The 144,179-nt window shown below is 37.8% G+C and overlaps 1 protein-coding gene across 10 annotated transcripts; it reads left to right on the top strand.

Moving 5' to 3' along the window:
- The first annotated feature begins 51,903 nt into the window (after positions 1-51,903).
- On the top strand, positions 51,904-140,767 carry atp2b1 (ATPase, Ca++ transporting, plasma membrane 1). 10 transcript variants are annotated; one of them, XM_031897586.1, is made up of 22 exons: positions 51,904-52,960; positions 85,693-86,102; positions 97,277-97,474; positions 100,722-100,976; positions 101,051-101,176; positions 101,654-101,797; positions 109,115-109,153; positions 109,575-109,730; positions 110,637-110,851; positions 111,714-111,956; positions 113,286-113,527; positions 125,561-125,798; positions 126,718-126,897; positions 126,978-127,065; positions 127,680-127,786; positions 130,426-130,617; positions 131,050-131,263; positions 131,815-132,026; positions 132,472-132,579; positions 133,866-134,048; positions 134,297-134,522; positions 139,362-139,473. In XM_031897586.1, exons 2-22 carry the CDS (start codon positions 85,904-85,906, stop codon positions 139,385-139,387), a joined length of 3,591 nt encoding a protein of 1,196 aa, XP_031753446.1. In that variant the 5' UTR covers positions 51,904-52,960; positions 85,693-85,903; the 3' UTR covers positions 139,388-139,473.
- The last annotated feature ends 3,412 nt before the right edge of the window (positions 140,768-144,179 follow it).

The raw sequence follows: 144,179 nt of genomic DNA, 5'->3' as shown, positions 1-144,179 counted from the left end.
CAATTTAAATGGCTGCCCCCATGGCAACACAACAGCTATTTCTGTTAACTACAGTAGTCTTTCTGAAGCAAACACACAACTTTTACCAGTGCAGGGCAACAGTACATTATATTTTAATTATTTTAAAAAAATTTATTTTTTAGTGTTACTGTTCCTTTAAAGGTGAACTACTACATCAGCAAGCATATGAAGATACAAATGAGATATGAGAAAGGGCTTTGAGGGCTGTGGCACATGCTGTGATTAGCAATCTCCCCGATATGGCATCCCACGGGCGAGAATGTAAATCGGCGGTGGAATGGCATACGCGGCGCTGCCAATTTGCGGAATCGCTGAAGTTGCCTCGAGAGGCAACTTTCGCGATCGCAGCGCCGTGTATTCCATTGTCGCCGGTGGGATGGCATATCGGGGAGATTAGTCACCCGCGACAAGGGAGATTTGGCGCAGGCGACTAATCTCCCCATGTGCCACAGCCCTTAAATTGCTTGTGTGTTTTTTCATTGGGGATTCTTTACAAACAGCATTCAAGTAAGGGGACCCTCCCCTTTGTATATAAAGCAATATGAATTAAACAAAGACCAAACAAACATTCACTTTTAAAATGTCCATTTTCCTGATATTACCAGCACAACAAAAGCAGAAACATTTTCTGATAAGTCCTCAATGATTGATTTCAGCCCTATTAAGGCTCTTCAACATATTACAGAGTTTTCTGATCAGCATATTCAGAGCTAGGTAAATTTTTCACAAACACAAACAGCAAGAGATCCTTTCCTAATCAGCAGGCAAAGCAGCAGGAATCCTGGGAAGGAAAACAAGGTCGCTCCAGAAATTAAATTCAATGGAAATTTCAGGGAGGAAACTTGGTTTCCTTGTCAGGACTACTTATGCTTTTGTGTACACAGAAGGAGAAAGGTTCCTTTCTTTAACGTTGTAGATCCATTACTGGTTCTGCTTATAGTGATCAGAAAACTCTGCGCTACATTACAAACTGCAAACTAATTTGTAATTAGGATCGGATCAGTAAGTGCTCTAGCTGTGCTCTAAAATCCCTATAGCCTGTAAAGCAGTTATCTCCAACCAGTGGCTCGTGAGCAACATGTTGCTCGCCAACCCCTTGGATGTTGCTCCCAGTGGCCTTAAAGTAGGTGCTTATTTTTGAATTTCTGGCTTGGAGGCAAGTTTTGGTTGCATAAAACCAGATGTACTTTCACCCAGATATAAGAAGCTGAATAATTAAAGTCTTTTTGAAATTAAAATTAGAGCCAAATCAGCTGTCAATCATATTTTGCTTTCCCTGCCTATATGCCTCATTTCTGTACTTAGTTGTCACAGCACTGCTCACATCGCACCCCGCTCCTCACCGTGTATAATTTTGTAGCCTGTGCATGGGCATATGCACCAGGTTCTTGTTTCTGGCAACATAATTTGGTGATTCTGCAGAGTTTGCCTTAATAACAGCCTCTACAATATGGCTGCCCACTACTCGCTGTGATTGTGGATACCAAAATAAAAAAGGAAACAATATAGGAAAGAAAAAATAATTTATAAAGTGTAAGTGAAGTTTATTTTGCCTGACTAGCACAATAAATAGGATTTTTAATTATTATTTAGGGCAGGGGTGAGCAAAATTTTTGGCTCAGGGGCCACATTGACTTTTAAAATTTGACAGACAGGCTGGGCCGGGCCAGCTTTATGACGTTTCCGCTCGTCAGTCCCCAGACTCGTGTGATGAGACTTGTGGAGTCGACGGGCCAGATTAAAAAGACCAACGGGCTGGACGTGGCCGCTGGACAGGTCCCCTTTAAGTATACATTTTATAAAAGATGGGTGTCCTGGTTTTCTGGTATCTTGATCAGTCCTGCAGTTTGGAAATCTCTGATCTAGACCAAATAGTGTTTTGCATTGGTTTTGTTCTCTCGTAAACTTCTTGTTCCATTGTGATTACAGAACCTAGGGTATTGCATCAGTTCTCCATACCCTGCAATTATGTTTCTTGCCAAATATAATAAAGAACTCTGAATTAATGAAAAAGTGTGTTCCAACCTCAGCTACTCTAAATAACGCACATACAACAGGTGACTGAACCTGAGCAATTTTATTTAAACTTTAAAATACCTGGGATCACAACCCTTGTATCACATGCATTCCCAAAACAAGGTGAATAAATATAGCAAACTGTATAGGGGTTACATTTAGGTCAGAACAAAGGGTAGGCAGCAGAGGAATGCACCATGCGTTCAGTAGGGGGCATGTCTAGGGGGACTGATCTATAGGGATAAACTGTAAGGAAAGTGAAAGGTGGCGCAAGCACTTGGGGGGAAAGCTGTGGCGGGGGGGGCGGGTTTAGCATAGAAACTAGTGCACCTAGCTTCAGAATGTAATAATCAGCCCTGCTGATTAATCCAATGTTAACAAATAATGGATAACAATAAAAAGTTATATAAAGTTAGTCCTTAAAAATAAAATACTAAGACTGCATTTCTGTTGCTGTGCTTCCCTTAAAAAAGTCATACAGGTATAGAATCTGTGGTCCAGAAACCCGATATCCAGAAGGCCATCTACCATAGATTTCATATTAATGATATAATTTAAAATTTTTTAAATGTTTTCCTTATTATCTGTAATAATAAAACAGTACCTTGTACTTGATCCCAACTAAGATATAATTAATCCATTGGAGGTAAAACAATTCTATAGGGTTTATGTTGTGTTTAAATGGACTTTGTTAGACTTAAAATATGGTGATCCAAATTATGTAAAGACCTCTTTACCCATTCTGGATAACAGGTCTCATACCTGTATATGTATGTATATAAATATGCAGGATTTTAGCAAAGAATCACATCTCTCCATCTGGAATTGTCATGATGTTACTGTGCTTCCCTTTCAAATACAGGTATGGGACCTGTTATACAGAATGTTCAGGACCTGGGGTTTTCTGGATAAGTGATCTTTATGTAATTTGGATCTCCATACCTTATGTCTAATAAAAAATCATGCAAATGTTAATTAAACCCAATCAGATTGTTGGGCTGGAGAGGCAAGGGAAATTATCAGCATGACCTTTCTTTATGGATATAGTTACTTTTTTGATTATGGCACTATGTCAGCAGCAGAATCAAAGATTACATGTAATTGAAACCTATACAGTGTAGAATCTTCACATACAAAGTTTTATTGTAGTTTTCAATTTATACAAACAATGATTGTGTATAAAGAAACAGTTTCCATAGCAATCAGTGGAATGGTTTAGTCATGTTGCACCAGAATAACTCCTCCACTTTTATACATCATGCTTTATGCTAACATGGAAATTTCTATGGCGCCTGTGTTATCTATACACTGTATATTTATTCATGTATACTATAGGAATGACTCTGAAAGCAGATGGGGAAAGCATACATGTTATAAAACACAGTCACTACTTTAATGGGGCTAACAGCAAAGGTGGAAGCATATGGCTTGTAGATGTTTAAAATAACAAAGAAATAACACTTAAAGGAGAAGGAAAGGCTAAGTCACTTGGGGGTGCCAAAATGTTAGGCACCCCCAAGTAACTTAAATCACTTGCCTTGTACCCCGGACTGGTGCCCCTGTTAGAAGAAAACTGCACCAGCCCGGGGTACCTGCAGCGAGTGCTTCCTCCTTCCTTGTTCTTCTGGCGGCAAAATCCCTGGGCCAGCGAATGCGCATTAGAGTGAAAAGCCGACTTTCTTGTTAAAGTTTGGCTTTTCACTCTTCTGCGCATGCGCCAACGCGGAAGAAGGAAGTGCTCGCTGCTACCCCGGGCTGGTACTGTTCTCTCTTAACAGGGGCACCAGCCCGGGGTACAAGGTAAGCGATTAAAGTCACTTGGGGGTGCCTAACATTTTGGCACCCCCAAGTGACTTTAGCTTTCCGTCTCCTTTAAGAGCACCTGGGATGAAGCATGCACAATATATCGCTTACAAGCAACACAGTAATGGGCATAGTAGCACAAGGAATACACAAGTAACATGGATATGATCATCAGAAATGCCACAGAACTATAAATGCTGCTTCCCATATGTGCAGTCTGTGCCTGTCTACTACAAATAAAAACATCACATTTACATGCACAAATAGAAGGTTCAGTAAATGCCTCATACTGTGCAGGTATTAGAAAATTCTTTTTAGTCAGATGTCTGGCTGGAAAAGTGTTGGACCAAGGCAACAGGGTCTCTGTTACATAGTTGGTTGGCGACTCCTGCATGTAGTAGTGTAGGCCAGAAGGAGACTAAAGACAATAAGCACATTTTTTCAAAATGAAAGGGAACAAATGAAGTTTATCATTCAGGACAGGACAAATGTCAGGTAGGTGTCTTTTATAGTCAAAGTACAATGTAAATGCTCAGAACAGGTGGCAAAAAGCACAAATCAGACAGACTTAGGAACCAGAAGTTTGAAAGAACCCCAACCATATTCAACCAAGACCATGGCAAAATGGTGTCTAAAAATATGTAATTTTTGTAAACAGCTGTGCACCTTTTAAAGCAAGGGTTTTTTTTTACCAAACAGGCAGGGCCAGACTGGCAATCTTTGGATTCTGGCAAATGCCAGAGGGGCTGCTGTAAGATACTGTAGACAGAACTATTTATTGGGCTGGTGGGGGTCTGTTTGGGCTTCTGTGTACTTGAAATCCGAGTCCAGACCTGCAAACAGATTATATGGTCACTTCACAGTGCTGCCAGCATGAATTAGCAATGGCAAGATTTAATAATATATCATTATTATGTATGCTTATGTATGCCAATAAGGTTCTTTTCTGCACCTAAGGCATCACTGTCCTCATATCACTTCAGGTACAAAGATACATGTCATACCTTGGGTCTTTATGTGCCCAAGGCACTGGGAGATTAGTTGACTTACTAAAGGTTAAATGGGAGGTCCACCTTTGGAAAAGTCACTGTTAATGAATAGATTGTTCCAGTTTGGTTTAGGTAAAAAAAAAAACATGTAACATTGTCTAGAAATCTACTTGGCAGGTAACACTTATCCAATATTTTGTTTGAAATGTGTTGAATATCTCTCTAATACCTTCCTGTAGAAAAAATCTTTTCAAATGCCATCTATGACACCTATTTACTACTACTAATAATAATAAAGATTGCAGCTTGATATGATTTACCAGTTGGGGGTTCCTAAATATATTGTTTTATACATCAAATGCATGCTTGATGTTCAACATGCTATATTTTCGAGAACCATACTGTTTGATAACATCCAATCACAATCTTTATTATTAATATATGTGTATTAGATGTTTCGCACACAATAAATTTCGTAATTGCCCCACAGATAAATCACAACCGGTGCAACATTTATTATTAACTGTGAGTCTATAGAAGGGAAAGTGTTGGCCTGATGGTGGCTATATGGATATGTAGTTGTCCCAGTTGTTTGTTTTAGATTATCTATGCTATCTAGGCATTCTTGTACACCAGGAATGTTTAATTTAATACTCAAAAACCAATGACAGCTCAGGCTTTCAGGGCAATATGTTCTGTGACAGATTGCTTAGTGAGACAGACCATAAAGTTAATTACATGTTAATTAGAAAAATCCAAACTCCCTAGCAGATTATTTGCCCCGGAGGGCTCAGTCACATATCCCTGCTCACAAAAAAATGGATAAGACCACATAGCAAATATTAGTTTTGCAAGGAATATTCTGGACAGAAAACAAACACAATGGAATAAAATATGGTCCATATATTTAAAGTGTCAAGTAAACCATCCACAGTTGTTTTATCTAATGCTAAGCAATATATTTAAAAATTCAGCCTGATGATAGTATACAGCAGACTAAGCCATGAATGCATAACACTGTCAGATCCCAAATAATATAACTTATTACAGGTCAGGACATTTTTTCAATGCACAGAATGTACAATTAACAATCATTCTATAATTAACTGAACCTGTTATATTCTTTTTGGTTAAGTTCCACACAAGTGTCTTTTATGTTTTTATACATTGCTGTGTCACCCAAAGCAGTCCCTTATCTTCCCATGAATATGTGTACTGTAGCTTGTAAACTTATCAACTTTCCACCAGCCATTTACTGGAAGAAAGCAGAAATATTTATCAACTTGCTCATTACAAGTAGATAATCAGAAGAATGTGGTTACTTGGCAAGCTAACAGGAAGTAGCTAGCCAGAAAGGGCCAGCAGCAGTCAGTTAGTGTTTGGGCCCCTTTCCCTTTTTTAAAAAGAGATTGAAAGTTTCCCCAGGACCCCCAACCTTTAGGGCCACCATTCAGCTACAAATACTAGTCATTTGTCCATCATCACATGTGACACCTGTGCCTATGACTGATCTTGTCTTGACTGCTTGCTGTCTGTATACAAGCTTTATCATTAAAACTAGACTTAGACAAGATACAAGTCATATGCCTGTCAAGAAAGGAATGTTCTCATGCATGGAAAATAAGTGGCTGCAATTTATTTTCAACAATGAAACCAAATTTCATTCAAAGTCACAAGACTGATTACTCATTAATAAAAAGCAGAAACTTGCAAACATTGTTGTGTCAGATGCATCTAATGTAAAAGGCTTTATTTTTATACACTTATTAATCATTTTCCATTTGTGAAATCATCATATACTGCATTTGGTACCAAATTCCTACAATACAAAGAGTCTCTTTATTTGGTGGTCACTCATAGGAAAATTGAGACTGATCCATAAATAGAAGAGCTTATTGAACGTTCTCCAGGATGGAAAATCATTTTGCTTTGCAATGGAAAATTCAAAATAAGCTGCCTGCTCAGAAAAAAAGGAAATTGTGTCCAGCAAGAAGGGTATAGAGTTCATATTCTCTTCAAAACAAGCTTCCCTTTCTGAAATTGTTAGCCCTGAATGCTGACTTTAATTCACTAGCTATGGCAAATTCCACTTAGAACTCCAATGCAAACAAACTCAGACCAGGCATTTCAGGCTATGTTTCTTGTCTAGTTCAGCCTCAAATATATTACTCCCTTACTTTCCATAGAGCTGCAACAGCATCTGCTCTGTGGCCACAGTACAGACAAAGTACAGCCTTAGAATTACTTATTGATTATAGCCTATTTACTTAGAAGTTGTATTAGTAAAAGAACCTATACCAGTTACTAAAAATGTTCTATTTTGCAACAGTTGCTATTCTTTCTGGTGGACAGTTTAGTTGTACAGGTGAGAGGACTTTGCATTTCATTTGTATTTTATAACCCCTGCACCAAGTTGGTAAGAATTTCCAAAAGGGATAGAGGTGAAAGTTTGTATATTTAATTATATAAAGCAAGCCATATTGATATATTCATCTTCTATTAATAATTGAAAGTAACAGCAAAAGTACTAAGTGCTAAACTTACTCTAGCACTGTTCACCTATAGCAACTAGGGATGTACCAAACCCACTATTTTTGGGTTCGGCCTTTGTAAAAGATTGACCAAATACTGAACCGAATCTTAATCCAAATTTGGTTAGTGATGTCATCACTAAAAAAGAAAAAAAAGAGTTTTGTTGTGTTTTCCCCCACTAATACCTTGGAATTGATCTGTTCCTGGAAGTTCACCAAACAAAGTGAAAATTGTGTGTCATAAGCGGTGCTGGCAGTGATAGAAGGAAATAAGCTGTCCCCCATGTTAGCCCCTAAAAAAACAGTTGAATATATGAGCGTTGTTTTATATTAAGGTGCTTTTCACATGCATATCCTTTATGGGCCCACTACTCCACCCTTTTGTGAACTTATTTGTTCTGTACAAAAATAATTCACATATCTATCATGCTTTTTGGTGTCCTCATCCACTACTATATACCATGAAAACACAGGTATCACATGGCAGTGTCAAGTGCCCCAAATAGCAAATCCAGCAAAATCCAGAAAAATCTCATACACAGAGACTGCTATAGATGCTAAAACCAATAGATACACATAAAATTATAAAACTAGAATTCCACTTTATGGAATGTCCTATAAAATCATAAACACATTTGTGCTATTTGAAAATGTAAGCAAACAGAACTGAGTGGTGAGCTATCTGAGATCCTGTATGTGTAGCCAGCATTAATTGGATCACAATTCAGATAACTGAACATTGGAAAGCTGGCCTAAAAATATGCCTCCCACTGAACCTCACACATGGAAAGCACAAAATCATTTAATCTAAAAGAAAGGAACAGTTGAGAAAATGTCAGCAAAGTACCCCTGAAATTGTAAAATTGTTAGTAAGGGTAATGTCCCACAGGGAGATTAGTCATCTGCAATAAATCTCTGCTACCGGTGGAAAGGCCTATGCTTCACTTACGTTTTCAGAAGTCGTGCAAAGTTGCCTGCAGGAGGAAACTTAGAGTAACTTCGAAAAGCGATTCCCTTTATTGCAGGCCGAAAATGTAAGGGAGATTGGTGGCATGGATTTCCCCTTGGGACATTACCTTAAATTATCTAATCTACAGGTGACTTGGAGTGATAGTTATATAATGTGGGGGGTGATGTTTAAGGGCCTGTGCTATTTATACAAAAAAAAATTCAGCTAAAGTCCCACAGGGAGATTAGTTGCCCAAAATAAATCTCTGCTACAGCAAGCAACTAATCTCCCAGAAATGATTTCCACTGACAATAATGTGACCCACTGGTGGGAAGGCATACTTAGTGCTAAAGAACATCGCACAGGAAACTTCAGGCAAATTAATGATGCGCATGCCTTTCCACCAACATTTCACATTATTTCTGGTGGGAAGGCATTTCGGGAAGATTAGTTGGTAGCAGAGATTTATTAAAGGCAACTATTCCCATGGGACATTAGCCTAACCCTGGGCAAAAAAGTAAATATTCTACAATACTCCAGTTGAAGCAAATAACAAAAAACATTCCCAAGCCTTGTGAAAACTGGTATACATATCATTCTAGAATTTGTTATACAGAAAGGTGAGAGAACTGGTCTAATACTTTTGCAAGGTGCTGTATAGATAAATATATAAATAGCACAGTTGTTATATGTTATATATATGAATGTACAGAGAGAGGGAGAGAGAGAAAGGGAGAAGAGTCTTTACAGAAAAATCTGTGCAGTGTTCTGATAAATGCTGGCGTGTGGGAGTCCTGGAAATCAGCCATTGCAGATCTCCTAAAACTGGTAGAAATATGAACAGCCAGCCTAGAAACCCAGGGTTACCCAGAGATACCAAAACATCTGCAGAAAACAACATTGAAAAACAATAATTTGTATCATATAATATTTCATTTGATATGCAACAATAAGAAATCAATGTGTATACTATTGTAGTTAAAATGCCAAGTATTGTTTTTTTAATATTCAGATAATTATTTCATACACTACATACTGAAATATACATTCCCATACTGCAAACTAGCTGCTGATAAATTAAAACTTACAAAATCATCAAAGAGACTGGAGAGTCACATATCTCTGTCCAAGTATAATGTTACGTAGGTTATATAAAATTTTCTGAACACTAAGGGGCACATTTACTAAGACACGAATCTGAACCGAATTGGAAAAATTCCGATTTGAAAACGAACATTTTGCGACTTTTTCGTATTTTTTGCGATTTTTTTCGGCGTCTTTACGACTTTTCGGAAATTGTCGCGACTTTTTCGTTACCAATACGATTTGCACGAAAAAACACGAGTTTTTCGTAGCCATTCCGAAAGTTGCGCAAAATCTGGCGATTTTTTCGTAGCGTTAAAACTTGCGCGAAAAGTTGCGCCTTTTTCGTAGTGTTAAAACTTAAATGGTGCGACGTTTTGCGCAAGTTTTAACGCTACGGAAAAATCGCAACTTTTTGCGCAAGTTTTAACGCTACGAAAAATCGACAGATTTTGCACAACTTTCGGAATGGCTACGAAAAACTCGCGTTTTTTGCACAAATCGTATTAGTAACGAAAAAGTCGCGATAATTTTCCGAAAAAATCACAAAATACCGATCATTACGAAAAAAACGCAATCGGACACATTCGGCCCGTTTGTGGGTTAGTAAATGTGCCCCTAAAAGTTAAACTACATGGGTGATTTTGTAGGATGGTGTTGGATTGACAGATCACATTCTATAGGTCTGGTGTTGTTGCTTCATTTAAAAAAAATATATATATATATGAAATCTGATGTGTAAACTATATGAAAGCTTTGCCATACAACATAATACAAAATATTGTACTCTTGTGTGCTGATCAAAATCTGTGTAATTTAGCCCTAACATAGTTTTCAGTGGCACAGTGGAATAAAATTACAGCCTTGGTGTCCTAGGTTTGATACTAGGCAAGGCAGTACCTGCACAGAGTTTGTATGTTGCCCCTTTGGTTCGCATGGATTTCAAACAGGTACTTTTCCCTGCTCAAAAAAACATATTGGTGGGTTAATTGGCTCCTGTTGTAATTTCCTGATGTAACTGACCCTAGTGCCCTGAGTGACCCTGAGGCCATAATAGCATAGGGTTACTTCTGTAAGGCAGTAAGTCCTGCACAATTATTTATTGCAACCATACCTGTTTATTTGTATTATAATATTTTGTATTTATCTATTACTGTAATAACACCTTGTTGTATTAAATTATTGTTCTGCTGTACATCGCTGTGTACATAAGTAGCTATATAAATAAAGACATACATACATAGATTTGTTTCTACTATATAAAGAATAATACTTGTCTTCTGTGAGAGAGCCTTATAACTTCACTGCTGTAACAGTTAGGAACCCATGGAAATGTCTTTCTAAATCTAGTCTAAATCACTTCTTGTTGTTCTTTTATTTGTGGGAGTAAAGCAGTCCCAATAAGGAATATAAAAGACAAAACAATATATATAATATATGCCCTTATCCTTTCCCGCTTAGATTACTGCAATCTCCTACTAACCGGCCTCCCAGACTCCCACCTCTCTCTCCTGCAATCAATCTTAAACTCTGCTGCCAGGATCCTCCTGCTCTCTCCTAAGAGGGATCCTGCTCAGCCTCAATTAAGCTCACTAGCATGGCTGCCTGTCAAGCAAAGGATAGCTTACAAAATCCTTCTGCTGACATTCAAAGCCCTTCACTCCTCTGCTCCTCACTAAATTTCTTCACTGGTCTCCCTACATGTTCCTGGTCGTCTCCTCCGCTCCTCTCAGAGCCTCCGTCTCTTTACACCATCCACACCCACTGCGCTCTCTCGTCTTAAACCTTTCTATCTCGCTGCTCCTTACCTCTGGAACTCTATCCCTGAATCCCTCCGTAGGGAAAACTCACCCACTCTCTTTAAGAAAAAACTCAGCTGTTACCTTCTGGAGCACTAAGACATTATTTTGCCCAGTCCTGCGCTTAAGGGCAAATGCCCATACCTGATGCACTCTTACCTTCCAGTTTGTGCCTGTATGTTACCCAACCACTCAGATTGTAAGCTCTACGGGGCAGGGACCTCCTTCCTACTGTGTCTCATACCACATGGCACTTATATATATATATATATATGTATTTATTGTATTTATTTATTATATCACTCGTCCTCCCTGTGTGTAATTTTGTATTCTGTAAGACAGTACAGCGCTGCATACCCTTGTGGCGCTTTATAAATAAAGTTATACATACATACATACATACATATGAGTACCTTTTCTCATAATATAGATGCTGTGTTAAAGTCAGTTTACATGTATGTTATTTTCAGTTCATAACTATGTTTCCTTAACACTGATGCCAGAAATTGCAATACCCACATTGTACCCTTACTGGTGATAGAGGACAACATTCAGTGTATGCAGATTCCCCCATGCAGACCCCTTACTTGGATGGATTCTGTCCTCAAGCTTCCTTGGTCACTACTACCCTGGCCTTGAGGGCAGAACCACCTGTTTGGCTGCAAGAGCAGTTGTTTTTGTAGGCTGTAAAGAGAAATCTCTGTGATCTCCCGCTAGTACAGACCTCTAATATTGATATTTATTCCAGCATTTATTTTGTCATAGCATTCCTTTATATACATATCTATAAGTTCCAAGGGACTACCTTTGAGGTATGGATCATTAGTGTGCATTGGTTGCTAAATCCCCAAGCTGGTACAGCGCATGTGGAATCTGTTTGGTACCTTAAACATACAGTGGTGTGAAAAACTATTTGCCCCCTTCCTGATTTCTTATTCTTTTGCATGTTTGTCACACTTAAATGTTTCTGCTCATCAAAAACCGTTAACTATTAGTCAAAGATAACATAACTGAACACAAAATGCAGTTTTTAAATGAAGGTTTACGTTATTAAGGGAGAAAAAAACTCCAAATCTACATGGCCCTGTGTGAAAAAGTGATTGCCCCCCTTGTTAAAAAATAACTTAACTGTGGTTTATCAATTTAAATTTTCAATTTCAATATCAATTTCTGTAGTCACCCCCAGGCCTGATTACTGCCACACCTGTTTCAATCAAGAAATCACTTAAATAGGAGCTACCTGACACAGAGAAGTAGACCAAAAGCACCTCAAAAGCTAGACATCATGCCAAGATCCAAAGAAATTCAGGAACAAATGAGAACAAAAGTAATTGAGATCTATCAGTCTGGTAAAGGTTATAAAGCCATTTCTAAAGCTTTGGGACTCCAGCGAACCACAGTGAGAGCTATTATCCACAAATGGCAAAAACATGGAACAGTGGTGAACCTTCCCAGGAGTGGCCGGCCGACCAAAATTACCCCAAGAGCGCAGAGACAACTCATCCGAGAGGCCACAAAAGACCCCAGGACAACATCTAAAGAACTGCAGGCCTCACTTGCCTCAATTAAGGTCAGTGTTCACGACTCCACCATAAGAAAGAGACTGGGCAAAAACGGCCTGCATGGCAGATTTCCAAGGCGCAAACCACTTTTAAGCAAAAAGAACATTATGGCTCGTCTCAATTTTGCTAAAAAAACATCTCAATGATTGCCAAGACTTTTGGGAAAATACCTTGTGGACCGACGAGACAAAAGTTGAACTTTTTGGAAGGTGCGTGTCCCGTTACATCTGGCGTAAAAGTAACACAGCATTTCAGAAAAAGAACATCATACCAACAGTAAAATATGGTGGCGGTATTGTGATGGTCTGGGGTTGTTTTGCTGCTTCAGGACCTGGAAGGCTTGCTGTGATAGATGGAACCATGAATTCTACTGTCTACCAAAAAATCCTGAAGGAGAATGTCCGGCCATCTGTTAGTCAACTCAAGCTGAAGCGATCTTGGGTGCTGCAGCAGGACAATGACCCAAAACACACCAGCAAATCCACCTCTGAATGGCTGAAGAAAAACAAAATGAAGACTTTGGAGTGGCCTAGTCAAAGTCCTGACCTGAATCCTATTGAGATGTTGTGGCATGACCTTAAAAAGGCGGTTCATGCTAGAAAACCCTCAAATAAAGCTGAATTACAACAATTCTGCAAAGATGAGTGGGCCAAAATTCCTCCAGAGCGCTGTAAAAGACTCGTTGCAAGTTATCGCAAACGCTTGATTGCAGTTATTGCTGCTAAGGGTGGCCCAACCAGTTATTAGGTTCAGGGGGCAATTACTTTTTCACACAGGGCCATGTAGGTTTGGATTTTTTTCTCCCTAAATAATAAAAACCCTCATTTAAAAACTGCATTTTGTGTTTACTTGTGTTATCTTTGACTAATAGTTAAATGTGTTTGATGATCAGAAACATTTTGTGTGACAAACATGCAAAAGAATAAGAAATCAGGAAGGGGGCAAATAGTTTTTCACACCACTGTATGTGATAAGAATCATCACAATAACAAGAAAGGCCCAATCAGTTATAACCTAAAGATGGCCATACATGCAACAAGTTTCTGTACAATATTCGGTGTGTGTATGGTGGATCGACGAGATGACCGGTATCGTAAAGACTTTGCATATTGGTCGTTGACGGCGCCCCGAGCAAATTCTGCGTTTCTAATCCCTAGAGTTTCTACCTCCATATCTGACAATTCAGCCCTGAATGTCAGTGGAGGGTGGGAATGATCTATCCAGCAACCAATTAATAGTAAAATGAGACCCGTTCAATGTGATTGTAATAATTCCTTGTGGACTTAGGGAATCTGCCCATGTGGCACTAGCCTTAGACAAAGAAATTATAATGCAGTACTATATGTGCATTAACTCAGATATTAGTTAATCAGAAATGGATGATCATTGACAAATTAAATCAACAAATTACATTTCTAACAAACCTGGAATTAAAGTAGGATTTGTCTACTTTGGCATATATAAAGCAGGGCCGCCATCAGAAATTACGGGGCCCTTCACAAAAAAAAAATTCTGGGCCCCCCCTCCTCCCACACCCCCAATGGCCCCTCCCCCAGTGACCCCCCATCAATACAAAAGACATACAGACATTGGTAGCCAGGGGTTACGTTTTGCATTGGTGCCAGGGCAGGTACCCCCTAAATCATTGCTAGCCAGCCCAGGGCCCCCTAAAACATCGGTGGTCCTCCCCCAGCATCCTTTGGCTCCCCCCAGGCCCCCCCAAGCATCCTCCTGCTTCCCCCAGGGCCCCCCCAAGCATCCTTCAGCTTCCCCCAGGGCCCCCCCAAGTATCCTTCAGCTTCCCCCAGGGCCTCCAAGCATCCTCCAGCTCCCCCACAGCTTCCTCCTGCTTCCCCCAGGGCACCGCCAGCATCCTTCAGCTTCCCCCAGGGCCTCCCCCAGGGCATCCTTCAGCTTCCCCCAGGGCATCCTTCAGCTTCTCCCAGGGCATCCTTCAGCTTTCCCCAGGGCCCCCCCCCCAAGTATCCTTCAGCTTCCCCCAGGGCCTTCAAGCATCCTCCAGCTCCCCCACAGCATCCTCCTGCTTCCCCCAGGGCACCGCCAGCATCCTTCAGCTTCCCCCAGGGCCCCCCCCAAGCATCCTTCAGCTTCCCCCAGGGCATACTTCATTCCTCCAGGGCATCCTTCAGCTTCCCCCAGGGCCCCCCAAGTATCCTTCAGTTTCCCCCAGGGCATCCTTCAGCTTCCCCCTGGGCATCCTTCAGCTTCTCCCAGGGCATCCTTCAGCTTTCCCCAGGGCCCCCCCCAAGTATCCTTCAGCTTCCCCCAGGGCCTCCAAGCATCCTCCAGCTCCCCCACAGCATCCTCCTGCTTCCCCCAGGGCACCGCCAGCATCCTTCAGCTTCCCCCAGGGCCCCCCAAGTATCCTTCAGTTTCCCCCAGGGCATCCTTCAGCTTCCCCCTGGGCATCCTTCAGCTTCCCCCAGGGCATCCTTCAGCTTCCCCCAGGGCATCCTTCAGCTTCCCCCAGGGCCCCCAAGCACCTTCCATTTCCTCCCAGCGGCCTCCAGCTCCCGTGATGTCCTCCTCTATGTGCTGCGGCTCTCAGCAGCTTCTCTGCTTTCATAAGGTTGCGCTCCGTGCGTGTGACGCACTTATAAAAGTGAGGATGTGGCAGAGAGCCGCGGCACATAGAGGAAGACGGAAGCAAAGATTGGGCCCGGGCCGGGCTTGATGAAAGGGGGCCCGGAAACTCTAGCGCGGCCGGGCCCCCTTTAAAGCTAAAAACGCCCGGGCCCAGGACAGTCATACCCCCTGTGCCCCCCTGATGGCGGCCCTGATATAAAGGACACTATTGATATCATCCTGGTGCTCTGTTTTTGCAGCTTAGCACTCTTAATTTATTTTAACTGACTTTCGGTCAAATTGTTTTTAATTTTCCTGTGTTTTTAAATTTCCTGTGTAGTTGTTATGCCCTGTCTTAATATATAACATATTAGAAAGACTATTTTCTATCTCATTGTCTTTTTTCCTGGTTTAAGTGTCCCATTGTAATACAGGATGTTTGCATGTTTACAAAGACTTGAATAACAGCAAATAAAGTTGATGACTTTTCTCATTTTTTGAGTAGATTACAGTCCTTAAATTGAATCCAAAGAGTTGAAGAACAAAGATTTTGGCAAACATAGTCCTGCTATGCAAGGACAAAAGCACAATGGTTTATCAGTCTTTCCTTTTTCCAGTGTAGAATTACAGATTAGGCTTTTTAACTATTGAGATAAAATGGGTTCTTTTCCTGGGATTGTGTATATATTCTGTATTTCCTCAAGCAGGTTGGTTGCAACATCAACCCTGCATCCCCCAATAATGAGAATTGTCTAGCCACTGTCAAATAATATTGTCACAGCACCTAAAGGACATCAGGTGCATCTACTCTTAGGTCTTTTTCAGGTAGGAGGTCGGAACTCTTGCCAACTGAGGCAATTATACTATCCACTAGTGCATATATGTCAAACACAAGGCCCGGGGGCCAAATCCGGCCCACCTGGCTGTTTTATGTGGCCCTTGGTGAGTGTGTCTAACCATCCAGCCTGATCAATTTCCATTTTCCTCACATAGTAACTAACACTAAGGGGTATATTTATCATGCTGTGTAAAAAGTGGAGTGAAGCATTACCAGTAATGTTGCCCAAGGCATCCAATCAGTAATCAGATTTCAACAGTAGCAAAGCATCTATTGGCTGCTATGAGCAACATCACCAGTAATGTCTTACTCCACTTTTTACACATTGTGATAAATATACCCCTTAGTATCTTACTAAGTATATTAATAAAAAATTTGGCCTGCGACTTAGCCTGTGTTTTAGATTTTAGCCCCCTTATGTGATTGAGTTTGACACACCTGCACTAGTGTATTTGGGCTTTGGGAGGAGAACTGGTATAGAGGGTGCTGATGCTGGGAGTATGGGTCTAAGTGATATTGATTACTGCAATGCACAAATTATTATCTGTGTGTAAGGCTGAGTGAAAAATGTAAACCTTTTAGCCCATTCATTATACCATTTACACAGTGAACTGAATTACCAACAGCAATCCCCATTTCTGTTTGTCAATTATTCCATCCAATTATAACTCCAACCTTTAGGGTAATGTCCCATGGAGAGACTAGTCGCCCGCAATAGATCTCTGCTTCCTCTAGTGACTAATCTCTCCAAAATGCCTTTCCACTATCAACAAAGAGAGTCACGGTGGAAAGGCCTACACATTGCTTTTTTTTTCAAAGTCGCGTGAAGTTTTCTCCTGCAGGCAACTTTGTGCGACTTTGGAAAACCATGGGACATTACCCTTAACCTATTTAAATTAAGTCATGTTAATCTATTTGAATCAAGTCATGTTTACTCAGGGGGAATGAAATGGTGCACTTTTCATAAGGATCACTTTTCTTTCTCTTAATTTCACTTTTGACCATTTAATAGCAAGTTGATACTGTATAAGAGCAGACTATTTCAAATCAGTATAAAAGATTTAAAAGGAAAAAGTTTAAAGATCTCTTCTCACTTTAGGCTACATTAATTTCTGTTAGAAAAATGTGTCTTGTGGTTTATCTCATGAAAGTCTATAATTGGAATTAAATTAGGAAATAAGTTTTTCTTATCAGTATTATGAATCTGACCCTTTACGTGAAAGTAGATCCAAACAGCAATCCATATTTTTATCCCAGAAGGTATCAAAGTATATAATGGTTTGCATGTGTTTTTTTATACCCTGACACGTGGGAAGTATGGTCTAGACACACCTACTGTTTGCCAATGCTTGAAAGTTTTGTTAGTTTCTCCTGAATAAATATCTAGATTAGAATGTCAGTACTAGTAGTTTACAAAAGACTTAGCTTGTATACATTTCCATACAGACTATTGTGTCCTTGCATAATGTATTTGTATGCTCTGTTCTTAGGACATGTGCTTCTTGCACATATTCATATATATCTCATTTATCAGTAACTGCTTAAATTCGGTGGCATTTTTCAAGAAGGGCAAGATGAAGCACAGTATTTCAATATACATTCCTTCTTTGGTTAGGTATATTTTATAAAAGAACTGCCCTTCAATCTTTATTTATGACATTGAATAAAATATGAGTCAACAGAAAATTGTACATTTAATACTAAAATACAGCTCCAATAATAAATGCACTTGCAGCAGAAGGCCCCTTATTTGTGTCACTAAGCTTCTTGGTGGGGCCACATTGGCAGCTTTTATAGGCATGTATATGACCACCTTAACTTGCAGATAATATTCAGCATAGATACATGCAAGGTTTGCATTTGGGGTTTATTCTGCATCAGTGATTAGCTATTGGTAGATAAAATGTGTATTTTTATAAAAGAAAGCCAGAAAAATATTATCCTGTATTGTAAAGTGGAACAGACTAGTGATGAGCGAATTTGTTCCGTTTTTGGCTAAAAATTTGCGAATCTTTCAAAAGATTCGAGAAACGGCGAAAAATTTGCGAAACAGCGAAAATGTCGTGCGGCGAAAAAAATTGTCGCCCACAGCTATTATTTTGTTGCGCGGCTATTATTTTGTTGTCCGCGACAATTTTTGGACGTGCAGTGAATTTTCCCGTGGCAAATCTTTTCATCCGTTTCGCGAAACAATCCGCCAATGGCGAAACGCAGAAATTCCCCCCAATCCATGCCTGCCGAAACATTTCGCCCATCACTAGAACAGACTCATTATAGGAAAGCACAATTCTGTATCACAATAACTGTATATCACAGTAATAGTATATGATCACTTGAGGCAGGGTGCGTATCTCTGTCAAGACACTGCAAATTGGAGTCTTTCTCTATCAGCCATTACATGGAAAGTTTGTGCTCTTTGAACGGAAATTCATGCAATTCTATGTCCTAAACAGGTATGCTACACAATAACATGTTTGCTACACACTATCCAACACATTGCTTCAGTGTCGGATGGCCCACCAGGATACCAGGAAAACTCCCGATGGGCCCAGGTGTAAGTGGGCCCTGCAGCTCCTGACCATTTGGCCTGTTTCATGGTTATTCTCTATTTCTGAGTGCGAAGAAAGAGGAGAAATAGAGGGAAGAACAGATGCTGGCATGTAAATAAAAGAGACTAGGAGAATAAAGAGGTTGGGTGAGGAAAGGAGGAAAAATAATTCGGAAAGCGGGCCTGGGGTCTAAGGTTTTCTGGTGGGCCCTGGGTTCCCAGTCCGACACTGCATTGCTTACCATTGCTGGGTACACAGAATCTTAGGTCACCATCTTTTTACTAATGGAGTCAGAGTTCCTTTCTTGTAGATATACAGTAAATATAATAAATAGAAATATATTTTAAAAAATCAATAAATAGACATTTTGAGGCACGGGTAGATTACAGGTGTAAAGGCTTATTTATGAATGCAGTAAATTTTGTTGTATGCAAAATTACATGTTTTTTACCCACAATATACAGAATTTCAGAATAATAGTAAGCATCTACTACTGACACATCTGTCAAGGTGATTCCATAACAGCATTTGTGTTTAGGTCACTTGACACACATAAGTTGTGGCTAGGGCACAAGCTCCTAAGTAATGCTTAGAATTTGTGGCTAGAAGTTACAGGCTCCATGGGCACTTGAGGTTGGAGAAATCTTATCCATTGTTTAGCACATTGTGTATATGCTCATTTTAATTAGTCACAAAAATAAAGTTGCAATTAGTCACAGTTTTTGACATGATGTCGGCACATTGTGCTTCACACAGTGGGCTTACCTCTGAACTGGTTTCTGCTTTTGTAGATTCCATTGTCAATAGTACAGTGGCACAGAAGAGGAGGTATGAAGGGAAGTGATATATATCTGTTCTAAAAATAACTGAATATGACCTACATCCATTACATTAAAAAATGGTTATGCATCTTTTGTTTCTGTGATCAAGTGATATATATAGCATGCCCCCTTCTCTGTGTGCTACTTCTTAAAGCACCAACAAATGGGAATTCCATTTACCATAGAATACTAAAAACAATTTGACGGGCTTCCCTTTTCTCTGTAACAATAAGAAGTACCATGTACTTGATGGTAGCTAGGCAAAGAGAAATTCATGATGATGACAAAACACTTCTAGGTGGTATTTTAATGTTTAAATGTTTTTGTAGCTCTAATATGGGGTGACCAGCATAACAGAATTATGTGAAAAACCCAAGCATTCTGGATAATAGATCCCACAACTGCAATATATTTAATTCTTATATACACACTTCTGCAGTCTGCACTCTGTGCCTTGTGCCGGTTGCAGGGAAACCCTGTATTCGATGCCTAACATGGGGATTGTCACATGCAGACGGCAACGGCAGAGTTTATTCATGGGAGAAGCACAACACACCATTCTAGAGTACAAAAACCTGAGCTTGTAATAAGAACAGGGTAGGCGCAAAAGTCCAAAAAACACCCTTAAAACCCGGTGAACTCTCACGCCATACCTGGCAAAAAAAAAAGTACGCCAGAGAACTTTTTACCTTGTTTTACCCAATCTTCAACACCAATTCATAATTGATAATTTATTAGCCCTAAAGTCAGTCCTAGGGATAGAGATGAATGAGAAAAATGGCAGCGCAACGCTGTGTTTGTTTTTTTTCCATTAAGATGGTGCCTTTTTTTCCTAAAAGGATCACCAGACCAGGGAAAAACTTATCTAATTGGTTTACTGTGGGGGAGGGGGCGCAAACATATTGGCACCCACAGTGATTGGGTGGGGGATTGTCCTTTAAGAACTCCTTTCACAGATCTATAAGGGCTATTTATCAATGGTTCAGAAACATCCAATCCTTATTTAACAATTTTTCATCCTGGAATGAATCCCCAGATGTGATTTGCAATACACAATTCTAATGAGTGTTACTGCTCAAAGCCACCAAACACAGGAGGAATTGACACACCTTCACCAGATCTGATAAATGTGTCAATCGATTAACCCTTTCCTAACTGCAATGAAAATCTAACTAATGTCTCTGATGTGATGGAAAATGGGAAACATATTGGCGTGCTGTGAATCATTTGGGATTCCCCAATTCAATGTTTCATAAATCTTCCTCATAGTGTTTTACAAAGCAAACCTTATTTTTTTGAGCACAGTACAATCTGTACCTTTGTATAAACAAAATGGAAAAACTAGTGTCATCCCATGTGTCTCAGATATTTTACCTGAATGGCCCCAGGGCGGTCTGGTTTGCTACATTTAATCATTTGTGTTTGTCATTTAAAAGCCAAGTTGGATACATTTGCCACTATAAAACAGAGCAAATCCTGCTTCATGTTTACTATAATCAGACTGTAGCTAATATCTTTAACAGTCATGAGACTGGAATGTCTGACTGCAATAATGAAGGTGCATAACTTTCAAGCATTCCAAGAACACCACAGGTACAAATAACACTGCAGCTATTTCCACACTATTTTTTTTTTTTTTTTTGCTTCTTTGGTTATTTCAAGTTCTATGATTTATTACTCTGTCACATGTTTTCATTTGGAACAATGTTAATTTAACACACATAATTCTAAGTATAGCCAGGGACACCATAAGGGCAGCACACTGGGGTGCAACTGTACTGGGCACAGTTATACCTGGGGTCCCCCCTTGCAACATAAAGCAATGTTCTGAAAGGCACAGTAAAATGCCCTACATTTTCAGGGCCCCAAGAGGATTTTAAAAGGCAGCCTAGCTATAGAATACTTTATAGAGTACAAAATACTGTATAGTGTCCACACACACCGACCTACTATTACCATACCTTAAGTATATTAGTAAAAAATAAAAACATTTAAACATGTTTTGCCACCAATATGGATTTAAGCAGCTTTGTTACTATCAAGTACAAGGTACTGTTTTTTGGGATTCGGCCGAATTAAAGATTTGTGAAAGATTCAGGAGAATACAGAAACAAACCCTATTTTGCGTATGCAAATTAGACCAGGAAGGAGTTAAAGTGAACCACATGTGCAGTGAACATTTTTTAACTTCCGTGTTTATGTGACAAAAGGTCACACGATTTTAAGGATTCGAAACGGCCAGGCACTAGTACTAATTCTTTGCCTAAAATAGGCTCTATGGGAGATGGCCTTTTTTTTAGTAGCTTTAAGGGTGAAGACACCTGGAGCTAATTAGTAGCAGCTACTTGTCATGGCTACTTTAGTAGTGCCATGTGTCTTCATCCTAAGGCATGGTGCTTCAGATTATGGAAAAACCTTATATTTAGAAATTCTTAGGTCCCCAGCATTATGGATAATAGAACCCATGCCTTTAATTCTAATTGCATTTTAAGGTATGTACTCATATTTTCGTTTTTTTTTCTAAAACTTCTCTCTTGTTATCTTATTGTCGAGTCTCCTGTTACTAGTTGACAAAATTGCCAGTAAAACCAGTCAGAAGCAGGGTTATACTGGAGGCAGCCCAGGGCAGAATATGAGCAGTGCAGCTCTCTGTCTTCCCTATGTAACATGTTATCCATCTATGTAACACAGACATCAGTGGCAAAATAATGCCTTGGGGGTTACTGGGGGCTTCATTGCCTCAATTAGAACAGCTGCCAAAAAGCAAGAAAATTGGAAATAGTATAGTACATTTACCTATAAATACAAATGTTTAAACATACATTTTGTGAGTACAAAAACACAATATAAACTAAAAACTGTATTTTTAAAATTCAGTAGATTTCAGTTTGTCAGTTCTGCAGGCACTGTGATGTATAGTTATATTGATTCCTTATAGATTTAATCATACATTTACATGTTCTGTGCCTCAAATCCTGTGCTTCCCAGTACTGCACAATACATGTAATATTCATGCACACATATTGACTTCTAAAGATATGGTTTTAGAATATATTCCTTAATATATCCTGCTTTGACCAAATAAGTTGTCTCTGAAGAAATACATACAAGGGTGGATAGAAAAAGGACAGAGCCCACAAATTACCAATAGCAGAGTGAAAACTGATCTTGCCAGGTCTAAATTTTCACAGACATGATTCCAACAGAAATGAAAACAAGGTTGTAGCCAGTCTTCTAGTTATACATGGTTTACATCATCATTGGCTTCAGCTGTAGTTTACTGACACCATGGGAACTTTGCCCAGTGTTAACTACTAGAAAACTAGAGGTTGCAGTAAAAAAAAAAATAATAATATTTTGCATCAGGTCTGGACTGGGATTCAAAATAGGCCCTGGCCTATGCCCAAACAGCCCCTAAACCAACCCAATAAATAGTGATTGTCTATGGTATCTTACAACAGCCCCTCTGGCATTTGCCAGAACCCACAGATTGCCAGTTCGGGGCTGCTTTGTATAATGTCCAAACAAATAATTAGCTTTGTGTGTGCCCTACCAGGAAACACCAGGAAGTTAAGTGCCTGGTACTAATAATTTCACTAAACTCACTAAAATTACATTGCACATTTTTTCTCTCACCATGACTTTACTTAATTTTCTATTATCATTCCATTTTCCCGCTCTGATTTGTTTAAAGATAACCACGTACCATATACAGAAATATAGATTTCACAGTATTATTTTTAATTCACCTAAAATATTCACAAATCAAACATGGTACCGCTGCAAAATGTTAATATTTTCTTAGTTAACTAATCTGAGAGCTGCTCGACCAGACCACAAACAATACCGATATCAACTTTCTACCGAAAAAATCAAATACCTCCTAACACACTGAGATGGCCACACATGGGCATTGTTGGCTAAAACATTTTGTAGAGGGGTATTGTTCTTTGTCAGTATTTTTCAAAAAGTAACTGAAAACAGTTTATTGAAGGGGCATTCAACTTCAAACAAAAATGCACCATTTAGCTAAAATGGATATTTACAATGTCTTCAGTCTATTCAGTTCTAATTTCTTAATGCAATGTATGTCTATGGGGCACATTTATGATTTTAAATGTCTGAATTTCAGACATTAAAAAGCATGATACAAAAAATTCTGATATTTTCTGATGTACGCTTAAAATACGAAAATTTCGGATCGTGGTTGTACGATCCGAAAGTTCAGGTATAAGTTTCTTATTATATTTGCAAATATTTTTTTTTTCAATTCAGCAGACAATGTACAAAAGTCCAATTATGTCTACTCTACAAAATGTGGTAGGCAAGGCCTTACATAAATGATATTACATGATATACAGTTATGAAGATGCAAAATGTATTATTTCCACTAGAACTGGTACGCTCCAGCATCACAGCAGGAAAGCAATATTAACACATCAGTCTAAAATCCAAGGTTCTGTGAGGTCTGATTGCATGTAAATGAGAAAACTGTTTACAACAAAATGCTTAGGTCAGGCAGTTACTAGCTTAAAAAAAATTATAAGACAATTTCTTTATATTTTTGGATAGCTGCATGTACCTATTTTTTGTTAAACTCTTGTTAAATTCCCTCTCACCTGATGGTCTGAATGAGGACAGAGAATTGTCATTATTTTTCTGAGATGTGTAAGGTCTGTTGTATCACTATTTTTGTGATTGGTGCTCTTTTTTGATCTTTTCATGATATTCATTATGACATCAGCTTGCTGTATAAGTAGAGAATATTTTTTTCTCTAGTGATTTTAAATTGTGTGTGTTTATATGTGTATTTTTATGGGTATTTCTGATCCTCCTGATAGGCATCCAACATGAAAAAATATATATACAGTGAGGATATGGAAATTAAGAGGAGTTTGAACTCTGAGAACTCTTTTTAAAACTTGAAGCAAACTAATATATAGCCTTGGAGGACTGTGAATGGTTTTAAGGACAATATGATGTGTATTTATTGTATTTTAATAATGTAAGAGGATATCTATTAATTTATACACAAGCACTTCATATTCGTTACACTTGCTATTTTATGGTGGGTTAATATATGTAACACTGACATTTGTGAATATTGATATCGACACTTTTATGAAGTATATAGTTTATTGTATGATGTGAGAACACAGCTTTAATATTTGATATAAATGATGTTTTATTACTGTCACATGATTATATATTGGCATATTCTATTTGATGTTTTGGTATGAGACTGTATTTTGCTATATTTATATGGCACTTGTGCACTTTAGTCACATGATCACTTGTTCTATTATGAAATGAAGGCTTATTATAAAGAATGTTTATATATGCTTATTATATACTTATGTGTGAACATACTGTTTTGGAAGTATAATGTATTTATAAAAAAGTTTTGAGTTAAGCAAACTGGTTGCCAAGCAACATGATAATATATATGTGTTTGCGCGTAGGGTGCGTGCGTTTTTATGTATATACATTGCGTGCATGATTATGCATATGCGCATGCGTAGGCGATAATACGCATATATAGTGTCGGTATCGTCACGGTATCCAAGCTGAGGAGCATGCACACTTATGCGGTAATTTTTTGGCGCCATACAGGATTTAAAAACTGTGTATACACTATGGACACTAGAGCTCCCTTGACAAAGGTGTATGAGCCGAAATGTTGGGGTATTCTCTCATCCAGAGTATCTGCCTTCATATCCTTTTGTTCAGTTTTTTCACTGGGTGGTATGTATCGTTTATTGATGGATATTGTACTGTCTAACATGCAATATTTTGGCTGCATAATGATTTGTTAAATAAAAATGCTTTTTAACTTTAATACCTCCCTGGGAATTTTTTTCTGGTGTGCAGGGTTTATTTGGGGATTTATTGGTGTATATATAATCCTCTAATGGGGGGATTGTTGAAACCCTAGCACCTGGATATTTTATATATTTCATATATATTTTTTTTGATGGGTACAATAACCAGGGATCTATATGTGCTAGTATCTAAGTGTAAATATGTGTTTATGTATGTATATAACATTTTCCCCTAGACCCTCCTTTTCTCTTCCAAACCACCTAACACTTAACTAAAATAATTATTTTTTCTTTTTCAAATGAGTTTCTGCTCAGGGCACATAGATAGATGGCTAGATATCCCATCAAAAAAGTATTCTTAAGCTATTCACACACAGGCTGATTTTAGAAAATGTGTGGGCATGTGGATCTATATCTAACAAGTTTAATGCACAATTGTATTACAACAGTACTTACTCTTTTTGGGGAGCTTCCCATGAAAAAGTATTTTTTTATTTTAAGTTGACTGGAAGAGAATGAGAGAGCAAAAGCAAGCATCTATAATTCCATTTTCTATGTGACATGGAGCCAAAGACTTGACTTTGCTTTAGCTTTGTGTTTCTTAACCCTGAATCCCAAGCAGTTATTGGACTACAACCCACATTACCAAGTTTGGCACTCACATTACTAGATATACTGTATGCCCCCAGTGCCTTATTATTACAAAGAGCCTTTGTATTAAAAATGTATGAAACTGTTTTGAATACTTATTCAAGTAAGCCATTATACCTTTCAGTTCCTTTTTGTCTAATGGAAAATTTGAGGAAAGAATGTATAATTATTATTTTACTCTTGCTATGAAGGTGTCATTGACTGCTTGCAGCTTTGGTCTTGCCTAAACCTGCTTTGTTTGATCAGATCTACTGTATTTCACATAATGCATTGATTATCACAAGATCTTTTTAAAGAAACATTTTTTTGATGATGTATGAAATTCTTGGGGGCAACTATACAATTAAGCTTATGCTTATGCGTGAGGGACTTGTCACTTAATTTGCCAATTTATTCCGGACCCGTATATTCTTATGTTAAGATGAACTTCAAACTAATTTAAAACTTCAGAAATATAGTCAGCGAATAAAGGACAGTTTATTCATATTCTATTTAGATGTCACTGAGATTATTTTATTTGAGGAGTAAAGCTTCACATGCAGTTCATGTAAATCATCAATGGCATCAGTAGTAAATAACACAATAGGGTTGATTCACTAAAGTGCAATAAGTTTTACCGCACGTTTTTTTGTGTTAAAATAGACGCGACAATTAGCGCGCAATTCACTACAGTATTACCGCGTGCGTTAATTTGCGTGTAAACATATGCGTTAATTTTAATGCATGCGTTAATTAGCGCACCAAAATAACACTAACGCATGATTCACAAACACTTAAATTTCGCATTAGTCTATGCTATCCTACTTGAGGCAGGAGGTAATTATAGAAAAGTACAGTTAATGAGCTTTTGGCAACACAATATGGACTTTGCAGTGTTATTTATTCAAGTATGTGTTGCCCCAGAGTGATGCAGCTGCCAGTTTTCCACATATAAATAGTAGCATATAAATAGTAGCCGCATATAAATAGTAGCATATAAATAGTAGCATATAATTAGTAGCATATAAATAGTAGCCGCATATAAATATTTATATGCTACTATTTATATGCGGCTACTATTTATATGCTACTATTTATATGCGGCTACTATCTATATGCAACTATTTATATGCTACTATTTATATGCGGTATATTTATATGCACATAATAATAGGCGTTAATTAGCGCACATAATAAGGCGTTAATTAGCGCGCATGCGGTAAATGCCGCATGCAGCATCGCGCGTAAATTAACGCAAGTATGCTTATAGTGAATCGTGCGTTAAGTTGCGAAAATTTAGACGCGATAACATTTTTAACGCACGCTATAAATAGTGCACGTTTTAACGCACTTTAGTGAATCAGCCCTAATATGTTTTACTACATGTAAAGCTGCACCACTCAACAAAAAAGATCTTTATGTTGCTAATTTTTGGTATTATTTATTTAGGCTTTCTTCAGAAGTAAATGATTCAATCAGTAGTACAAAAATTGTCCTGTATTATTTACACTAACATACAAGTTTCTCACATTTAAGGTTTATTAAAAAAAAAGTTATTTTGGGGCTAAAATCTTAAACGGTAACATAGTTGCTTATTTTCAATTTATCTTTCTCTTCTATCTAAATGTAAACATATTCACTCTCTTGTTCATGCAATCCCTGGCCCGTGGGATAATATGTGCCAAAACATCGGCTACATCTTACTTTACCTTCAAAGGTTTGGTTTTATCTGTATGAAAGTGTATCAAAGTTATATATATATATTATATATATATATATATATATATATATTATATATATTATGTACTATTATTGCACTGATAAAGGTTGTGTGTATGCTTCAGAAAGCAGAAAAGGCACAGGTTACATAGCAGATAACAGATAAGCTGTTATGATTCCCATTGTATTCTACAGAGCTTATCTGTTATCTGCTATGTAACCTGTGCCTTTTCTCCTTTTTTCCAGCTAGAAGTCTCCCGTGATAGATCTCTGCTGCCCTGTGGCAGCTTTGTTTATATAAACCAGTGCTGTCCAACTTCTGCGGTGCCGAGGGACGGAATTTCTCTCGCATACATGGTGGAGGGCCGCTAATGGAAGCCAGTTTTGACCACTTTAAACCAAACCCACTTCAAGCCACACCCATATTATCACAATGGTGGTAGTGCAGCAAAAACCCAACTGCTTCATCCTCACTGCAGGGATATCAACCATCATTCATATGTGAAAGAATTATATTATGTCATATTAAGACGTACACTTAAATCCACATGCCTCCTCCTCCCCTGTGGATAGCACAGCAACCCCCAGCATATAATTACACACCTTAGGGGCCATTTAATTGCTATTTCCAACTGCTATCAAACTCCCAAAACAAATCCCTGCCAGGTTCACCTCCCACAGGCAGCATAGGGTAGGCAGAGTATGGCACACACAGCCAGCACTCTGCATGTCCTATGCTGCCTGTGTGTGCCATACTCTGCCTGCCCTATGATGCCTGTGTGTACCATACTCTGCCCTATGCTGCCTGTGTGTGCCATACTTAGCCCTACCCTGCCTGTGTGTGCCATGCTCTGCCAGCCCTATGATGCCTGTGTGTGCCATACTCTGCCCTATTCTGCCTGTGTGTGCCATACTCAGCCCTACCCTGCATGTGTGTGCCATGCTCTGCCAGCCCTATGCTGCCTGTGTGTGCCATACTCTGTCTGCCCTATGCTGCCTGTGTGTGCCATATCCTCCCTGACCTATGCTGCCTGTGTGTGCCATACCCTCCCTGACCTATGCTGCCTGTGTGTGCCATACTCTGCCTGTCCTACCCTGCCTGTGTGTGCCATACTCTGCCTGCCCTATGCTGCCTGTGTGTGCCATACCCTCCCTGCCCTATGTGCCATACTCTGCCTACCCCATGCTACCTACACACAGACAGCATAGGTCAGGCAGTACATACAATCTGAGGTGTGAACAGTTGATTACAGCCTTAGCCTGAGGTGTGAACAATGCAGGGGGTAAACAATGCAGAGATTAAAAGGTATGAACAGTACAGGGGATTACATTTTTAAACAATACAGGGGGATTACAGCCTGAATCTGAGGTGAGAACCATGCAGGGGGCCAGTTAAACTCAGTAGTGATACCATTTAAAGCTTACACAAAGTTAAGCCATTAAAGCAGCCAAAAAGGTAGGGGGCCACACAGAGGGGGGTCGCGGGCCACCAGTTGAACAGCACTGATATAAACTATAGTAGTGCTTCTGAAGCAAACACACAATTTTACCAGTGCAGGGCTACAGCAAATTACTGTACCCCCATAAAGAGCAAGTTTCTGCATCTTATGTACATACAATGTACAGTATCATTGGTCCTAGAATGAAGTGTGTGTTGCAGGAATCCTCATTCTGTGGCTAACTGATTAATTGATTGATATTACCGGTAAGTACAAAACAAAAAAGACCCTACAAAGTTCATATCTAACCATAATACAATGACAAAAAAATGTTTTCGGTAATGGCATACTGATACATGACACGTATACTGATACAACATACTTTGCAAGTTAAATTGTTCAGTAAAAAAAAAAGTAAAGTACCCTGGGAATATATGATGGGGGCAATACACATTAAATTTCTGACTCTTAATTTAGCTTTCTAGAAAACCCCAGGTCCCGAGCATTCTGGATAACAGGTCCCATACGTGGTAAACAGAAATCTAACTGAGAAAATAGCAGTGGTAGCTAGAAGAATGATCTTTGGATTCCTACCACCCACAGATCTAGTAAAGAAAAAGTTAACTTCTTCATTTATTAACTAATTTCATTGATTGGTTAGAGACAGCAACAAAAAGGTACTCAACTCAACAAAGTTCTTTAGGACCTTGCCTGAATTAATCTGCAGTCTCCCACAACATATCAAACACCTTACTATACAGATATTCCAGCACACCCCATTCTATAGCACAGACAGGCTGAAATACTCACATGGGAGTAGACTGTATTGTTGCAATAACCCATAAAATGCTCTTATATTGCTGTTGCAACTAGGCAGAATTCCTGCCCAAACAAGTGGGCATAACTTTATTGTAAAAGGGTATCTAAACCCCCAAAATGTCTGATAATTGAGGTTACTTTACTCATTGTGCTTCTCTGAGCAATTTTGCAATTTACATTTGTTTTTTATATTTAGTGGTTTAAGAGATAATAGCAGTTTTAGACTGCTAATTACATGCTATCAGCTTAGAAGCGGTCTCAGAATGTCAGTGACACTAAGGTGTAGATTTATCAAAAGGTGAGATTAGAGCTCACCACAGAAAAAACTCACTCACTTTCTATTCATTCCTATGAGATCTTTAGAAGTTTATTTATCAATGGGTGAAAGCTTACAATTTGATAAATACACTTCTAAAAATCTCATAGAAATTAATAGAAAGTGGGTGAGGTGAGGTAAACTACAATCTCACATTTTGATAACTCTTCCCCCTAACTGTCTATGGACTTTCTATGTATTTACTGTATTCAGTTAACCTTAGAGCTGATGACTCTCAGATGAGCCAAAAGCTTCATATTAGCAACCAAAAAGGTAAATATGTCAGAAACCACTAGAAATAAAATAAAAGTAACCTGAGTAAGTTCCATCAGTTGATTTTTTGGGGGGTTCAGAACACCTTTAACTTAAAAGATTTGTAATAAATGGGCAGATTGGCGGTTGGCCTGGAAAACTTTTGTTTTCGTGCTTTCCAGGCCAACCTCCAATCCGAACCGCTCCGCATGCGCACACTCTGGCTGTTGCCATTACTTCTAGTGCAAGCACACAGAGCAGCGTACCGAAGCAGATACGCTTCTCTCAGCCAGTAAGAAAAGCGCAGGGCTGAGAGAAGCAGAGATCCGCTTCATCTGACCATGCCCTTACCCTCATTTTCAGTAAGTTTCAAATACGTCTAAAACGCAAATTGAAAAATAGCATGAATATTGCTAATATAACTCCCATTGACCATTCTATATGAAACTGACAGCTATTAGATGGCGAATTATTCTATTCTGTTTTGCACGTAATAAATCTCAAATACTGGTGTTTTAAAAACTCGAATTTCACGATATATATTTTGATAAATACATTTTTGCAGTAGAAAAAAATTGAATCCCAGTAAATGAATGTTAATAAGTGTGCCCCTAAATCTTTGGGTATCCAGAATGTATTGGGTGAGCGCAAGGTACCTAGCATTTTAATTAAACCAGTAACAATTATACCACATCCTGTGTCACATACTATCATAACATTTCACATAATCCTTTGCTGAATCTGTGGACATTTCCTAATTCAAAAAAGGTAAAATTGTCATTGTAGCATCTTCAGATGGTTGCTTGTGTCATTCTGTCAGGTGCAGAAAATGTTACACTTTACTGCATTTTTTTCTGTACTGAGTAAACAAATATTATCTAAGATTGCATGAAAAACTCCTTGATGGGTGATTAACAGAATAATAACATGTCTATCATGATGCAGTCAAGGCTATGACAACCATACTGTGTGACAATACAGAATAGAAACACATCACAGCTTTTAATTAAAAAATATAAAAGGAAAGTAGAACAATGTGATAGTTACAGCAACAGCTCCAGCCAGCAAAAATTTCCACCAGGTGAAAATGTACCGCATGTTCTGTTTAGACCACAGCAAGCAGTCTGACAAAAATGATAAAGTTATGTATTATAGGTTAAACAAACATATACATTTACACAGGCAGCGGGTAATGTTTATTTCTTTTGGTTCATAGAGCATATTTACCTTCCTTGCTTCACTGTTTCATCCCTTCTGCTTTGTGTTTCATTTTCCGGCTCGTTTGCGTTGCTTATAATATGAACTGGCATGACAATTTAGCTGAGATCAGGTACTATGGACTATAACACAATGCTTATTCATTATAAATTTGAATATCTAGATTACAAGTGATTTGATCCTTATTGATCTCTTTTACTTCCTAATTGCATATTATTGTAACTATGTTTAATTATTAGAAATAAAATGTAACAATATTAAAGGAAAACTATACCCCCAGAATGAATATCTAAGCAACAGATTTATATTATGTTTATATTATATTAAGTGACCTATTAAAGAATCTCACCAAACTGGAATATATATATCAGTAAATAATGCCCTTTTACATCTTTCCCTTGATCCAGAAATAATGCACCTCTAACTGAGCCTAGCATGTATGTGTGCCTTAGCTTGTTTGTGTGCACTGTGAGTCCTATGGTCCCAGGAGACAGCCCTTCATTCTTAAAATGGAAATTTTATATTTAGGAGTACCCAATAGCACATACTACTAAAAAAGTATATTTTTATGAAAATGGTTTAATTAGATGAAGCTACATTGTTCCGGGGGTATAGTTTTATATAACATTTTTATATATAACATTTATATATATATATATATATATATATATATATATATATACAAAGAGGTTTCCAGACTGGACAGCAAGCTACTGTATACTGTATTAGCAGGGGAAGAATAGCTTATTTTGCCATTCACAGCAGTTTCCAAATTATGTTTGCTCTAACACATACTGTATGCACCGCATGTGGAACAGTCTATTTTGTCATACTGGATATGTAAGACAGCAGAGTAAAGTACATATTTTGGGACTCTTTTTTCGAAATCTGGTTTAACAGGCTTAACAAATACAGTTGCACTTAGCATCAGTTCTTCTTGCTCAGCAGGCAGAGCAACTCTGCATTGGTGGTAGAATGCTAAAAGTAGAGAAGCCAAAGCCAACAGACCATTGTAGTTACTAAGCCAGCAGGACATGTTTCGGCCAGGGTAAAAGACAAGTAAGGAGGCACAGTAATTAAAAGAAGATATGTAGCTGTATGTCTTTTATATATATTATATATAAACTTCTGGGAAAAACTGAGATGGTATCTTTATCCAAAATGCTGTACATGATGTGCATGTACTGTACATGACTCCACATGTAAGCAGTACTAAAAATGGTTATATTGAATAGGGGACAACATTCAGTAAATTTAAGCAGAACGGAACACCTATTGCCAACCACCTTTTTGTTCATTTGTGTAAATGGGAATATGTTTATTCCAATGCACCTATTTTTTGCACTTTGCACAATGTGCCTCTCCCAGCTGCAGAATTGCCAGTCTCTGTGCTCAATTTAGGGGCACAGAGACCTGTTGTTAACCCCACAAGTTCAACCCTGTCTAGGTTTGATACACTAAAAATGAAAAACAAATAGATTCAGGCTAATTTTTCTAGTAACCTAAATAGTTCACACAGGTTAACAAAGTTTAAAATTAATTCCCATAAAGATATATCGAAAACTAATCTAGGGAACTGCACAGGTGCTAGACAGTATGTCGTTTTTTCCAATCCTATAGCAATTACAACATTGTATAAAGCCTTTTTCCTGAGATACATAAACAATTAGTCTGCAGCAAACAGTGTAAACAAAGCTGACACTAAAGTATGAATATTTAATGAAAATGTGAACCCATCAGTATAACCTCCACAGATGTCAAGTTAAAACTTACCTCAGTGAATTCTTTCCAGTTAAGTGAAGAGTTGGTATCTGGTACATGCCGGCTCAGATCTCAATCTTGCAGTTACTGCTTTGTACTATGGAAAGTAAATTCCATAATGTGATATTAAAACAGCGCAGTTCTCTGCAATGACGCTTGATTGATTTGTAATTATAGGTATATTAAATTGGACGTAAACACTGTATCAGGAATGATCTTCAAAAGCCAATTCTAGGGGTTGAATATACATGTAGATTCTAGAAATATATGTAGAGCGAGATGAACAGAGAAAATGCAAGCTTTTCATATGATGTTGCATTGTGTCAGAGTTAATATTGCATTACATACCCTTAATGCTAATATTGACCTTTTATTAACATATTATGTGCTGTGTTGGTTTAGCTAACCTTTTATATGGCAGAGTTTCCCCTATCCATTGCTACTGCAACATTGACATTGTCAGGTGACAAATAAAATACTACTGAACAATAAAGCGAGCAATCCAATGTAGTGTGTACTGCTAATTGGTACTTTATATAGCTGACATATTTTAGGCTACACAGACCCATTTATCCAAGCATTAAACTAAGTAATACACAAAGTGAATTTAAATAAAGTCTCTGCGGGAGCGGTTTAGCTGCATTTCCCATTAGTTACATGTCCCATCCCTCAGTCTATCCAACCACAGAATCCTTTTCATTTGTATTACACCAGAAACTGTCCATCATACACATCCCACACAGTTGACAAATACAACATAAAAGCTTACTGCTGCCAAGGTATGCTATAGCTATTAAACAGTGAACTACAGTGGACGTTTAACAAATCTGCATCACCAAATTATTTCTTTGGGTTAAGACACCATTTTAGAATGCTTATAGTGAATAGTTTAGCCATTTAAGCAGTTTAATACAATGCAAGCTTCCATCTGAGTGCAGATACACAGAGCGGAGTGGAGGTTGGCCCCAGAATGCCTACTCTCAAGTGTCAGCTGTACTTTTCAGTGCAGTTACATGGAGATTCAGCAGGGAGTGGATCTGATTCTCTTTAAATCTAGTGTGGCCTTCACAAAATTTAAAAGGGGCGGATGGGGTGAGGCACATCGGCCCCTGCACTTGGGACAGGGGCTTTAGGAATGACCTCATAGTATGTAAATTTGAAAAAAGGCACATGTTCAATCTTTTATGACTACATAAAATCTGCCAAACTGCTACTTGATCCAGAGGAAGAAAAAAAAATCTGAATTTAATTTTCCTTAAAAGGAGAAAAAATGCCTTCCTGACTTATAGATGCCAATCGGACCAGTCCCTGGATCAACTTGCACCGAGAGCTATTTTCAAAAACCCCATATTTCCCCACTTGCTAAAAAGTCATCCAACCCATTCTTGAAGCTCTCTAATGTATCTGTCATAACAACTGGCTTGTGCCTTAAAATTGTCTTGTGGCTTAAAATGGCTGCAGAGCCTATAACTTCTAGACTTTTATGTTTCACCTTAAATTGTTGAATTAGCAGTCAGTGCACCTATAATTTGCTGACTGTGGTCATTTGGGATACTTTTATTTCAATATGGCGGTGTGATAACATACTTCAAATGACTTCCTGTGGAAAATAGATATCCTTTGGAAAGGATATGCTATAAAAAAATACTAGAGAACTTTAGTAAGCACTTCCATAACCCAGAACAGCTCAGTAATAAACAGATTAAAGTAAAGCAAATTTGTGTTATAAACATTACACATTAACTAAGCCAGAAAATGATTCTTTGCACAAGTACTATTTTGCAATAATTTATAGAACTGTGCTCCATGCTCTGCAAAAGCAGCTGCAGAAGAGAATTTTATACAAAATAAAAAAATTAGTTGTTCCAGATAAGGAAAGAAAAATAGTTCAATTAAGAATAAAAATAAAATCTGAATTTTAAATAGGTCAAAATGCACACAGAATTACAAACTAACTGCTTAAACTGTAAAGCAATTTAGATTATATTGCCATTCTAATTTCACTGAATTGTTTCCATTTCAGCTCTAAAACTATTTTAATGTTTTACAGCCAATAACGTTGCAGATGCTAATATAAACTGTTAATTCTCCTTTTCCTGTCAACCTAATTAAACATTATTTGCCAACATTTTTACCTTCAAAAAATTAAACTTTTTCTGACGTTTAGGAAAATTTCAGTAAATTTCCCCTACAATTGTTACAAGATATTACAATGTACTCATAATGTTTATCTCCAGTACTGAAAGTAGTCTTGCTCTCATTTTCCACTCTTGCACGTATGAGATTGTAAGCCCCTCTTAGTAATCAGTACAAACTGTAGTTAAAGTTGTTGCTCCTTTTGAGAACATCAAAGAATCCTGATATAAGAGGCAGAAGAAACCACTTGTTAATGACAATTATACTGAGCCCATGGTATCCAATTAAAGAACCAAGTATATTTGCTAAAAACAAACAAAAATAAAAAAAACGAACTTGTACTGTTTTACGAAAAGTCCTTGAACCAAGGATATTGGGGGGTTGCTTTTCATTTTATTACTTAATTGCTTATGGATAGTGACGTATTGAAGACAATCAACCAAACAAACCTTTTAAAATTGCCAAATGGCCAATGCAAAGCAGGTTTGCACAAGTGAAAATTACAATTCCTGGCAAAAACCTCTTGAATCAGAAGTGAAATCATGCATTGCCAAAAGCCAACTTAAAAAAACCCCAAACAATTAATTAAGAATTGGTGTAAAAATGTCCCACAGAATTGAGGAGCATACCAACATAAAGGAACATTACCTGGTTTCTCTAAAGAGGCAGCAGCTACCATCTTAAAGCCACGACAGGCCAAACATTAGGGAAGAAAACACAGAAATCTAACATAACAGGCCATGCTTCAGTACATGTATGTTAAGAGAAAAAAACAACAGGTTTTAGCAAGGTTAAAGAACACAGCCCAGCTTGGGCACTGAACTGGAAGAGACTGAAAAATTAGTAAGTATCATCAATGGTAAATATCACTGATATAGCATGGCATAGGCTTAAAGATGTAGAGTCTGACACTTAAAAATGCTGTTATGCAAGAAAATTGAAACACGTGCACTATGCAAAGCCTAATCTGGGACGGACAGGAAACCCATAGATGCTTATAGTGGCCAGTGAAAATATGGCCAAGATATTTGCGTTGTTCACCTTTAAATGAAGTTTTAGTATGGTCTACAGTCTGTTTTCTACAAGGAGTCCCTTGATTTTGAAAGCCAAACACAAATGCCTTTTCTTTCCTGGAGACAACAAGCAAGGTCTGAGGCCTACCACACTCGCCAACAGTTACCTATTTTGCAGGTACCTTGCCTAAGGTGGCAGTTTGACACAAATCTTTCTATTTATCTATCTATCTCTCTAGCTAGCTAGCTGTCATCTATGTATCTATGTATCTATCTATCTATCTATCTATCGCATAGCCCAATCCACCTGGGTTTAAGTTATGGCTAAACAGAGGCAGAGGGGCGGGCAGCTCGGGCGAAGGAGTGGGCGGCTCGGGCAGGAGCAGGACAGCGTGGGTGGGCTTTAGGGGCGCTCTCTTTGGCCACAAAAAGTGGCGTGTCCAAAAATTTCGGCAAATCCTCCCTCTCCTGGACCCCTTAACCAAAAACATCTTCTGCTGCCAATGATCTATAGCAGAAAACCCAACATTTAGGTGCAAGCAGGAACCTTCCTTAAAGGTAAAATGACAGGTATATATAAAAAATGTATCAGCACCAACACCCAAGTGTCCAAGGAGATAAGTGTCACGGCAAACTCATGAGGAAAATGTGATTATTCCGCAACTGCCTGTAATTGAAGCAGCATAAAAATAAAACATAAAATAAAATGCTACAGTACATTTTCAGCAAGAAAATAAAAAAAGATGCATACTACAAAGATGCATACTAAATAGAAAGACCAACCTGGATGGCAATGGATGCAAATGCCAATTTATTTGTTACATATTTGTACGGTCTCTTCATCATGCAGTATCTTCACTTGGAAAGGAGAGGCACAGTACATGGAATGAACCACTACAACTATTCTAGTCCCACACTCATAGAGGTGTATTCATTAACATTGGAGACAAATAGCCCAGCTGATGTTGCCCATAGTAACCAATCAGATCTTTGCTTTTGTTGTCTAACTTGTAGGTGACCATTCAAATCTAGTTGCTGATTGGTTGCTATGGGCAACCTCACCAGTGATGTTTGTCTCCAATGTTAATCAATATGTCCCCTCACTGTAAAAGAAACTACAACTATTTTAGCCCTGGACTTTTACTGCAGAGGTGTATAGTCTCCAAGTCACTGCTTTATTTAGCTAATCCATAAAAGTGGCCATACACATTAAAATTTTGATCTTTCCTGCGACCATTGGTTTGCGTGTATCAAGTGAAAGGCAGGATGCAAAGCACAAAATTGGTGCTATTGGCACACTGCCTTCCACACTTTTTGATTCAGGTCTCTGCGCGATCTGAATTCATCGATGCCCGTGCTGGGCAATGTTGTAGATAAAGGGCAGACAAAGGAGGAATGTAGGAATCCACCCTCTTGCCCCCTACCAGTTCCCTAACTTGCAAGTTATACAAACTTAGCTAGACAGAGGCTACAAAAGTCAGCAGACAGAGGACGCAACAGGGTTTTGTACTTACTGCCTGTCCTTTGGCAAGCAGTAAAGGCAGGGCTGTCCCGTTTCCATGCTGATGCTGCGCTCTCCACATCTTATATAATTTTATATCTGGCACAAGGTGCAGAGTGCAGCCAGATGCCAGGTAAAAGTGCTCTCTGCACAAGCATTAGGAGGGTGTGCTGCTGTGCCTCTATAGTGTTTTTTCTATTAGTTAACCAGGCAGCCTAAAAATAGGTCAAAAAACAATAAGCCTTTAAAGACATATATGACTGGGAAAAGAATGATGAAGCAGAAAAATAAGAAACTCTTATGGAGATCTAAAATATAAGGAATTCTCCTGAACAAGGTTACTTGCAAATACATTTCACTGGTGTTTACTAAGAGCATAAAAAATATGTTATATGTTTGTGTGTAAGGTTATTTTTCCTCCTGTGCTGTACCTCTGCTTCATACCAGGAATACAGAATTATTATTCATTCTCCATCATTTTAAATGGAAACAAAAGTATTTTGAAAAAGCATTGGACATCCCCCCAAGAGAGAGAGAGAGAGAGAGATGCATACACACCCACTTATTATGTGTCAGTACAACCATCTGTGTCGTTTCTGGATTACACTATGAATCTTTGATATCTAGCTGAATAATTAACTTCCTCCTTTTATGGGAAAAAAGAGTTTGGTTATATGATCTGTGGCTGCCTTCTATATTTGTTAACATTTTGGTATTTTTTTCTTCTGTTAAGATTTAATACAATTAAAAAATAACAGCAATTTGCATGGACGCTTATTTAACGTTTGGTTTTACACCCTGAAAAACATAACATTTATATCATTCCATTATTTTCAAATATTTTTTAATTCAGCTATCTGCCTGGACTAAATTTTAAACTACCACCACTCAAATGTAGGAAGTTCCCATAGGGACAGGGATGTCCAGTGGTTTCATCTAGTGTCAGGGCACTGACACACAAGGAAATTAGTTGCCCGCAACAAATTTCTCTAACGTGCAACTAATCTTCTCCAAATGCCTTCCCACTTGTGATTTACATATACAACATATGCGTTGCTTCAGCTTCCAAAGTCACCTGAAGTTTCCTTGCAAGGCAAGGACATAGTTGCCTGCGGTAGAGGAGATATGTCTTGGGTGACTACCCTCCTTGTCAGTTTAAAAGTTACAGGAGTGGCAATTTTCAGTCTCTGTTTATGGAGAAGGGTGGATGATGGCAGAAGCTCTAAAGCAGAAGGCTCTAAGATACAGAAGGCACCTTGGAGTCAGTGTGAAAGGGACATGTAAATGAAGACTAGGTAGTGGCAATCTAGATCCTATGTTTAGTTTACTCTAGTAAGAGATATAACAGAACTATTTAGTAGAGCATTCTGAAGCTCTACCAAGGAGTAGTAGTTGGTTATTAAGTTTGCCCCCCCCCACCCTTGATCCTCTCCGGTGTAAAAAAAAACAAAAAAAGAAAACAAAACAATGCGAGGGGAACAAGTGGGGCCTCCTCAGCAAGGCAAGGACCCCTGAGGCAACGTTGATGATTTGGCAGTGTAACTATTTAACTGTATTGTTCAGTGAAAGGGAGAATCATCTGCATTAGTTTGCAAAGCCAAGGATCCATTGAATTGTCTAAACATCCATAGAAAATGTCCAATGAAGAACTACAGCAACTATGGCAACATGACCAGTCTCTCCTGCTAGTTTAGTTAGTTAGAAACAAGGTGAGGCAAGCAAAAGGCCTGCAAAATCATACATGTGGTCCCCATGCTAGAAATGTGTAATTATGTAAGCCACAAAAATTGAGAAAGCTGTCTCAGGAATTCATTTAGGAAGCCTTAATTAGTCTGTGTATCTCCACCACAGTACGGATTTTATGGAACCCAAAGTTCTGCACCTTGTATTTGACTCGAACCACAGCTGGGAGCTGAAACAGGAGGGGACTGAGCAACTTCAAAGACTCCAGATGGGGAGAGAGAGATTCTGAAAACTGTAAAAAAGGCGTACTAAGGATTCCAAGTTTAAGCAGCCTCAGACAGATTTGATCATTTGGTGATGTTGCCAAACCAGCAGATCTTTCCACCAATATACCAACCTAAGGCAGGTGATATCTATAACGATGGAAATACGATCCACTGGAATAAGCACTGCATTAATGAGTCAATGCAGCCTTGATACAATGGGAAAATCTAACCTGCCTGATTGACATTTGGGTATCAATATGCCCTGCACCATATTCATAAATTACCTCTATGTTGCAATATGTCTAGACTCTAGACTATTTTTTGTTGAGAGACTTAAGCACTTGCAATCCTGCCTTTGCTTACATTTTACTTTTCAATGCTTTCCTGGTCTTCCAGCTGTGGTCACTCTACTCGCTGGTTCCTCCTGTTACATACCTGCAAACAGGTGAAGAAATTAAATTATCCAGACCATCTAACTGTTACACTCTTGATTTTTCATCTGTTAATTTCCTGCTCTTCCCCCTGATCTGCATGAGGCTCGCTTTACTGAATCTTACACTCCTACTTACTATGATACCAGTATTTCAGGGAAAACAGCTGCAAATCACTTTTGACCTTCAGCAGTTACTTTTCATCCTACAGAACTAGCACACAGTACTGAGCACTCAGGGAGTATATGTGGCCTAGTTATACAAACTACAATGTATTGTATGCCAAGCATTTACCATTCAATACAATGCAATTAATGTTCTCCCTGCAAATATATTACCATAAATATCTTTTTTGATAACAGCATTAAATAAACCATGGCTTTCTTTGTATTGCTGATATCAAATATTTTGTATTTCTGTAAATATATTTTCATGTTCTAAACAATAATTAAAATGTTAATAAATATTTTAAGGGTAATGAACTTTCATGGTAGGCTGATGCATTCTCTTAGGACAATTTTGGTTTTACCAGCAATCAGTGATATGATTATTGACCTCATCTTATCTTCTGCATAGTTTCTTGTGTAAAGGCAGTTATTCTTTGTATACCAGAGGCATAGTTATTCTTTGTATACCAGAGGCAATTTTTTTGTCTCCTGGACTCAGGCTAGAGTGTCGGTTTCTTATTGTTTGTAGATGGTTTATGTTATTAAAATAAACTTTATAATACAAGTATGTATCCATTATAACTTTTCAAGAGAAACTAAAAAAAAAATAAAAAGGGTTTATATGTGTTTATATATATTATGTTTGTACAGTACTTTTTATGCTTTCCTGACAAAGGCCTTCTACAAACAAATTAAATCTCAGGACTGCTTAATTTTATCTACATTTATTTAATACATTCAGAAGTGCACTGGGGGCATGATGCTTGTTGGTGGGGACATAACATACACCCTTCTCTAAGTTTAGAAGTCACCTAGGAGTGACTATTTAAAAGGACAAGACAACAGGCTTGAACTCCAATTTTGATTTTTAACAGCTTTCAGCTCTGGTAGGGGTTATATTGTATTTTATACATGATTGTATCATATACAGTGAGGAACATAAGTATTTGAACACCCAGCGATTTTGCAAGTTCTCCCACTTAGGAATCATGGAGGGGTCTGAAATTGACATTGTAGGTGCATTCCCACTGTCAGAGACAGCATTTAAAAAAATAAAATCAGGAAATCACATTGTATGATTTTTAAAGAATGTATTTGTATTGCACTGCTGCACGTATTTGAACACCTGAGAAAATCAGTGTTAATATTTGGTACAGAAACCTTTGTTTGCAATTACAGAGGTCAAACGTTTCCTGTAGTTCTTGACCAGGTTTGCACACAGGGATTTTGGCCCACTCCTCCACACAGATCTCCTCTAGATCTCTCAGGTTTTTAGGTCTGGAGACCGGATAGGGCCACTCTAGAACCTTGATATGCCTCTTACGGAGCCTCTCCTTGGTTATCCTGGCTGTGTGCTTCGGGTCATTGTCATGTTGGAAGACCCAGCCACGACCCATCTTCAATGCTCTGACTGAGGGAAGGAGGTTGTTGCTCAAATCTCACAATACATGGCCCCATACATCCTCTCCTTAATACAGTCGTCCTGTCCCCTTCACAGAAAAGTACCTCAAAGCATGATGTTACCACCCCCATGCTTCACAGTAGGGATGGTGTTCTTGGGATGCAACTCATCCTTATTTTTCCTCCAAACACTGCGAGTGAAGTTTATACTAAAAAGTTCTACTTTGGTCTCATCTGACCACATCTTTCTCCCATGCCTCCTCTGGATCATCCAGATGGTCATTGGCAAACTTCAGACGGGCCTGGACATGTGATGACTTGAGCAGGGGAACCTTCCGTGCAATGCATGATTTGAAACCATGACCATGGCGTAGTGTTCTACCGACAGTGACCTTTCAAACTGTGGTCCCAGCTCTCTTCATGTCATTGACCAGCTCCTCCCATAGTTCTGGGCTGATTCCTCACCTTTCTTATCATCAGTGATACCCCAGGAGGTGAGATCTTGCTTGGAGCCCCAATCCTAGGGAGACTGACAGTCAACTTTAGCCTCTTCCATTTTCTAACAATTGATCCAACAGTTGATCTATTTTCACCAAGCTGCTTAGCAATTGCCCCGTAGCCCTTTCCAGCCTTGTGGAGGTCCACAATTTTGTCTCTGGTGTCTTTTGACAGCTCTTTGGTCTTGCCCATGGTAGTAGTTGGAGTCTGACTGACTGTGGGGTGGACAGGTGTCTTTAAAGAGCTCAGACAGGTGCTACTAATTTAGATTAATGAGTGGAGTAGAGGTGGACTATTTAAAGGCAGAGTAACAGGTCTTTGAGAGCGAAAATTCTTGCTGATTGCCAGGTGTTCAAATACTTATGTGCAGCAGTGCAATACAAATACATTCTTTAAAAATCATACAATGTGATTTCCTGAATTTTTTTTTACATCCTGTCTCTCACAGTGGGAATGCACCTACAATGTGAATTTTTAGACCCCTCCATGATTTCTAAGTAGGAGAACTTGCAAAATCGCAGGGTGTTCAAATACTTATGTTCCTCACTGTACATCTGATTCTTTATAAGTTTCATTACACACTCTGCCATACTCCTTAGATATGTCAACAGAAGTTTCTCTATCATACACACTAACAGCACCTGCACCTTAGGGTTCACTCCCTCCCCTCTCCTTTCTCAACTTGCATTGCAGATCTCTCTTACAAACCAACTTTTGGTGTCCCTTGCCCAGTTAGTAAAAGGTTTCATGGAGTGTAAACCAAATTATAATTTCTCACATTTATAACTACATTATATTTTTTAAACTCCCCTTCAAATGCTCTATTGCTGTGTCTTATTGTGATTTAGCTATATACAGGTATAGGACCTGTTATCAAGGATGCTCAGGCCCTGGGGTTTCGTGGATAATTTGTCTTTCCATAACTTGGATCACCATACCTTGTCTAATAAAAAATCATGTAAATATTAATTAAACCCAATAGGATTGTTTTGCCACCCCTTCATTGTGTCTGCGACTGCTTTTGTAGATGACTCCTCATTTACTCCAAAAATGTAAATGATTAAATTGAATTAACATACTAAGCATTTATATCACGTAGATGACAGCAGTTTTCCTTTCTCAGTGTTCGCTGTCAGTTGCTGCATTTATACATTTGTTATCTGTTACAAATGCTCAACCCAGTTCCCTTGTGTTCAATGGAAGCTTAGTGATACATTTTTAACATCTGCCTCCAAAAGCCCTACTTGATTCTTGCAAAACAACCTATAGATAGAAAAACATGCAAAGGAGACAAGTGCACAAGTAGATGTTCATCAGTCAAGACATGTAGTTTAGCCTTTAACTGCCACCTTGGATGCAAGTGCTCTGTAACTGAGCTGATCACACATACTAGGTCCACAACAGATATCATGGATTCTAAGCTGTAAGCAGAATCATAGTCAAGTCACAATTAAAAGTCAGGTTCATACCAGTTAAAAGTTGGGGGAGATGAAAAGCACAGAATACCCAGATTATCAATAAATGAGAAAGGGATAGCTCATAAAGAACAACATATGCAAAGAAAATAAATGATTATACCTTATCATATTCATGTGTTCTTCATGTAAATAGAATTTATTTTCTTGGAGTTTAGTTAGATAATAATCTTGATAGAAATTATTTTATGACTATTCTTCAAATGAGATAAAAAAACACAAGGCAATTATTTATGCTTTCTAATGTACTTAAGGAAATTTGGTTTGTGGTTTATGAGTTCTAGCATCCTAGTCATACAGTAAATGTTCTCTCATCTTTAACAGTATAATGGTATTGACATACACATTCAACTATGCTTCTCTGTACAAGTGAGCTGAATGCAGATTGACAAATTGCATGAATTATATAACATGCATTAAATTCTATTGTGTAACATAGTAGCTTTAACTTCCATTCACTGGATAATGTGGAATATCCCTTAGAGATGCAACTTTTTTTTTTAAACAGGTAAATTTTAATTTACTTACCTTCATAAAACAGGTTTAGCTATGGTTATTACTATTCTGCAACATTGTAGAGTAAAAATATCTATAGAAGTTATGTATATGTATAGGTAAACATTTAGTTTTTACCAACTTGCATTTATTCCTAGTACCACTTACTATTTAGCATTGATTTTATTAGGAATTAGAGAATTTGGTGCTCTATGATATAATAAATGCAGTTAAATGGATAATCTCACTATATTTTAAAAGAGCACTTACCTTACAATATCCTTTTTGCAACTTAAAAGGAGTAAACATTTTTATGTAATAAGACAGTGTGCTTGAAACCCCTGCCTGTTTGGCCAATAGGAGTACAGAAATATAAGGCTTTTCTGTGTGTGAAGGAGCCTCAGAGGTGTGGTCTGACAGAAAAGTGGTTAAGGTTGAATCTTAGCCACATAATTAAGTTGTGGGTGTGTAAAGGGCTGCTAGCCTTTAAAAGGTTAAACCTGCAAATGGGTGTTGATGGTAAGAGGGTCTGGCAACTCCCTGTGTGTAAGAGGGAGCCTGTGAAAGAGTCAAGGGGGTGGAGCAAGAGCATGTCAGAAAAAAAAGGGCACATGACTAGATAAAGGCCATTTTGGGAAAAGTTCATTCAGAGCTGGCTGACAGAGAGAGAAAAAGATGTTGATCTCTGTGGTAACTTAGCTAACCTTGTAGGGTGCCAGCATTTGGGAGAGTCCATGGCGTAGTCAGGAAGACTACAGTCTCATCTGTGAGAGATTTAAATATTGTACTTTGCTGTTGTGTAAATAAATGCACCCTGTTAAGTGGAATATAGTAAAGGCAAACTCGTATTTTTTCTGAATTGTTGTATCCCTGTCTCTTCTCTGCATAAGAAACCTTCTTGATCTACCATTTAAAAGCTAATCTTACCACAACAGTGAAAGGCAAGTCACAAGTTGTTAATTTATATATTTCTGCTCTCTGCAGCAGATTTATAAATTTTTGAGTTTGTGGAAAAAAAACATGACTGTGAGTAAAAAAAGGAACTACAACCAACTTCCCATTTTTGTTTTCATGCTCAAGCACTAGCATATTTAAGAAAAAAATGAATGATCCTGGTTGTGTTTTGTCACAGAAAAAAGTCACAATCAAACAAAAATCACATGGTTAACAAATCTGTCACCAAACATAGATTGTAAAGTTTACTGGGCAGGGACTTGCATTTCCATAAGGCCCATGACACACGGGAAGATTAGTCGTGCCAAGACAAATCTCCGTTGTCGCGGGTGACTAATCTCCCCGCAATGCTATCCCATCGGCTAGAATGGAAATCGCCAGTGGGATGGCATACGCGGTGCCACAATTTGCCAGTCACCTTGAGAGGAAACATCAGTGACTTTGGCAAATCGCAGCACTGCGTATAGTATCCCACCGGCGATTTACATTCTAGCCGGTGTGCGGGGAGATTTGTTGCGGCGTGACTAATCTCCCTGTGTGTCACGGCCCTAAATAGGGTTCAAAGGTGTTAATTATGCTATCTGTAGTACGGACAGGAACATTTTGAACTGTTTGGAATGCATTTGGATTCCTCAGGTTGAATTTTTATAAATCTGTGCCTACATTTTTTTTTTTTAAGCATTAGGAAACTTGCTCTAGATTTCCACTCAAAGCACATGCATGGCAGCATCTAGGTTATGTTTAGTTGTATCAGTCTTTCCTTTACTGACTTTCCACTCAACTGGTAAGACTAATGCTATTCAGTAGACATGCATTAGATACCCTGGGTATACAATCATATAAAGGCTTTTGCCAGTCTAGTTGAAAAACTGAATAATTACTATATCCACGTTTCAAGTTTATTGTCATATACAAATAACAATAAAGCATCATTATTGTAATGAAATTTTTTTGACCCATGTTCCTCCCAACTTTACATAGACAAAAAAAAAAAAATACAAATATTAAATATAATAAATAATAAAAGTAACATAGTAATAAAAGTAACAGTAATATACGTAGTAACATGGTGATTGATTAAATAAGATTTTTACCATTTTGGTCTAAAGGTGGCCATACATATGAAGATCCGCTCGTTTGGCAACCTCGCAGCCACCTTGAGGTGGGTGATATCCGATTGATCTGATCGTTTGGCCTGAGGTCCGATTGCGATGGGATTACAGGCTGTCAGGGCAAAGACCACATCAACACAACAATGCACTCCTCATGCCAACAGGATTTTTAAACCTGCCTGATTGAAAATTTAGCCAGATATTGGTTGGGCAAGCCCGCTTAAAGCGGACCTGTCACCTTAAGAAATAATTCCAAATTGTTTTCTGTTGTGGTTGTCAAGCAAAATAAACTTTACTTACACTATATAAATTATTTGAATCTTATTTTCTTCAGCCTTGGAATTCACAATTGCAGCAAGCAGGCAGGGGCCATATTGTGGACACTGTTATCAAAGCAGGCATTGCATTCTGCCAATATCTTGTTTCTGTGCCAGTATGGGGGGACCTGATGCCCATGTCCATGCACTGGTTACAAAATTGCATGGTGAGGAGGGAGGGGGAATGTGAGCAGTGCAGCAACATCTTAAAAGTTCTGAATTGAAAGTGAAAGTAACTGTCTGCCACACCTCTATGCCTAAGGCATAGAGGCGGGGCAGGCAATATATGATTGACAGCTGGGATTTTCAAATGCTTTTATAATGGGTATGGATGTGGTAATAAAAAAAATGATTTTGGGTTTCATGTTTAATTTGAAAAGGGCTTTTATTATACAGCTTTTTATTTCTGGGTGACAGGTCCACTTTAAGGGTCCTATACATGAGCTGACAACCTGCTGACTCCAGCAGCTTTTATCAGCCTATGTATGGTCACCTTAAGGCATTCAAAATAATTACTAGAAGTTCCTAAACCTGTTGTGTCAACCCAACTTTCACTTCTCAACCTTTAGAATTTCTAATATTAACAGACTACTGAAGCACAAATATGCCTTCTCATTAAAGAGCATGGGGGATCAAGTAGATAATGTAAAAGCATCAGGCAAATAATTTTTCAGGAAACTATAAAGTACATTCAAAGACCACGTTTCAGTATCTCTTCAAATTACATGATGAATCACAAGTTGCAAATTGCAATTTTTATATGAATCTGTACTAAATGTCTGGCTGTACGAGTAATTAGCCAGTAAATGTAAACATCATAATTTCTCACTGGATAAAGTTCATGTTTTTCTGTCATTTTAGTAATGCACTTAAAACAAACATTATTACTTTCTTCCCACTGCTGAATATAAAAACCATAATGAATGTGAATATATGTTGACTTAATTGAGCAGAAATCACCTTGTAGGCAGCATGGATTGCTGCATTGCCTCGTGTTTTAGAATTTATGATTTTATTTTCACATTTTCATTCACAGAGCTCCATGCAAATATATGGCTCTACAAATGATTGCAGTTGATGTCTACAACCCATATAAAAAGAACTGTGTTTTACAGGCAGTGCAAATTATTAAATTGTTCAGATTGGTGTTATATACTACAAGCAAAATTTACATAAAAAAAGGTTTGAATAAGAAGGATAACAGGTAAGCAAAAACTACATGTTATAAAGGCATTCCCTTTATTGCAGTTTTGTGTGATTACAGTCAATATTTTACAAGGTTATATGGAATTCATCATTCACTGAATGCCCTGCCCCAATTATTGGTACAATCTAATATGCTAATGTGTGTAAGTATATGTTTTCATAGAACAGATGCGGACCAATACAATACTTAAAGTAAAACAATAAAAATATACAATTACATTGAAAATTTTGTGTTAAAAAACAAGGAGTCCCCTGCTCCACAGAGCTTACAATCTAAGTAAAGAACAAGCTTTACTACAGCAAAGACCTGTTTGCTAATGTTTCCTAGAGCTGTGTGAACTGTACTTTGAATATATTTCCCCTTAGAAGGCCCCTATCACCCCCTCCAGAGGTACTGGCTAAAAGAGTACCATGCTACTGTATCCCAACAAAATAAACGTAAAACATTCTTTAAGGCCTATCTACAAAGGTGGTGACATTGTAAATCAATATTATTTTAACCTTTCCTTTATCTAAATATACATAGTTTACCACCAGGGGCATACTATACATTTCATGTTAATTTTTTTTGCACTTATTTTACATTTTATTCAAAATCAATATTAATCTTTGAGGTATTTTTCATGCAAATCCTGTCACTTTTGCATTTTGTTTTGTTTCCATATTAGTTGTAGATGTCACGTTGATTCGGTCATGAAATACCAGAAATTAGGTCTTCCAACCATTTACGGTCCACAGGGGGAGAGCATTGTACTGCACTTTATCTTGAAAAAAGGCTGAACTGTTGGATTTGTTTCTAAAGCATTAAGTGTGTATAATATGTATGAGGCTTATATATACAATTTATATATATTTGTTATTTGTGTATCCAGTCTAAATGGTAGTGTTGTTTTCTGTGGAAACGATCATCTAAGGCAGTGCTGTCCAACTGGCGGCCTGCGACCACCCTCTGTGTGGCCCCCCACCTATCTGGCTGCTTTGATGGCTTACCTTTGTGGAAGCTTTAAATGGTATCAGTACTGAGATTAACTGGCCCCCTGCATGGTTCTCACCTCAGATTCAGGCTGTAATCCTCCTGTATTGTTTAAAAATGTAATCCCCTGTGTTGTTCACATCTTTTAATACCTGCATTGTTCAACCCCTGCAGTGTTCACACCCCAGGCTCAGGCTGTAATCACCCCCATTGTTCACACCTCAGACATAGGTACTGTAGGTACCTATGTAGGTACTGCCTGGACTATGCTGCCTGTGTGTATGGCACACACAGGGAGCATAGGGTAGGCAGAGTATGGCACACACAGGGAGCATAGGGCAGCGAGGGTATGGTACACACAGGCAGGGTAGGGCAGGCAGAGTATGGCGCACACACAGGCAGCTAAGGGAAGGCAGAGTATGGCACACACAGCCAGCATAGGGCAGGTGGAGTATGGCACACACAGGCAGGGTAGGGCAGGCAGAGTATGGCACACACAGGCAGGGTAGGGCAGGCAGAGTATGGCACACACAGACAGCATAGGACAGGCAGAGTGCTGCCTGTGTGTGCCATACTCTGCCTGCCCTATGCTGCCTGTGTCTGCCATACTCTGCTTGCCCTATGCTGCTTGTGGGAGGTGAACCTGGCAGGTGTTTGTTGTGGGAGTTTGATAGCAGTTGGAAATAGCCATTCAATGGTCCCTAAGGTGTGTAATTATGTACTGGGCTTTGCTGTGCTATTCACAGGGGAGGAGGCATATGGAATTTAAGGGTATATCTTAATATGACATAATATAATTCTTTCACATATGAATGACGGTTGATATCCCCACAGTAAGGGCCAAGCATTTGGGATTTTGCTGTGCTACCACCATTGTGATAAAATAGGTGTGGTTTAAAGTGGGTGTGGTTTCAAAAGGGGGAGTGGTCAAAACTGTCTTCCATTAGCGGCCCTCCACCATGTATGCTAGAGAAACTCCGGCCCTCGGCACCGCAGAAGTTGGACAGCACTGAGCTAAGGGATTATCAAAAATATAACATACTGAGAAACACCAGATGCCTGACCATTTTTCATGTTTTCATGAAGTATAACAACATCATATTTAAAACTATATTCAGTGATGTAACCAGATATTGAGTACACACCCAAAAACATCTTCAGGACCTCTAAATCTTGGGGAAATTCTTACACACCTCTAAATTAAATTCATACATCAATCAGATGTATGTACACTTATGGCCATGTGATCCCCAAACAGATGTTGGGTCTGCTCCTCTCTATATTTAGGTATCTGATTTTATTTAGGGTTAAGGAGAAGGTAACATTCTTGGGAAACAAATTTTCTTTGAGGAATTTGCACTCTATGGAACATTATGTTTCTCCTCAATTGTTTTTTGCAAAGTAGTTATGCACCAATCCAGAACATTACAATAAAGAATTAAAAGATTATATTAGTATACAAAGCATGGTTTCTAATAAGCTTTTTAGCTCATAGATATAAAGTCATTCCACCTTTTTTTCCCCCCAAGCACATGCATTCAGTATACACTGCATATATTTTTCTATAAACTGAACTATAACTAGTATGTTTTTGCATATATATTTTACACCTTAGGATAATGTCAAGCACAAAATCGGTTGTTACAAAAATTGATTTATAACATGATGAAAAAAAGGACAAAAATAAATTGGAAATATATTACATTCTCCTTTCTGCCCTCCTATCTCATACTTTTGTGGGTTTCCTTTGAGTACTCCAGTTACCTGGCTCCTAATAAAGGTAACTAAAATGAGTATCAATCTGATAGGGACAAGGGGGCAGGGATCGACGTGTATAATGTAAAATCTGTGAAGCAATACAAAACATATGGGTGCTATATAAATAAGAGAAGATAATAATCTGTCAGATATCTTCTTTAAAAATAGCTTTGGTATTAGTTGGGATTACTCCACGTGCTCAGGTGATAGGTTTGTCTCTTGGCCATTAACTTATCTTCTTCAAGCATTTGTAATTTAACTATCCTTCTTTGTTTCATTCAGTATTTTAGTTTTCTGTTCAGCACAACAGTAGGCATAACAAGATAGAAGAGTTTAATATTATTATTACATATGCAGGAGAAAGAAGGCAGGCCTTTGTATACTAGGAAATATAACCCAACAAATCACAAAGTCCTTATTTTAAATGGGGTGCACACAACAGAATGTGTTCATATTCATATACCTTGAATCTCAAATGTGTAAGGACTGCAGCACAACAGCAGTGCTTACAAATTTCTACTAGGAAACATGCAAACATAACAGTGTCTACAGTAATTTACTAACCCCCTACTTAGATTGTTAGCTCTACAGGACAGAGATCTCATTCCACAGGAGTTGCAGAGCTAAAATAAATAATACATAGTGAATCATTACAAGCAGTGACGTAACTACTAGAAGATACCTAGGTCCACAGGGAAATAAATAAGACATGAAACTTCTCATTAGTTAGTCCCCTATTTCTACTGGGTCCCCTAATATAACAGGTTCTACTTCTTCTATAGATTTATTTTATTAACACAACATCCTCTACACGCTTGCTACACAGGTTATAACTCCTCTACATATAGAGGAGTTATGTAGAGGATATATATATATATATCCTCTACAGCTTTACGCTCAGCCCCACTTGCTAAGCGTTTGGCACTCACTGAAACACAAAACTGGAGACACAATCGTACTGACAAATTCCCCGTACTTCTCCAAACATGAATAGCAAACTGCGCAGTTTGCGCCCTCATACTAAAGCAACAGTTGTTGCCGCAAATTAAAATCCCAACAAAACCAGCCGCAATAGCGAGTGACTCGACACCTGCCAAAACACCGCCTGACACCAACAATCACAGAGCTCATAAAGCGGAACCCTCGCCTATTTATATATACAATGTCCAGTGCGACGTCATGGAAAGAAGTACGTCAGAGCCAATTAGGCAAGAGGAATTGCCTGGGTGGGCGAGGCTTAGGAAGAAGGCCGGGTATGCGCGCACCTCCTAAGCTTGGTCCAGGGCGCGAACCAATGTCCAAGCGGAGACGCTGAAGAGGACGGAAACGTCACAACCCGGTGAGCGAGTGCCCGCTAAGCGTCGACCCGAATCACGTGACGCCCGGGGGCATATCGGTGAGGGGAGGAGTAGGCAGATCCGTTGGGAGGAGATTGAGGTAGTGGGCTGAAATAAAGAAATGAATAAAATAAGCAGGGGCGAGGAATAGAAATTAAATAAGCAAGAGGGCACCGTACTCATTGGGCATCCCCTCCTCCCGCACGCTCCTCCCAGCGCAGTGACATTGCCAGCCGGGTCCCAGAGGAGTTCCCTTTCTCGGCTGCCTGTTCTTAGTATGGGTGCGGGGGTGAGTTGGGTGCTTAGTGTGTGAGGCGCATGAGTGAGTGCATATCGGCAGCCGCACGCTCTTTTCTTCATCTTGGCGATTTTGTTCCACGGATTCTAAACTGCCTCCTGCTGCTGCTGCTGCTCGGATGGCTGCCTAGTCCCGCTCTGGAGGGAGGCCACTGGGATTGTACCAATTCTCCCTTTTGGTTTCAGTCAGGTCCCTTATCACCGGGGCTTCCCCTCCTCCTCCTCATCTCCTTGATCACCACTCCCCTGTCCCCTCCCTCTGCGCCCCCACCCCCCCCATCGCTCCGGCTTCACTCGCAGCTCCCGGCCACTGCCACCAACTGCCGCCTGCAAGTCAAGCACCCAGGGGCCGGGGAGGGGAAGACCATGCTGTGAGGGGAGCCAGTCCTGCTTCTCCGTCTGCACCGCCCAACTCAGGTAAGCGGCACCTAACGGAGCCAGTGGCCGCTAGGTCTCCTCCATATTTTTCTGCCCTTGTGCTTCTGGGCAGGTGCCCTGCTGCTCTGCCCTTTGCACTCCAGCCCTTCCACCTGTGGCAGAACCGTGGCTCTGAGCATTCATTCGCGGGGGTTGTAATTAGCTTGCGGAGCCGCAGGTGAAAGAGCTCTGCTTCATGGCTCTCTTGGTTTGTGAGAGAGAAAGCTAGCTCTGCACCAATCTCCAGCCTGCAGGGACAGGATTACAGGGCAGCTCTTGGCTCCTGCTGGATTGGCACCGGCCCTAGGGAGGACGTCATTTTATGTGAGTGGGTAACAAAGGGATATGCCTTGTGGGTGCCACCAGTTTCATTTCTTGGCATCCGGTACTTAATGTGTCTCTGCCCTGCTGTGACCTTGACTTCCCTCAGTAAAGAGGTTTGAGGGGAGCAGGCTTCTTGATTTTGCACCCTGATGGACCCCCCCCCCCTTCTACTGAATGGTAACAAAGATGCAAGAGCTGGATTAGTCTGTCTGCTTCCATCTGACAAAGGCAGATGAGTCTATGAGCCAGGATGGTGACAGGCAGTGCAAGCTCACAGCACCTTCCTGCACCTTGCAAGCTGTCACTTCATACTTGCCAGTATCTGAAATTCATTTCCAGGGACAGTTGGCTGATGTGCCATATGGGGCTCGCTGTAAGTGGGCATAGTGTGTGTGCCACCTGCCATATATGACAAATCTCATTTAGAAATCGTAGTTCAGTTCTGTTTAAAAAGCAAAATTTGCTAAATGGCATAGAGGGAGAACTGCCACCTAAATTTGCATTAAGGTAAGCATGAAAATTCATTTTCCTGCATTTAGGCAGTTTGTCGTGGAGCTGTCCTTTGTGATTTGGGAGTGTTGGTATCTATGTGCTCTACGCTTTGCCGTTTACATGGATTTATTTATGTTACTGAGCAGGGATATCCAACCTGTGGCCCTCCTTTCAGCACTGGCTCTTAGAGGTTGCAGGTATTGTAATACTAAAACAGTCATTCCGACATCCATGGTACAGAGCAACAGATTTATGTTATCAGTAAGCTGCTGATCTGAACCGCCTGTGCAAAGCATACTAGTACATCGCTCTGGAGATGCTATTTTTGCACTCGTAAATCCCTAATTGCAAGGCAAGTGTTAGATGATTAAACTGGTTATACTATGTATCTTTCATAGTTTGCTGTGTTTTCCTCTAGACTGTATTATAAGGGAAAAAAGGCTTAAAATATTGCTTAAAAAGTCATCAAAGCAGAGATGGTGTTTGAATGTTTTTGCATGTGTTGATTAAATATCTGGGATTATGACACCGGCTGCTTACTACATCAGAAGGCTAGCCTTCATGTGCTTTATTCCAGGGACTCTCCACTTTGAGTTGGACTTCCCCATCACATGGTTTATTTCTGCCAGAATGTAGTTTGTGTGACTTTGTGGTCTAGTTATATATGTCTGATCCGTAATATGCAGCCATGATGGACAACTGTCTTAGAACAATAAGATCTGTGCAATTGTTGTTACGCTTGCATTCCTTTCAGATATTTGTCCAGACTGCTTATAACTTGTGTATGTGACCTACTAAAAAAAGCCTGTTTTGTCATACAGAAAAAAGTTAAATGGTAATTTTTCGCAAATGCTCTGTTCTTCTGGATCATTAGACCAACACCATTCAATTTACCTCTTTGAAATCCTGTTTATAATTTTTAATTATTTTAAATGTTAAAGCAAAAGTATGTATGAAGTGTATGTATTTTGAAATAGTTCAGCAGCCCAAGGTCTTCCTTCAGTCTCTTTGCCTTTTAATCTAAAGGTCTCCCCCCCCCCTCCAATATTTCTGAAAGGCAAGCATGGAATGGGAGAGGTGAAGCCGTAGGCTCTGTAATCATGTAGATTTCATTTTAAAAATAGCGCAGAGGGATTTTCTACAAATTGCAGATTACAATCAAGAGGTCAAATGTCAGGAAGTGCCCAGTTGTAGAATTGTTGCCTGGGACTTAACAGTATTTCCCGAGTTTGTGTGGCTAATTTATTTATTTTCCTTATTGAAGTTGTCTCCTGTACTTATTCAGATGCTTTTTTCTCTGTCAGCCATTAATTCCTCAGGTGATCAGTTCTGGTTAGCTTTGATCTGTTGCCTTTGATGCTAGTCTTTGTAATCCTTGACTTTTTCTGTGGTGGTAGATTTAGTCCTTCAGAGTGGTTTTGATGGCACTTAATTATATATTGTAGTTTTAACATATGTCCTCATGAAGGGACCTGATTGCATAGTTGTTCCACTTTTATTGTTATATGGGAAATAAAAAGTACATTTCTGCTATCATTATCTTTGCAGGCTGACTTCTTTAAGCTAAGACTTTCCTTTTTAAAGGGTCCCTCCACAAATGTAGTTTGTACAATGTCATTCAAAGCAACTGCCCAGTATGGATATTAATTATACTTTAAAAGTGGTTTTGGAGTTTTTTAAAAAAAAAAAAGGTCATTGCTGTTAAAAGGAGTATCTAAATATTTATATTCTCTGCACTTCTGGCTCTGACTCCTGAAACAATATTGCAAGCCAAATTATTAAAACTAATATAAAAAGACCTGAAAGAGACCTTATTCTTTTTACATTGTTTAAAATTCAAATACAGAGAATAGAACAGAATGGCACTGTTTTCAATAGCAATTATAAAAATGAAATTAAAAAAAGTTTTTCGATATGCCTTTTTTACTGTAGTATAACAGCTGTTGTTTTGTTATGGAAAGTAGAGCTGATTTGTAAATGCCCAGGGACTTTTAGGTCTTCACCATAAAGAACACATGCCACCTTTAAAAAACAGCTAATTTATTATTACAAAGGAGTTGTAAAGAAGTGTCCTGGGCTTTGCATCTCTTTATATGGCTGCAGTTTGGGCATTGCTGGAGAAAATGCTTGTCCTCTGAGATTTAACTGTTCATATTTATACAGCTTTATGACTTGCATAAGGCACTGCTTACGTGTTAGTATATTTGTAAATAATTATCATTCACATAGGAGCATATATTTATATATCATATACATGCACACATCAGAGGGTAGTACTCCTGGCCTGTACCATTATGGAATAATTGCCTGGCTGAAATAAGTTTTAATTAAATAATAAAGTCTGTTCGAAAGATAGAAAGAGACCCACATTTTTTGGAACTGTCATAATGTTTTGCATTAAAGCTAATGGGAATGGATAGGTTTGTGGCACACTTAGGCATCTATTACTAAGTAATGGAAAGGTACTCATTTCAAATGATCTTCCTGCGAAGGAGCAATAAACACTCCTGTCTCCATTATCTGTAATGGGAGTTAAAGTGTTTTACTGTATAAATATATGAATACAGGTATGGGATCCCTTATCTGGAAACCTGTTATCCAGAAAGTTCCATATTATGGAAAGGCCTTCTCCCATAGACTCCATTACAACCAAATAATTCTAATTTTTAAAAATGATTTCATTTTTCTCTAATAATAAAAAAGTACCTTGTACCTCATCTCAATTAAGATATAATGATTCCTTTTTGGAGGCAAAACAATCCTATTTAGTTTATTCAATATTTAAACGATTTTAACAGACTTAAGTTATGGAGATCCAAATTATGGAAAGATACCTTATCCGGAAAACCCCAGGTCCTGAGCATTCTGGATAATAGGTCCCATACCTGTATATTCTTTACAGTACTCTTGGTAACTGTCATCTCAGTTTAAATTGGGATTTATTAACCACTAGGCCGAGGCCTAGTCAAATGATCCATGATGAATCCAGTGAAATTTTCTTCTGCTGCAGAAAAAAAAACAATTAAAATTGATGCATATTTATATATTTATACATATTGTTTGTAGTTGGTGCAGGAAGCGGTGTCTAGCCTCATGCCATGTGCCCACAAGCGGTTTTTTGCTGACCTCATTACTTGCCTTTCTTTCTACCTTTTTGTTACAGTATCCTTTTGTTTCAGAACAGTGTGGTTAGCTTGTATCGTGTTGCAAGTTAGGAACTTCTGACATCAGATGGTGTGTGACAGAAATAGAGCTGATGTTGCTTAAGAGGCCATTGATGTATATTCTAAATATCTTTGGTATTAATGGGCATGCACTTAAATAACAGTTTTGATGAAACTACCATTTATCCAGTCTGTTCTTTTTTTTGTTGTTTGACACCTTTGCTTAAATTTTTTTTCTGTATTTACCAATTGTGAATGTTTCATATGCCAGGAAAATAACATCACAATGATCTTGTAAGGTTATTTATTCTCTGAAACACTAGTTAACATATCCATATATATTTTATACACTATATATGTATATGTGTATATGTGTGTGTGTGTGTGTGTAGAATTGTTTGGTTTTTTTTTTTTCACATACAAACTAGTGTAAAACAGATATCCATGTAGTTGGTCAGGCATGCTTGATTTGTCTAATTGAGTTTATGCATTTTAAATAAACGGCACGATCCCCTGATATTTGGACTATTTTGGTTGCTGTCACCTTTTGTGTGCCACATGATTGTTGCTAAAGAGCAGACTGCAGTATGCCTCAGACTTAGTGATACTGATACTAAAAAACTACTTTTCAAAATATGAATGTAGGTTAAAAGTTGCCTATAGGTCATGTTGATGATTTTTCTCTAATAGGGCTGCTTTTGTAAGTAATTGCTATTTGAAGTTCCTAAACCTGACTTTTGCCAACCTAACTGTCCCTTCTCAACCTGTCGGTTATAGCTTCTAATGCTTATGGACTACTGCTGCACAAATATGGCATCCCCCCTCATAGAGGAACATGAGGATTGGATGTGTAATGTAAAAGCATTGGACAAACACTTAAATTATAAATGCAGGCAAAGACAATGTTATGACAGTTACAACTAAGGGTTTCATTTCTGGTATCAGTATCTCTTTAAGAATAATTAACAGTGAGTATGAGGTTTTGGTCACTGTTCACTTATTTCAATTCTTAATTGGGGTGCAGTGTCTGGCAGCCCGAGTTGTACAGAAATACATTTATTCATTTAGAGTTTGTATATTTTGATGAGAAATGAAATTACTTTAAACTTAACCTTGGCTCTTTAAGGAAAACAAACGCTTTTTTTAAAAAAACCTTTGTCTAATAGCCCCACTGCTGACCCCCAATGCTGCTCTGTAGATAAGAAAAAAAACTGCAGTGCAGCAGGGATGGTTGGCCACCTTCCTGAGCCACTTGTCATAATTTTCACAGTGACCTTTCTTTAGGAACATGCACAGTAGAAGCTGAGTTGGACCTGACTTAAATTGTGCTTGCTTCTAGTTGGCAATTGTTGGGAAAAGGGGATCAGGGGTTGCAGGGTGTTGCTTACCGACCCTATGGTGCTACTCTGCATTTTATGAATAGGCATGGAAAATAGGGCAGTAATGAGTGTCCACAGTGGTATGGCTCTAGAAAGGTCCTAGTGTTTTAAAAATATGGATGCTCTTATTTAAGATTGACCCCCAAACTTTGCTTTCATTTAATATTTGATTATGTTTGATATGGCTGCTTACATATAAAATTAGGAGTGAGCTGCCATAGAGCAGTCACATGGACATGAATTAAAAGGTAACTTTCCTAACCCCCTCCCTAACCACATCACCCAAACAGTGTGAAGCTCATTTGTTCCCCTGTTTCTGAAGTACAGAGCTGAGTAGCATTGTTGGGGGCTGTCTTTTTTTAGCCACATCACATTTGTTACAAGGTTTTTTTGTGGTGATCAGGGAGCAAAAGCATGCATTCTAAACTGTATAGTGGTCCTGACCCATTGCACATGCTTCTGTTTGCTAGTAACATTCATAGAGCCTGGTACATAAAGGTACTAATTCAAATATAGCTGCCCCCAATTTAGCTGTGCTTAGGGTGTCAGGAAGCGGAAACAGAAAACTTTGACCGTGTTGGAGTGATGCTGTTGGAGCAGGGGTCCAATTATTATTTTCTTTATACACTCTACATCATTGACTTCATAAAAGCTTAGGCAAATAAAGCACATAATATTTCATACAAAACAATAAAGCGATAGTGGCTCTTCAAATATCAAGATATGTGTTTTTGAAAACCAGATACTTAATCTAATGTCCTGTGATTGTACATTTTTAGGGCCATGTTCCACCAGGCATTTTCTACACTGGGTGAAGAAAAATTAGATTCCTTCTTGCCCAATATCAGCGTGCACTGAAAGGCACAGCATTGTCCTTTTAGTTCACAGATAGTATTGATTATGGGGCTAACAGACTGGTGCTGTGCCTGTCAATGCACACTTATGTTGGGGGAATGCTCTCCCCCTCCCCCGATAAAGAATTGTCAGGTGTGACATAGCTCTTAAGCTGGATGTTTATATAAAGTTCCCCTCATTTGATGTCGCCATCTTGAGCTGTCTCAATTGTTTATCCCTTGGGACAATGATCCGATTATAAAAAGGGCCTATACAGACCTGTCAGGGCTCGGGAGAGGACTGTGTCATTGGACCTTTTTGGTCCTTGCCAGACAGGGCTATCTAATAAGCAAAGATCTCTGTGTGCGCTGGCTGTGTTGAGCATTCTCTACAGAGTAGCCACAGCCTCATTATGCACAGGGGATGTGCATCTAGCAGCTGCAAATGTAATGCAGATTGATTCAGTGCTGCGTTATGTAAATTTGCATTATTAAGTTAGATTAATGGATCACTTAATGTCTGTGAACAGCAAAAACACTTTAAACTTTAAGATCACAGTCTAACTGGAATATAATGAAACTTTGTAGTTGCCATTTACAAATTTCCCCACCCTGGCTGTACTCTTCACAAATATGGGTTACTTCCAAACATTTGCTTTACTTGGAAGTACAGGTATGGGACCTTTTATCCAGAATGCTTGGTACCTGGGGTTTTCCAGATCTTTCTGTAATTTGGATCTCCATAACTTAAGTCTGCTTAAAATCATTTAAATATTGAATGAATCCAATAGGCTTGTTTTGCCTCCAATAAGGATTAATTATATCTTAGTTGGGATCAAGTACAAGGTACTGTTTTATTATTACAGGGAAAAAGGAAATCATTTTAAAAAATTAGAATTATTTGCTTATAATGGAGTCTATGGGAGATGGCCTTTCCTTAATTATGAACTTTCTGGATAACGGGTTTCCCGATAAGGGATCCCATGCCTGTATATATTGAGTGAAATAGAAATTCAGTAAAAGGTACAAAGTTTGCCCATAGGAGAAAATATAATGTTTGATTTTAAATGGGAGACCAGAAAATGCTGTAGGGCTCTGTGCTCATTGAGACCCCCTAAGCATTTATCTACACTGACTTTCCAGGGGTATATCTTATGTTGCTCCCATCTTACACATGGGTTTTCCCTGTGCATATTGATTGTGGGATACATCACTTACATCATCATTACAGGGCTTCTGGAAGCTAAAGGTGCCCATACACTATAAGATCCGCTCGCTTGGCGATGTCGCCAAGCGAGCGGATCTTCACCCGATATCCCCACCTACGGGTGGGCCATATCGGGTAGCAAGGGACTTAAAAAAAAAAAAATCCGATCGTTTGGCCCCAGGGCAGTCGGTTCGGGACCGCATCAACGAGCCGATGCGGTCCCCGATCCGACCGGATTTTCTAACCTGGCCGATCGAGATCTGGCCAATTTCAGGCAGCTCTGTTCTGCCTATACACGGGCCGATTAGCTGCCAAATCTGTCCAAGGGACCGATATCGGCAGCTTTAGTCGGCCCGTGTATGGGGACCTTTACCCAGAAGCTTCTGGAAGCTTACCCAGTGGTTCTTCCACCACTTTAGCTTATAGTACACATAGCAATTTGCAGTGTTTGCCCAATGCAGTTTTCCATACCTAAAATGCTACAAATGACCTGCCATCTTCCCTTACTAATATCAATGCCTAAATATATAAAACAATTCATGTAAATCTGAAAACTGATGGTCAAAACGGTAATTGTGCTAAGAGCCTTAATATTTAGGGCTCACACAGATACTTTCATCTGGAGTGAAAATAAATACAGGTATCGGACCCCTTATCCGGAAACCCGTTATCCAGAAAGCTCTGAATTACGGAAAGCCTGTCTCCCATTGACTCCATTTTAATGAAATAATTCAGAATTTTAAAACTGATTTCCTTTTTCTATGTAGAAATAAAACTGAACCTTGTAATTGATCCCAACTAAGATATAATTAATCCTTATTGGATGCAAAACAATCCTATTGGGTTTAATTAATGTTTTATTGATTTTTTAGTAGACTTAAGGTATGGAGATCCAAATTACGGAAAGACCCCTTATCCAGAATACCCTTGGTCCCGAGCATTCTGGATAATGGGTCCTATACCTGTATATATGTGTGTGTGTGAATATACATGTTTTCTTTTCTGTGGTTGCGGTGAGAATGCAGAACTTCTGTTCTTTACATGCTTACATACGTGTGCTAATTTTGCTTTCCTCTGCCTTCTTTGGTGGATTGGGTGGGGGGGGGATGAATGTAGTTACTTCTGGGCAATAAAGTCTAAGAGGTCAGGCAGACTAACAGGTCACTAAGGTTAGGTTCTGAACTTTGGCTCCAACTATCAGCTGTAGGAGCAGACAAGATAGCTAAACCTTTAGCTACACTTATAAAAGCCCTATAATACACTCTTTCATACTTTTTTTTCAATTCCATTTTTATTTGTTGGCACCTGAACTATTGGGGGTTTCTTCTATCACAAGATAAATTTTCTTTTTGCCAAGACGAATGCTGTAGTTGCTGGACAAAATGCTTGGCCTAGGTCCTACAGTCGGCCTGTAGGCTTCAGAAATACCTTGGAGGCTGCCTCCAGGGTGCATCATCCAGCAGTATGCAAGCAGTTTTTTATACAGGCCACTTCCTTCAATACCGCAAATAATAGTCCTACATATACTATCTTAGTTGGTAAAATAAGCAAATTTCCCTATTTGATTTGTATGTTGTAGCTATATTAAACAGTATACTGTGGTATCATAACTCTTCCTCGGATTGTATGTATTTATAATGAGATGTTTTAATCTCCTGTAAACTCTCTTTATGAAAAGCTACACATCACCTGCTTTATGCTGTGATAAATTGCTGATATGGATACATAGTACTTCCTAGGGTGGCTAGTAGTCTTGCATTGGACCTCAGCCCTCCTTCTCCAGTCAGCACATGTGAGGACTGTTTTGCGTGCACCAATCTGGAAAAGAGGGGTACAAAGTAGCAAAGTTTTTCCACACATTTCTTGGCATGATAATGGGTGTTTGTCTATTTTATTATAGATTTTCCTGTTGCTGAAGAGACACTGAGGCAAATCATAAGATACTGCAGGTCAGGTACTATAGATAGGTCACAGAACTCAAACGTACAGTGTCTGACTGTCTGCCATTTTTTAGGTAGTAGGAATATCCTTAAAGTTCTTCCACGTGCATATTTTGGGCAACTGTTGCTTTCAAACATGGCAGGAGACAATCACCTTGTACTAGTGACTTTAGGAGATTGTCATAGCGATCCCGGGGTTAGGGGTGTAAGGGGTAATTAAAAATGTAGGTTAGCAAGGTGCTGGATTAAAAGTGTTAAATTACTGTTATGCTTTGGCCACATAAAGACTCTGGAAGTTGTAGTACAAAAGCCAATAGGCAGGCAATAGGCAATGTGCTGGCACTGCTGGATGATGGTAGAAATACCAGTTTATAGGGTAGTGGGTAAATATAGCAAAAAAAAAAAAGTATCTGTACTACAGTTGCTCATATATGCCATTATGTTAAGATATTTGAAAATGTTTTTAGTAGTAGTTAATCTAAAGCAAAAGTATCTAGGTGACCCAGGAAAAGTACACATTTTATTGAATCATGTCCAGACACACACCTTGAGAGCCTCTCAAGAATAGTTGGGCTAATCAAACCCTGGTGTGATCTCAGCACACATAATCGAGGTGTAAAAAAAAAAACACGCTGGTGCATGACTCTTATCAGCACCTGTATGTGTGGGCATTGCCAACCTGGAACTGGGCAGGGCTAAGTTTAAAAATGAAGAAAAGAGGGAGATGGTGGTACACATGATATATCCTGTTTCATTTCTTTCCTTTTGCTTCCTTTTCACCCTTGATTCAGAGTTTTCTTGGCTCTTTTTTCTCCTTTACTACAGTTGAAAAGGACATTAGACAAGCAGCTGTAACAGTTTTAGAATATTTTTGCAGGTTTGGGATATATTAACACATTATTCGGCAAGCTCATATACAGGAACAACAGTCCTATTAAACAAATCTTAATTTTTAATTTTCTTTATCTGTTGTAATAAAACATTACATTGTATTTCATGGTAGCTTAGATGAGTAAATCCACGTTGGTAACAAAGTTGGTGACATGTTGATGGAAAAGCATTTTTGTTTTTTTTATGTTAGTTGTAATGTTTTTTTTAGTATCCTTGGCTATGGCAATACGAATTATTGAATTACCTCTATACAGAAAATCCCATGTCTCAAGCTTTCCAGATTTTTGATCCCATACCTGAACCTTTATTTAGTGATGTCCGAATTCAGATATTATAATGTACTGTACTCTAATTATGTATGACTGTTTCAATATCATATCCCTTGGGTATTATACAGTACTGCCTATTTAAATCATGTTACCTCCCTTGTGCTATAAGGTAGCTGTTTAGTAAGGCACCTTAATGGTGTTGACTTCCAAAATGCATATGTGGTTGTCGAGCTCAACAGATGCATGATTTCATTGCTAAAGAGAACCAGCTAGCAGGCCTAGATCTTGACGTGGTACCACCCTATGCTCATGGCCGCATTGGTACCCCTGACGCCCTCCACACAGCTAAATAGTTAGAACTGAATGCAGATTTCCTGTTGTGCACTAAAACTATGCGTCACTGTAACTTTAATGGAAAAGTGTTGGACAGCAGATGGGACCTGTACTAATCATACCTGGTAAAAAAACGTAAATAAACTGTTGCTTATATAATAAAGATGTTTCAGACCAGACTAAAATGGACTGCATTATATAGTCAGGTAAATATTAACAGTCACTCTGGTCTGTGTTAATAATTCAGGTAACTGTGTGGATGATGGGGAATTCGATACAGCTAACACACAGTATAAATCTTTTAGTTCAAAACCTGTTCTCTTTGGTATATAATAAATATATAAAATAAATATATATATATATATATATATATATATATATATATATACTGGAGGTTTTTTAAAAGGATGCTGAAGATCAGTTTACTTAAAATACAATTCATTATTGTTTTATGCTGTTAAATATTCAGCTTTTTTATTTACTCATCAACTTCAATTTCATATGTCTCCTAAAAGAAAACTAAACCCTGAAAGTTAATATATATATTTTTAATTTCAGTATATCTTGGCAAATTTTAAAATGCTAATACAATTAAATTGAAACAACAGCGCCACCTGCTGGTCAGTTCTGCAGACTGTGCTGCTACAATATAGAAAACTTAAAAGCAGAAGAGGGAATTCTTCTGATGTTGCCCTGCTTAGGAAAGGAAAGAGAATCCAGCTGATGGAGTTGTTTTAATTTCAGAATATTATCAGTGTAAAAACTGTTAAACCTGAAATCTAGAAAGAAATTATGTAGATTGCAAAAATGTCTAGAACACGTCTGTTCACGTTAATATAAAAACAAAATAAGTATGACAAAACAAATAGAAATTTAGAAAATCAATTATGAAGATAGGCAGGCACTCCGGATTGTTTGTTGTAAAAAAGTACAAAATAGTAGAAAAATGCAGCCAGTAGAAAATAATTAATTTAAAAAAGTATAAATTTTATTTTATCCATATGTAAAAGCAAATAGCCTTACGCATTTCATACCATAGGGTACTTAGTCATAGGCTGAATGGTCTGGGGCATGAGCACCTGGACCCACCGTCACTGTGGGTAAGAGTTATATATCCACCAAAAAGTGTGATCACATTTTAAATAGAAATTTACATTTTTGCACATATTCCTTGTGTTTCGTATTGTAATTTGGCATAATTGTACATAATACAGTGAGATGTGTATCACTTTGCATGGCCACATGCAGTAACATGTGTATTTGCTACACTAATAAGTATTTGCATTTATAGTACACTTATTTTACCATGAGACTACTGGTGTTTATGTCCTGGCCTGAGCCAATTGGTAGTCACAATCTCTAAATTATGGATTAACTATGGCAGTGATCCCCAGGGCTGTGGAGTCGGAGGCAATTTTGGGTACCTGGAGTTAGAGTCGGCAAAAAATGAACCGACTCCTACTAAATTTAAATGGGAATAAAAAAATAAATAAAAATAAAGCAAGTTTAAATGTCCCAATTCACAAACAGTCATAATTACTTCTCTGCTATAAGAAAAAAGCCCAATGCACGCAGTGCATAAACGAACACGTTGAGTGACCATGAAGCATGCTTTTCATTGACTGTATGAATGTATAAATACATTAGCATATTAAAAACAGAGGAGTCTTGGAGTCAGAGTCGGAGTTGGAAGTATCAGAAACTGAGGAGTCGAAGTCGGAGAATTTATCTACCGACTCCACAGCCCTGGTGATCCCCAACCAATAGCTTGTGAGCAACATGTTGCTCACCAACCCCTTGGATGTTACCCCCATTGGCCTCAAAGCAGGTGCTTATTTTTGACTTTCTGGCTTAGAGGCAAGTTTTGGTTGCAAAAAAACAAAAACAGATGTACTGCCAAGCAGTGCTTCCTTTAGGCTTCCAGTCCACATAGAGGCTACCAAATAGCCAATCATAGCCCTTATTTGGTACCCCCAGGTAAATTGTTTCATGCTTGGGTTGCTCCCCAGCTCGTTTTAAATGTGTATGTGGTTCACTGGTAAAAAAGGTTGGGGACCCCTGAACTATTGTATGTAGTGGAAGCTGTGTTATGAGGTTACCCTATGGGACTTTGTTGGTGTGGCCAACATTGGTTAATGGTGGCTTAGTCCCTACATGACCTGTGTGGTGCTGGGCAATCAATGCCTATTAGATTCCTTCATTCCAGCCACATGGAGCTGCCAGCATTTGTGACTTCCTCTCTCTGGAAGGTTTAGTAACACCTCAAAGCTCCAATCATGCTAATACAATCAACACCTCACCTTTGTAAGATCCCTGATCCCATGCTGGTTATGATAAACAGCTTATGCTGATTGGAGCAACATTCCAGGGTAGTCATTCTGAATTGAGAAAGCCAGTTGGATGACTGGTGAAACATCTTTAAGAAAAAATAAACACAGCAAGTCCAGTTGATTTGACTTATTACTACAGATATACCATGACCTGGATGAATGAGAATCTTCACAAACAGCATTAAAATGTCTTTTGTAGATTTGTCTTATTTGGCTGTGACAGCAGCTCCCACCCTGCTGTTTTGCACGCATTATGATGTAAGTAACGGGCAATATATACAGATGTGTAATCGATTCTTTAATAGGTCACTTATTAGGATATTAATTATTTGTTGGTTAAGTTTTCATTCAGAACACATAGCTTTCGATTATTTGCAGAAGATTATTTGACTGCTGTGATATGAGTATGTAATGGCAGCGGTTTGTAGGAAGGTTGGTATTGTTTTTCAAAGAAATGTGAAAACCCTACTGCAGGTATGGGATCCATTATCCGGAAACCCATTATCCAGACAGTTACGAATTACGGAAAGGCCTTCCCCATAGACTCCATTATAAGCAAATCACTTTGATTTTTTAAAATGATTTCCTTTTTCTCTGTAATAATAAAACAGTACCTTGTACTTGATCCCAACTAAAATATAAGTATTTCCTATTGGGTTTAATAATGTTTAAATTATTTTTTAGTGGACTTAAGGTGTGGAGATGCAAGTTACAGAAAGACCCTTTATCCGGATATCCCCAGGTCCTGAGCAGTCTGGATAATGGGTCTCCTACCTGTACCACATAAGAGATTTTAGAAACATGTATGCATGTATTTTTGGTATGCTGTGAGCCAGCATGATAGAATAATGAAAAGCAGAGGCATCTTAAGACAGCAACATAGTAATGTCCCCCTGATTTTTGCGGCGCGATTTCGCGCAAATCGCCGAAAAAGACTCGCGAGTCTTTTTCGGCGACTTCCGGAAATCGCCCCGCCGCGTCTGCCATCCCGCCGGCGACTTACATGTTCGCCGGTGGGATGGCAGGGCTAGGCAACTCGGGGAGATTAGTCGCCCGCGAACAGGGAGTTAATCGCGGGCGACTAATCTTCCCCGTGTGCCAGAGCCCTAAGTTTTACATTTTTTGTAAACTTGAGGTATCTGCTTATCTTATCTGTTAACCTTTAGATTCATAGAATTCTGGATAATAGATTCCATACTTGTGTAAAAGCTTAATAGTTAACAGATACTTACATTTTTCAGCTGAGTATTAAAAGAATAAATGTTTTATGCTAAATAAAAAAACAACCACCTGCACTTCCAAAGTGATTCAGCACATCAACTCCCTTGGCAGATGCAGTTCATCCAACACACTGTGTTCTGCCTGATAAGATAAACAACAAATGCTGTCAAAGAGCTAAGATATTTATTTGCTCTTTGTAAGGGCTTGGGCACATGGGTTGTCTTGAGTAGTACCTAATCTTTGAATAATCTAAAGCAGTCAATGTATAGGGCTATATCACATAATGTTGAATTAATGTAATATTTGTTGTCTTTTCAGACATGTGTAAAGGTCCCCATACACTTCTCCCCATATCTCTTTCCTACGGGTGGGCGATATCGGGACAATCCAGGGTAATTCCAAACGATCGAATTATAATGACGGGCATAGGTAAAGTCGGTACGGGGACCGCATCGGCTTGTTAGATTTTCTAACCTGCCCGACTGAGATCTGGCTGATTTCAGGCCAGATATTGGTCGGGCAGGCCCGTTGGAAGTGCCCATACACGGGCCGATTAGCTGCCGAATCGGTCCAAGGGAGCGATATTGGCAGCTACTATCGGCCCGTGTATGGGCCCCTTAACCCTAATTCAGTAATTCCCAGACAGTGTGTTTCTTGGCATATTGAACTATGCCTCACACATTACCTAAACATGCGCTATTTTCTTATTGTTGTAAATGTCGTTTAGAAGAGATCCACAATTATATATTTTAATCTTTGAATTCTGTTTCCTGTTATAGCCATTTGTTGTACCCTTGTAATGTAATATATTTCTATTTGTTTTTACTTATGGTTTAGCCATCCTATTATAATCTATAAATGAGGTCACTTTAAAGTTATATTTGAATTTCTAAAACTCCATTTTTGTTCTTTAGTCTGATTGCACCTCCATTTATAAGTAAAAAATGCTTATTTTTTCTTTACATTATAGACATGCCTTTAAAGAGGCGTGTATCTGTCATAGGGCAACACTGCAGACCTTTAAATAATGGAGTTTAACAAAGTATTCTGCCTTCTTCTAGTGTCTCAAAGGAGAAGGCATCAACACTTTGGAAATGAACAGTATCATCTAGACAGATGGTAGCAAATGCATCTGCCAGCAGCAAACACTATTTGAGTCATCATCACACATACTTGTATAACAGATGGAGTTGCTGGGTAGAAAATTGGTATGGTATACTAAATTCTGCCTTTCGACTACATGTTAAATAAATCTCTTAAACCATTTGTTCTTTGTTCAACGTAAGGGGTAACCTAGTGGAACAACATATGTTGAATCATACACAAAATGTAATAATAATCTTTATAAAAAGAGAGAGAAATCATTTATCAGTGAATGCAAATGGAAAAACAGCAGCCTGGAAGTGATCCAGTAATCTGCTTTTTCATTCCATAAAACAGAACTGGCAGGATAACTTTATCCTTTGTGATGTATTGGAATTTTTGTGCACAGTCATATAAATAAAGTTTGTCATTACTTGTTTATCATTACTTGTTTTAAAGTGCCTAATTTCATGATTGGTGCATTGGTTGGCCTCATTAAAGTCTGTGATTCAGTTTAGCTTTGGATTAATTGTAGTAACTGCATCCTATTCTCACTCTTACTTTTTGCTATCTGCAACTATGTACGTAGTATGTGTGTATGTTTGTAGACGGTGGACAAAACACTAACACTAAGGGGCAGATTTATCAAAGTACGAATTTGAATCCTGAAATGGGAAAAATTCGAATTAAATACGAAAATTTCTGATGATCGGAAATGTCACGAAAATGCTTACGAAAAGATTGTAATAGTCATGATAATATCATATTGGCGATCTGAAAGTCACAAAATTTTCCTATCCGAACAATCGTAAACGGCAGGAAAACCTCTCTGACTTTGATCCTTCTGTGCATGTTTTTGGATGCTTCCCATAGGACTCAGTGGCACTCTGCAACTCCAACCTGGCCCAAGGAAAGTCATGATACCAAAGCTTTAATGAATCTGAAACTTTCGTATTCGTTGCGACAAATATGATTTTGTTGCGCAAATTGTCGCAAAGTACGAAAAAGTCGCAAAAAATACGCACAGTTCGAAAACTTTTTTTATTCGGAATCAATCGTACTTTTATGAATGTGCCCCTAAATGAAAAATGAATTTCACAACATCCCAATGAAAAGAGCAGCGTTGTTTTTTACATTATTATTCAGTGTAAATGTCTGATATAAAGAGGTCTGGTAATCAGTAGGCAAATTGTCAAGGGTATTGGACTAAAATTGATAACGTGCCAACCAAGGTATAATCTGACAAAAGGCAAATCCAAAGTTCAGTGTCAAATCCAAGTTCAGTGATGGGGATACTGATACTATGATGTGAGAAAAAATTATTTACACCTGAAAACTGACATATTTAGTGAGATTGACATTGGCATAAGGGATTATTTTTCATTATTATTTCATTTCATTATTATTATTTCATTTCGTACCTCGTTTTTTGGTTCACAGGGTTCTAACTGTCTGTATAGCTTTATTTATGTCATAGCAAATGAATTTATGTTTCAGTACTGCTTTTTACACCTTACATTCATGCCCGGACTGGCAATTTGTGGGCTCTGGCAAATACCCGAGGGGCTTCTGTAAGATGCCATAGACAGTCACTATTTGTTGGGGGACTCTTTGGGTCTCTGTGTACTTAAAATGCCAGGGCCAATTTGAATCCTTCCAGGCCTGTGTACATTGCATTTTTTTCTTTGTAGATGTTTATTTAATCCTGGTACTGTTAAATTTTGTATAAGATGTCTGTTTGCAAAAATGTGTTTTTTTTTTTTTTATATGTAGTTGCTATTTAAGCTGGCCATACACGCATCAATAATATCGTACGAAACCTCGTTTTGTATGATATTCGGTGCGTGTATGGCAAGTCGGTGAGTCGACTGATATCGCAGGAGGCTGCTGATATCGGTCGACTCGCCAATTGGGCCGATTTAAAGATTTTGTTCGGGCGCCATAGAAGGCGCCTGAGCAAAATCTGTCTTTGGGGCTGAATCGGCAGAAGGAGGTAGAAATCTATTGTTTCTACCTCCTTATCTGCCGTTTCAGCCCTGAACGGTTAGTGGCGCATTGTACGATCTTTCGTGCGACCGATGGTCGCACAAAAGATCTAAAATCGCCACGTGTGTGGCCACCTTTAGACCTAAAATTTTGAGCTCTTAGCTTATAGTGATAAGTGTATATGATGTAAAACATTCATAAACTTTATTTAGATTTAAAGGAATCAATAGGCTTTCAGGTTTTCCATGTAGTATTATTGTTATTGCTTGTATGAGGTTAGAGGTGTAACATTACAGTGATTTTTAACTGCATGGCCTATAATGCATCTCCCCGATTTTACACATACTTTGTCATTCTGGATCCTGGAATTACACACAGGAAAAGATATTGAATGCAATTGGATAAGATATTGGATGCAATATTTTGTAGACTGCAAAAGTTACATACATTGTTTAGCCTTTAGATTCATATTATATCCATACTTGTGATTTTGTTTAAGTACTTGTTAAAGCTGATGTATACCTAACTGATATAACAAACTGCACATCAATAATTTTTGGTTATAATTATGTGGATTTTATCTTCAGCAGCAAACAGTATTTAAAGGTATTGATTGATCTGATTCGCCCGTAACGAGCAGTAACAACCAATTACCATTATTAAAATTTTGTCAACCCCCAAAATAATTTTTTGCCTAATAAAAGATAACTTTCCAATGTGAATTTATTGAATGTTATTTATAAATGTAATTGCTATTGAAATCAGCATATGCTGAACTCCTGGTTGTTACTTTTTAAACAATGTTGCAAGTGCCAGGCTCCTCCAGCAAGACAGGTCTGTAAAATCTGCTGCTTGTGTTACATTGTTTCAAATGCCAGAGTCACCAGGGCAAAGAATAGAAAAGGACAGACAAACACTACTTCTAATAGCGGTTATATAAACAAATAAGTAAAAAACCGTTGCAAATTTGTGAAGAATGTATATTGCAAAGTTGCTTAGAATTATGTTTTCTTTTCTTAGGCAAAAATTAGCACAAGCAAAGTATCTCTGTATCAGGTGGTTTATGTAACAGATCTGAGCATGCAGATCTTCATATCTGTGCTACAGATTGGTGACGTGTGCAATGAACCACAGGGTTCACCCTTAGGTTAGGTGGGTTAGGGAAGAAATTTGGGCAACCAAATTTTGGGGTTCAGTTTTGGTGTTTGGTGCGGGTTAGACTGAGGAAGTACACTCTTCCTCTGCTCATGAATTTTCCCTGTCTTGGAACCTAAAACACATGCAGTATCATACAAAGCGGAAAAACTCAGGTACTTGCCTTCAATGGCAACATTTTGCAGGTTAGGTGCTGGTTGATTTTTTTTTCTTACCCACACATCCCACTACTCCAGATCCAGTGAATCCTGTCTGTTTTCTTTAGTTGACAAAGTTGTTTAGATGTAGAGATTTAGATCTTAATGAAACAAACGCTTAAAATCCAAAAGGCTGGTTCTATAGTGGTTGACTTCAAAGTCTGTGAACCAAATGATCTTTACTGACATTTACTGTTTTTGTGTCAGTGCACTTTGCTTTTCAGGGATCCAGTCTAAATAAATCTCTAGCAGTTTGCTGCACACACACACACCTAAGAATATAGAAAGGTTTCAGCTGTATTCTTGTATGTTTTGTTGCTTTTTCCTGTTTCATGCTGCTGTGTTTTCCCTTTTCTCAGTTATCCATGCTGGCACCTATCTGCACAATGTTGGCAGTGTGTTCATGTGTCCATACTTTATAATCAGCGGTGTACAGACACTGGCTTAGTGCTGTGAAATGCTGCCATTACTATTTATTCAGTTTATTACAAAGTATCAGGTTAATGTTGCTTCACCAACTTCTGCAAGTTTAAGGGTGCTTGCAGAATTATCAGAGCTGTATTGTGCTTAAGGTTCTTATAGATCAAATCAATGAAGTGACCGTGTGCAGTAAATGAAATATTGGGTTACTGAAATGTTATTAAATTTGTAAAAATTAACATTTTATATATTGTTATGGGTTTCGCCAGCAGTTCTTATAAGAGAACAAAACTGCCTTTTTCTTTAATCCTTGTGTCACTTGCCTTTCACAATGTGCATGCGCCGAACTAACTTAAGTGGGGTGAGGGAACGCCACGCTGAACACAAAAGAGAAGCTTCACTGTGCATGAGCGTGCCCTAAAATAAGGGGTTTTTCTTCAAGTAAATGAAGTTAAAGATTTTTATGCATATTGGCAGTAATTTGTATTTGCAGTGTGCCACTCAGCCTGGTGGTAGGTACATGTTCACATACTAGGCATTACGTTGAGATAAATTTTTTTTTTTCATTCTCCTGTAACTGCATTCTTTTAAACACTGTGTGTTTATATCCAGTTAAAAATAATTTCATATTTATCCAAATAATTCAATTTAGGATCCATTTTTCTTTATTGTTTGCATGTCTCTTGCATATCAGTGCCTTCATGACACCTGGAGGTAACTAAATAGTTTCAGTGCTAAGCAGGATGTATGAGTCAGCTGTAGTTCATAGCTGTTTGCCGTGAGGAGAACCACAGACTAAACTTTATAAGGTCTGGGTGCCAGTATTAATTCCTTTATCTATTTCCCCAGCAGGATAACTGCCATTTACCAGGGTAAAGCTGGCCATACACGCACCAATAATATCTTACAAATCTTGTTTCGTACGATATTCGGTGAGTGTGTGGCAAGTCAGTGAGTCGACCAATATCGCAGGAGGCTGCTGATATCGGTCGACTCGCCGATCGGCCAGGTTAAAATATTTTGATCGGGCGCCTGAGCAAAATCTGCAGTCAGGGCTGAATCGACAGAAGGAGGTAGAAATCCTATTGTTTCTACCTCCTTATCTGCCATTTCAGCCCTGAAGGTTAGTGGTGGATTTAACGATCTTTCGTGCGACCGATGGTCGCACGAAAGATCGCAAATCGCCACGTGTGTGGCCAACTTTAGTCGGTTATTATGCTTATACAGATTGCCAGAAACTTTGCAACTGCTTTGGGGCCTTAGGGTACTTGCACAACACTGCACATCCCTCTTTAGGAAGCATATTGTAAAGTCAATACACACAAATATTGACAGTATGTTTACATTGAAATACACCAGCTTGGATACAAACAAAAGTGTATATAAAATCACTAAAAACAGCACATGATAGATCCCATGTAACTTATTGCAGGGTGGAAAAATGAGTTGTGAGGTTAAAGTCCTAAATCTTGATTAATGAACCAAGATTTAATCAGTGAATACCATTAGGTGTTATTATGCATCACTTTTTAATTACACCTAGGTAAATGTTTTCCTTTTTTTATTTTGAGTTACGAAACACTGGTGTTAAAAGTGCTTTGTTTGAAATTTGTGAAATCCATTAAAAGGAGGTTTAGGCTAATGCCAGATGAGGCGTAGGGCGGATATTTTCGGCAAGCGGAAAAACGCTTCTCAAAAATTCCACACTCTGCCTCCTACGTGTCCCTGCTCCCGAATTAAAGGAATTCGCCGGGTGCAGGCACATGTAGCTGAAATACGCATAAAAACATGAGACTTTCAAACTCTCACGTTTTTATGCGTATTTCCGCTACATGTGCCTGCACGCGAGCATATCTTATTGATTCGGGTGCAGGCACATGTAGGAGGCGTAGGGTGGAATTTTCGGCAAGCTTGCTGAAAATATCCGCCCTACGCCTCGTCTGACATCAGCCTTAATTAAATAATTACTTCATCCACCAGTGTTAGGAGAGAGAAGTCGCCTGCGATAAGTCTCTGCTACCGTGGGGGACTAATCTCCCCAAGGAGATTCCCACCAGGAATAATGTAAATCGGTGGTGGGAAGGCATGAAGTCGCCTGAAGTTCCTTGCAAGGGTCAAGAAGGGTCAAGGGCCTAGGGCCAAACGATCACATAAGCCCAAGGTGGACATATCATAGTGGGGGGGAAGATTCTTATTATGTAGGACCATATTTTTTCTTTTCAGGTACAAGCAAGAGGTATGCCATCTCTAGCTACATGTATCTTAATTGAGGGGAAAGGTTCCTTTTTATCTCCTAGACTATGTTACCTAGGGCCACCATGAGTGAGAGGATTCTCTGGTCCTTTATATGAGTTTAGATTTTAATTAGATTAAATCTCTACCTTTACTTAGGAGAAAACTTGCACTGTTTACTTTTAATATTCTGAAATGTTGAAAACTTGCCTCCACCTGGGCAGATTCAATGCTTCTGGGTGCAGGCACAATTAGAAGGCACAAGGCACAATTTCGAGCTTCCGGGCAGATTGTCAGCCTGCACTTATACACAGGCTGACAATCCGCCTCAAGGGACCTCCTGACCCTAAAGATCTGTTTTGTTTGCAAATTTGTTTTTTATTCTTGGAATAATCTTTTTTTACATCTGAAACAATAATGACTACAGCTCATATTTTTGATAGCCTTGGGGGCTGATTTACTAAGACACGAATTCGAATCCGAATTGGAAAAATTTCGATTGGAAAACGAACATTTTGTGACTTTTCCGTATTTTTTGCGATTTTTTTCGGCGCCTTTATGACTTTTCGGAAATTGTCGCGACTTTTTCGTTACTAATACGATTTTCGCGAAAAAACGCGAGTTTTTCGTAGCCATTACGATTCGCTCGTATCTTGTCGCGACTTTTTCGTATTGAGCGCTCGTAAGCGGCGGCTGAAACTTTCAGACTTAGCATGAAGCCTCCCATAGGACTCAATGGCACCCTGCAGCTCCAACCTGGCCCAAGAAAAGTCACCATACTGAAGCTTGAATGAATCCGAACGCTACGAAAAAATCGCAACATTTTGCGCAACTTTCGGAATGGCTACGAAAAAGGCGCAATAATTTTCCGAAAAAATCGCCAAATACCGATCATTACGAAAAAAACGCAATCGGACGCATTCGGCCGGTTCGTGAGTAAGTAAATGGGGCCCCTTAGTCTATATAACTTTATTCCAGCCCCATTTACTGCGAAAAGAGAGGAAAAATCCTTCTAAATTTATGCAGAATAGGTCGATGCAAGACTTGTTTAACTTGGCTTCTATGTATTTGCCAGCCTATAATTTTGTGTGTGTTTACTTATGCCTTTTTTTAGCCACCTTTTCTGACACACTCAGTGGAAAAATAGTCAGCTGTCCTGCTTGTTTGTATTTGAGGTTTTCTTTAAAAAAAAAAAAAAAAAAGAAAACAGTTCCCCTCCTCTAAATAGACACTGGTGTGTTGAGTCAAAAAGTCATGATGCCCCTGAATTATTTTCTCAAGTTTGTGTACCTTATTTATTATAACTAAAGTGTACAGTTTCAGACTGCTGTACTGTAGACCATTATTACAGCATTACTTTATGCTGTTTAAACCTAATATAATTTTGGATGAAAACTTAGTGTGGCCTCAAACAACTGTTATTAATGATTGCTCTGAATTAACAATAGCTTGCAGATTATTTATTTTCATTTTCTTGTTTTTGTGCACTTTTTATTTATTTTTTGTGTGAGCAAAGAGATGGATTGCATGAGTCATGTGCCTTCAGCATTTATATGCACTTCACTATTTTGTTGCTGTATTATTGTAACTTATATGCATACACATACGCAATCACCTAAAGCTGGCCATACACATAACAATTTTTCTTTACTTTATGACCAATTTCAGTGCAACAGTTATCATAAATTTAGTGTGCGCAATCGTGCATCTAACCATCTTCCATGCGACACTGGTCAGAAAATCGATCAAGCAGGTTTAAAAATTTTCGTTGTTAACAATGAAACTTGTCAGTATGTTTGCAGGGCCAAGCAGGCAGCGATCGCAGTTTTTCATAGCTTCAACTAGACCATATCGCTTGAAATTGTTATTTTCGTATTTTTGAATGATTGTTTCACAATAAGTATAAAAAAATCATTGTGTATGACCAGCTTTACAGTCAAATTGCTGATAACTGCATGGGCCAATATATGGGGCTAACCAACCAGAGATGAAATGAATCTGCACTTTGGGGTAGATGGATCAGACAAATGCAGCTTGGGCCCAGTTATTTATGTATAGAGGTAGTAGTTCACACTTCGGTAGGGGGGTTTTTAAAGTGTTGGTCACCAAATTGTAAAAATGTCGTAAGCACAACAAATTCACAGAAGGTATCTTAGTTGTCAAATTGTCATTATTGCGCTATGAAAATGTTTGTGTGCCCAAAAAATGTCTTTATACAGATTTAAGCAAAATTAACCTACCAACATTTTTTTCCTGACATTGTTATGGCAGTGACATTTTGCCATAAAAAAATCTCTGTATAAATGTTGTGGTTACGACTAATTCTCAGAAAGGTTGTACATAATAGCCACGCCCATTTCTTTAACAATTTTTTTTTAATTATCGGTAGAGGTGGAAAAGTGACATATAATTCAATTATGAATAAGTCTGTGCACAAATGACATTTTTTTTTATACAACATTTTCACAATGTTTTACTTTACCAACATTTTTGTTGGGAAAGTAAATTCCCCCAACATATCTAAACTTTTAAACTTCTTTAAAAATTTGAACAGGGCTTCCCTGTACCTGGCCCTTCAACCCAGCCAGTGCAAAAAAGTGCCCCCGGGATGGTTCAGCAGCAGCTGCAGTTGAATTCTGATCCTTTCCTTTTCTGGTGGTGATTGCCCACCAGGAACAGGCACCCTTGAAGTAAAAAAAACATTTCTTACTGGAATTCATGTGTGGCAACTGCTTGAAATTAAACTGTGTGTCATTGCTCTCTGAGATGAAACTTCCTATCCTTTTAATCTCAGGGGATGCCTTTGCCTTTTCTCACAGAAATGTATTGCGGTAACACATGTTTTGCTGTACACACGTTTATTCCCTTTGTGTGTATTGAAACATAACAAAAAAAAAAGGCAAGAAAAAAAGCAAATTGGACATAATGGCACACAAAACTCCAAAAATGGGCTGAACAAAATTATTGGCATCCTTTCAAAATTGTGGCTAAATAAGATTGTGATGTGACATGTGATGCTCCTTTATACTCGCCTGGGGCAAGTAACAGGTGTGGGCAATATAAAAATCACACCTGAAAGCAGATAAAAAGGAGAGAAGTTCACTTAATCTTTGCATTGTATGTCTGTGTGTGCCACACTAAGCATGGACAAGAGAAAGAGGAGAAGAGAACTGTCTGAGGACTTGAGAACCAAAATTGTGGAAAAATATCAATCTCAAGGTTTTCTGTGAGAAATACAGGTATTGGAACCCTTATCCGGCGTCCCAATATCCGGCACGCTCCAAAAACCGGCACTCTGGGGGGGGCCCACTCCAAAATCCGGCATCTGGTCTCTCAAAAAAAAAGATCCGGCAATCCGCTCCAAAATCCGGACATTTAATCCTTTAATGAGTTAAGCCATCGCATGTTCAGTAACCTTTTAACATGCGAACAAGCAGAGAACTTTTACCGATGTTAAACTCCCCCAGTTTCTTGTGGTATGTGCTGACTTCCGGTTCCCCTCTGCCACAAGAAGCTGTCTTCCTAGCTGTGCCTCGGAGCTGCAGGTCAAAGGTTACAGCCTCCCGCTGGCTCGCCTGTGAGATGCTTTTAATTTACTGTTTGTTGACTGACTTTTGGTCTCTGCTTCTCCCCCCTGATAATTTAAGTGTGTGAGCCAGCCTTACACAACATAGCTGAGTACCGGTACCTTTTCAATCAAGCTAAGGGCTTGCAGGGATGGAGGCATGTAGGTTCAAATGACCCTGGTTATGCACTGAAAACTGAAACACCCCCACTTACCATGTTTAATTATTGCCTCACATTGATCCCAATTCCTCAGCCTGACAAATATATTTTTCCCTGTTGTTAAACATACCCAATTATATTGGTGCAGAAATGGCAGCAGTACCATCCATGACTGTTAATTATTCTTATGTCAAAATGTTTAGTTTCTCAATGTGTTTTTGGTGGCACTGAAAAATTTAGGATATTCTGAAACTACTCTGCAAGCACTATGCCCAAACCCCTGGCCATTTGCAATAGGAGTGTTGCATTATATACATTATACAAATAAAAGCTGTTGTTGTCAAAATACTGTTTTTTCCCCAACTTTTAAACAAACTGGTAAAAGTGCTCCGAATTACGGAAAAACCCCTTATCCGGAATAGACCAGGTCCCATGCATTCCGGATAAGGGATCCTATACCTGTACTTGATTTTCTGGAAAAATTTCTGGGGTGCCAACAATTTGGGCCATGACCGGAAACCCATTATCTGGAAAGCTCCGAAATACGGAAAGCCCGTCTCCCGTAGACTCCGTAGAATTTTAAAACTGATTTCCTTTTTCTCTGTAGTAATAAAACAGTACCTTGTAATTGATCCCAACTAAGATATAAATAATCCTTATTGGGTGCAAAGCAATCCTATTGGGTATAATGTTTTATTGATTTTTTTTTTTTTGTAGACTTAAGGTATGGTGATCCAAATTACGGAAAGACCCCTTATCCGCAATACCCTTGGTCCCGAGCATTCTGGATAACGGGTCCTATACCTGTATATGTATCCTGTAGGCACAGAGTGATAAATTATTAAGAGCTGTGCTACATATTTCCTCAACTGATGGCTATTTCTGACTGCATAGTTGAAGTTAACCATCACAGTACTTAAGAATAAGCAGACAAACAAGATAGCACACACATCTACTTGAAAATACACTACATTAAATTAAACTGTGTATGAAAAACCTTGATGTGTGGGTGCCTGAAGCAGAGGATATGATCAGCGACCTTTGTTGTACATACTTTACATTTAGGGAATTAATATATTTTTCATTCATTCCATAACTAAACTGAACTCCAAAAGTGGTAATGCTGTGTTAACAGCATGTATCTTGTTTGTAGTTTGCTTAATTAAAATTAATGAGTCCAGCTCAAAAAAAAGTCAAGAGTCTAACTTGAAATTAAATATGTACAGTATGTATTCAATGCAGATATTTATGCATGTAATCTGGAGTCCAAATTGGGTGTTCTGCTGTAAGTGTGAGGCGGGTATTAGGAGACCCGATTGATTTCCAGAGAAGGTCCTAATGGCTTTGGTTTTTAAAAGAAACATATAACATATGATTAGAGCTCACCAAAGAAAAATTCTGCTGCTCTCTATTCTTCTTCTTCTTCTTTTTTTTTTAATGGGTATTTTAAGGAGTATTTATACTTGAGTAAAAGTTACAGTTTTTGTGCTGAGCTTTATTTTCACACTTTGATATATTTGCCCCATAGTGATACATACTATAATGGTGACAGCAGTTAAAGTTTCTAATGTAACCTTTTGCCAAATACTTTGTAGTAAGATTGTTTGTCTCCATCTTTACTATTAATAGCTGTCTTTGGAATCCCCAGTAATGTACTGGTTCAGATTGACAGGAAGAAGGGCATGAAACACTTGTCCTTGTGAATGATTGTTGTTACAGGACAGCACACCGTTTTGCTGTGACTGATGCTTTTCTTTTTCAGCAGTTAGATCTTGAGCAATGGCCCAGAATAGTAATTCATCCCTTAAAAATGTTGAATTATAAGCATGCAGTTACAGAAACCATTAGTTTTTTTTTTATATAAATACTTACATCTTACTTTTTTTTTTATATAATGCAATACTGAGCTTTTACAAATGTTTGTCTGAGACCGGATGTCTCTACCTGTGGATATTTGCGTTTTTGGTTTTTTAGCAGACTGGAACAGGGAGTTTTGCCGCATATAACATCCATTGTTGCTTCTGTTTTAACAAAATGCCCAGGATCTGCTGATTAAGCAACCCTACACAGTCATGCTGCTGCCACTACCAACATATTTCTCTGTACTTTGCTTCTCTTCACTGGGAGGATGGTGGCAAGGGTGGGGGCAGGCTAGGCTAGGCTTGCTCAGTGCTTAACTTTTTTTGTATTGGAAGCGGGATTAAACTATTACTCTTTCACAGATCAGTGAGAGATTCATGCACTATTATAAACTTATTCCTGATAGTAAAGCATATAACCCTTTTGGGGTGAAGACACACCGACCTACTAGTAGCAGCTACTTGCCACGGCTACAAAAATAGACAATGCTGATCATTGTCTCTACATAAGTTTTAGCAGAGGGAATTCCCAGTTTTGTCCATGGCAGGGTATTTTCTGGCATTTAGTAGCTGTGAAAAAGTAGCTGCTACTAGTAGCCCCTTGTGTCTTCGCCCTTTAACATTATATTGTTGCCTTTAAATACTATTTATCTATGCATTTATGTATTGTAGTCTGCTACTGGCTAAACTTATCTTCTCGCATTTTATTGGTAAGCACGAGTGTTTTATTTGGTTACATTTAAAATGATTAAAAGACTGCTTTTGTATGGGATGCATTCATCAGCTCTGTAAAATGGCTGCTATTACCTGTTGAATAAATTAGAATGGCAGTGACTAAAAACCATATATGCCTTTAATAAATCTCTCCGGTCAGACACTTTGGTTTCTACAGTGACATTTGTTCTTGATATAATAGGAACAGTTACCCAGATTGATCGGGACCTGGGGTTTTCCAGATAAGGGGTCTTTCCCTAATTTGGATCCTCATAGCTTAAAGGAACAGTAACACCAAAAAATGAAAGTGTATAAAAGTAACTAAAAGATAATGTACTGTTGCCCTGCACTGGTAAAAGTTGTGTGCTTACTTCAGAAAGTCTACTATAATTTATATAAATAAGCTGCTGTGTAGTATGGGGGCAGCCATTCAAAGGAGAAAAGGCACAGGCACATAGCAGATAACAGATAAAACACTATTGTATTCTACAGAACTTGCCTGTTATCTGCTATGTAACCTGTGCCTTTTCTCCTTTTTTCCAGCTTGAATAGCTGCCCCCGTGGCTACACAGCAGCTTATTATATAAATTATAGTAGTGTTACTGTAGCAAACACACCAGTTTTTACCAGTGCAGGGCAACAGTGCATTATATTTTTATTACTTTAAAGCGCTTTTATTTTTTGGTGTTACTGTTCCTTTAAATCTAATTATAATAATAATTAAAGGTTAATTAAACCAAATCGGATTGTTTTGTCACCAGTAAGGATTAATTATATCTTAGCTGGGATCATGTACAAGGTACTGTTTTATTATTAGAGAAAAAGGATATCATTTTTTTTTTTTAAATAATTTTATTAAAATGGAATCTATTGGAGATGGCCTTCCCATAATTCGGAACTTTCTGGAAACAGATTCCATATCTGTAATATATGTTTGGCATGTATATGTTAATTGTCTTGTTTCATTTTGATTTATGCTGTATTACATAGGGATTAGGGATTGTGTGTTTCATTCCTTCAAAAATAGCTGTCAGGCCTGTATTGCTGTTAGTTTTGTCTATGATTGTGGTTCTATTTACTTAGATATACAAAAAAGAGGTAAAGGTAATGCAATGCATTATTCATTGGCAATACTCAAGCTAAACATTTTCCTATCATAGCAATTTGGTAAGTTGTAAAATAACTGCTATGCTTTCTATATATGTGCTTATGGTCTTTGTAATCTGTAAATTATTATCAAAATTTATAAAACATAAACGTCTTCCACAGACAGATCTGGTGCATTTTACCAGTTATTTTACTAAGGCCTCTCTCACTTCAATACAATTCAAAGCCTATGTCTCACATTAGAAACAGTGTCTGCTGATATTACTGTCATGCGCATTTGTCAGAAAAAAGGAATAACTGCATTGCTTTGGAATTTGAAATAGTCCCTTTAAGGAGAAGGAAAGGTTAAAGCTTGCCATACACTCGCAGATATTATGGGATGAATTATCAGGTAAATGTAGAATTCGATTCAGCCCTGAACATCAGTGGAGGGTGGAAACGATCTTTCCTGTGAATGAATCCATATTAGAGGCAAAACTATACTGTTGGGTTTATTTAATGTTTTAATAATTTTTTTTTGTAGACTTAGGGGCACATGTACTAATCTTCGAACGTCCAAAAAGCGTCCAAATGCGTTTTTTTCGTAATGATCGGTATTTTGCGATTTTTTTCTTAAATTGTTGCGACTTTTTCGTAGCCGTTACAACTTTTTCGTAAATTGTCGCAACTTTTTCCGTAGCGTTACGACTTGCGCAAATTGTCACAACTTTTCCGTAGCCATCGCGCCGAGTACGAAAGTTTCGGATTCATTCAAGCTTCAGTATCGTGACTTTCCTTGGGCCAGGTTGGAGCTGCAGAGTGCCATTGATGCCTATGGGAGGCTTCCAAAATCATGCAAAGTCTGAAAGGTTTGCCCGCCGTTTACGAGCGCTCAATACGAAAAAGTCGTAACAGCTACGAAAAAGTCGCGACAATTCGCACAAGTCGTAATGCCTACGAAAAAGTTGCAACAATTTACGAAAAAGTCGTAACGGTGACGAAAAAAATTGCAAAAAAATACGAAAAAGTCGCAAAATGTTCGTTTCAAATCCAAATTTTTCCCATTCGGATTTGTGGATTAGTAAATCAGCCCCTTAGTGTGGAGAAAACCCCTTATCCAGAAAACACCAGGTCCCAAGCATTCTTGATAACAGGTCCCATACCTGTATATAGAATTTAAGGTTCACTGGTAACAGCGCACCTCTGCATACTTTTAGTTTGTGTGGAAGCTGCAATTCTACCTGCACTGAGAGAGAGAAAGAAATGTACCATGTATTTATTTCAGCTAAATTTGATGTTAGAGCTGCAGATTTTACAGAGTACCTTTGATGTCTTTAGAGACCTCTTAGCCAAGTCCAGTATTTATAGTAAGATTGGAAGACTTTCTTTCAATCTTAACAAGTGCAAACTTGCTGTGCTGGGCAGTCTATCGTAGCTGCCTCTGAGATTTTCTCTTCTTCCTTTGTCAGTGGATATCGAAATCACCTGACTGGGTGGCACAGCGTGACTTACAGGCTGCCCTGCCCCTACCATTTCATAGATTTTTGTGCTTTATGACTAGCAAGCCTTCTGGTGTTGCAGTACAAACTCCAATAATAGCCGCTCAGCACTTGCAGGCAGTCCATTCCATGAGTTTATACCAGCACAGGCAGCCTCAAGCTCATTTGACCGCTACCAGACACATGATTTCAATATCTAGAGACAGAGGAGGAGATCAAAAAGTTCCTCCTGTGTCAAACCGTTTAATAGCACTGGCCAGCAGTCTCCGTGACTGAAAAGGGGGAATTGTCAGGGCAGGTTCATAAGGCTGTTAGGCACAGTTTCCAACAGGTGAGATTTTCCACTTGTTAACTTTTTAACAATGACTGCAAGCAGTTACTTTTCAATATAAGATATAAGACAAATGCACCTTTACGACAAAGTACTACTTTAAGCTGTTATGTCAAAGCTGCTTGCCCAGGTTGCATCTAGTCCTTGAAAACAGAGAGGAAAGCTCTTGAAGCCATACATATATTGTTCTGCTGCTTTTTTCATACATGCCTATTTGTCACGTCATCAATAGGTACAAAAATGACCATGTTCTTTTGAAGTTCTTTAACATTGTAGCTAACTATATTCAAACTATTCAGAACTGCCATTTATGTGCTGCTGAAATTGTTATGGGCCATGCTCTTACAATAATCAGCTAGAACAGCCTGATAGAAGCATAGCGTGGCTGCGATGGAGTAATCAGCTTGTACCTCTTTGACAGAAGCATAGTGTGGCTCTTATGCAACACAAGACACATACAACAGTTATAAAATACTTGTCAAGTTTTCAGCCTATATCTATGAACTCGCAAGAGAAGGAACATCATTCTTTGCCATGTCCTACAACACCACAGCACATGAGTTTGTCAGGCCTTAGATGAACTAATTAGATTAACCAAGAAGCTTTCCTTAGATAATCATTTAGGGAGCCATTTCTTATGCTACAGCTCGGCTGCTGATAATGTGCAGCTGAAGGTCAAATGCTTTGCAGAGAATAGCAGCAGTAGCTTAATCTTAGTCAGGCAGCGGTTTAAAATTACTTAACTATTGGCTTTTAAAAGATCCTGTGAATCTGATGAGCCTTTTTGTTACACTGGTATTGTTGCCAAGCTACACTAATACATAGGAATAAGACAACAATATGCCCACAGCAAAAGCTTTTTTTTTTTTTTTTTAATTTTAGATGTTTTGTGTAATTTGTAATGTAGTGAGTTACATGACCGAGCTCTTGCACATAAATCCTCAGCTTTATTTTTTTCTTTCCTTCATTAGCTGTTTGATGTACACATTCCAGAATAGTTAAAACAATATTGCCAAAATGTCTTCATGCAAAAGGTTTATTGTGGGTTTTTTTTACTTAAGAGCGATGTTTAGCCATTCCAGTATGAGCAAATTGGGTTAAGATATAGTTTTCAATTATATGTACCTGGAAAGGTAGCTCTGCATAGATCCTTAGATGTCTCCTCTCTGCCCATGGGTATATCTGACACCAGCAGAGTAAAGATATCATTCTCTACTGTGCATGCCCCTTTCATTGGTATTTCATTGATTTGATTTGCTGCCACAATTAAGCCAGTTGAGTCTATGACTGGCAAAAGAAAGGGCCTGTGCACTAGCAATGTTTGCCTGCTCCTCCCTGTGATGTACTATGTAAATGGCATGGGTGTGAGACCCCCTGGCTAACAGAGAAAAGAGACCTGAAGAATCTATGCAGGTAGATAGATTGGAAATGCTCATTGTTTAAACAATATTGTAAATATTGTTTGAATAGCCAAGTATATTTAATTTCAAAGACTGTTATAATGGTGAACATCCCCTCTAACATCTAAACCTTAACATGTATTTTTCCCCAGTAACTATAAACATGCGTGTGAACTCCATTAGGCAGGGCCCTTGAATGAAAATTGTGATTTTGACATTTGTTTACTGTGGAAAGTAATGTGCCAAAAGATTGTTGATCTGTAATGGAGACCAAGCTTTCTGACAGTGTCTTTAGTATTGCATTCAAAATTGCCTTGGCAGTGTTCTGTTTCATGATGCCATGCACAGACCTAAAGGAGAACTAAAGAAGTAGGGCAGAAATGTTGTACATTATGAATTGGGGTGTATGTATGTATGTATGTATGTATGTGTATATATACATTGGAACAAGGACAGAACTCCTAGGATTTAAAGAATTGTGAGCAAAATGTGAATGCAAAAAATAAAAAGGTTTATTACTGTAATAAACCTTTTCTTTAAATCCTAGGAGTGCTGTCCTTGTTGTTGTCCTTTGTACTAGCACCCAGGTTTTGTATTAGGAATCCAAGTAAACAAAGTTAGCATATCTGACCTTTTCTAATTTTTTTTTTTTTTTTAACAGATGGTAAATGAAATGACGCAGTGGAGAAATATGGAGCTGAATTCAAGGCATATCTATGGAAATCCCCTTTGAGCTTTTTTTAATTCCTTAACATGAACTTGTTATAGAAATTGATTTTTGTTTTTTCGTTATTTGGGGAGAAAACAAGCCCCATTGGAATTTCCAACAGCTGCTTTAACTTCCCTGTACGAAAGGATTTACAGCAATCAAAATGGCTAATAATTCAGTTGCATATAGTGGCGTTAAAAACTCTTTCAATGAAACAAACCATGGGGGAGAGTTTGGCATTACAATTGAAGAGCTTCGCACGCTTATGGAATTGAGATCGACGGATGCTTTGCAAAAAATACAGGAGCGATATGGTGATGTGTATGGAATTTGTACTAGGTTGAAAACCTCTCCACATGAAGGTAAGATTTACATTCTGGTAAATTTACTGTTCTACTAAAGTACGGGCAATGGTCCTTTTTAATCTAACCAACATATCCTAAGTATAGGGTATTTCCTGTCAAAGATGGAACAACCACTAAATGGACAGTGTTCTACCTAGAAGCAATATATGCATCCAACTATCCATTTTTTTCAGATACTTTGAGCAGTGGCCATTTAGAACTCTGTAGAAATACTCTAATATATATACACTTATTTTTGCTGTTTGACATGGTCTGGGGCAACTCTATAGAATGAAAATGGAAGTTGAAGGGTATAACTTTTTCAATCTGTAATATTATTGTCATATTTTAGGAAGCCTTTCCAACTTCCTTGGTTTTTCAGAGCGGTTGTTGAAGGAGGAACTTTATTTTTAAAAGGGATCTATTGCTCTGTTGTGTTCATTTTTTTACCACATTAATATTTTATATCTAAATATTAAAATGTTTGTGTATTTATTACATATTTGCACATACAGTGGTTCAGTAGTTAGTATTGTTGCCTTGCAGTGTTGAAGTCCAATATTCAGTTCTTACCAGGGCAGTGTGTTTGTAGATTATTTATGTTTACCTTGTGTATTTATTGTATCCCACGTTTCAAAAATATTCAGGTGCTGGTATGTGTGCATGATAGAGACCTTGGATTGCAAGCTGGGGAGTGATGGAAATTAACAGTCACTGGGTCATTCATAAAATTTGTGCAGTGCGGAATTATTTGCACAGTAAACATATTTTGCCCTGCCTCAGTTTATATTTATAAAGCTGGGCAAGACTGGTGCAAATGTGCAAACATAATTGCAAGTTTTATACTCGCACTGCAAAAGCTTTTTAAATATGGTATATTCGCAAATTGCGAATATTTATGTGCACACTATAGGTCCAAATTACGCTCCCAACTTTGGTGGCGGAAATCTTTTTCGCTAAACTGATTTCACAAGGTGTAAAATTATGTTCACAACGTGAAAATTGGTGCTATATTTACACAAGGTAAACACGTCATGAGGGACTTCACATGCAAACCACAATCTCATTTGTGAATTTTTGTGCTCAATTTGCATTTCACTGTGATTGGCAAGGAAAGGAAAGACAGGTATGTTTAGAGTATGGGTGTACTTACTGGACAGGGAAGCACTCTATTGTATAAGAACCTGGAGGCACTGGAACAGTTAAAAAAAAAAAAAAAAAGACAAGACTTGGTTCTGGCTTATAGCGGTTCACATTCAGGAGGTAACTGTAGGAGGCTGTAAGCCTGATGGGAGCTATAGAAGGTGATAACTATTCACCCTGGGCAGTTATAGGGTTAAGTCTGTTTTGTTGACCATAAGCTTCTGTCGGTGTCATGGAGGCATCCATAAGCACTAAACATGCATTGAATTCATACACAGAACATGTGTTTTATTAAAACATGAATATTTATTTTTTAAACACTGTCGATCTAACAGACTCTATTAAGGAAAGCCTAAAGTGCTGGCTATAGAGCTAATGAAACATATGGTTTTTGTTATTTCTTGAGCTAAACAAGGCAGAGAGAAACATTTTTTTATAATTTCCTGGTTTTTGCAAGATAAATTATTAGATTACCTGTGTACAAATAAACCCCTGCATGATGAACTTCTGCCTAACTCTATGCCAATACACTCTCAAAAGAATAATGGAAATGTTTATACAGACCTCAAGTAAAGTCAAGGGATTTAGTAAGTGTGAAACCAAAACAATGTTCCATTTTTTATGTTAAAAGTCTAGACAGATTTTACTTCAGGAAACCTGGAAACCCCTTATCTAGAAAGCTCCGAATTATGGGAATGCCCATCTGCCATAGACTCCATTATAAGCGATTTTTTTTTCTCTGTAATAATAAAACAGTACCTTGTACTTGATCCCAACTAAGATATATTAAATTCTTATTGGAGGCAAAAAAATCCTATTGGGTTTATTCAATCTTTAGATGATTTTTTTTTTAGTAGACTTACGTTATGGAGATCCCCCTTATCCGGAAAACCCCAGGTCCCAAGCATTCTGCATAACAGGCCCCATACCTGTACTTGTTTTGCTCATGTTTGCAAAAGTGTATACTGCCCCATTAATCTATTTTAATGCAGAATGTGCTTGTTTCTTTACTTCTGTGAAATGTGAATCTAAAATAACCACAGCAGCCTAGAGCATTTATTGTGAATCAACATAAAAAAAGATAGAGGGGCACAGAGCTTTCCTGCTGAAAATAAAAATTGATATCACGTTTCCTGATAAGAGATCCCAGTTTTAGTTTACATTTAAAGGAGTAAAGATACAATTTAGTGGAATATTTAACCTTTGTAGGAAATATCCAAATGTTTTCTTAATTGAAGTTCACCAATACTATATCTATGTTTTTGACTTGAAAATAATGTTTACATACACATTGGCTGCTTTTGACAATCCTAATGTGTTTTAACTCTGCATTACTATTTATTGCCATTTACTGGCTGTCAACTTCAGAGATAAAGAGTAATTTAATACTTAGGACATCTGTGCAAATGTGTCTTACTTTTCTCTGTCCAGGAATAATGTATGGCATACACCACATTTCTGAATATAAACAGCCCATTCTTTTATTGGTGCACAGAAACATAGTATAACCTCTACACTTTTAGGGCAGACTTTGCACAGTTAACTGGCGAAACTAGCACAAATAAGAAGTATATGCTAATCATCAGGTATGCTTCTTTTGTTATGTAATTTTATAGAAATTGCAGTTGTGGCTAGAGGAAGAGACCTTGTTAGTTTTCATCCATGTAAAAATTCACTTCTTGGAGAACTTGCCAAAGCAATGGATCATTTTACGATTTAACCTTCCAGTTGATGAACCAAAATAGACTGATCATATTGTCTAACCTACAACAAACTATTGAAATGCTAACCAGTTCCACAGATCCACTTTCAGAGCCTAATATATTATTTGGTCAGTGGATCTTAAAAGGCTCCTCTGTAGATATTTGGCTGCATCAGCTGTGGTTTTTACCCCATACATGGGCTAATTCCAGCTAGGGATGCAACGAATAACCTATTTTGGGATTCTGCCAAACCCTGAATCCGAACCCTAATTTGCATGTACAAATTAAGGTACTAAAGAGACAAAGAACAGCGCACATGATTTTAAGGATTTATATTTGGTTCGGCCAGGCATGTATGTATGTATAACTTTATTTATAAAGCGCCACAAGGGTACGCAGCGCTGTACAGTCTTACAGAATACAAAATTACACACAGGGAGGACAAGTGATATAATAAATAAATACAATAAATACATATATGTATACATATATATATAAGTGCCATGTGGTATGAGACACAGTAGGAAGGAGGTCCCTGCCCCGTAGAGCTTACAGTCTGCAATAAATTAAAATATAAGGAACAAAATGTCTCCCCCACTGCCACCAGGTACCTGCCAGGTAAATCAGCCAACAAAGCTGGATTTCAGGTGTCTAGGGGGAAATACAGCCCTGACTATATATATATATATATATATATATAAAGTGCCATGTGGTATGAGACATAGTAGGAAGGAGGTCCCTGCCCCGTAGAGCTTACAATCTGAGTGGTTGGGTAACATACAGGCACAAACTGGAAGGTAAGAGTGCATCAGGTATGGGCATTTGCCCTTAAGCGCAGGACTGGGCAAAATAATGTCTTAGTGCTCCAGAAGGTAACAGCTGAGTTTTTTCTTAAAGAGAGTGGGTGAGTTTTCCCTACGGAGGGATTCAGGGATAGAGTTCCAGAGGTAAGGAGCAGCGAGATAGAAAGGTTTAAGACGAGAGAGCGCAGTGGGTGTGGATGGTGTAAAGAGACGGAGGCATGTGGTTTTAGATGAATCTTGGCCGAATCCTGAACTGAATCCTGGATTCGGTGCATCCCTAATTCCAGCTAGGTTAGATGTGGCTCAGTTGACAAACTTTAGAGAGATCTCCCTTTTGGCTGCTGGTACAGACTAATGTAAAGGCTAAAGCTTTAACTGTTGAGACTCTGGCCTTTTTTAGGTTACAGCCTTCTTATAACAAGCTAGCCATGGGTATAACCTGTGAAAGAACATCCAATTTAATCATACATACGTAGCATAAGTATATAGACAGAGCAAGGCCATTAAAGGACAAGGAAATATTTTCATTTTATTATATATTGCATCTGCAAATTTCTTGCCAGCAAATATCCTAGAGAGTAGTTTTCAGTTCTGTAGATTGTTTTTTTTTCTAGTGTAAGAAATAAAGTTATTGTATTATACAGTGCTTAACTGTGTAAGTACATAAATGTGTGCCTAAAACTTGGCCGTACACACACAGATATAATTGTATGAAACATAGTTTTGTACAATTTTCAGACCTCGACCTGATAATTTTTGGAAATTGGATAATGATAAAATCTGTGCGTGTATTTGACGATATCCATGGGGCACCTACAATGCATTTCCAGGAAGGCATTTTCGTACGACCGACGTCTGCCAACTATGTTCCGAACATCCTCCTGATTTGTTATTTTTTAAATTTATAATCAATATCTGAACATTCACCAGAACCTTGACTAAAATCTGAACGTGTATGGCCCCTTTACAGGCCAATTTCAACTTCAGTGGCTGCCACCATTCTTACACAGCAGCTTATTTAAGTGCACTGTCATTGTTCTTCTGAACCAAGCTTATTTTTTTACCAGTGCAGGATAACTGGACAACAACAAAAAAAGCACTTTTTTTAAAAATATTTTTTTGTAATGTTGGGGTTAAACTGACTAAAATCTGGTCAGAGCTCAGTTGCTTGAAAAACCCATAGGATGAGTATGCTAAACTCAGAAATGAAGTTTTCTCCAGACAGGCCTGGGGTCAAGTGAGCAGCTCAGTCCAATGCAGTGTCTAAAAATGCAATGCTTAATAATGCAATGAGAGGATCTCTTCGCCAAAAGGAGCTTAAAGGGCTAGTTTGCAAGTTCAAATCTTATTCTTTAAATAATAGCAACCACATATGACCTTAAACAATGTTATTTAATTATGTAGTGGCAGAATAATATATCGGCCATTGCCGTAGCGGTGCTTACAGTCTAATTTCCTTATTACATTCACACACTATGGTTAATTTTATAAGGAGCTAATTACCCTGCCTGTTTGTTTTAAGTGAGAGGAAATCAGAGTACAGAGATTGCATTCCCATCCCCTTGATTCTTTTCTCCTTACAACTTTGTAACTTGCCATCAGCTAAACCTTTAAGAGTAAGTATGACAAGTGTCATCCAAGTGTTTCCCAGAAAAAACTGTCCATAGCAAGAACCTGTTTCTGCTTGCCACATAATGTGCCCTTGGATAATAACAGGTGTGCATATTTAACTGTGTACAACAGACCACCTGCCACATTTATTTCAAGCACTAAATGAAAAGGGTGCCTTGAGAAACTGAAATTCTCAAACTGCTGGTTATTTTGGAGGTTTAATGATTTCCTGGGGAAGTGTTTTGGATAGATATTTTTATGCTGTCATTTCCTTGTCACAAATCATATACTTTGGATAGTACACATTTGCCCTTGATATCCGGCAAACTAACTAACAATAGCTTAATGCTTTCCCATTACTAATATTTTAGCCTGTACCCTTTCTAGACTTTATGCCAATTACTTCAAGGCTTGTGTTTCTACATTCCCTATAAACATTCTCTATACATTCTATACATACACACACATACATATAAATTTTCATAAGACTATACATAATTTTTTTTTTTTTTTTCTTTTGCGGTGGTGTTCAACTGCAGGGGGGGCGCAGAAACAAACATATTCCATACTTTTGTATGAGCCACACAGGTGCATGCAAGCGTCAAACACGTGAAACGCAGCATGTTTTATTCTACCACATTCGTACAGGCACATACAGTATGGAATGTGTTCCTTCCTGCACTCCCCTGTGGTGGAACGCAGGAGAACCCACCACAGAACGGAGGAAGGAACACTCATGAGTATGAGCCCTTAGGTTGAAAGCCAGTTTGTTCTCCTTGATACACCTGAAAGACCAGCTTGAAGGTCATAAGAGTGAGTCTTGTAGTAAATATTCCTTTCTCCCTTGAATATTTTTTTTTAAATATAAGTAACTGGCTCTAAGTGTGGCTCTGATGAAAGTTTGGACTTCTAAGGGGAGCTGGAACTGGAAAAGTGTGATAACATCTGACACAATACTGTGGCACTCAAGGGTTGAAATGAAGTTAGGAACAGAGATCATAAGAGACCAAAACCACCCTTTCTGAATTTGTAGGTGTGTTTGTAAGGATGCCATTCATGCTGCTTCTGCCTGACTAACACAAGAATCTCTTCTGCCAGATTTGTTATTAATAATAGAGCGTTATAGCCATTGCTTAACATGAGCTCAGTGAATTGGGCTCCCAATTCCCAGCTCCCTTGGTTCTCCCTTGGTCCCAGTTGTGGAGATGAGAAGGCAATTAAAGGGATGGTAAACCCATTTGTTTCTATAGTTTTTGTTATTCCTTGAGTGAAACATGGCAAACTGGAAAACTTAAGGTGGCCATACACGCACCGATAATATCGTACGAAACCTTGTTTCGTACGATATTCGGTGTGTGTATGGTATGTCGGCGAGTCGACCGATATTGCAGGAAGCTGCTGATATCGGCCGACTCGCCGATCGGACCAGTTTGAAAATTTTGATCGGGCGCCATAGAAGGTGCCTGACCAAAATCTCCCTTCAGCGCTGAATCGGCAGAAGGAGGTAGAAATCCTATTGTTTCTACCTCCTTACCTGCCGATTCAGCCCTGAATGGTGTGTGGCGGATCTGACGATGTTTCGTGCGACCGATGGTCGCACGAAACATCGTCAGATCGCCACGTGTATGGCCAGCTTAAGGCTACTCCATATTTGGTTTGTGTGAGGTAGGTAATTAGATTCCAAATGTACAACCCCCTCCCTTCAGCTTGTGTTGTAACTATTTTATTAGCAGGCGTCTTAAATCTAAAATGTTCCTGTTTGCCCTAGTTAGCTTATAACGAAAGCCTTATTTGTTTTTTCTTAGTAAAACTATTCACTTTTTGGGTACACACACTCACTCTTTCACTCTGCTGGTTGGGGCTATAATTCATGGCCTATATTGTAAAATAATAAAAAGGGCCATAAGTTACAGACCCAACCAGCAGCATGCCAAAATTAAAAACATTTTCTGCACGTATCAGAAGACGGGGGCAGAAAAAAAAAATAAAAAATAGTGTGCCTTACTTATACACTACAACCACCATCTCTCGCTAAGGCTTTCATGTTGCGCCGGCATTTTGGCCAGAGGATCGAGGCAGTCTGTCTTATATTGGGGGAGTAGACAGAACCTCCCCCTAAAAACAGATGCTCCATATGTTCAGCCCATAGGCTCATCAGGAGGGAGTATAGGTGGCCAGCCCATCTATGGCTACCCTCAGCCTATGTGTTTCAGACATCCATCTGGTAATTATTACCAGATTGGTTCTACATAAATGCAACCTCCAGTTACTACTCCTGCCAAAACCACAGCCTTTTGTTTCATTTTAATTGAAAATGTCTCATAGCATTCTTCCTATAAAAGACTTCCTGTTCTATATCTGACCCTGACCACCTAGTAAATATTTATTATTGTTCTTTTGTTGGCTGTCTAGACTAGTTACCACCCTAATGTTAATGCTACTCTAATGCGATGTCTTAACTGTTTTTTTTAATCATTGTTTTGAATGCATGTGGATTAAAAGTCTATTACACTTATGTCCTTTCCCCCTGCCTGCCCCTCATGAATACAACACTGCAGCAGTTTTAATTGACCCCTTCTGTCTTGACACAATGGCAGTTCTCACTGAAACAACCTGAAGGCACACTGTCAGACTTTTATTTTCCTGTAGCATGAGTAGGTATTTTTGTTGGGCTTGCCTTCTCCTTTATTTACCTGGCACCTTTATCTCATTTTCTGGTAATCTCTAAATAATTTCTAGCACCATTACCTCAGTGATAACCCATCGCATAGAATACACTGCCTGCATAATAAATAACATTGAGCCAAATATCTGGTATTAGAAGTCAAAAAATAATAGAAGAATGAAAGAGAAAATGTGTAATTGATAAAGTGCTAGGAAAAGCACCAGTATCTCCATGTTGCAGAACAGATAATTCCAGTTGAGTTGCAAAATGTACTGTCATCAATTTTGTAGGGATGTATGGGAATTCCACCATGGCACCATGGTTGTCGATACTTTAACAGTGCCCTAGTTGTGCACCACAAATCACCTGTAGCATGCATTTACTGGTAAATATGGTGTTGTAAAAAAAAAAAAAAATGACATCTCTCGTAATTTTTGATACCATAACTACAGATTTGTTGCAAATACTCCTTTCTCTCAACCTGTTAGTACAGGTATAGAATGTTATCCATGATCTTTCTGTAATTTGTATTACTGTACTTTGTCTGCTAAAAATCATTTAAACATTTAATAAACCCAATAGAATTGTTTTGTCACCTATATGGATTCATGCAGCTTAGTTACTATGAAGTATATGATACAGGGGGTCATTTATAAAGACAGGGCAAATTTGCACCTGGGAGTAACCTATGGCAGCCAATCAGGTATTTGCTTTCACTGCTCACCCTGCAGCTGGATGAAAAAGGCTAATCACTGATTGGTTGCTATAGGTTACTGCTCAGGTGCAAATTTGCCCGTTCTTTATAATTGACCCTTAAAGTGTACTGTATTATTTCAGAGAAATAATGAAACAAAATTCAGTTGTGGACTCCATGATGGATGGCCTTGGATCTTTATGCAGATAAGGGTTCTGGATAGGTAATTCCATAACCTCTATGTTGATGTAAGCCACAGTCTCATACCACCTCTCCACTTTACAGTGTTCCAGGGCTTTATATTGCCAGCCTACTCAACTCCATTGTATATCATTCTCAGCTGTCAGGCATGCTTTTTAAGTGTAATGTTTACCGTCTATGTGCCACAATTGCTTGTTCCATAAACAGTGATTTTTTACATGATGTGTGTTCCTGGCGCCCCAGCACTCGGCTACTGGCACACCATCCAGCAAGCGCTGACAGTTGTCGCTAGCACCAGCTTATATTCTGTCACTGACAGATGGAGTGCACAATTCCCCATTGTTCTTTCCTGCCAGTAAACATTAAGCACATGGTATCTGATGTAAAAAGTTTGTTTTGGGTTTTTTGTTTAGAGCATCTTGTCATCTAGTCATGTTTTCAGGGGAAAGGAGGCAACATAAAGATGCACAGGTATTGTAAATACAGGTATAGGACCCATTATCCAGAATGCTCGGGACCAAGGGTATTCCGGATAAGGGGTCTTTCCATAATTTGGATCTCCATACCTTTAGTCTACTAAAAAATTAATAAAACATTAATTAAACCAAATAGGATTGTTTTCCATCCAATAAGGATTATTTATATCTTAGTTGGGATCAATTACAAGGTACTGTTTTATTTCTACATAAAAAAAGGAAATCAGTTTTAAAATTCTGAATTATTTGCTTATAATGGAGTCTATGGGAGACGGGCTTTCCGTAATTCTGAGCTTTCTGGATAACAGGTTTCCGGATAAGGGGTCCGATACCTGTAGTATATGGAATACTAGGGTCCTGGAGTTTTCTAGTGATGGAAACTTTTTATAATTGAAAGGAGAAGGAAAGCCAAAATATTTGGCTTTCCTTGATTGTAATCACTTACTGGTGCTCCGGCCAGAGTGTATGCGACAAAGTGATCCTTTTCTTTCAGCACTCATTCCTGGTCTTGTACTCCTCATATGTAATCTCAAAGCTTATAGGCATCAATATTTTCTCTACGATTATTGAAAGAGTGAATGGCAGCATGGGTAATTTTACCACCAGTTTCAATGCCTTATGTCTTGGACACATTTGTTTCTATGTGATTTCTAATTGGCAAAATTCTTGGTTGGGTAAGTTATCGTATGGGAATATCTGTTGCGGATGATGTGTTTTCTTGTCATTTCCTGTTTGTTTTTATTTAAAATGTCCATGCCAGTAAAAAAAAAAATAAAAGTTGGGTTAACTAACGTTAAAGAGGTCTCTTTAAGGAGCTAGGTTGTGACGTGAGCAGTTTAATGTATCTAGGGTAGATATGTAGGTTTCTGATTTGTTGATTAACCAAATGGTTTGTGGGTTTAACCCTCTCTTTCAAGTGCCATAGCACTTGTATTTCTTTAAATCAGTAGCACCTAGGAATCGCACATGCCCGAAAATTTGTGCTCTGCTTCTTTGGTGTCTATTACCACTCACTAAATCTGCTGTGAACACTTAACCTCACTACAGGCCTTTTTTCCCCAATATCATGCTTTCTAGAAAGGTGCAGGGTTTTCCAAAATACAACCTGAGTTAAATTCTGTCTAAAAAGGTGGCCATACACGGGCAGATTTAAGCTGCAAAAATTAGTTCCATATGTATGTTACTAGAACGTGATGTGGGATTCATGAATCGACACAGGGCATATTTATACCTGTACTGAAACCCATAGCAACCAGTCAGTTGTTCTTTTTTTTTTTTTTTTTTTTTTTTTTCTTTATGGACAGAAACAGGTAGAATAAAATATCATTAGTTGCTCCCAGCAGCAGATTTGTATGGAGGTTAAAGTTGTAAAACTTCATCAGTTAAATATAAAATATCCACTGCATTGTCAGCAGTACCAAAATTACTTTGTTTTACCATATTATATTATGAAGGCATTTATCAGAAACATGATTCCATTTCTTTAATTAACTATCCAACATTGATCTTTTCAGTTCCCCCTTTTGTCATGCAACTCACTAACAGAGGCTCCTGTAATCACTGTTTCAAGAGTTGACATTAACATTTTGGGGGGCCAAACCCGCATGTATTGGGCTGGCCCACACATCACTACTGGACACCACAAGCCCAATATTAAGTTCTGTGATTAAAAACGATAGTGACAGGTTCCTGATAAATTTGCAGAGTATTGGTATAAAAATAGTGGTTGTATTATTTCTTAATATGCAGTTTTTATGTGTCAAGTGATATCACTAAGCACTGTTTATAAGGGTATGTTGCATAGGTTATTCATGTCTTTATATGTATATGTTGGACACAGTAAGCTAACCACAGTTATATGTTCTAATATATGCTTTATTTTTCTTCTGTAAACAGGTTTAAGCGGGAATCTAGCTGATCTTGAAAGGAGGCAAGAAGCATTTGGGAAGAATATTATACCTCCTAAAAAGCCAAAAACATTTCTTCAGTTAGTATGGGAAGCACTACAAGATGTAACATTAATTATTTTAGAAATAGCAGCCATAATATCTTTAGGCCTTTCTTTTTACCGTCCTCCTGGTGGAGATAATGAATGTGAGTATTCATGTGCATTTAATCTGTGCATTAAACATAAGACCTGTTTAAAAACATATAATAACTACCAGCAGGGCTGCCATTGGGGGGAGGGCGGGTACAATTAGGCCAGGCCCCATAAAATCTTCTTTCATAAGGAGGCCTGGTTGCGTGGCAAAAGTTACGCAAATTGCAGGGAAGCTTTGCTGGGACAAACTCCACTGACTAACAGTGAATTTTTAAAAGTAAGGTAGAAGGTAAATTCCACTGCTTCCAATGAACTGACTGACTGACTTATTAGCACATTTATTATTTATTTTGCTTATTTAAATGAAATGCTTATTATAGAGTAACACAGCTGGTTATATTGGAAAGTATTTACTGAATTATATCCGTGTCTTCTACATGAACATTGCAGCAGTCGGAATGACTGGTTATTGGGCCCCACAGCAAATATCATTGGGCCCTACGCTTACTAAATTGATGTAATTTATACAAAAACTTTATTTTCAAAGAAACTTACATATAAACTCCACTGACCCCACAATTATGTTTACTGTATTACTTTCTACTGTCTTATTAGGCCCCACAGCAACATCATTGTGCCCTGATGCTTACACAGTTTACTTAGCATAAACTTACATTACTTTCAAAGAAATTTACGTAACTTACTTATGAACACCACTGACCTCCCCCCCCCCTAAACTGAATGACTTATTAGCACATTAATCAGAGGAATGCTTTATATAAACTGCTTATTATAGAGCCAAAATGTTGGTACTGCGTGCTTGTATTCATAGGGGGCCCCATATAAACAATGTGTGCAGGGATCCAAAGTTTCTGATGGCAGCCCTGACCACCAGCCCAGTAGCCACAGCTTCTATGTTAACAAGGTCATTTGAAAAGTGAAAACATCAGAAGTCTGTATATGGGAAGATCTATGCTTTGCTTTGTGCACCTGACTCCTAATGACTCAAATGATGGTTCATTGTTGTAATCATTGTTGTAAAGAATACGCACCCACACACAATGTTTATTTTGATATCACAGGCTTCTGTGTTACTCTGGGATGAAACACAATGAGTTATAAGGCCTGCTCAATAGAGGAGTTATTAAATGTGATATTTTGGTCATTACAATATTTAATCCTGAAGTTATACAGGCCAGAGTTTACTCAGTTGCTGATACCAACGTGTGGTTTTACTCATAGAGTGCCTGAATTACAGAAGTCTTTATTTAAAATATTCTATTTTATATTTTAGAGATTTTTGTTTGGGCCTTTACTCATTCAGAATACATTGAATACAAATCATTGAGTGTTTGCAGAAACAAAAATGTAATGTTATACTGTACATGCACAGCTGTCAGATGTTTCACACAGTTTCTAAATTATATAAATAGCAGGAAAGGTTCTATTCTTTATCTTTGTTTGTTAGGCTACATTATAACAATTAATAGAAATGTTGATGCCTAAACTTATTTTTATTAGACATCGGACCCACCTGCACTTGCTGACATTTCATGGTCATAGCTCTTATTGGTGACAAATTGTATTTATATAGTAATTTACAGTAGGAATTATATCCTTTCAAATGTATAGTGAAATGTAGGGTGAATTTTGTCTAGACTGTAAGGCTAATGCCACACGAGGCGTAGGGCAGATATTTTCGGCAAAGCGGAAAAGTGCTTGCTGAATATTCCGCCCTGCGCCTCCTACATATGCCTGCACCTGAATAAATGAGATACGTTTGGGTGCAGGCACATGTAGCCAATATACGCATGAAAACGCGAGACTTTGCATTATCTTGCGTTTTCATGCGTATATCGGCTACATGTGCCTGCACCCGAGCGTATCTCATTCATTCGGGAGCAGGCACATGTAGCAGGCGTAGGGCGGAATTTTCAGCAAGCGATTTTCCGCTTGCCGAAAATATCCGCCTTACGCCTCGTGTGGCATTAGCCCAAAGCCTTCAGTAGCAGAGTGTCTAGAGGAAGCAGAAGGTCTGTTATGATAATGAAATCAGCTGTGAGTAGCTTAAGGTTAAAAGGTATGCAAAAAACATCAATAAAGAATTGCCTAATAAAAGAAATTTGTGGTTTAAAGCAACTTTTTGTTTTGTGTATTACAAATTATAAATGTTTTTTAGATTATTTATAAAAATATCTGCTGTTGAAAGCATTGGCTTTTCTTCCCCTTTCTGTTATCTGCTGTGGTGGTTCTAGCTTTTCAAACAACAAGCAAATTAACAGATCTCTGAAGAAGCATGAAATGCTGACTTCTGCTACATTTTTTTCAAGAGACAGAACCAGCTGCAAAAAAGACAAATAAAAATAATGTTTTTAACTGTGTTTACATGTAGAAATAACTTTAAAATGTCTTATAAAGTGTATATTGTAAAGCTGCTTGAATAAAGCATGGTGTATGGTATAGTTTTCCCCCAGCTGAAGTGTGGAGAGCTCTGTTAGCCCACACTCCTGGTGGGGGAAACAATTTTCCCAATAGGTGCACTTTAAGGAAAGGCAGTAACAATAAATGTACTAGTAAGAAACAGGATAACATTTTTTCAGTTTCTGGTAGACGACAAGCACAAAGTTTGCTGTATCGCAGTTTCCTGCTCAATTGTGTCCTAGGAAATCTAGGACACTGAAAGGTCCCAGGCTTTTAAAACTTTCACACTTTACTGTATGGTCTGTAGTTTATCAGTGATCTATGACCAGAAAGCAATTTGTAACATTCAGTATCATTTAAAGTTACTATTCGTGGCTGTATTTTTGGCACATATGGTAGATGTGGCATGCTATGTAGGTCTCTGAGAAAACACTGGCCCAGAATTGTGTTATAAGTTATTTAATATGTGACACCATTAAATGCTTCCCTTTTTGTTGATACTGAACTAGAATTCAAGACAGCCTTGAATGGAGTGATGGAAATCAAACACATGCTCCTAATTTTATATATTAATCTAAGCTGCTTAGTGTTAGTGTAATACAGTAAGCGGCTCGGATATTTGATTTTGGATGATAGTGTGAATTCCATTATCCAGAAACAAAGCATGCCTGAAAATAATTTCTGTATGCTGCGAGTTAAGGAGTAAGGAAGTAATTAAGGAAAAGTAGGGGACTATGTGCTGAATGCAGATAATGACAAGTTAATGTTTAATGACCGTGTGAGGATGGGAAGTGGTAAGAGTTTGTCATAAAGATGTGTATATTTTAATTAATTTGCATTATGAATGTTATTAAAAGTTATTTTTTTTTCTTTTTCAAGTGTGTGGTCAAGCTAGTGGTGCTGTAGAGGAAGAAGAAGGGGAAGCAGGCTGGATTGAAGGAGGTGCTATCCTTGTATCTGTTGTATGTGTAGTCTTAGTAACAGCTTTCAATGACTGGAGCAAAGAAAAACAATTTAGGGGCTTGCAGAGCCGGATCGAACAAGAGCAGAAATTTACGGTTGTTCGTGGAGGGCAAGTTATTCAAATCCCTGTGGCTGACATAGTTGTTGGAGATATTGCACAAATTAAATACGGTAATTGTTAACCACTTCTTTTGCCTTTCATCTTGTTTGTCTACCGTGATTTTGATTTGATATTTGTAATAAAGGTGATCTTCTGCCTGCTGATGGAGTGCTCATTCAAGGAAATGATCTGAAAATTGATGAAAGTTCATTAACTGGAGAATCTGATCATGTAAAGAAAACGCTTGAAAAAGATCCTTTGCTGCTTTCAGGTTGGTATTATATGTATTAACTACAATTAAATGTCTTGACTCAACAATCTAAGGAAAAACAGTGGCGTAAGTTGGTGACACCGGGCCCCCCTGCAGAAAAAACTTTTGAGAGGGCCCGGCATGACCAGTCCTTCCTCAACCCCCCCCCCCCCCCATCACCCCCGCCATTGATGGCCTCTACTGCGCCACACCTACCGGGGACCAAGGTACAGCAGACCCTGTGGCCCAGGCTGTGGGGTCTGCTGTATATATAGTTATACCACTGGAAAAAAGATTTAATTTTACTTTTCTCAGACGAGCATGGGAAGAAGAGCATACTTTGGTCCTCCTTTCTCAAATTTTCTTTTTGTTCTTTTTTCTGAAATTTTTTTCTTGTTTATTTACAGTTACATATAAAATACATCTCATAATATTGTTTGCAACTGATTTTTTTTTTTTTTTAATTAAAATTCTATCTCTTGTGTTCGGTGTTTTTAGGAACACATGTCATGGAGGGGTCTGGGAAAATGGTGGTTACTGCCATTGGTGTGAATTCCCAAACTGGAATAATTTTTACTTTACTTGGAGCTGGAGAAAATGAGGAAGAAAAAGAGAAAGAAAAAGAAAAAAAGGATAAGAAAAGTGAGTTAAATATTTGGTAACTATAAGGTTTGGATAACCTATTTGAGATATTCAATCTATTTACATATTGATGAAATATTATGTATTTAATGGTTTTTGTGAGCTTTGTTCTAAGAGCTTGGGTATCAAAATTGTGACATGCTTCAGCATATAAGCTTGGAGTTATTGGACTGCAAGATTGACACAGTTATAACTTTTATTTTTAAATTTTAGATAGAGATGCAGGCATGATATAATTTATCCTATTTTTTTGTTTTTAATTCTTATCTATTTTGTGGTCAGGATTTTTTCTGTTTGTTTGGGTCACATTAAGAGTAGATATAAGTAGTTCAGATCATTAGCTGGTGGGACTCAGCCTGAAGCTTCATGTCGAGTGAATTACTTTTTGTTGTACTAAGTCAGGGGTCCCCAACTTTTCTTACTTGTGAGCCACAGTCAAATGTAAAAAGACATGGTGAGCAACATAAGCATAACAGTTCATGGAGGTGCAAAATTAGGGCTAAGATTGGCTATTAGGTAGCCTCTATGCACACTATCAGCTTACAGAAGGCTTTACTTTGTAGTAAGTTTTTATTCAACCAAAACTTGCCACCAAGTTAGGAATTTAAAAATAATTACCTGGTTTGGGGACACTGAGAGCAACATCCATGTTGCTCAAGAGCCACTCGTTGGGATCGCTGTATAAGTACTCCCAGTGTGTAGTTAAAATGAGTCTTATATTCGTATCCATGTAAATATATGAAGATATGGTCTGATCAAATGTTGCATGAGGAAAAGGGTGTTTGGGGGCAAAAAGTTTGAAATATTTCTTTGCTTCCTGTTCCTTTTTCTCACTTGGCATGTACCTCAGTTCTCTTGTACAGTCCTTCCTATGGCCAGATAGTTGTCTTGTAAATGCTTGACATGATGTGGGTGTGTGATGATATATGGGATTTGACTGACCCACAGTTATTCACTTGATTTCCTGAAGGGGTCATCCATCACAGCCCAAGTAGCACAGACTGCTTTAGTTGATGTCTCTTGTAGTAGAGAAGGCAAACGGACCATGTAAGAACCTTTGTTGAAGGGGACAGTGTCATGTGAATGGGGAAAAGTACCCAAGAGACCCTGTAAGGTATACATCTAAATGTATCTAAAAATATGAAACACATTGAACTGTGGGTTGGGGCAAGACCATGGAAAAAAAGGGGAGGTTGTGTTTGTAGAATACTGGTTTCTACATGTATGTGGCAATAATTTAAAAGAGGTGACATTTAAAAATCATTAAGGTGAAGATATTTGATGAAAAGCCTAGGAATCGTTTTCAGTAATGTATAGGTATGTATAGAAAATTCTATTATTTGGTTTAATGACAAATCCTACTCTGAAATATTCTCTTGGAAAAAAAACCTTGAATATATTCTGTTTGTATAAGTATGCCATTTCCATAGACAAATGTTACAAGTCAAGTTATTTGATGGTAGCATCTGATTTTTTGTTTTAAAATCAGAACAAAACGTATTGTGTTAAAACAGAAGAAGAATTGATGACTCAAATGTCAAGAATATACTGCAAGAAAACCTGTTTCGGTTTATTAAAAAGTTGAATCTGTGGCAAATGTTTGTGCCTCAGTAGGTTAATGATCCCATACCCAAGTCCAATGCTGGTGTGGCTTAAAGGAGAAGGAAAGGTTAAGTCACTTGGGGGTGCCAAAATGTTAGGCACCCCCAAGTGACTTAAATCGCATACTTTTTACCCCGGGCTGGTGCCCCTGTTCAGAGAGAACAGTACCAGCCCGGGGTAGCTGCGAGCGCTTCCTCTTCCGTATTCGCTGTGCGCGCATGCGCAGTAGAGTGAAAAAGCCGAACTTAAACATAGAAGTCGGCTTTTCACTCTACTGCGCATGCGCCGGTCCACGGATTTCGCCGGCAGCGCGAAGACGGAAGGAGGAAGGCTCGCTGCAGGTGCCCCGGGCTGGTGCTGTTTTCTCCTAACAGGGGCACCAGCCCGGGGTACAAGGTAAGCGGTTAAAGTCACTTGGGGGTGCCTAACATTTTGGCACCCCCAAGTGATTTAGCCTTTCCTTCTCCTTTAAGAAATTCATTCTAATTGAGAACCTGATTTGTATGCACAGCTAGTACAAACTTACCCCAAAGGACTGCTTTTGTTGCAAATGTGGCTGGTATGTTTGATTGTCAAAAATTTTAAACCATTAGCAAGGTTACATCTGACATAGTAGCTGGTTCTACAGGGCTTATTATTCAGATCTGAATTTTTTTTTAATGATAAATTATTCATCTTAATTGCTTACTAATAATCCCTGGGACCACTTATTCATAAACCCGATATCTAGAAAGATCTGAATTATGTAAAGTAAAGCCATCTCCAAATGGCTTTTTTTAAGCAAATTAAACATTTTTGAAAGTATTTTCTTTTTCTCTGTAATAATAAAACAGTACCTTGTACAGGTATGAGATCCCTTATCCGGAAACCCATTGTCCAGAAAGTTCCGAATTACAGATAGGCCATCTCCCATAGACTCCATTATTAGCAAATAATTATAATTTTTTTTTCTGTAATAATAGAACAGTACCTTGTACTTGATCCCAGCTAAGGTATTATTAATCCTTACTGAAGGGAAAACAATCCTATTGGGTTTATTCAATATTTAAATTATTTTTAGCAGACTTAAGTTATGGAGATCCAAATTACGAAAAAATCCCTTAGGTCCCGAGAATTCTGGATAACAGGTCCCTTACCTGTACTTGATGCTAACTAAGCTGCATATATCCATACTGGTAGCAAAACGATCCTATTGGATTTGTTTTATTCAAATTATGGAAAACCCACCTTATCTAGAAAACCCCTGATTCCAAACATTTTGCATAATAGATCCTTTACCTATTTCATTGAAAAAGGAAAGCGTGAGTGCGTATGGACTGGCACTCACGTATCAGTAGGTCCAAAGTAGCCTGGGTGCAATCCCACCAAGGTTGAAAAAGATAGCTGTAGAGAGAGTCCGCACTCGCAAGTATTATCAAAAGTGTAGCGGTGTATATTCAAATCAACATCTCTGTTGATTTGAATAAACACCTCTACACTTTTGAGATATATATATATATAATATATAGTTAAAGTTCAGGAACCGCTCTCACAGGTCTTATGTAAGTTGAAATAAATTTATTGAAGGTGACCGCAGCACCCCGTATTGTCTCTATCCTATGAAGGTTTCCCTGGGCTCTGGGACATATCAGTACGATCGGGTAATATGGTTTTTTTTCTGACACATTTCTCCTTTTACACTTATTTCACCCCCCGGTATGTCTTCCCAGCACCTTGTCCTGGTTCGTTTTGCTTCTTTTCTAGTCAGGATTCCAGTAATGCTAACAAAAAGTGCCTCATGACAAGAAGCCAACGCTGACCATCTCCCTTCACTCATATAAGGAGCTTATTTTGACTAGCTTAAAGACTGTGTTCATACCAAAATCCTAACCCAAACATCACCGCTGCGTTGTGACCCTGGTATTACCGATTCATGAGTTGCTGCAAACCTTGCTCATTACGATCGTTAACACGGTCTCCGTGCGCCATATATTTTGTAACCTTTTATTGTTAATTGTGGACCGCATGCTTAAGATACAATCTACCAATTTATTGTAACTATAAATTTGTTCCGTTTCTGTATGTTGTTACTATAAGTTGCTCAGAATATGGTATGAATTCACGCTATCATTCTTTGGATTCCCACTTTTTACTGATATATGTTTTGATATGAAAATTCCTCACCATGACCTCAAATCCCCTATTTTTGTTCTACCTTGTGTCTCTCCCCGTTGATATATTTGCCCTTGTATTTTGTCTGTTTGTATACGTTTTTTGTATGACACATTGAGTGGATTGGTTGTGGACTTTCATGTGTGTGATGTCATCACGGGGTGGACTCAGACCCACTCCACTGCTTGTTTGGTTTCCCGCCAAACACACTTTATAGGGTTTGTGCACACTTCATTCTGTGACTTTGACAAAGGCTGGGGTACCAGCCGAAACGTTAGTCGTTTGTTCACCTTCAATAAATTTATTTCAACTTACATAAGACCTGTGAGAGCGGTTCCTGAACTTTAACTACAATTCGTTTCCTTATGGTATCTTATGGTATCTGTATATATATATATATATATATATATATATATATATATATATATATATATATAATATACACACACAGAGAGCCGCACACACAGGAACTTTGCAATAAGTGGAAAATTTATTGAAAAAAATCCAATGTTTCCAGCACTTACAGTGCTCTTCCTCAGGGACAAACCAAAAGACCGTATAAACCCACCCACGGTCTTTTGGTTTGTCCCTGAGGAAGAGCACTGTTAGTGCTCAAAACGTTGGATTTTTTTCTATACATTTTTCACTTATTGCAAAGTCCCTGTGTGTGTGGCTCTCTGTGTGTGTATATTATATATATATATATATATATATATATATATATATATATATATATATACAGGTCCTTTTCAAAAAATTAGCATATTGTGATAAAGTTCATTATTTTCTGTAATGTACTGATAAACATTAGACTTTCATATATTTTAGATTCATTACACACAACTGAAGTAGTCCAAGCCTTTTCTTGTTTTAATATTGATGATTGTGGCATACAGCTCATGAAAACCCAAAATTCCTATCTCAAAAAATTAGCATATCATGAAAAGGTTCTCTAAACGAGCTATTAACCTAATCATCTGAATCAACTAATTAACTCTAAAAACCTTAAAAAGATTCCTGAGGTATTTAGAAACTCCCAGCCTGGTTCATTACTCAAAACCGCAATCATGGGTAAGACTGCCAACCTGACTGCTGTCCAGAAGGCCATCATTGACACCCTCAAGCAAGAGGGTAAGACACAGAAAGAAATTTCTGAACGAATAGGCTGTTCCCAGAGTGCTGTATCAAGGCACCTCAGTGGGAAGTCTGTGGGAAGGAAAAAGTGTGGCAGAAAACGCTGCACAACGAGAAGAGGTGACCGGGCCCTGAGGAAGATTGTGGAGAAGGACCGATTCCTGACCTTGGGGGACCTGCGGAAGCAGTGGACTGAGTCTGGAGTAGAAACATCCAGAGCCACCGTGTACAGGCGTGTGCAGGAAATGGGCTACAGGTGCTGCATTCCCCAGGTCAAGCCACTTTTGAACCAGAAAGAGCGGCAGAAGTGCCTGACCTGGGCTACAGAGAAGCAGCACTGGACTGTTGCTCAGTGGTCCAAAGTATGTCATTCGGAAATCAAGGTGCCAGAGTCTGGAGGAAGACTGGGGAGAGGGAAATACCAAAATGCCTGAAGTCCAGTGTCAAGTACCCACAGTCAGTGATGGTCTGGGGTGCCATGTCAGCTGCTGGTGTTGGTCCACTGTGTTTTATCAAGGGCAGGGTCAATGCAGCTAGCTATCAGGAGATTTTGGAGCACTTCATGCTTCCATCTGCTGAAAAGCTTTATGGAGATGAAGATTTCATTTTTCAGCACAACCTGGCACCTGCTCACAGTGCCAAAACCACTGGTAAATGGTTTACTGACCATGGTATTACTGTGCTCAATTGGCCTGCCAACTCTCCTGACCTGAACCCCATAGAGAATCTGTGGGATATTGTGAAGAGAAAGTTGAGAGACACAAGACCCAACACTCTGGATGAGCTTAAGGCCGCTATTGAAGCATCCTGGGCCTCCATAACACCTGAGCAGTGCCACAGGCTAATTGCCTCCATGCCACGCCACATTGAAGCAGTCATTTCTGCAAAAGGATTCCCGACCAAGTATTGAGTGCATAACTGAACATAATTATTTGAAGGTTGACTTTTTTTGTATTAAAAACACTTTTCTTTTATTGGTCGGATGAAATATGCTAATTTTATGAGATAGGAATTTTGGGTTTTCATGAGCTGTATGCCACAATCATCAATATTAAAACAAGAAAAGGCTTGAACTACTTCAGTTGTGTGTAATGAATCTAAAATATATGAAAGTCTAATGTTTATCAGTACATTACAGAAAATAATGAACTTTATCACAATATGCTAATTTTTTGAAAAGGACCTGTATATATATATATATATATATATATATATATATATATATATATATATATATATATATGCAGATACCATAAGATACCTTGTTTTTGCCAGCACCCAGGGCATTTGAGCTACAATAGGGTGTGCTCCGTTCAGTCTTGTATGTATGTATGTATATATGTGTGTGTGTGTGTATATATGTGTGTGTGTATATATATGTATATATGTATGTATATATATATATATGTGTATATATATATATATATCTATATATATATATATATATATATATATATATATATATATATATATATATATATATATATATATATATATCTATATCTCCTCATCCATGTTATCAGATTTCTGGTAAGATCTCATTTTGCTAGAACTAAGCTTATCTGTATGGACTGTCTGTTCCAGAGCAATTTTCCCTTGCAAGTCTCCTGTCAACAGCACATGCGGAAGGTTGACATTCAATTTTAAGTCATGCAGCGTGTCCTTTTGGCAGTGAGTGTTGCTATGGTGATAAGTGACTTAAAATTGAGAGCATCAGATGACAGATGCCAGCACTGCATAAGAGTCTTGAATCTGCAGATAACGTTAAGAATGATTGTTAGATATTGTGGGACTATGTATAGAAAACAACAAAAATTGTATCTGTTTTTGACAACCTGAATGGTCTGTGTTTGTGCTTGTTTTTCTGGATAGTTGATTTTTGTTCTTTCTAGTAAGTTTTCTTTATTATCAACCAATAATTTTAAATCATGACCATGTAATATACCAGAGTAATTATTTGTGAGACACATGCAACAAAGAATATTCACAAATGATCAAATTGCATGAAAAATGTATCCTTGTTTGCTAGCTTTAAGTCATCAGGGTAGGCTTTAGTTTTTACTAATTACCTTCTTCCACAAAGATCAAGCTGCAATCCTCTTGTCATTAGATCAGTTGTGTTCTATTTTAACCATATGGTGAGACTACTTTTACATACATAACATCTTATACACTGTATCATCATGTCATATACCATCCTCGGACCTCGATTTGGAGCGTTGGATCATGCAGTTGACCAAGTTGTTGGTGTTATTTTTACTTTTTATTTCTCTAAAAATGAAGTAATCAATGTATCACTCCTATGCCTTATACTGTTTTATTAAAAGTAAACACATCATTTTGGGTACATTTCACATTTTTGGGTGTGCATGTCATAATGACTTCATACCATGTCAGACATGTAATTCATGAGATATGGTTTCTTTTCAGACAAAAAGCAAGATGGCGCCATAGAAAATCGAAACAAAGGTATTTTTTTAATTATTAAATGTTGCTGTTGCATGCTTTACTGATGTTGCTATATAAATTATAGAATGTCCTATATGTATATACTGAATTTGTATCAAAATTGTTAGTTACATAGGTTTAAAAACTTTTGTATCATGACAAAACTCAATTTTGAAATTATATATATATATATGGGCCCTTGAGTCATGTATATCTAATGGGGTTATCTAATCAGAGGTGCAAAGTTTAATGGAAACAAGAATATGTTTATTTATGAACCAGTTACTAGAATTTCATTTGTTGCATCAAGATTGTGTAAAACTATCATTCTGGTGCTGTGACTAACTTCTGCACCGTAAAGGGCACACAATTTATTCCTTTTTTTAATGTTAAGTCTTTCATTTTGGAATGAACCCAGCAAACCATTTAATTTGTTATTTAGCAAAAGCTCAAGATGGAGCTGCCATGGAAATGCAACCACTAAAGAGTGAAGAGGGAGCTGATGGGGATGATAAAAAGAAAGCAAATTTGCCAAAGAAAGAGAAATCTGTCCTTCAAGGGAAACTTACCAAGCTGGCTGTTCAGATTGGCAAAGCAGGTAATTCTAACAGTTATTTCTCTTACTCTGTTTGAAGCATTGTTTTCTGTGTAAGGTGAATATTAGCCATTTCATGTGTGGTTATGTTTTATGGCACAAAGCGCTTCAAGCCCACCATGTCCTGTTCAAACTGGTTCAAACAAAAATATACACATTTCTGTTTAAGCCCCCCCCCGCCAAATTGCATTGGATCAGAAACATATGGATATAATGCCAGTATGCATCCAGATATATGGCTGCCATGACTGCTGTAATGTTCTCAGGATCCCACTTCACCCATGTGACCAAAGTGTATTTAAATTATTCTTCTTTATGCAGTTACTTGGTAAACCAACTTTTAACTTGTTTCAATTCTCTCATTTAAATTTGTCAAATCGTTATGAAACAATAATTAAAATTTGAACTTGTGAAATAACTGAATCTGCAAAATGTGTCACATTTTTGCATTGCATTGCAGATGTAATTTTTTGACTGTCTCTTGTAAATTTTTGTAAGGGAAAACCAGTAGAAATAGAGTATATTGGATTTTTAAAGATGGATTTGCATAAATATTGATGGTTGCTAATACTTGTATTGTTTTATGTAAGACTGAGTTAACAAGATGTTCTTCTATTGTCAAAGAAATAGACCACACCATCATACACCTAAAGATCTACTTCTTTCAAGGATGTTTGTTCTAACCTGCCCAAAAGCTATCTGTACAAGTTTTGCATAGATATCAGTCTAACTGGTAGCTTTCATCTATGTACTCAGGTGGTAAACTGTGATCTTCTGAACTGTGCTTCATAAGGGCTGATACCTGTATTGGCATTCTCTAGTTTAAGTAAAAGTTGTTGAAAAAGATATCCTTTTGAATATGTGTGAATTATATTAAATACTATATTCCTCCTCCAATTTTATTTAAAGGTCTTGTGATGTCTGCAATTACAGTCATAATCCTTGTTCTCTACTTCGTAATTAACACATTTTGGGTGCAGAAGCGACCATGGCTGGCTGAATGTACTCCAATTTATGTTCAATATTTTGTGAAGTTTTTCATCATTGGTGTAACTGTTTTAGTAGTAGCTGTTCCAGAAGGTCTTCCACTTGCAGTTACAATATCCCTTGCTTACTCTGTAAAGGTATGTATTTGCTCTTAAATTCCTTTTGTTGTTGTTATTTGTTTTGCGTTTTTTCATGCTATTGCTCAGCAATAAGTTGCATTGTTCATAAATCAATAGTACAAAATAACACTTTCATTTGCTCTGTATTGCATATTCTTTAAGCTTAGAGTGCATTGTCAGGACTTTTTCAAACCTAATAAGTTACATGTATCAACAAATATAGTAAATAATATACCCCTTTCTGTAAAATATAAGTATGTCACCAATGAGTTCCATGACCATACAGGGCATGGAACTCTGAGCTGGCTTCTAATATCCTCATTTACTGCAGGGGGTATATTATTTATTTTAACACACAAGTTTCAGTCATGTGACAAGTGGCATCACTAAACAATGATTATTACCAATGGCATCACTAATCACCATTTATAAGGACATATTTTACAGGATTTTCATGGTTTCTTGTGTATTAAATATAAATCTGTGTATATATTTCTCATTTACTTGAAACTGAATTTATATTAATAAAAAAGCATAATACATACGCTAACCATACATAGTCTCGTGTGAAGACTTATTTAAGGTAATCATAAATATTGGCATTATACCATCACACAACATTGCTGCTCTACTTGCTTTGTTACTTCTCACTTGTTTTTTTTTTTTTTTTCAAGTCTGTTAAATGTTTTTGGCAGAGGAATTCTGTGGTTCCTTAGTTGTGTATCTGATATCAAAACAGTGGTATTTGTATGATTTTATCCTTTACCTCTCTAGTAATTTTGTTTTGCTGCTCCTTCATAACAACTATCATACTCTTATCTCTCTCTTTCCTTATGTTTTTTAATTGAATCTTAAAACATTATTAATTTTTTTTGGCCAGAAAATGATGAAAGATAACAACTTAGTAAGGCACCTTGATGCTTGCGAAACAATGGGAAATGCCACTGCAATTTGTTCAGATAAAACTGGAACCTTAACCATGAACAGGATGACAGTGGTCCAATCGTTCATCAATGAAAAGCATTACCGTAAGGTTCCTGATCCAGACTCTATTTCAGAAAATGTGTTGGATCTCCTCCTAACAGGGATTTCTGTGAATTGTGCTTATACATCGAAAATATTGGTAAGGTTTAGTTTTTTGTTGGAGGCCATTACTTATATTTAAGTTAGGAATAACCTGGGTGACTTGGTGTCCTTAAACCAAAAAACATTCTGTATATCTACAAGGGGCCATATTTGATTTGATAAATTTTAGTTTGTGGCACCCCATAACAAAGTTTGTGGGCACCTGTGGTCTGCACAATAAAAGAGAGTTTCTGTTAAAGCTAGCTTTCTAAATGTTTGTAATGTTATTAAAGAGGCACAATGTATTTTCTGTGGTTCAATTTTTGGAGCTGCTATTTTGTGAATAACACTTTCCTAAAAAACGTTCATACGTTTTCTCATCCAGTAAAGCGGAGGCCCCTAAGGAAACACATAAACCAGATTTTTTTAATGTTAGATCTAACTCGTGAAGACATTTTTGGTATTTTATAATGACATGTTTTATTGAACCTTCTGTTGCTGCTCCTAATGGTAATAGTGAAAATATTATCTAAAAGTCAGTGAAATCCAGGTGTGTTGCAGATCAGCTTTCTTACATGCAAAACATTGTTTTCTAAATGTGTAATACTTCTAGGTACTATATTAGGACAGTTGTTTAGGTCAGTTTAATTAAAGACTTTGTGAACCTCAAGAAAAAAAAATCTTTTATTTTAAGAAATACAAGAGTGTGATACCAGAGGGGGGAAAAGGCTAACAGGGGTCAATGGATCTCTTGAATTTAGGATTACAATATAACATTAGTTTTTCTAAAACATTTCTAACATTAGTTTTTTCTAAATCCAGTACAGTTCTGTACAGTTCAGTACATTTCTGAAAGTCACTTCCCATAAGCATGGGACAAGTAACACATTGGAAAAAATATTGCTTGGAAATAATTATATTTGTTAAGGGGTGATAAAGGATCCATGCGTAATAAAAGTTTTACAGTCGCTGCATATCCTGCTCTAGATATTCATTTTATAGGCAAAGAGAATTCTAAGGCTAATTTCACACATTGCATTTTTTCACATGAAATTGCACACAGGGCAGATAAGAATCTGCCCACCAAAGACCTTTTTCAAAAATGTACACAATGCAAATACTGCTAAAAGAAGGTTGTATTTTGTCCTTAGCCCCATTTTAGCCAATTAGAATGTATAGAATTTTAACTCTGCTTGAACAAATAACAAGTCATAGCTTTAGAATGTTCCTAGATGTTAGCAATGTAGTTTCTATAACAAATAGACATAAATGTGAAATGTGCCCCTGTGTGTGTAAAGTAAAGTTCATATACTGTTAATTACAAAGGTGAACTGAATTTTCAGCTCCTGTATAACGAGCAATATTCATTTATATTTCTGCTTTCCAGCCTCCTGAAAAAGAAGGTGGCTTGCCACGCCATGTTGGTAACAAAACTGAATGTGCCTTGCTGGGATTTATTTTGGATATGAAAAGGGATTACCAAGATGTAAGAAATGAAATCCCTGAGGAAACCTTATTTAAAGTGTACACTTTTAATTCTGTAAGAAAATCCATGAGCACAGTTTTAAAGAATGCTGATGGCAGCTACCGGATGTACAGCAAGGGTGCCTCTGAGATTATCCTTAAGAAGTAAGTAGCAAAATACTGATCTGGGACTATTTTAAAGTTCATTTAAAACAGCCCTATTACATTGTAAATTAATTTTTTTTTTTTTTTTTTGCTTTTGTCAAATTCCCTATTTTTGTAGCCTTAATGTCCGAAAAGCTAATTGGTGAAAAAAGTCTGTTTGCTGCTCTTCTATCCCTGGGGAAGCAAGCAGCAATGAAACTACTTGAGTTGGTCCTTAAAAGTGAAGAAAGTCTGTTTACTGTGCTTTTTTCCCTGTGAAAGCAAGAAGCAATGAGACTTTCTGAAGCAGTCCTTAGGGAGTCAGGCCAGGAATTTTGGGGTATTGTAGCCTTGAAGAAAGTCTCAATCTCAGGATATTGGGTCCTGGGGTGGACTTACTGGATATGGTTTAAAATTTGTGAAATTGCATGTACTAAATAACAATATTGTGTGCTCACACCTAGAGCCTTCAGGCTTGAACAATCCTAAGGGAAATCCCACATGAGTTAAGGAACTCGTGCGGGGTTTTGGGGGGAAAAAAAAAAGCCTTGTTGTTTGAGGTATTTTTCCCCAAGAAGTCTTTCTAAAATAAGAAACTTTTTCTTATTTAAGAAAGCCTGCTCAGGGAAAAATTGCTACTAACAATGTTTAGCCCCCCCCCCCCCCCCAAAAAAAAAAACAAAAAACACCACTTGAGTTAAGGTTCGAGCAATCATAAATCTGCCCCTGAGGGTTTTAATTAAGTTCTGTAAATTTTTACATCACCCGAAGATGTGCAACCTCTTAATCATTGTTTTAATTATAAAACAATATTACACACCCTATCCATTTACTGCTGCATAACTTGGAAATGTAGCATCGACCAGCATTGTGAAAGGTATGTTTTAGCAACAGATTATATGATGTTCTCAATCAAAGGGTTTATTTATTTTTTTTTTTTTAATTTTTATTTTTATTGGATTTTAACAGTTATCCAACTTAATCATTACCATCATTTTACAAAATGCAGTATCGAGCGGCGAATTATACACTTGTTTGGTAAATCATAAGAAATAGACATACAAAAAATGTAACACAAGAACTGTTCAAACGTGCCCCTTTTTCGGGCTGTCTATCCGCTGTCAGTTGTCCGCCGTCACTGGCTAGTTTTAAATGATAAGTTGGAAATTTTTAGGAAAAGGGAAAAGGGGGGAAGGAAGTTCCAGACAAAAAAAAAAACAAAAAAAACACAACAATATGGATAGTCCCATGTGTATCCAAATGGTTGTGTCATTATTTTATACTTAAAAACATTCCCAAATATTTTGTGTATCTGTCAAAGTGTCCTGGCTAGTTACCTGGTTTGGCATACACCTTGTCAAGAATTACCAAATTGCGCAGATTTGATTATGTTAGATTGTCCAGATAAGAAGACCAGAGTTGCCAGACGGCTCAGTGTTTCCTCCTAGCATCGTAAGATTCTGCATGTAGTTCCTCAAACCGCCGTATATCTTCCATCTCTGCTATCCACTCTATGAGCGTAGGTAGTATTTTAGTTTTCCACTTACGAGGAATTATAATCTTGGCAGCGTTTAAAGCAAATTGGGTTAAGGATTTTTTGTATTGGGTGATGGGGGAGTTGTTGTGATGGAGAAGAATTGCCGCTGGGTTTCTTTCTAGTTTCATTTGTAAATTGTTGTTGCAAATATCGATAATCTCTTTCCAGAATTTTTGTATTTCTGTGCATTCCCAGAATATGTGTAACATTGTTCCAGGAGATTGTTCACAACGCCAACATTTGTTCGAAACACCCGGAAACATTTTACTTAATTTAGTCGGAGTATTGTACCAGATGGTAAGGATTTTATAGTTATTCTCCAGGATTCTGCAGCTTCTTTGGCCAATGTATGATTTGGCGATAATTTCCTCCAGTTCTTGTTGTGAAAAGGTTATGTTCAAGGTTTTCCCCCATTTCGCTAGGTGTGGTAGATTTGTTGAGGAGATGTTCTCCTGTGCCGAGAGGATTTGGTATATTGCTGAGATATTTCGCAGGGGGGGTTGTTTTTGTCGGCAAAGGTTTTCAAAGTTAGTGTAAATTTGGTCTCCTGTACTACCTTTAAGTGTCGTCGAGATAAAACTGCGAAGCTGTCGATATGTAAGGTAGTCTGAGGTTGTAAGTGCAAACTTATGTTTAATTTGTTCCCAGGTAGGGAGAGCACCATTCGGGCAGATCTGAAATAGTTGAAGAGTTGGGCTGTGTGTCCAGTTCGCAAAATAACCCTTTTGAAGACCTGGAGGAAAGTCTGAATTAGATGTCAGCGGAGTAAGCAGTGAATTTTGTGAAATCAGATGTAATTGATGCTTTTGGGAGTCCCAGCTGTTAAGAGCGTATGTTAGTAGTGGGTGCCTGTTCAAGATTGCTGTCCTCTTGCTAGGGTGCAACCATGGAAGAAGCTTTAATGATTGAGTTGTGTATGTTTGTTCAATAGCTATCCATGCTTTAGAATGTTCATAGTAAGTCCAGTCTAGCAAGCGTTGAAGGACACAGGCTTGGTGATATAGTTGGAAATTTGGTAATCCTGTTCCACCATTTGCTTTGGAGCGCTGTAAAATGGATCGCCTGATCCGTGGTGATTTATTATTCCACACAAATTTTGTGACTAGTTTATTTAACATAAGGAAAAAGTCTGATGGAGGTTTCATTGGGAGAGATTGAAATATAAACAATAGCCTAGGCAATACATTCATTTTGAGTGTGTTAATTCTGCCAAACCAGGATAACATTTTATTAGTCCATACATTTAAGTCCTGTTTTATTTCCTGTATTATAGCTTTATAATTAACCTGGGTCCATTCATTGTACCTTTCAGTCAGAGTAATTCCCAGGTAGGTTAGTTTGTCTTTAGTCCAGTGAAATGGGTATTTATCTGTAAGTAGTGTTACGGTAGGGGTTGGGAGGCTAATGTTAAGTGCACTAGATTTTTCATAGTTTATCTTAAAGTTGCTAAGTTGACTGTATTTGTTGATTTCGTTTAGCAAATTTGGTAAGGTGATCAAAGGTTGGGTTAGTGTAAAGAGAAGATCATCCGCGTATGCACAGATTTTGTATTGTGTGTTATTTATAGTTACTCCCTTAATGTTGGGGTTTTGTCGGATGTGAGAGAGAAGTGGTTCTCGAGTCAGGACAAAGAGAAGTGGTGAAAGTGGGCAACCCTGTCTCGTGCCATTCTTTAGGGAGATATGATCGGAGAGAGAGTTATTTATTTTCAATCTAGCTATGGGGCTTGAGTATAGAGATGATATCCAATTTAGAGTGTTGGGACCCAGTCCTATATATTTGAGACCGTGAAACATGAAATCCCAGCGTACCCTGTCAAATGCTTTTTCAGCGTCGGTTGATAATAGAAAGAGTGAAGTGTTAGTATGTTCAGCTGATATGATAATATTGAGCAGTTTGTTTAGGTTGTTTCTTGTTTCTCTTTTTGGGAGGAATCCTGCTTGGTCTGTATGAATTATTTGAGACAGGCCTGGTTTTAAGCGTGATGAGAGAATATTAGCCAATATTTTGATATCGTTATTAATTAGCGAGATGGGCCTATAGCTGGAAGGAGAAGCTGGATCTTTACCTTTTTTGGGAATCAAACTTATATGGGCTTCTAATGAAATTGGGGACCAGGAGTGTCCATGCTTTATATCATTAAAGGCTTTAGTGAGTGCAGTAATAATATGTGGTTTCATTATTTTATAAAAAGGCATTGAAAACCCATCAGGGCCTGGGCACTTTCCCAATGGGGCATTTTTGATTGCCTGTTCCAGTTCTATACTGGAGATATCCTGTTCCAAAGCTTGGATCCATTCCTGGTCTCCCTGTTTCATGTGTGAAGCTTTTATGTATTCTATATAGTGGGGATCTGTAGTCCTTTGGGCGGTGTTGGGTGCAGAAGGAGTATCTTGGTTTATTTGGTATAGTTGTTTGTAGAAGTCTGTCATTACTTTTTGTATACCCTTGGGGGATGTTGTAATCTGTCCATTTGGTTGTTTCATTTTGAAGATATGGTTTTTGCTCTCTTTGGTTTTTAGTACTCTGGCTAAAAGTTTGCTACATTTGTTCCCATGGTCATAGAACCTCTTTTTCAGTATAAAAGAGGCTCTGTCTGTCTGTGTTTGTATTAAAGTTTTTAGTTCTAGTCTAAGTTTCGATAATTCTGTTAAAGTTTGGGAGTCTTGGGATATTTTATGTCCCAACTCTAATTGCTGTATCTGGGCTATCAAATTACGCTTCTTCTCTCCTTTAGATCTCTTAAGCTTAGCTCCTTCTTGAATCAGTATGCCACGTATATAGCATTTAAATGCTTCCCATTCTATGATTGCGTTACTCGCTGTGTTGGAGTTAATTTTGAAATGATCTTTAGTGGCTTTAATCATTTTATCCAGTATGTCTGGATCTCTCAGCAGACTGTCATTCAATTTCCAGGAGATATATTTCCCATTTGAAGTAGGGAGCGAGAGTTCCAGGTACACTGGAGCATGATCAGACCAAGTGATAGGACCCATCGATGTGGTGTTCAAATTATCTAAGAAGTTGTGGGATATAAATAGATAATCTATCCTACTATATGAGTTATGGCTATGTGAGTAATGTGAGTAGTCCTTATCCTGCGGGTGGCCCATTCGCCACGTGTCCATTATTTGAAGTGCATGTATTTGTTGCTTAAGTCTATTAATTTGTTTATGTGGTAGGGACGATGTGCCTGAGGAGCAGTCTAGTTTAGGCTGTAGGGCAGTATTCAGGTCTCCCCCGACAATTATAGTCCCTTCAGCAAATAGTTGTAGGGCTTCCTGAATTTTGTCCATAGTTTTGTTTTGCTCATTGTTGGGTAGATATATTGATGCTATGGTGTATTTTTGGGAGTAAAGACTGCCCTTAATAAATACATAGTTGCCGTGCGGGTCCATTTCCGTAGCCTCTATTAATAAAGGCAGATTCGTTGCTAAAACAATAGCCACACCTCTGACTTTTGTTGGTTGTGGGGTGCCGTGTATCAGTATCGAGTATTGTTTGTCAAACCATTTTGGAATGTGGTTAGTTTTGTAATGAGTTTCTTGAATCAATGCAATATGGACTTTGTTAGCTTTAAGTTCTTGTATTAACGCTTTCCTCTTCCAGGGGGAGTTTAGTCCATTTGAATTGATTGAACAAACCTTTAGGATATTAAGTGTTTGTGTCCCTTTTTTGTTCATTCTGTACGTGGAGAGTTTGATTTGCCTGGGGGAAACGGGGAAGTGAGTGGACGTGAAGGGAAGGTGTGAATAGGAATAAAGCAGAAAAGCAAAAAGAAAGAAAGAGGGGTGTAGGGAAAGGTGGGGAAAGAAGAAAAGGGAAAAAGCAGAAAGAAAAGAGTATAAGAGAAGTAGTATACATTTAAACCACTAAGAGGACCAATGGTCCCACTTACAAGGTGTCCTACTGTGGTAGATGGAGTCCAGCTCCTTTGGGGGGGTGGAGGATATCCTAGAGACCGAAGTGTCCGTCAGTGTCTCCGCGCCGTCGCCCCGATTCCAATTCTAACTAAGCTGAGTAGTCTAAATGAGAAAAGGGGGGGGGGGGGGGAAACATTTTCCTAAGTGTTTAGTGCTAGTCCGTGGTCCAAGTGATGTCGAGAGTCATTAACCTATAAATCATAACCAAATAAGTTGAGGTTAGAAAAAGCATTTTGCCCTTAAGCATGTCATGTCAATCTTGCATATACTTATATACCATTGTTCTGGCTACATGTTCCCTTCTTAAGTACATAAGATACAGTTGTTCTAATTGCATGTTCCCTTCTAAAAAAAAAAAAAAAAAAAAAAAAAAAAAGGAGACAATTTTACCCTGAGGGGGAGGAGGGAGAAAAATAAGAGAAGACGGGGAGCAATAATACTTTTCAGGTAGAGTATCTAACATGCCGTATATATATGAATAAGCTTGGGTAACACCATAGGGTAGATTACATTTAAATGAGACAATTTGTCCCCGAATATTTCTTGTCAGCTCCATGGGTGCCTTGAATCATGCATTAACAATTACAAAAAAGAAAAAAAAAAAAAAGGGGGGGGGAGATGGAGGGGGAACCTGGGTATCAACAGGGCCAAATGCTTATTGTACTTATCGTACCTATACACGTTTAGTTTAGCTAGAATGTAGTAAAATTAAGTTTAAGTTATCACCAAGAAACAAACAGCAAGCCAAAGATAAAGTAAAGGAAAAAACTTTGATTTATCCTGAGACAAAACTTGAACTCCTGTCAGAGTTTAAGGTTATGGCCTTCCCAGGCCTACTTCTTATAAAGCTTATAGAGCATCAAGGTTGCCTCTTATGAAGAGGGGAGTTTGGCAGTCTGGCAGGAGATTGAGCGTTCAATCTTTTCCTCCATTGTCTGGATGGTGTTATATCTCTTCTAGGTGTGGAGATTTCTGGGACATTAGCTGGGGCATTAGCTGGGGGGACCTCTTCAGGGGTGCCCACGATGTAGTGGTTCCAGTCAGTCAAGTCCAATAGAGGCATTTCTAGTTGCTGGCAGAATTGAGTTATTTCTGTAGGGTAGCGTAACGCATATGTTTTTCCCCCTTTATGTGCGCGCAGTGCAAAAGGGAAACCCCATTTGTAAGAAATACCCCGTTCTCTTAGGGTTAAAGTAAGGGGTTTAAGCAAGCGGCGTTGGGTAATGGTGGAAACTGCAAGATCCTGATAGAGGCTTAAAGTATTATTTTCGAAGTGTACCTCATTCATATTGCGGGTTTTTTGAAGGATCTGCTCCTTGATTTCAAATTTGGCCATGCAGCATAAGATATCTCTAGGCAGATTTCCCCTTTGAGCCCCTGCTCTATGGATCCTTTCTATGTCCAGAGGTATGGGTTCTGGGGCCTGTAGTATTTCGGTAAATAGTTTAATGGTGAACTCACGTAAGCTTTCATTAGGGATAGCTTCAGGAATGCCCCTGATTCGTATGTTGCAGCGTCGGCTGCGGTTCTCTAAATCCTCTGTGTGCCTTCTCAGGTCATAGATAGCTAAATCATGTTTTTGTAGGGATTTATCGTGAGTTACCATATCCGTGTTTATTTGTGATATACGCTCCTCCAGCTCTTCCAATGTGTCTCGCATAGTTGCGATGTCCTGCCTTAGTGATGCGGTTTCTGTATATATAGTTTGTTTCAGTTCGCTACCCAATGTTTGTAAGTCAGTCTTATTTGGAAGTTGTGCCAGTATATTATAGATCCCTTCCATATTGCCGCTTACCTCTGAGGCAGAGTCTGAGTTAGCGTGCAGGTCTGGGCTTTCGTCTGTCTCGTCCGCCATTTTGTCTCTTTCATGTGCGTCTTGATTCTCTTGTGATCTCGGAAAAAATTGTTTTATACCGCTTAAGGAAGCCGGGTTTTTATATTTAGCTGGTTGAGTGCCTGTGCCTTGTCGGTTATGTTTCCCCATCTTGCAAAAGGACTGTAGGAGATCTCTTAATCGGGTCGACGGCGCGGAGCTCAGTCCAAACACGTCTCACCTCCCAGACATGCGGCCACGCCCCCTCATCAAAGGGTTTATTACCTATTAAAAAAAGGGGGGGGGGAATCCAGGTAGAAAACATAAAGCCTGTAGACCACTTTTGTGAAAGTTTTATCCCCTTGTAATACGTTGTATGTAACATTTATTACCCTAGATTTAACCTGTGTTATCTCTTTAATATACAGTTGGACTTTTTTTAATGGCTACTTTTAAAGAAGGTTCTGTAGACTAGAACTTCTCTCTGACTAATGATCCTGGTATGGAAAGGTAGCCTTTGCATCTTGTATTTCAGGGTGAACTAACTAATGGTTTCAAGGTGATCCATTTCAACCCTGTTAAAACTGTATCTGCCTTCTGTTCTGAAGACAGATGAGGTCTTTGTTTCAGTTACTAAAGGTATTCTAATGTCTGTCTTGCTGAAAATAGGCACTTTGTGTTTAAACTTTCATAGGTTTTAGGATTTCTTTATCATCTTCCTGTACTGTTCATTTGACTTTTGATGGACTATAAAGATAAATTGCTACAAACATGTGCAAAGGACAGTTTTATTGGGTGACACAATTTAAAGCATATTGGTCTGAATGCTCAGGAAGGATTCTTCTTGACACAGCAATTTGTTTATTTTAACATAAGCATAACTTTGCACAATCTGTTTCTCTGCATCTTTTTTTAAGAAAAAAACCTTAGGGTCACCGTGCATTGAAATGTTGTTAAACATATCCTTTAATAACTAATGTAAATATTGGAGGTTATGGCACATGACTCATTTAGGTACAAGGAGATGCCTTTCACTGTTCTTCACACCAGCATCTGGTCTACTCTATTCTGTAAATATAATCCAGATTTATTTATGCAGCTTGGTCAGTTTCTTCTTGACATACATGTCTGCTTGGAAGTCTGTTTCAGCAGACTTGTGATTCTTTTCAGCTCGCTGCTGATCTGTTCAATAGCCAGCGCATGTTTTCTTGGCTTGGTGAATCAGGAGATGAGGAAGTCAGAGATGATCTGCAGATCTTTTTCCTGTCATGGCTAATCATTCAGGCAAATAGACCCATAGTATTCTTCCAGCATTAATCTGTTTTGCCTGCGGGCTGATTGGTTTCAAGGATCAGCCAGTATATGGCCACATTCAACAGCAGAGTTTTATATTTTAACCCCTTAAATCTATAACACTAGCATAAATATAAATATATATATATATATATATATATATATATATATATATATATATATATATATATATATATAATATTGTAAACCCTTCATGTATAATCACTACAGTCAGTACAAGTGTGATGGACAAACCCCAGTATAACCCATGTGAAAGTTCATGTTTTATTCCAAACTTTGAGCTTCATTGATGTAATAATTACAATGTTTACGTTTCTTCATTGAATGGCACCTCTTAGTTACGGGGTCCTTGTTTCTTTTACTTAAGGTGAAAGTATCCAACTGACTGGTCCACAAGAGGACTGTGGGACTGTCCATACACATTGGTGGTCATATTCTTATTGATCTGTTCATTAAAACTGTAGAAAGTAAAGCCACCTTCTGCTTCCACTGTACTTCCTTGTCTGGTGATAATCTGGGCAGCTTTCTGAGCATTTTTTTTTTTTTTAAAGCTTGGACAGATTACTTAGTTACATAGGGTTGAAAAAAGACCAGAGTCCATTAAGTTCAACCCTTCCAAGTAAACCCAGAACACACAAACTTATACTTACCTATCTATGCACTCACATACTTAAAATATATATACAAATTAATACTAACTGTAGATTTTAGAATCACAATAGCCTTGGACTCTATGCTTGTTCAAGAACTCATCCAGGCCCCTCTTAAAGGCATTAACAGAATCTGCCATCACAGCATCACTAAGAAGGGCATTCCCCAACCTCACTGCTCTCACCGTGAAAAATGAAGAAAATGGAACATTTCTGCCCCACTAGTAGTGCATTAGAATTGTAGAAACCATTTTTGATGTGACACCACAGAAACTACATTCGCTGATATATTGAAATCCACACCAGGACAGTTTCACTGCAAAAGAATACTGTGTGCTTTGTCAGCACTGCAGCAGGAGGAACATATGGAAATGGACAGTTTGGGTGTTCTCTTTGTGTGCAACATATAACATAAATATGTTACATACATCCTATATATACACGTTATTTGTTAAATATGTACATACAAGTTCATTTTTTTTTTTTTCCTGCTGTTTCTTGATAATAGGTGGATATGGGCATATGGTTATCAGGCCAAAGGTTTTGAAGGTACAGATATCACACTATGGCTTGAAGCTGTGTTGAAATCCTGTATTTTCTGGACTTTAAAAAGCTGGTTTTAACTGACTTTGAGGTTGTTACTTTTTTTTTTTTTTTTTTAGATTGTAGTATAGCTTTTTTTCTTCAGGAACAACATTTCTGCCTTGTACTGAAGGTGAACAATAGTTATCTCCAAATTGTCTGTGCAACCTAGTCTGTGCTGTAGTTCATCTGGTGCAGAAATTTCAGGCTAAATCCTGTATGCACTGGCTTTTGTGTGTAAAACTGGTTCTTAATCAGCTCTTAATGCACACATGCATTCTTGTTTTAAAAACGGTCTATTGCTAACTACCCTTACATTTAATAATGCATTTATGTGCATTTTTATTGCAACTCTATTAATTTACTTTTGAATATATATTGCCTGTTGTACTGAAGGAGCAAAACAAAATGGCCAAATTTTCAATAATTACCTTAATCCTGTTCCTACAGAGAAAAATTATTTTTATTGTTTAAAATAGTGCCTGATGCCACATATTTTAATAGTTTAACAGGTTTTATTTTTGAAAATGTTTAGTCATAGATTCTTGTTTTTTGTTTTTTTTTTCTGTTCAGCAGGTTACTCAAATTATTTTTATTATCCTGTATTTATATAATGCTGACATATTCCATAGTGCTTTATAGCGGTTATTCTATATTTACTGCCCATTCCTGCCTCAGAGGTGCTTAAAGAAGCATTTCTCAGGACTCCAATTTTCAACCTAATGCAGTTTGGTAGTCGTTGCTAGAGCCATATCAATCTCTGCCTGTGTTGGTTACTGACCAGTGAAAACATCACCCTGTAAAATGTAAGGTGCAAAGTAGTCGTCAGTAGTCTAAGTAAGAGGTCTCTATAGACGAGGGAATGCTCAGCAGGCTGCCAGGGGTTTCCATACAGCCTATTTTTCAGTTATATCTCCAGTACTAGGGAGAAAGGCTTTACACCAGTTTTATGGACAACAGACATTTTTGTGGTGGTTTTTACTACACACAATCTTTTATACAATTAGCTATTTATTTTATTGGCACAGATTATTGACACTTAATAAACTGGTGACCCTGACTAGAGGAAATACACTGCTGATTAAGTCAGGTTTATGCCTTTCAAGCAGAAACTATTGCAGCATCTTTCTAACATGTGTTGACTTAATAAATTCTATGCCTGAGGCAGTGATGCCACAGATAAGGAGTTTCCTATACAAAGGCTAAATACATTTAGCAGTTTATTTCTGATGCAGGCTAAGGGAAAACCTGTTCTCTCATGAAGCAGTTTAGCTGTACTTTTAAGGAAATAATTGCACAGTGCTACCAGCTTTTTGTTATTTTTGCAATCCCACACTGAAGACATAGGGGCATATATATTACATTTCGCACAGCAGTCCATCATAGTTCTTGACACTTTCCTGACAGTCAGGAAAGTGGTTTAACGTACCGGTACATTTATCAAAGAGTCCAACGTCTCAAAGCAGTCAAATCAATTCTGAACTGGAACATTTCTACAGAATATATTTGACTGATTTAAGAAGTTGAGCTCCATTCTTTTTTATCGGATGTGTGTAAAAGCACAACAAGGGCGTTTGTGGAGCTTTGAGTGCCTTGATTTTAAGTAAGCCCAAAGACACAACACCATTGCATGGCAATCATCAGCAAGCATTTATCAAGCAATAGTTGCCTACAAAAGTGTAGCAAGAGCTTGCAGGCAACCACCATGGAAATCAGTGTGACAATTTTGGTACTTTGAGTACTGTATTTTTTGGGCTATTTAAAAATGCAGTATTAAATGGCAGTTCCCTGCCTCAGACACCCCCAGAACACTTGACCAATTTAGTAAGACCCCCCCCCCCCCAAAAGGCTAGCAATTACTGTTACCTTTAATGTATAAAAAAAATCAAAATTATTCTGCACTGACTGAATGTTAAGAAAGCAAATAGTATAATCATTCGAAATTGCTTAGAAATAGGTGTTTATACTTTATTTTGTAATTTTTTTTGTTATTTTGTACAGAAAATCATAACATCAAAATTGTCACTAAGTACTTTGTCTCCTTACTGCAAGTGCATGTGTGTGTGTGTGTGTGTAACCTTAATTATATAGCAATAGTAGTTTAAGCAGTGCTGTACAATTTTACAGTCTAGAAAAGTATATATACAGAGCTTAAACACCATGTGATAAGAAATAACCATTTGCATACTATTTACCTTCTTAGTAAGTAATATTTCATCCATTGTTTTCTTTTAGGTGCTTCAAAACACTAGGCATAAATGGTGAGGCCAAAATATTCAGACCAAGAGACAGAGATGATATGGTTAAACGTGTTATTGAACCTATGGCTTCAGAAGGGCTGCGAACAATATGTCTAGCGTACCGAGATTTTCCTGCTGGAGAGCACGAGCCTGACTGGGAAAATGAAAATGATATTCTTACTGGTCTCACCTGTATTGCTGTTGTAGGAATAGAAGATCCAGTCAGACCAGAAGTAAGTAAAATACTAGTTGCATATCAATGAATGTCTGCTGGTAAAGTGCTTTTATAGATCAGCATTATAAACTTGATCAACATGCGTTTAATAAATAGGACTTATGCTGAATATACTTTTTGCCTGTTATTTTCTGAAGTAAATAGGGCAAACAGGAAGACTAATGGAGATACTCCATGTTTGGCCAGATAATTAGATTACTAATGTACATATACCTCCCCTGCATAAAGGATTTCTGCTTAAATTTACATCAATTTACAGGGTGAAGGAAGGGGTTTCCCCAACTTTTACCTGGTTGATTTCAGAACAAGTCAATAATTGGCAGTGCACTGCTAGCAAACCGCATGGTTGTGTTTGCAGGAGGTAAAAATGCGTTGTGGATTTTCAATCCATGTATGTTTCTCCAGTTGTGATTCACATGTTAACTGATGGAGAGGAAACAACGGATTTTTGTTGCTCACTGTATCTGAGCTTAATCAGTGGCAACAAAACCACTGTCTGTTGCCCTAATGGTGCAAGGCTATATAATCTGTGTGGTTGTTAGCACAACTATTTGGTAATTTCTGCTATTTATTCCAACCTTTACATTTGCAGTAATGATAAGTTTAGTGCAATATTTTTCTCTTTAATTTTCTTCTGTAAACTAATTCTCATGGGGTGTACTTTAGGCAGAAAACACTAGTGTGTGTGCATCTGCTAACCAAAATCCATGTGCACATTGTTATTCATTCCTGTCACAACAAACATAAAAAAAAAAAAACATCTTACAATAAATTAAAATTTACTTTCCTAAAGAATGCTACATGGTAAACATTGGTGAAATACAATTCTGTTGTACATTTCCTGGTTATAACCAATGGCATAATTATCACAATGTTCTTAATAATACAATATTATTATTGTTTCTTGTTAATTTCAGGTGCCAGATGCAATTAGAAAATGTCAGCGTGCTGGTATAACTGTACGGATGGTTACAGGGGATAACATAAATACAGCCCGTGCTATTGCAACAAAGTGCGGCATTCTGCATCCCGGAGAAGATTTCCTTTGTGTAGAAGGCAAAGAATTTAACAGGCGAATACGAAACGAAAAAGGAGAGGTACCTGCCTTGTGTTTTATAGTTGAATCTTTACATTTTATTTTTGATTGTGTTCCTTGACTTTCTTTATTGTGCGGCAGATTGAACAAGAACGAATAGACAAAATTTGGCCTAAACTTCGTGTTCTTGCTAGATCTTCTCCTACTGATAAACATACACTGGTTAAAGGTAAGAATATATTGTGTTACGTGAAATGCAGCACTAAAGCACCAGTATTTTTTTTTTATTATACAAAAGGAATCTTGACCTCAGCAGTGCATGTTTTTTGGCTGACATGCTTATTCATGACAACTCACAACACTTGTAAAGGCTTACTGCACACTGCTGTAACATTTTGGGCAGTCAAGCCACCCTTCCTCAGATATACTAGTGTGTGCGTTTCCTGTTTTGCTTACTTCATGACTATTGTAAACCCACAGCATTATGTTGGTGAATTTTCAGAAAAATATCCTTTTTAAGACCGTTTCAGCTGTGACCCATACCATTTTCTAGGTATATTGCCTTTTTTCTTGAAATCTGTGGCGTTTTGCATTACTGTGTGGTTTAAAGAAGCGAGAAAAATGTCTGTAGAGAGAATATATGTAGAAAATAAAGCCATTGTGTATTATTCTAACAATCTTAACTTCAGATAAATATCATATTAGATTTCAATAATCCATTACAAGTTCTGAGAGCCAGTAAGAGGGCTAAGATAGAAGGTTGTTAGAAAGAGAGCATTCCACACATGATTTTTATATTCAGGGCTTGCTTTAATACTTTTAACACTTGCCTTTTAACTTTAGGTATCATTGACAGTACAGTTTGTGAGCAGAGGCAAGTAGTAGCTGTGACTGGCGATGGGACAAACGATGGTCCTGCACTGAAGAAAGCAGATGTTGGCTTTGCTATGGTAAACCTTTGCTGGTATTTTTCTAACAAGTTGTTGTTCTGTTTGCCTGCATGTTAAAGAAACCCCTATAAACCCCTATTTATTTTTTTCCACTGATATTTTAATTAACCATTATTTATATTAATTTGTTTACCAAAACATATTTCATCATTCATTCTGCTGTAGCATGCAGAGAAAATGAACATTCAAGAAATTTATTTTCTAAAATCCTTGCGAATAGTATTCTTATGCCTTTATCATTCCCCTCAAATAACCTGGATATTTCCTCCATAAGGCTAATAAAACTTGCAGCTACTACCTATTGTGTAGGCTGTGGTGGGAATGCCCTCTGCATGTCACTGCACACACTGGACAGATTGTTTTCAAAATTTGAACCATGTGCAGAATGCAATGCAGAGTATATTCCACAGTCTGGAAATATGCTGTAATGAATGCTGCCACCTGCTGGTCAGTTTTCTGACTATATAGTTGAGAACATGTGTGTATGTATGTATAACATATTCAGTAGGAAGACAGAAAATTGTTTTGATGTTGCTCTGTTTAGGAAATGTATTAGAAATATCAGATGACTTTTCTCATGTCTTTCTTAAGCAGAGCAACATCATAAGATGTTCTCCTTGACCAATACAGGCAGTCTAAATGGGTGGGCTTTTAAAGTGATGAGACGGACTTATTAAGTTATTCTTTGTTTTATACCACAGTCCAACAATTTGTCAGGCACACTGCACACTTGATAAAAGGGCATGCTTATCCGAAATATGTAGTGTGGTACATTGCTAATAAATGCACTTGCAGCATAGTTGTGCTTCACGGTTTCCTCCATATTATATTTTGTATTTATGGTACACCAGAATAAGGACTGCAGCAGTGGCAGGGCCCGTACTCTCTTGGATGAGAAGAAAAATACAGACTGTAATGGGGAAAGAAGGGAGTTAGGGAGGACATTTAATAGCAGGTTGCAGTAGTCTAGGGGGGATAGGATGAGAGCTTGCATAATTGTCTTGTGAAGAAAGACTGACTTTGGCAATACTGCGTAAGAAGTGGTGACCGGTTCTTCCAACATGTGCGCATGTGTTATATTTTGCTCTCCTGCGCTTTCAGAAAGATCCTGGGTTTTCTTTGAAAGGAGCAATGCAGTTAAAAAAATCTGTGCATGGGCGTTAGATTTGAGCGCAGAGGGATGTGACATCAAAAGCATCTAAAATGGTGCTGGCTAAGAATTAGGGACATAGTACATTATGGGTACTGGTGCAGAGGTATTGTAGCATTTCTAGAGCTACACTACGGGGCTGATTTACTAACCCACGAATCCGACCCGAATTGGAAAAGTTCCGACTTGAAAACGAACATTTTGCGACTTTTTCGTATGTTTTGCGATTTTTTCGGATTCTGTACGAATTTTTCGTTACCAATACGATTTTTGCGTAAAAACGCGAGTTTTTCGTATCCATTACGAAAGTTGCGTAAAAAGTTGCGCATTTTGCGTAGCGTTAAAACTTACGCGAAAAGTTGCGCATTTTTCGCGTAAGTTTTAACGCTACGCAAAATGCGCAACTTTTTACGCAACTTTCGTAATGGATAGGAAAACTCGCGTTTTTACGCAAAAATCGTATTGGATCCGAAAAATTCGTAAAGAATCCGAAAAAATCGCAAAGTACCGATCATTACGAAAAAAACGCAATCGGACTCCATTCGACCCGTTCGTGGGTAAGTAAATCAGCCCCTACATGTTAAACACAGCAACACGTGGTGTACCGATAGTGAAAACTCCAGTATAATGCCTTTCCTTTTTCTTTAACAGCATGAGGAGTTTCACATGGATTCTTTAAGGGGAAACTATATCCATAAACCAGCCCATATGTAAAACACTACATCAAATTATTAATTTTCTTAAACATATACTTTTCTATTAGTATGTTCCATTGGATAATCCTAAATTGAAAATTTCCATTTTATGTAGAAAGGGCTGCCTTCTGGATCACACAATTTACTGGACACACAAACAATCCACGGGCATACATACATGGTATGGTACATTAGCCAATGAATGGAAAGAGCTCTGTCCATTTCTTTCTGTCATAGTTAGAGCTGCATTATTTCTTGTCAGGTGATCTCTGAGGGAGCACATAGACCATCACAAAATGGTGGCTCAAGGAAAAAGATGTAAAAGGGCAGTACTTACTAATATGTATATCTTTAATAGGTCACTTATTATGACATAAATTATCTGTTGGTTAACTATTCATTCTGAAGGTATAGTTTTCCTTTAAGTGATGTTATCAAACACAAGATGTCATTTCAGCTAAGAATTGTTTTGCACGGTATTGGTTTCCAGGTGATCACTGTATAGCAAGTGAGCAACTATTTTACCAGTTTCTATTTAATTTGCATCTAACTGCATTTTAGTTATGTTTTTACTCTCCTGCTGTATTGTGGTGTTTTTGTAAAACTAAATTTGTGTATTTGGGAATGTTAGTACCCAGCTATGTATTCACACATTACACAACTGGTAGGGACACAATAATTTAAAGAGCCTGTGAAATACGTGTGTGTATAAGCATTGTATACATACATTACATACAAAATACAACCAATGCAAGAGGTATAGAGGCTTCATCGTTTTTAATTTCTTTTTACAGGGCATTGCTGGAACAGATGTTGCAAAAGAAGCGTCTGATATTATTCTAACTGATGACAACTTTAGTAGCATTGTGAAAGCAGTGATGTGGGGAAGGAATGTCTATGACAGTATCTCAAAATTTCTTCAGTTTCAATTGACTGTCAATGTGGTTGCTGTTATTGTAGCTTTTACAGGAGCCTGCATTACACAGGTTGGTCATATAGCTTATTTAACTGCTGATGTTTAAAGTAAAACAGTTCCATTTTGTATTTGGATTCAAGGGTTGTTTGTTTTAAAAACAAAGTTCTAAGGACTTAAGTATCATCGCACCAGATGCAATTGCTAGAGCAGGCTGCTCATTGGACAGATCATTTTGCATGTTTAGACCAACAGCACATGGTGGTAATTGGGTTTGTGCAGTCAGCAGCACCCTAGATGATTTTAAATGACCCTACCCAGCATCCTACAGAACTGTCACTGATTGCTGATAGGATGCCTTTCACCAACAGGTAAATAGCTAGTTACCTGCATCCTTGTCTTTTTTAGTGGAATGAATTGTAAAGAACAAATGGGGACCCTTTACACCAGTTTCTTCCAAACTGGAAAAAATATGTTTAACTTTATCTTTTATATTTTATTTCAGGACTCACCCCTTAAAGCTGTTCAGATGCTTTGGGTAAATCTCATTATGGATACATTTGCATCACTTGCTCTGGCGACAGAGCCGCCAACTGAGTCTCTCTTATTAAGGAAACCTTATGGTAGAAATAAACCCTTAATTTCTCGCACAATGATGAAAAATATATTGGGCCATGCTGTTTACCAGCTAGTCGTAGTTTTTACCCTTTTATTTGTTGGTAAGTGTTGCTAAAGGTTTCTTATTCTTTTGTACCTTTTTTACATATTAAAGGGGTGGTTAACTTTAGTATATAAAATGGCATATGCTTAGCAACTTTTCACTTGGTTGCTAGTTTTTTTTCTTTATAGTTATTATTTGCCTTCATCTTCAGCTTTCAAATGAGGGTAACAATGAGTCCAGCATTAAAAAAAAAGTAGTGCTTTGTATGGCTACAGTTTTATTGTTATTGTTTATTTTTATTACCTTTCTTTTTTTGATTCAGTCCCCTCTCCATTTCATCCTCCAGTTTCTTATTCAAGCCACTGCATGGTTTCTAGGTTAAACTGGACCCTAGCTTTGTGTATAGCAGTCTCTTTGTTTGAAATTTCAGCAGCTACGCTAGGGTACAATTTTCCCTGGCAACCAAGCATTTGAGTGTGAATAGAGAGGTTTAACTAGAAATGCAAAGTATCACACTGTGAAGCTTTATTAATGTTTGTATTTACAGTGCAAATATGTATTTTCATTTTTTGTGGGCTTCATAAAAATTAAATCTTTTGTTTTCCTAAGGCGAAAAACTTTTTGATATTGACAGTGGAAGAAATGCACCTCTTCATGCTCCTCCTTCACAGCATTATACAATCGTTTTTAATACCTTTGTTATGATGCAACTGTTTAATGAAATAAATGCCAGAAAGATCCATGGTGAAAGGAATGTTTTTGAAGGAATATTTAACAATATCATCTTCTGCAGCATTGTATTAGGTACCTTTATTATACAGGTAAGCTATATCATTATATACAGCTTGTGCAGTGTATTTGATCTTTATCAAATGAAGAGGAAGATTAAGAATGTATTTATGCAGGTATGCAATATATAGCCTGATTTTTATTTTCAGCATTACAGAAGTGGTGAAGTGGGTTCTTTTAAACGTGCAGTAGCAAAATAAAAAAAATTGGAATTATTGTTCTCCGTGCCACATTTAGAGCTGTAAAATGTTTTCATGAAAAGCAAAGCCACGCTGAATAAGGGTCCAGGCAGTCTTTTAGCTTACAGATACTGCCTTTGATGCATGCACACAAGCATACAGCAGCAGGGGGGGGTGGCATGCTGTTATTTCTTTCCATCACAAGAACTTCAGACTTCTTTAGGAGAATCCTAAACTCAAAACTGTATGCAGCAGTGTGTAAATGACTTATGTAACATTTTTCCCCTCTTTCTCATAGATTGTAATTGTTCAGTTTGGTGGAAAGCCATTCAGTTGTACTGAACTCACAGTAGATCAGTGGTTATGGTCTATTTTCCTAGGAATGGGAACATTACTTTGGGGACAGGTAATGTTGTCATTCATTTTTAAGTCTTTTCTAAGAACATATATGTGTCATATGTTTAACGTGAAGAGATAAAAAATGTCAACCAGAAAATTGTATATATACTTGAATGCACAGTGCTTGGCTGGTCTCCCTGGTAGCTAGTCCATGTTAATGTTTTTCAAATCACTTTGTGCTGTTCATCCACATCTAGATAAGTAGTATTTACACTGTAGTTCAGAAATTGAGGAAGGTGCAGATTTCACTTCTTGCTACACCATGTCCTTCCATGGGTGCTGGAGTTGGAAGCACAGAAGCCTTTTCAGACCAGTAAATGATTGGCAGCTCACTACATCAATTACAGGCAATGACATGCAGCATGGCCAGGTTTAGGTGCCTATTAAGCTTTATGCAACAAGAAAATAAATTTTCAGATGAAATATGCTCTATGACCCTGCTGCATCATGGGGCTGTGTGACGGTGTAGACTCTTTCAGTCTAGAGTTAATATAATAGCAGTTAGCTTCTACTTTCTACATTCAAGCAGCTATTCCAGAGAAGTTAGAGGCATTAAGCTTTGAGCTCAGTGCGTATCACCACTGGATAGTTGGATTCGTTATGAATTCCTAATCCATTAACAAAGTTAATGGATTGGAATAAAGTTATATATAACAAATCTTTAACATTTTGCATAGGACCAGTTTCTATGCATTTATAATATCCATCTGATATCCTGCAGTGCTTCCTAACTTTCTGAACAGAAAGTCATCTACAGCACTGGGATTTTATGTTCAAGCCTATATTTAAACCCTGTGGAAAAACTCTAAATTATTTCAAAGAATGGTTAGTTACTAAAAACTTGACCAGCCACAATACTTGCTTGCTCACTCATCTTGGTGGTACATGTTTGTTTAAACGTTCCGAAAGCTAAATAGGTTTTTAATCAAATGTCCATACCATTTTAGTTATATTTTTCCATCAAACCAGTTTAAAAGTACCAGCTGGGATGTCAGAAAAAAAAGAGAAAACATTTTAGGAACAGTTACAATTTAGTTTTAGCTCTTAACCCTGTAAAATCTGCTTTAGAAGACAGTTTGCACAAGCCCTGATTTGAATCTGTCATTGGATCTGGAGCCCCCTCTGAACAATTTGTAACTTATCTTGTAGAAATTGCCATATTTTCTAACAATTTTCCATTTTAATAAAAACACCAAAGCCCAAAAGACATAGACGTATATCTAGGACAATTTAGCAACACTGAAGTTTATTTGCATAATTTATTATAAAAGTATGTTTCTGCTCATTTTCTAGCTGGTAACATCAATACCTACAAGTCGGTTAAAGTTCCTTAAAGAAGCTGGACATGGAACGCAAAAGGATGAAATTCCAGAAGAGGAACTTGCTGAAGATGTGGAGGAGATTGATCATGCAGAGAGGGAGTTGCGTCGTGGTCAGATCTTGTGGTTTAGGGGCCTAAACAGAATTCAAACTCAGGTATGGTCTTGACTAAGAGACTAAGTTAAAGGGGGCTTGAGGGTGCATTATCATAAAGACTTGTAGTTCTTTTGTCAGATTTTATTAGCCATACATGACTGGTGTGAGTGAGATGTCTACCTGCCTGCATCTTCAATACACTTGAGAGTTTCTAAGTGCTACATAATCCTCCGTAGCTTTCATCAGTTTTATTTCTGTTAGCTGCTCTATAAAAGTGCCTTTTTCTCTTTGCTTTTTATTTATTGTAGATGGGATGGTCCTTTCTCTTGTTCTCTCTCTCTCTTGCTGAGCAAGCTGTCACAATCTCTGATTCCTTGCAGATGGATGTAGTGAATGCTTTCCAAAGTGGAAGTTCCATTCAGGGGGCTTTAAGGCGGCAACCCTCCATCGCCAGCCAGCATCATGATGTAACAAATATTTCTACCCCTACACATGTAGTGTTTTCCTCCTCTACTGCTTCTACTACTGTGGGGTGTGAGTGTGTGTTCCTAAGTGCATGAAATTAACACATCCTAATTCACATACCTAACGTTTCTCATTTTTTCCTCAGTAATCAATCTCATTGTTCAGGCTGCTCATAAAGCTTCCCCTTCACAAGGATAAAAAGTCCTGTGTTGTTTATATATTTTTTTCCATAGAAGGCTATTGAACTGGTTGGAATGGTAGCAAATGCAAGTTTTGAAAAATGTCTGCAACCCTGCACGCTTTTATTTATAAGTATATTGCTGCGTTTATGTATATATTTGAAAGTTGATTGTGCTGCTGTAAATTTTCGAGTATATACCGTATTTTTTTATGCAGAAGGCATGATGTTTGGCTTTGGGAATATTTTACACTTATATATCTTAGTTTACACATTTCTATTTAGTGTAGGCAACCACATAAAGGATAAATCCTTTACAGTCATTTTAAATTTTCTTGTGACTACTAGGATATGGACTAGCTAACTATTGACATAGTTGGTTGTAAATGTGACCATGGGATGGCAGAAGACATCTAGACAAATACTCTATTCCTTTTCTCTAAAAGTGGAAATCTATGCTCAGAGAGAGATCCTTCCCAATTGCCTTCCCTACATTCTCTCCATGACCATGCTTCGCTGTGACATAATCCCAGGCAGTTTAGCTTTATGGTCTATGAAGTGGATGTGATTATTGTTAGGTTGTGTGTTTTTGGTAGCAAAGGTCCCATTTATGAGAACTAAATTCACATGAGGCAAAACTTGTGCTAGAAAAAGGGTTTTGCTAAGGAAAGCTGATATTTGCCTTCCTTAGCAATGCTCTCCAGCAAGTGTTTGCCCTAAAGAATCTCCTTCTGTGTGCTATTACTATTAGAACTTAATATAATGTAATCGCAAATTTGAACAGCGTTGCTATACAAGAAAGCAGAGCACGAATAACACTTTATCTTGGGCTTACTATCCACAAAAATGTCTATTTCTATCCACAGAATTACTTCTACTACTTCAGCTGTTGTTGAAACTAGTGTTTAGCCAAAATTAATTTTATATACCGTATGTTTTATGTTGGCATTGTTGGTTGTGAGTGAGGCATGTGGATTCTAGTAAACAGGATGGCAACCTGATAGGAACATATAAAACCACTCTAAGAACAGTTCATGCACCGGGTTGTATGTCACTCAAAACATATAAAGTTTCAAGGTTTTCCAACATGTATAGTTTAAATAAATATATCCATATGGCCTACAAATTCATAGGGAGTACTTCATTTACTACATGTTGTGAGCTACATCTACCACTGAAGCCCCTGATCTACTTGTATATAGCTGTAATGTGATTTTGTTCATGCAAGAAAAATATGCACATAGATCACTTTCTAGCTTGCTAATTGTTCGGCGATTTGATCAATTAGTCTTAACATTTTGGCACCAGACAATGTTATATGGAGGTTTTTAGTTTCTATGGTGCTCTCATAGACAAACCCTTCTTCTTTTGAGGGGAAAACCTGCTGTCTGGCAGATATTGGTGCTGGTAAGCAGCTTTGGAAAGCTGAGTAATACCAGTACAAGTGTTGAGTTTTCTACCTGAGTTATTAAGGGCACCAACCTAATGCTAGATAAAAATACCAATGGTTTGTTACCCATTATAAATTGCGGCAAGACATGTTGTTTAGGCTTTCCAGGTCAGCAGATTAACATAGAATAAGACAAAAACAAATATCAAGGCCTGTTGCTGCAAGTTATCTTACACACTTGCTCTTATCTATTCTTCTCTAAGTACTATTCTTGTGTTGTATACTTGTATTAGCAGTCTCTCTCTCTATTTGGTGGATAACAACAATCCAAATGCAAATTTGGTATTAAAGGTTTGACCACAATTGTTTTTTTTTATTTGAAGATTGAACTGTGTTTAAACAAATGTTTTTTTTTCCCCTTAGGGTTCCAGATTATTTTAAAAATGAAAAAAGTGATGTTTAACAATGTACTTTTACATTTTCCAGGTTATTAACTTTTGATTCCAGCATCAAGTATATTTAATTAAACTTCTATATAGTCTTATCTTTGCCAAAAATGCACTTAGTAATCATGTCTGTTAGCGCTCACATTAGGGATGCATTAAACCTATCGTTTTTGGATTCGGGCAAATACCAAATCTTCTACACTAGATTTGTTTGAGTACTTAACTGAACCCTATTTTTCGTATTCAAGTTTGCTATAAGCCAAAAAAAAAAAAGAAAAGAAATAATCTGTTAACAATAATATGTGCATTAAAGGCATATAATTTTAAGTGTTCTGCAAAACCAAATCCAAACCTAAGAATTTGACTGAATCTGAATCCTGCAAAAAAAATTGGATTCAATAAAGTCCCGAGCCAAATCCTGGATCTGGTGCATCCCTAGCTCACATAGTCTCTATTGACATAAAAGGGCACCTATCACAGGATAGTTGTTTCCCGAATTCAGGTTGGTGAAACAATACAGTTTTGTCAATAAAATGCTCATGAATGCTATGCCAATGGCTCCAGGGGGCGCTCCCAGTGTATGAGTCTCAGCTTGGTCATTTATGCAAAAGCGTGAAACCAAACATGGCTGCCCGCACCAGGAGCATGTGTTTGCTGCAAGCATTTTTGGGCAAAATATTGTTTCCCGAAACTAGAGTTCAGGCTGTATTAGCCTGCACTTCCAGTGTTTAGTTTTGTTTAAAATAAAAAAAATTAAAAAAAAAAATCAATACAAAAATAAAATCAATATTGTTAGAATGTGGTAATTAAAGTTGCCTGAGATCAGGATGGCATCTTAAATGTTACATACTATCCATTATATGTAAAATTCTTGTCTTGGCTGGAAATTTGTGTAAGTCAGGCAATTATGACTGGAAAAGTTCAGCTAGCAATTATTGCGATGTGTATACTTCATATGTATATTACTATTCTACTTCTTTACTATAAGCAGTTTACAGGAACACTCAAACAACACAATGCGCTGTCTCAGATACCACTGATTAAATATAACCCAGAAATGTAGAATTTCACAACTAGAACTTCTTTAGAGAGATACATTATTGCCAATGAAAGAGTTAAACTAGAAAGAACACACAAGGTTTTCCTGTCATATGTAGTGCCCAGAATAGTGTATCAGCTAAAAAATCATTTTGGTTAAGGAGAGACATCCTTGTTTGTGTGCAAAGCAGAAGGAATTTTGGGGAGGAAGCCCAGGATTTCTCCATAATATTTCCATTTACTTGGAATAACTTTGGGACTGAGCCTCACCCACTAGGTTTTAAAGTATATATAAAGTATGTTTGTCAAAAAAGTTTCCTCTAAATTAGTGCAGTGCAGTGTTGTAAAAAAAAAAAAAAATACCTAGAGAAGGTAGGTGGTCACTAAAGGGTATATTTATCACAATGTGTAAAAAATGGAGTAAGACATTACCGGTGATGTTGCTCATAGCAGCCAATAGATGCTTTGCTACTGTTCAAAATCTGATTACTGATTGGATGCCTTGGGCAACATTACTGGTAATGCTTTACTCCACTTTTTACACAGCATGATAAATATAAAATATAAAATTCTTTGCGCATCACTATATTTGGTATGCAGGGTAGAGAGAATTTTGTTCATAAATAAGCGATTCATTTGTTTCTCCTTTCTGTACAACCTGGATCTGAAAAAAGGAGAAGATGCGGGAGTTTTAACTCTAAAACACCCACTCAGTAGATTAGCGCCTTCTTAGCGTAGGCTTAGTGTTTTTCAAAGGAGTCTTTTTCATAAATAATTTGCTGCAAAACGTCAAGAAAGAAGGTTTTTTTTTTTTTTGAACTGTTTTATTTTTCCAATCAGATGTGATTATACAATCGTAAAATTGTGCCTGAGTTCAGATGAGATGCACCAAAAGGCCATTCATTTACTGCCAGCTTCGATTTGAGTCAGATTATTGGTTAAATGTCACTTATTGACATTCTCATGACCTTTTGATAGCTCTCAAGGACTTTGCTTGAGCTGAGGACATTGATGTATATCGTGCTAATGTGCAGTGTTAGAATATCGCTGAATATATTCACAAGCACTGTAATTGATACACGGTTTAATAATAGATGTATTAATTCAGGGGAGTGACTGGTTGGAGTTTCAATCATAGTACATAAGAGACATTAAGACAGATCCTCCTTTCGATAAAATGGTGATTTTTACATCCGTTTGACAAAAAAAAGGAAAACATTCTGTAAGCCTTCATTCTATGTTTACCTGTGGCACAATAGGAAATGCAGTTTTTCTGCATGGTTTGGTATATACTCGAATATTTGCATTTTTGACATATTTTCCACAGGTTTTCCCCATGTATTGTGCATGACAGCAGCTATCAGTTCATTGTGTCATTCAGCTTAAATATGCTTGGCTTTTCCATAGTAAATGGTATCCTAATTCCTGGCATGAGAATTGGTTTACCTGTTGTGCTTCTTTTGATTATATTTTTGTTACCCTGTGTATTTATGGAAAATTAATGAGTTTTTTCCTCAAGATATTCTAAATAAACATTGCAGTCCCATGCATTCCTAAACATAATCAGTGATCTCACAAGACAAAGTTATTTTAAACTAAATACAATTGCATCTGCATTAAATATACACAGCAGCATGTCAGTGCCATATTATGTTTATTAAACTGATCAACTAAAGTATTTGTATTTGTTTTGTTACAGTTTATTGCAAGTCTGCTGCATTTTGCACAATGAATTCATTGTTTTAGTGTTTGTGAATTCAGATTCATAAACAAACCATAGTTCTGCATTAATATCTCCACTTGCTGACACTTATTTCTTTCTGTTTCCTTTCTTGTATGCTTTTTGATCCCTACAGATTCGAGTGGTGAATGCATTTCGTAGTTCATTGTATGAAGGTTTGGAAAAGCCCGAGTCAAGAAGCTCAATCCACAATTTCATGACGCACCCAGAGTTTAGAATAGAAGATTCCGAGCCTCATATTCCACTCATCGATGATACTGATGCTGAAGATGACGCTCCAACAAAACGACACTCTACTCCTCCACCCTCCCCCAATAAAAATAACAATGCTCTTGACAGCGGAATACACCTTATTATAGAACCGAACAAATCAGCTACCTCTTCAGCCCCAGGCAGTCCACTACATAGTCTGGAGACATCACTCTGATTGTAAGATGAATGTTGATATACTAGCTGATTTGCAAAGAAACAAAATGAAACTGGGTCCTTTCACACATTGTGGGGTGCAGGAGAGAACTCCTGCTTTGGACTTCAAATGAAGACACACTTGTATGAATGTAGATTTATTTTTTTAAAAAATGCATTCTGCCAGACTGAGGGTGCTTTTCTTGGGAGGGAAAAGGGATGGGATATGGGGTTGACACAGATAAAACTTAAAATTCAAAAAAAGTGACCTGCAGAACATCAGTTATATATACCGATGATTGGCCTGGACAGTGTGTTAGCAACATTCTAGATTATATTGGTCCTCATTTCCCCCCCCCCCCCTTTTTTTTTTTTTTTGGGCCCCGGGTTGTTGATTTGATTATTTATGTTATAAATGATACAGATCTGTTTACAAGGTTTATAGATATTTTTGTTCCTGTTTATTGAAGGGAAGCTTCTATATGAAGAAAGAAAGAATATCCCTTTCAACACTGCTGTATTTTCACAAAAAAGGGGTGTTTCTATCGAAAATGTTCAACATTTTTGCCTGCGATTTCCTTGTTAAATATTGTAGATAACATTGCTAAGACTGATAGCCAAATAGAGAACACTAATGCTTTGCACAAGTTAAGCAGCAGTGTTCTAATGAAAATCACGGCCTCTCTCCCTTAGATTCTTTAAAACAAAATTTACTACTTAATGGTTTTCAAATTACATTTTTTTATGTTAAGGAAATGATAACTTTGTTTCAAAGCTCAAAGGAATATTGTGTTATGCAGGACATTAATGTGTGACGGATCTTGCTTGAAATCCTTTTGCTATCTCCGTCAAAATATATAAAAATCAAAATTCATCAAAAAATGTAGTCCTTTTTTTCTGTTTGTCTAAACATGTTAGTTTTAGATTTGTCTTGGTGAACTGTGAGTGGAACCGTGTTGATTTTCTAATAAATCTTTAGGTGACCTTCATACAGCATGAGGGCTGTTGGCATTTTGAAAACAAAAGTTACTACTAGGAAGTAGTACAGTTATACATGTTTTTGTTTTTGAAACTTGTTTGTAAACACAATAAACATGCCCTTTTATTAAATACAAATGCAGCAATGTTTCTTTGCAAAATTCTCCAGCTTACAAATTGCACCTTTTAACTGTACTTGCTCTTGATATTTCAAGATGGTAACAGCCCCATGACACTGTTGGGGGAATGTACAAAGTCGTGTTAACTTGAAAAAAAAAGGGCAACAACATATTTACAGTGTATGAGCAAACAATTTGCTTATTAATTAAAACATTACAGCTGCGATTAAAAAAAAAATAATAATTTATATATATATGTAGCATTAGCTCTTTTTTTTTTTTAAGGTTTACACCTCATCGTACATTTCCTTATATTTTAAAAATAAGCAAAATGGATGGTGGCTGCAGAAAAGGTCAGTAGGCAAACAAACCTTGCTGTCTGTTGTAACAGAGAACAATTCAGCACGATTCTTTATTTAGTGCAGACATATAATAGAGTTATGGACAATCCCTGCTGGTCTTTACTGAATTACTGGGGAAAGGACAATTCATCTCAAAGTAGAACAAGCATTGCTCACTCTTCTTTTGTTAATTTTGACCAGCACCTAGGGCAGTTGCCTTTCTGAAGGGTGTGCTCCTGTTCTCTAGAGTATATAAATATTATATGAAAAAGGAAGAGTGTTTGTTATTCCAGAATTTCGGTTTTCCTAGAGACCTTTGTCAAGGTGAATACACACACACTCTAAATGGAGCAGTCTAGAACATGTATGGAATATTCATGGAATAGCTTGAAGCCAGATATTAAAAGTTATTGTTAAAATGCGTTTTTATGCATTTGACTAAATGCATCAGCTAATTGTTTCAATTATATTCTGCCTGGTCATTCGCTGTTTTTGTGCTTTTTTATTTTTCCAACCAACATACTGCATTTTATTGAGCTTGCACTTTTTCACTTACCATTTCTGCATTTATTGCACCCCAAGCAGGCACTTTAAATGTACAGATTGACAGCTTGTAGTTCAGTATCTGAGTGTTAATTTCAGTAGTAAAAAAATTTATTGCCAGAATTGAATAATGGTCTGCTTCATCTGTACATTACAACAAAAGACCTAAAAAAAGTCAAAAGTCAAGGAAATAACAGGACAGCAGAAACAAAGAAATTGCACTTTTGAAGACCGTTATGTGCTAGCTTTTTGGGCTTTTGATGTAGCCAGAAATTGTGACATAACCAGCACTTACCATTAGGATGGGCAGAAAAGAGGCAAAAGTGGGGCACATAAATAAAGCCGTTAATGGATCTGGGAACCTAAGCCACACAAACAATGCTGACCTAAACTTTAAATGGGCATTATACACCCTTTTTTTAAAAAAATTTCTTCAATGAAAATGGCTTGTGCTAAACATACTTTTTTTAATCTGTTTTAATTAAGAAACATTTATGGATTTTGTTATTTTTTCCATTACATAGAGCTGAGACCGAAACCAAAAGAAATTGGTTCCTGGTTCTTACAATGTAGTTAAAACAAATGTTAATGCCACTGAGAAGCACTCTGTATAAACAAATCCCATTAATTCCCGGATGCTACATGTATTGATTTACCCAAGTCTGCTACATAGGGGTGCAATGTTAAAAATGTTTTGGTTTTTTTTACTGGTTCGCAGATTGAATTTCTTTTCTTCTGTACTCTTTCTTTCACCTTACTTTACCCCTTTCATATAGGCAAAATCAGGACAAAATAAGCAAGTACTATATCCGGTTAATGTTAAAAACCAGCTATAAAATGACTAAACTGCATGTTTCTTTCCTTAGCCCACTGCAATCAACACATTTGCATTCACCCAGGATAGAAGAATCAGAAAAAAAAGATTTGTGCTTTTGAAGACTGTGTGCCACAGCTTTGGAACTAGATGGCAATTTTGGCATTTTTCTTTTAAAATTGGTATTTGCCCATCTGAGAGGGGAACTGAGTGAAAAGTGGTTTGCATCAGAGCAAGCATGCTAGATCCTGGCCATACCACAACCATCCCCATTGCCATGGAATTTCTGAAAGCACCTAATGTTGCTTCATGTAAAAATTATAGGCATCCATGGCAAAGGAAAGACTGAGGGACTTTTTGAACACTCCTTTTTTGTGTGCCTGATGCAGTGTCAATCAGAACAGTGTTATCTGTCTTTTCCCCAATTCCATAATAATCTAAAGGATGTGCTGTGATATGACTGAAATTTTATTTAGGGAATATTGTATCCTCTTCAAAAATACCATCATATAAGAGTCACTAAGAAGTTCAATGACCGCATAAAGGCACAGGTCAATGAACATAAAGGTAAAATCTAATATCCTTTTAAACTAGGGGCTGTAATATTCCTTATGATAAAAGTTTTAACTATAAAAAAAAAAAACGATATAAAAAAAAAGATATACAAGCAATATTATTATATTGCAACCTTCTTTATCTTTTCATTGTAACATGGCAGTGGTTCAAATGAGTCTCTAAAATGAACGTCTGTTCATTCTGTTCTTTCACATAATATTTATGTTAACAGAAAGGTACTGGATACAGGGACAAGCACACTATGCAGTGTGTGGCTTTAGGTACTACACTCCAACATTTTACACTAACATTAGGGTTAAGTTGCCTACATCGTAAAAGCATTGCCAATTTAAATTGTAATGCTCCATGATATTTTGTAAAGCTAACTCCCCAGCTAATATCACCAAACACAAGTCAGAATACTTGTAAAAACACCAAACAATGCCCACAACCCTATATATCATAGGTTACATAGGGTTGGAAAAATAAATAAAAAAAACCCAGTCCATCTAGTTCAACCCTTCCAAGTAAACCCAGCACACACAAACCTATACTTACCTATCTATACACTCACATACATAAACAATATACCAACATCAGTACTAACTGTAGATTTTAGTATTGCAATAGCCTTGGATATTATCCATCAACAGAATCTGCCATTACAACATCACTCAGAAGGGCATTCCACAACCTTCCTGTGAAAAACCACCTACGCTGCTTCAAATGAAAGCTTTAGCAATTTGCCAGTCTCTCGGCACCATGCCAGACCTCAATGAATCCTGAAAAATTAAGTGAAGTGAGTCAGGCAGTTATGTATGGGCACAGAAAAAATATGTTGCTGCTGCACACTGGCTCCTGCTTCACTGTCCGGCATGCACAGAAGGCACTCTTCTTTGACTACTTTGTAGTAAGAGAGAGAAAGAAAGCTGAACAGCAAGAGGGGGTGGGGCATCACGTTGTACCAGGAACAAGAGATCAGACTGAATGCAAGGACTAAGGTGCGTTATTCTGGGGGTTGTTTAGAGTCATTTTAAAGAGAAAAAAAAGGTTTACTTCTTCATTAACCAACAGACCCCCCCCCCCCCATGATAATAAGGTTCCCACGCCTTCTTGCTTTTTTTTTTTTTACTATTTACATATTTAAAAAATAATTTGGGATTCATTTTACTCCTAGC

This window comes from Xenopus tropicalis, chromosome 3 (assembly GCF_000004195.4).
Source record: "Xenopus tropicalis strain Nigerian chromosome 3, UCB_Xtro_10.0, whole genome shotgun sequence".
In the NCBI taxonomy this organism is placed as follows: domain Eukaryota; kingdom Metazoa; phylum Chordata; class Amphibia; order Anura; family Pipidae; genus Xenopus; species Xenopus tropicalis.
The sequence above is the reverse complement of the archived record's forward strand: the minus strand, read 5'-3'. Positions and strand labels throughout refer to the sequence as shown.

Coding starts and splice junctions, on each gene's coding strand:
- atp2b1 (XM_031897582.1), top strand. CDS start 85,904: ATGGCTAATAATTCAGTTGCATATAGTGGCGTTAAAAACTCTTTCAAT. Junction 100,977..101,050: donor TATTGCACAAATTAAATACG/GTAATTGTTAAC, acceptor TTTGTAATAAAG/GTGATCTTCTGCCTGCTGAT. Junction 130,618..131,049: donor CAGGAGCCTGCATTACACAG/GTTGGTCATATA, acceptor ATTTTATTTCAG/GACTCACCCCTTAAAGCTGT.